The 140000-nt window shown below is 42.4% G+C and overlaps 3 protein-coding genes across 4 annotated transcripts in view; 2 read left to right on the top strand and 1 right to left on the bottom strand.

Annotated features, from left to right (window-relative positions):
* The window catches only part of nmbr (neuromedin B receptor), a 63744-nt gene extending 52249 nt beyond the window's left edge, over positions 1-11495 (bottom strand). The window contains exon 1 of the mRNA XM_078289817.1: positions 11068-11495. Coding sequence (XP_078145943.1) covers positions 11068-11495 — 428 coding nt within the window. The remainder of the gene's footprint in view (positions 1-11067) is intronic.
* An 11253-nt stretch (positions 11496-22748) lies between these two features.
* On the top strand, positions 22749-26947 carry gje1a (gap junction protein epsilon 1a). The gene is made up of 4 exons (XM_071897114.1): positions 22749-22787; positions 23694-23876; positions 24866-25063; positions 26750-26947. The coding sequence occupies exons 1-4, from the start codon at positions 22749-22751 to the stop codon at positions 26945-26947; spliced, it is 618 nt and encodes a 205-aa protein (XP_071753215.1).
* A 5666-nt stretch (positions 26948-32613) lies between these two features.
* On the top strand, positions 32614-110221 carry vta1 (vesicle (multivesicular body) trafficking 1). 2 transcript variants are annotated; one of them, XM_071897112.2, is made up of 8 exons: positions 32614-32793; positions 49210-49304; positions 57536-57663; positions 67720-67795; positions 73795-73909; positions 84376-84657; positions 88302-88379; positions 107702-110221. In XM_071897112.2, the coding sequence occupies exons 1-8, from the start codon at positions 32703-32705 to the stop codon at positions 107845-107847; spliced, it is 1011 nt and encodes a 336-aa protein (XP_071753213.1). In that variant the 5' UTR covers positions 32614-32702; the 3' UTR covers positions 107848-110221. The 2 variants fall into 2 exon arrangements, with proteins under 2 accessions (XP_071753213.1, XP_071753214.1); XM_071897113.2 differs by lacking the exon at positions 88302-88379.
* Positions 110222-140000: the final 29779 nt, after the last annotated feature.

Genomic DNA, 140000 nt, shown 5'->3' with positions numbered 1-140000 from the left:
AGTGGTCAAAGATGCATTTGATCCATGCTGAAAATTCCCATTAATTGATTTTTATACTCTACTTTTATAGATGTACGCTCTTTTGATGGAGGCTTTTCAGTCTGTAGACATGCATTGGTAACCGCTGTATAAAATGTCCTTGAAGTCGCTCTTTGCCTTTATTATGGGTTTTTCACTGATGTCAACAGTACTTTGCTGTGTCTCACATTGCCATCGTACTCATATTCACAGTAAAGAACGCTCCAATGGGTATTATTGCTATATGCCAATATGAGCAGGGTCCTGCACTGCTAAAACTGTCAATCTTTAAGTTATTTTATCTTGTATCCAGACTTAGCAAGCTTATGTTAAGTTTTTTTTGGTGAAATCATCTTACTGCACTGGCAGATCATTTTACCAGTTTCAACAAATTTGACTTTTTTGACAGGACATTCACTTGGTAAAAGTTAAATTGCCTTGCAGAAAGTTTCTTGTTTCAGGATTTTCTTAATCATTTTATGATGATTTCTTGAAAGAAGTGATATTGGCATGAATCAAGTGAAATTTATTGAAACCAGTGCAGTGAGATAATTTGACTAAAAATATCATGAAATAAGCTTGATATAGGTCTGGAGACGAGATAAAATCAATTGACAACTTGTCATTTTTTGCAGTCTTGCTCAAGGACACTTTGTTAGGACGCATGGCTGCTGATGGATGTAAATTGGCTGTTGCCGGGAACAAACCTGTGACATTTTGGTCGCAGGACAGTCTCTACAGTAGGAAGGCTAATGAATGGATAGTTTTAATTTCCCAGCACTGCTGTGTGTTGATGGGTGACGTGACTGGAAGCTGCAGAGCGCAGAAGCACCAGTGGGTCTCATATTCCCGCTTTGTGCGACAGTTTGTTTACCAACAGGCAGCGTTGTCCCACTAAAACACTGTGAAATCGGCTTGTTAACGGGAAACTCATTTCCTCATCGCACAGCTGTGGGCGGCGATCTGGCTCTGTGTCTGACCCTGATGGCCTCTAATGAGCCCCTAACGAGACTAAAGGCCACTAACGAGCCCGTAACGGCCCCCAACTTGCCTGAAGGTCCTTAACGAGCTTAACGAGCCTAATGGATAATCAGCATAACGACTGGAGTGGCTCCTGGAGCCCTTATCACTTCCTATCATGATGATGCACACAAATACCCTGCTCAACTACATATGCACACAAATACGCTGCTTGACTGGTAACCAATCCTACTGTGAAGCGCTAACATTTGTGGACACTGAAAGTTTGAAATGGCGGAGAATTTGCCGTAGATATGAGAAACGTTGTAAAAATGATTCATAGCTTCTAACCTAGAGGGAACTTAGCTGTGTGTTGACCTGGTTGTCTGTCCATTCCCTGCCAGTCACTGCCAAGAGAAGCCAGCTTGTGACCAGAGGTTTGAATCCCTGTGCAGGGAAAGGAAACTGTGCAGGACACTGATGCAAAAGAACATACACACTCCGCAAGATTATTGATAAATCATTTAAAAAGCATCTTTACGTCTTTGTTGTCTTTCAGACTAATGGTCCTATAGGACTGCCTGCTCCCATTTTCACAAAACAAACAGACCTTCAAACAAAAGAGTCAAAATCACTGTGATCTCCTGATGGATGCCTATACTTGTGTCAGCATGGGTTTCAGACCAGTTGTTCATTCTCTTTTGACTGTTTTGACATTTACATTTTTGCAAACCTCCGCCAACGCTGAACAATTCTCCAACTTGCAATGCTGCAGCCTCCATAACAGTTTATGTTTATCATTTGCCTTCCAGGTTTGATTTTCTGACAAAATAGCACATGAATGCAATGCCGTTTTGTAGCCAACTTAGAAGCCCTGGATGTTGGACTTTCCCACCAGCACATGAACGCAGCATAAAAGTTTTGGCTAAAAAAACAAACATTGTCTTATGATAGAAATCCCAGATCGCCACTAAAATCAAATCAAGTGATCCTTGGGCCAAGGACTATCTGTCTGCCAAATTTCTGCCAAATCTGTCTCTTTTTGAGATATCTTGCTAACAAATAGACACACAGACACTCAACTTCATTGACGGAGGTAATAAGCTTCAACCAACATTAAAAGCAACCAGTAGCAAGGAAGACAGGGGTCAGAGGTCACATCATCCTGACAGTATATGGAACAAAATATTCTTGCAACCCTGGAACGATTTAGTACGATAGAGAAGTGCCAGGAAAAGAAATAAAAGCTGAGAGGGAAAGGAAGAAAAGATTTTTTCCACCTTTGTTCATGTCATCGACTTTCTTTCAGCATTCTGTCACTGAAGCATCGACAGCATAGAAAAAGAAGATGAAAAAAAGAAAAAGAAAAAATTGCTGCTCTGCTTTTACAGATGCAGTTACCGCTTACATCTTGAGGCCGGGAAATCTCCTGACGTGACTGAACTTTTCCAGGGGAATAAGAGCTTTTAATAGCAGAAGACAGCTTATTCTGAGAGGTAGAGAGTGGTCATTGAGAAAGGTCATCCTGCCTTACCGAGAAGAAAGGAGAGGAGAGGAGAGGAGAGGAGAGGAGAGAGGAGAGGAGAAGTCCTGGGAAAAGAGAGGAGGATGTCAAGAGAAGATATGAAGAGAAGAGAAATGAAAGATGAATAAAAGCGGAGAAGGTAGAAGAAAGGAAAGTGGAGGGAGGAGGGGAGGAGATGAGGCTCTAGACGAGATGAGAGGAGAGGAGGAGGAGATGGAAGGAGCGGAGATGTGATGAGAGGAGAGGAGAGAGGAAAAGGGTGCAGATGAAACAAGATGAGAGAAGAGGAGATGGAAGTAGAGTAGAGATGTAATGAGAGGAGAAGAGAGAGGAGGGGTGGAGAGGAGAGGAGACAAGTGGAGAGAAGAGATCAGACAGGATGAGTTGAAGGCGAGCTGAAGAGCGGATCAATGCAAAGGCCAAAACAAAATGGAAGCAAGACACTTGTGTTCTGAGACTAAATTGACGTTGTTCCCATCAGCTTGTCCTCCGACTGGAACAACCTCTGCAAGCCAAACAGAAACAAACAGTGAGCCGGTGTAATGTGGATTCTGAGTCACGACTACACTCCCAATTCACTTTACTCCCCTTGTTATTTCTGTCGCTTTTACGCCAAGTTTTAGTGTCATTTGTTTCATTTTCTATCTTGATCTTTTCTTCTCTCGTTCTCTTTTCAGGTGAGACACTCTTATACGCCCCTTGGGGTTTCCGTGTCCCACCCACACAGTTCGCATCCTTTTCTTCTCTTCTCTTCAAGTGTTTTATCATTTGTGCAACTAAACAAAACAGCACAAACTAAGCTAAACTAAACAAAACTATTCATTGGAAACCAGCTTCACTGGTGCACACTGCAATCATTCACTCTCCGGTCGCGGCACACAGGTTGATTCATGACTCACGAGCCCCGGGGTTATACCAGCAGGGCCCTTAGAGACAGGAAAATTAAATTCTCCCCCACGCTGAGAGTGTTGCCGGCATTCTGAACTACAATTACGTTTTAGTGACAAAGGTTTTCTTTGAGTAAGCCAACTTTGAGGTCTGTAATAGATCGGTAGCTATGGTAACAGTCACTGGTGTGTGGAGGTGACTCATGTGCCCCCGTTTTGACTCTAACAACTGAAAGAGACGTGTTGAGATGGTCTTCCGATTGGAACCATAGGGGAACCCCGGAACGTGCCTTGAGGAACCCCTTCAAAACGGATTAATGACCTCTGGCGGTACGTACACCAACTTCTAACATCGAAGGGTTCTTCCAGGAACCCTTCAGAGATACATTATCTGTTGAGGAAGCTTAAGCTGCTTATTGGATATCTTTATAGCTTGGAAGGAACCCTGATGAACCCCTAACTCTTAGAGTGGGGCGCTTGTGGTGAAGAGTATGAGCAGGAGGGAGAACTTTATCTGGGATGTGCCAAGCGGGCGTGTCGCGCTCGTTCGGTCATTTCACTAAATTTAGGCAAGGATTTGATTCCAGTATTGCACCTTAATTTTGAATGTATCAGAAATTGTGTTTATGGTACATAGTAATAACACATTCCTGGTAACCCAAAATTAATTCTTGATTAGGAGAGACTTCAGAGATATGGTCCAAAGTATACTGGAGCACACGGATTAAAGGCAACAAACTTTATTGCAGGACTAACGTCTTCATCAGAGTCAAAGACTTTTGACTCTGATGAAGACGCATCTGGCGTCGAAACGTTAGTCCTGCCATAAAGTTTGTTGCCTTTAATCTGTGTGCTCCAGTATACTTTGGACCATATCTCTGAAGTCTCTCCTGATACAAGATTGCTCTACTCTGAGAGCACCGGACAGGCCTACTATTCCTTGTGAGTTGAAGCACATTAAACCTCTTCCTTCATGAATTCTTGATTAGTTAGACACCAAACGTGGCGGAGTTACGTCCATCAGCAGTCAAGATAATTACATAAGCATAAAAAGGCATGATCCAAACTTTGTAAAACAAACACATGTAATGTGAGGTGCATTTCTTCATTGAGTTCTTGCGAGAACGCTCAATCAAAGTCAGTTATTTGGTGAATTTTGAGACTTTTGCATGGAGCGGGGAGTATTCCTTTGTTCCTCTGCTCTGTGCCGGCCGAGGTGCGTTCGCTCCAACTCGCCCTCCAGTCAGGTGAGACCAGGAGAAATGGATCTGCAGGGCTGTGACTGCTGTTTAGCTCTCTTTTGATCAGAGCTTCTTTGATCACAGTGGAGATCCTGTGAGGAACTCTTTTGCTTTAATCAACATGCAGATTAGTTTCTTTGCAACATTTGCTTCGTAGAAGCACATGGTGGGTTTTCCTTGGGGGCTGTTGGTGTGTCAGGGGGTCACACCGAGGTGAGGCTTGCACCGTCTCCACTACAACATACTGTATATACATTCAGCCGCTCCTCAGCATGCAGCTACTGTTGAGGTGCCCCTGAGCAAGGCACTATCACTTGGATAGCCAACTAAAATATACAATTCCTCATTAAAATGGGTTTTTTTTTGTCATTGTTGGGTGTAAAAAACAACAGGAAACTGTGAGAAACTGAAGTTGATTCTCCTCTGAGAAAAGCCGATCAGTTGATTTCTCCATTTTGCTGCAGATTAAAAAACACTTTTACACATCAGAGTGGGAAATCCAATCAGAACTCGACCTCAACACGCCGCTCTCTCTCCAGTCTAGTGTGAAGCTCGCTCGACTGAGGTTTGTAGCAGTGTGTGTTTTTAACCGCAATGGCTAATCTATGCTCACAAAAATAATTTTTGCTGGCAAACTCGATTGAGCTAGCAGAGCGTGTTTTGTGTAAAAGATGTGGAATTTATAAAGTTTGGCCACTAAGCAGCCGGCGCTCTCTCTCTCTCCAGTGTAGAGTGAAGCTCGCTCGCCCAGCAGCTCTCTGAACTGTATCACTGTAGAAAATGCAGCAGTCAAAAGCTCCATTTTATTACAGTTATTGAATGTTAGGAACGTTCAAATCTTGATGAGCATAGAACTCAAGAGTGATACTAAATAAGAAAATTTACATTTTTAACTGGGTAGACGGTCCCTTTAACCAGTGGAGCGGCTCAGTGTCCAGCAGTAGGAGACTGGTTGTACTGGGCAGCTCCCAGGTGTGAATTTGTGTGACTGTATGAATATGAAGCAGGACGGTGCTGAAAAAGAGCCTGTGTCACCTTTCCCTGGATGAATAAAGGTAAAAAAAAAAAACATTCAGGTTCACATGGCATACAGTGTGGCTGCAGCTGGGCATGGAGATGGTGTGGTGAATGGAAAATGTCATCAGTGAAACTGGACAAACACAGAGAGAGTATAATACACTCACCTCTTTCCTTTCACAAAACAAAATAAATGCCCAAGGTTCTGACATTGTGTTTCTGAAGGCTGTGCTGTATTCATCATGTCAATGGATCATACAATGACGCAGTACCAGAACACACACATATGCATGCACATCCGCCCACACACACACACACACACACACACACACACACACACACACGAACAAATGGAGGGTTCATAACTGTGGAAATGAAAAGGGGGCAGACCTGAGGAAGATCTAGCTGTCACTTCCACTTCACATCCCCAGACATGACAAGATTCTGTCATTTTCTTGACGTTTGTCCGCTATTTATGTGCTGCACTCACTGCTCCTTCATACAGTTTCTAAGTGGAGATGACGTGGTACTTCACCAGAAACGCAGTCTTAACCACCTCAGCCATCAGTGGGTACAGATCCCCGCTTTATTTCAAGATGGTCTGTTAAAGGGAAACAGACAAAGCCTGCTAATTACAAATTAAATTAGCTCAGTTAGAGTGTTTAATTGGGTATGGCGGATTAAAGCTGCAATGAGCTAAATTTGACCACTAGAGGGTGACAGAAACCGCAACACATTTGTAAATAATGCACAGCAAAGCCACTGCACTACGGAGGCCTACCAAGGACAAACATCGCAAAGCACCGCACATAAAGGCTACACTGCAAAAAATGTCCATCTTAATGAGTCATTTAGTCTCATATTCAGCCTTCAAATCTTATTTTTCTTAAACCAAGGGAAAAATTCTGCCACTGAGGAGAGATAACTCCACTTGTTTCCAATGCAGCTTCACTTGTTTCAGGAGTTTTCTAGAACTGAGTGTCAGTCTGTTGAAACCAGTCAGAATAAGGCAGATCACTGCACTGCTGTCAAGGAAATGACACTTGATTCTAAAATATTCTTGAAATAAGTTGATTTGCATTGGAAACAAGTGAAATTATCGAATGCCACTGGCAGATTTTTTCACTTATTTTAAGAAAATCACGATTTTAGGACTCAATAATAGACTCAATAAATGACTTGTTAAGATGGAGATTTTTTGCAGTGTAATAGATAAGCTAACCGTACCTACAGAGAAGTGTCACCAGTTACCAGTCTCAATTTGACAGATCTTTCTCCTGCTGAAGGTCACATGTCCCACAATGACAAGTGAAGAGGCAGGTAGCAAGTTTACTCGCTCGCTTCATCGATTCCGCCATTATGAGAACATTTTCAGGAATGGGAGGGGGAGAGCGCCGCTTTTAAACAGCGAGGGAGGAGCCAAGCTAGTTTTAAAACGATGAAAAGCTGCTGAATGAACCGGGAGGAGCTTCTTTCAGGAGCGGAATTTGACAACAAGCTGTAGAAAAGAGGAGAAAACAGCAACACAGCTGCTGCTGTGTGGATATTGGTTTATATCATTATGTCTCAATGAAATCTCCACATAGCACACGTTAGTTTCATAATTGGTTATAAGGTGGGATATCGCTTATTGCAGGTTTAAGTTAGTTTGTCTCTTTCTCTCAAGCAATTCCTCTCCACCAGTCAGACAGAGGCAATCGCAACCGTTGTCCAGGAATACTGCGATGAGGGCCAGACAGCGATGAAATACGTCTTTCATGGGACCAGCAGTGGAACCAGATGTCTTTCCCCTGAGCTGTTTTTATTCAAAAATCAGGGAAACAGCAAGAAATCACACAAGCAGGGCTTTCTGCTTAAAGGCAAATTATAAACTCCCATGCATCTTAAGTACTTGTCAAATGTCATCCGATGAGCTGCTGCCATCTGCAAAACCTGAGTCAGCCTCGCAAACCGCACCCCCGATCGCTGTAGCCATAAATTACAGTGTGCTGCTGCAAAACCCCGAGAGACTGGGATCAACTTGACAGACTCAGCTGGAACATTAGCAGTGAGACCGGGCCTCAGCTGGGCATGGCAAGGTGCTGGCTCACTGTACCTCAGCTACAGAGAGTCCAACAGTTGATCTTGTAGTTTTCATCGTTTTAATTGTGGAAATAAGTTGCCCTCCAAACTGGAAATTTATGTAGAAAGCAAATTTAAAACACCTCAGCAGGAGCTTTCAGGATCAATCTTCCCTCTAAACTGCATCTGCAGGACCTGTCTGCTGATCTATCACCCTGACTGAATACTGATACTGCTGCTGCCTCTTATGCTACTATTAAATGGTAAATGGACTGCGTTTATATAGCACTTTTCTAGTCTACCGTCCACTCAAAGCGCTTTACAACAATGCCTACATTCACCCATTCACACACACATTCATACGCCGATGGCGTCAAGCTACCACGCAGGGTGCTGGCGCAACCATCGGGAGCAATTTGGTGTTCAGTATCTTGCCCAAGGACACTTCGACATGCGGACTGGAGGAGCCGGGGAACCACCAACCTTCTGATTAGTGGACGACCCGCTCTACCTCCTGAGCCACATTAGTATTAGTACTACTACATAGTATTAGTACTACTATTACTGCTAAAACTACTGCTACTACTACTGCTACTACTACTACTACTGCTACTACTACTACTAGCTATTACTACTACTACTGCTACTACTACTACTACTGCTACTTCTATTACTACTACTACTACTACTGCTACTACTACTACTACTACTACTACTACTGCTACTACTACTACTAGCCTACTACTACTACTACTAGCTATTACTACTACTACTGCTACTACTACTACTACTACTACTACTACTGCTGCTACTACTACTACTACTACTGTTACTCTGAACCAAAAGAAGAGATTTTGTTTCAAAAATCCACCATATGAAAAGTGTGACACCTATTCATGCAAAATGATTGCAAAACCAATTTAAAATAAAATCTGGTACTTTTAAATTCTGGTAACAAAGGTCCTTGGATGAGCAAATGATCACACTTTTACAGGCTGGACTCCCTGTATTTCAGATACATTGAGCAATGAACCACTTCCCAAAATAGATATATAGCATATAGGAATAGTAGGCAGAGTCTTCATATCTAAGTCCTAATATAAACCAGGACAGAAGCAAAGGAACGTAGTAGAGAGAAAACAGATAATTAGCTCTCCCTCTGTCCAAATAACTTCAATCTCTTGACTGATATCTCATCTAGCCCCTCTCTCTCTCTCTCTCTCTCTGGCTGTCTGTTGCACTCTCTCTCTTATCACAGCTACCCCCCCCCATGCGTACTATAATTGTACACTCTCTCTCACACACAAACTCTATGTATCTCTCTCTCTCTCTCTCTCTCTCTCTCTCTCTCTCTCTCTCTCTCTCTCTCTCACACACACACACACACACACACACACACACACACACACACATTTTTTCTCTGCCTGTCGGGAATGGTAAGGTATAAAGGGATTGAAAATAAATAAGTGTTGTTTCAGTCATGTCCTACACCAACCACATAAGATAATTATTAAATATTAATATATTCATGTGTAAAGTTCAGTTATCCTATTCTATTCTATTCTATTCTATTCTATTCTATTCTATTCTATTCTATTCCAGTATGCTTTACAGATTCTCTTCTGATTGGCTCATCCCGGTCTATTCCGTTCTATTGAGTTTTTTTTCTCTTCCTTGTTCTGTTTTGCTTTCTATTTTAATCGTATTCACTCCTACTCTTCTGCTCCATTCAGAAGGGGATGGATATTATCTAATCATAATCAACGCGTCGCCTCAAATCATTATCATGTTAAGTGGCTGCGCTTAAAGCTAATTATAGCCTACTGCATATTACATGCATGGCAGGAAAACTGGCTCCTCGTCTACCGGCCACAGTTGCTGTTAAATCACAAATCCACCTGTCTCTTCCACTGCCGTATGAGATACTAGATGTTTGGAACAGAATAGGAGTGTAAATGCTGTCTGGTTACCTGTAGCAGACTAACATTTGGCTGCTGACTGCTGCAAATGAATCTCTCTCCCTAATTAGATGTTGTTTCATTACTTTCTCAGAGAATCGTCTGTACGGTGAGAAAATGTAGCCTACATTGCATTTTACATCCTGATCCTCTTATCTAAAGTGACTTACACTGAGTTACAGCAGTATGATAAGCTTCAGTTCAATTCATCACCGTGATTACAAGCAGGAGTCAGAGCCACAGTGTCCTGGCAATATTCCTGTGACCAGAGAATGACCCGTTTTATAGGGATACTATACAGATATCACAGCAAAACTATAAGGTCTCATGGGAATATTGTAGGAATATTATAATGATGAATCAAAGGAAATAAAACTAAAAAAATTACAGTAAAAAAAAAAAAAACATATACCGGCTCTATAGGAATAGCATAGGAATATTATAAAAAAATAAATAAATAAGGACAGCGGATGGATGATTTTTGGGGATAAACGGAGGAAGATACGGGAGAGATTACGTTTCCATTCAACCCGTTCAGCTCGACATCCACACCTTTCAACACTGTAGGACTATTACAGTATACCATGACGTAATATATGGTCGCTATAAACTCACTACAAGTACTGCAGACACGCTTTAAATCCCTCAGGGAATGTTAGTGATACCATTGGAGATTAAAATAGCGTTAATGTCACTTTTAATTACCGCAGACGCACTGTAAGTCCCAGGAATGTTACAGTGATACTGTAGGAGAGAAAAACAATACTTTAAAGAACCACATACACACTCTATGGGAATTTCTATGGGAATATTATAGGAATATTATAGGGATTTTTCATTAGGGAATATCGTTTTACCCATAGAACAATCATGTAAGAGAGAAGTAACAGGTAGAGAAGATCAGCTATTGGAACATGACAGTGATTTAAGTGCCAAGTCCCCATAGGAAAATTATAGGAATACAATAGTAATATTATAGGAATCTTACAGTAACACCGAGATAAAATGTCATAAAGTACAATAATGTCACTATAAACTCACTATTGATCACCAGCCACTCTGCAAGTCCCTATGGGAATATTATAGAGATTTTATAGGGATATTATGGTTATTTTTCATTATGGGATATTCCTTTGACCATAGAATAATCATTTAGCCTAAGTGAGAAGTGGCAGGGAAAGAAAATATAAAATAACAGCTGTGGAACATGGCAGTGATTTGAGTACCAAGTCTCTATAGGAATAGTATAGAAATACTTAGGAATATTCTAAAAAAAAAAATAAAAAAAAAATAAAAAAATAAAGGGAGAGAATGCATGTTTGTTTTCCAGGATTAGAGGAAGGTAGCCTGTCTCCACATCTCCATCCATCCGCCTCATCCCAACATCCGCGGCAGCCTACCTGTCCGCGCTGAGCGCCGTGAGGGTGAACACGGACACGCCGACCGAGGTGAGCTGGATGACGGGGATGAGTTTGCACGCCGCCTCGCCGAACACCCACTCCTCGGAGAAGTAGCGGAAGGCGTCCACCGGCACGCAGGTGACCAGCAGCAGCAGGTCGCCGGCCGCCAGGCTGGAGATGAAGATGTTGGGGACGCTCCGCATGGCGCTGTTGGTGATGAAGATCTTCACCAGGGTGATGTTGCCCAGCAGTCCCACGGTGATGATCAGGATGTACACCGAGGTCATGACGCAGCGCACCGCGAAGTGGACCGTCTCCACGCCGTCCGACGTCGCCCACCCGCTGGGGTCGTCGGTTGAGTTGGGGTAAAACGCCCCGGAGTCTCCAGCCAGAGCCGGGGACAAGTTGGTGAAGAGCTCGTCGTCCATGTCCGGGTTGAACTCCTGTTGCGCGGCACGGGGAAAGCCGCCGCCGACCGCTCCAATAATGAATGGGAATAAACGGGATGCTGGATTTTGCTCTACCGAGACGCGCACCGGGATGCTCCGTGCGCAAAGGCGCAAAGGCGCAACGGCAGCGGGGGTTGTGCACTCCAAGACAACTTGCTGAAAACTGAGAAGGGGAGGTGAGCGCTGACTGTCTAACTGTCTGTCTGTCTGTCTGACTGACTGACTGTCTGTCTGTCTGTCTGTCTGTCTGTCTGTCTGTCTGTCTGTCTGTCTGTCTGTCTGTCTGTCTGACTGTCTGACTGACTGTCTGCAGGGTGAGAGGCGACTGACGAGCGTAAAGGGAAGGAGGCACTTCTTTGACACTGGCAATACGGGTTGTGTGTGTGTGTGTGTGTGTGTGTGTGTGTGTGTGTGTGCGTGCGTGCGTGCGTGCGTGCGTGCGTGCGTGCGTGCAGAGAGAGGGGGGTGGGGGTTGGGAGAGAGTTAAGGCGAGAGAGACAAATTGGGGGAGAGGATAGATAGATAGATAGATCGATAGAAGAGGTGGGTGGGAGGTGGAGGTCGAGAGAGAGGGTGGATTAAGATGGGTGGGGTACTGTAAGCATAATAATCTAATGAGAGAGAGAGAGAGAGAGAGAGAGAGAGAGAGAGAGGAGACAATGGAAAAGTAGGGATGGAGGAGAGAGAGATAAGGTGGAAAAAGACAGAAGAGAAAAAGAGAGAGTGGGAGGACAAGAGAGAGAGAGAGGAAGAGGAAGAGACATATAGAGGAAAAGAGAGATAATGTATAAGGAGAAAGGCAATTGGAGAGAGAGAGAGAGAGAGAGAGAGAGAGAGAGGATGGAGGAGAGAGAGAGGATGGAGGAGAGAGAGCTACACTCTTAGAAATCAGGGTGGCGAGGATCTACTGAGAACCATTTGCCTCTGAAGAACCCTTTTTTGTTGAAAAGGTTCCTCTGGGGTTATTTGTTAGACAAACAGTTCTATCAGGAACCATTTTAATCCCAGGAACCCTTTCTGGAACAAGCAGTTCTTCAGGGATCCTTTGGAGGGTGAAAGAAGACGAGACCAACAGCATTCAATCTTCTCCTCTGTTGTGTGTTGACTTCATTTTGAGAGCAACCTGTAAATGTCAACAGCAGGCATTACTCAGTAATCCAACAACAAGGCAGTTACTGAGAGCCATGAAACACGGATTAGATCTCCAACAGGAGGAAGTCAAAGAAACAAGATGAGCTCAGTCTAACAGTCACATCACTCTTCAGGCCCGAGTCGAGCAGAGGAGTTGTGTGTTCTTCAAAGCAGAACTTGTTATTTATTTAAACTATTATTTGTTTCCTGTGTTTTTGGAGGGTAGAGATGAGTTACAGCAGGATTTTTGAGTCTATCCTGCTGTCACTCTGCAGCATAATGTGCACATTACTATTCATGTTAAGCCCGTTTTATTTCTTTACACTGTTGATGCATAGCAGGAGCTTAGACAGCTTCACCTGGTGTGCAGCCACTAACCATCTTTTCCTCTCCTGCTTTGCTATTGCAGGAGACAATATGAAGCTCCAGATGAGGAGAATCTGATGAGCTGAGCTTGTGTGGACAGTCGAAAAAGGTTAATATCAATATTTTAAATGACTAAAGCCACATTTATATCTTTTACCCCGACGGTTTTGGCGTGCTAACAGCAGCCTTCCTCATTTCCTTGGACTAGGAAGAGGGAAAAATAATCAACTTGGAGAGCAACAGGTACCAACGATGGGTTAGGGAAGCCATTGGAATCCGAAAACGGGCCCAACAGGTAATAAACCAGGACGAGGGAGTTTACCAAGTATTTAGAAAGGAGGAAGAGTACACTAAAAACACTTTTAATAGATGTTTCCATCAGTCAGATCTGACCTGATGAAGAATGTCGTCTATTAAAAGTGGTAAAATACAGTTTAGTGTGCAGACTCTTCCTCTTGTCTAGGTGTTTGACTCCCTGCACCTACTCATACTGGATGTGGGTGTCACACACCTCTCCCAGTTTACCAGCTCTCCCACAGCTGGAGTACCGCCAGCCGACATCGGTGTCACAACATCACCATTTAACACCGTAACATCCGGCAGCCAGGTGAACATATGAGCGTCTGGCAGCCTACGTCACACAACACCTGCTGCTGATAGCATGCCAAAACTGTCAAGGTAAAAACAAATATTGATATGGCCTTAGTATATGAAGCTAGTGATGGTGTGGACTGTTATCCTGCCGCTTCAGCTGCTCCTGTGTGAATTTACAACATAATGAGGAGAGTCCGAAGTTTCCAAAAGATCTACAGATCCACTCCAGATCTACAGATCCACTCCAGATCTACAGATCCACTCCAGATCTACAGATCCACTCTGATCCAGTCGCTCGTCTTCAGAGAATCTGCACCTTCTTTGTCATTCCTCAGAGTTCATAATAAAGCAGATGTCTTGATCTTGACTGTATTATTGGTAATTGCTACATAGATTATCCAACATGAAAGGGATCTTGATAGAACCCCATATAAAGGCTCAAAGAGGAACCTGTAAAAAGTAACAGGATCTAGGTAGAACCCCCTTGGAAGGGTTCCAAGAGGAACTTTGAGAATATAAAAGGGATCTTGCCGAAACCTTCCTGAAGCTATAGGGACTCCAGAATAAACAGGGTGGTACTGTCCGAGCACCTAGATGGGTTCTAGGTATCGCCCCATAATAGACAAGCGTCCTGTCATGAACCCAGAGGGATGAATGAACCCTCAAGAACAAAAGTGGTTTTGTTATGAGGGCAAGTCAAAGAACCCTATATGGTTCTAGTTTGCCCTGCTATTTAAGGGTGTATGGTGGGAGAGGGAGAAAAATAGAGGGAAGAAGGGGATGGGACATGGAGAAGAGAGAGAGAGAGAGAGAGAGAGAGAGAGAGAGAGAGAGAGTTGACCAAGATGGATGGGTCACTATAAGCGTAATAAGCTAATAAAAGAAAGAGAGAGAGAGAGAGAGACTGAGGGACAGTGAGTGAGCACCCCGTCCACACACACTTACTTCAAACCAGTCCCAGAATGAGTTTTTTTTTTTTTTTTTTTTGTCCTTTTACATTTGTATGTAATTGATGTTACAATTGCAGTAACAGTAGTAGTAGTGTAATGTTTTTATTTTACTTGTTTCACACTGTTCACATTGTTAGCCTATACACATGTAATGTGCTTTGGCAATACAAATGTGTACATTTTGTCATGCCAATAAAGCACCACTGAATTGAAATTGAGTGAGAGAGAGAGAGAGAGAGAGAGAGAGAGAGAGAGAGAGAGAGAGAGAGAGAGAGACTAGGAGATCGACAGAAGAGGAAAGACAGAGGGGAACAGAAAGAGAGAGAGATGATGGAGAGGGCAATCAGATAGATGGAAAGAGAGAGAGGAAGGGAGAGAGGGAGAGAGAGAGAGAGAGACACACAAAGAGAGAGAGAGAGAGAGACAAAGAGAGAGAGGTCTGAAGGCTTGTCTAAAATTAATGAACTGTATTATATTTTACACTGTTATCCATTAGTTGGGAATAAGTTGCCAATAAAGCTTCTTTTATCAACTTCAACTCAACTTCAACTTCAACTTTATTGTCCCCGAGGGGACTATATGACTGATGTCATATATTGATATGAAATGGATCTTATATATTACTGTAATAGCAGTATTAACAGTGAACATTCCTGCAGTTCTGTCACAAACACTCATCCATTACAGAATATTATGAACTTGGCACTGACTGTCAAGCAGCTGTGTTCGTTGGTAGGTGACGTCAGGTCTAGCTCATGGGCCACGGCCAAACTCAAAGCCCCTCCTGTATGGGAAGCCACCACGTTCTGCACTTCGTAACACAGACAGAGCGCACAGGGTGAATTTTATGAATGGAAGTGTGAATGGAGGAGATGCCTTCCCCTGCAAAACGTATTTTATTGCAGTTATACTCTACCCGGTATTTGCGAAACACAAAACTATATTGTTACGTATCCTTGCACGTTTTTAAGTGGGTATACGGAAATCCTGGAGCTTTCTTAGTGGCTATACGGCGTGTACCTGCGTATCACGTAGACTACACCACTGTCAGCGAGGGAAGCTGGGCAAAGAGTGCAGCCGAATCTGAGCCGCTTCACAGTAGCCTCTTTAATCCAGACCTTCAGAGAGGAAATATAGGTAATTTACATACTGCTCTCTACTGTAACTTTGGAGTGCTGTACTCTGCGCTGTTACAGCACATACATGTACTGTATGCTGTCTGAAATGCATTGTATTACTGTACCATATCACATACAGTTAATGTGGAGTTACTGTATGCTCCTATTTTGTAAAATGGATGGTTTAATCCCATCAGTACTTCTGTTTTTGCAGAACTGAGAGACGACCACCTAATGGAGGCAGAAGACGGCTATTTTCAGAAGAGCAAGAGATGGAAATCATCAATATGGTCATAGCCAACAATATCATTCGCTTGCGTGAGATACAAAGGAGAGTTATTGAGGATCAGGGAATATTATAAGGCAGTCAACATCTCAACAACGCTGCCTGGCTAGGGCTAATATTGCCTGTGATGTTGATGAGAATCTCTGGCCTGACCCAGACCAGAGACGGGATGCTGAGGCAGAATAAATGTGATTTCTTTCTTTATGTACAAACTGTTGTTTTTTTTTCCATTGGTTTACTGTATATTGGTAAATACATGGAAATTATTTACTTTTTCACTCAATTTCAGTTTATTTTACTACATTAGTACATTGAGGAATTAAACATTTTGATTTTGTTGTGTCTTTATATTGTGTTCATCATGTAAAGAGGTTGTTCTGGGGGAAAACCATAAGCACCATTATTCACTGCAGTAACAGGTTTTTACGGTAGTGTTTTGAATTGATCTCACCAGTGTGTAATGGCTGTTTTGTAGTGTGTGTGTATTTGACGGCTTTTGTGTGATGTCTGAAGGCAAAGTTTGGTTTAGATGTAAGATTACATGGTTCTGAGTGGAGAGTTTGGTTTTGACAGAAGTTTGAAGTTTGTGAAGATGAGTGTGCAGTTAGGCAATAAAATAAAACTGTATTTATCATCAATCTATCTACAGTGCAGCTGTAGTTTTCTTTTATCACGTCATAAATATATCTGTTGTGTGTGTGTGTGTGAGAGAGAGAGAGAGACAGTGGTTGTGTTTGTGTGAGAGAGAGAGGGAGGAAGAGAGAGAGTGTGTGTGTGTGTATGTGACAGCGTGAGTGTAAGACAGAGTGTGTGTATGTGTGTGAGTGTATGTGAGAGAGATTGAATGTGTGTGAGAGAGAGCAAAAGAGTGAGTGTGTGTGTGTGTGTGTGTGTGTGTGTGTGTGTGTGTGTGTGAAAAGGAGACAGATACAGAGAGGGAGCGAGAGAGTGTGTGTGAGAGAGAGTGAGTGAGTTTGTACAAATGTGTGAGAGAGAAAGTGTGTGTGTGAGTGTATGTGTGAGAGAGAGAGAGAGAGAGAGAGAGAGAGAGAGTATAAGCGTGTGTGTGTGTATGTGTGTGTGAGAGAGAGAGTGTGTATAAGCTTGTGTGTGTGTGTGTGGGTTATGGAGGGACTTTGCTGCTGGAGAGCACATCTTGTTAGCACATATATTTAGCATACTAAGTAGGAGAAGGTAGAGCAAAGTCAAGACCGTGTGTGTGTGTGTGTGTGTATGTGTGTGTGTGTGTGTGTGGAGAGAGAGATTCAGACTGGGCTTCTTGGTCTGGTCCATTTGTACGTGACATCAACCTAATAAGCCAACTTTTTCCCAAAAGTTTGTCGGCCTCCCCGTAGATGTGTGTTGGAAATGAACCTGCAGTTTCATTTAATTCCACTCCCTTTAAAGCTGCTACGTGTCGCATTTTTAAACATCAATGTAACATTGTCAAATTAATTGCGACACCTTGGTAGAATTACCATAAAACAGATGAGACCAAGGTGGAGACGACTGACAGCCTCAGTCTCATGCCAGTGGTACTGCTAGAGTTTCTTAAAGGATAAGTTCGGCGATTTTGTTCCTATATATAATGAGTCTCTTCCATCCCTGTAGTATTTGGACCCACAGACAATATTGGCTCCAGTCAGCTGTCAGTTGAAACAGTGAGCTCTGTTGCCTCTTGCTGCTAATAATGAGTCCAAACTGTTTGTCAAAATATCTCCAAAAAAGCTGTTTGTGGCTCCACAGGAGAGCTGAAAGTTGCGTAACGGAGGAACTGAGTGGTGTTTCCCACTCAGTTCCTCCGTTACGCAACTTTGACTAATCAGGAAATCACAGAACTATTTTTCTCTGCCGCAGCACAGACCGCTGTGGAGTGAAAGGTAGTTCCTGGCGGAGTGATCTAGTTCTGGACGGTCAGATTGTAAACAGTAGAGTTCGGTAGAAGACGATCCGCTGAGTGGAAACGGTGCCGCTGCTTTCCGGCCCGTGGAGAGAAATACGTCGGTCGGTCGCCATATTGCTTTCACAAACGGCTGTTTTGGAGATATTTTGACAAACAGTTTGGACTCATTTCAACTGACAGCTGACTCTGGAGACAATACTGTCTGTGGGTCCAAATACTACAGGAATGTAAGAGACAAATTATATATAGGTCCAAAAACGCCAAACTTATCCATTAAAATGTATGCTGTGCTCCATCCAAAGTCGGAAGTGGGAAATTCCCAGTTGTTCGGTCGTCAGTCCAGCCTCCCTGCGTCCCAGCGGTCCAGCTCTGAAAAACCAGGTGAGAAACATGGACGCCTGTGAGAATTTCTTTGCTCAAAATCAAATTCGCTTACCCACGCAACAGCTAATGTTATGTCAGTGATATTTGCCAACGTTAGCTCGCTAGTTAGCATAGAACGTTAGCAACTGTACACGCATCTTTGCATTTCAAATGTAGCCCATATGTTTAACCATCTACCACACAGGTGTTTGGGTAGATTTAAGTTCATTCAATGCTGAAAATTGAACTTGAGTGTATTTTTGAGGATTATAAGCATGTGTAGCGTGACGTCAGATAACTTAATATTGGAAAACAATTCAATTGCATTAGAATTTCCAACTTTCCAGCATCTCTAGAACGTAGCACAAGACCACACATCCCATAAAACCTGTTTGTCACAAAGAGGATCTTCTTCGGTCAGAGCTTTCCTCTTTGTCTTTACTGGAGAGGATCAACATGTTGGAAGTGATTTCTCCATCTTCCTTTCCCTCCTTCCACCATCTGCTGCCAGAAACTCTTTCAGCTTTAGCTCCGTTTGCTCTGGAAGAACAGAAGAAGAACCTCTTCCTGTTTTGTGCCGTAAAGCGATCCAGCAGATTTCCCTCCAGATCCACCAGGTGGAGAAACAATGGAGGATGCAGAGTAGAGGCTGATAGAGGCTGACGGTCTGGTTTGTTTACAGTATTTATACTAATGTGTCAGTATTAATGTGGTACTGATTTATTGATGTTAAAATGCTGCATGTCGCACCTTTAAACTGGTGTCAATTCACTAAACTCTTAGCTAAGGCAAAGTCCCTGCATGTTATATCATTCACCACCAAAACTTTCAAACCCGCTCACATAAATAGACCAAATTTCTAGGAATGAAATTGATTCACCAAGCTATCAACGCAGAGCGCATTGGTCCTGAATGCTCCTCTGATGTGATTTTTTTTATTTTAGATATGGCTTCCAAATAGATTTTCATAAGGGGCGAGCTGCATTTTCAAGGTTTTGTACAAAACTCTGACGGGGGATTGGGGTTAAAACACCGCAGGAAAGCAGCAGACGAATGAGATTTTACGCATGTCCACAACTCCCCAGGGAGCAGGAATATCCACAGCAGAGTGGGATCAAATAAATACTGAACTTATCTTCTACAAACACCTGGATGTTTTTATTTTTTAAAAAAGGCCTAAATGCCGGTCTTGTCCCTGTTGGTTTGCTTTGTGTGGCCTAATTCATCAAGTCACGACATGTCCAAGTGTCCTACAGGTCCTACACACTATCACACTGCTTTATTTAAAACAAAGCCTATCATACTCGTTTTCTATCATTATCAGTGATGCAGTGGTAAATAAAAGGAAGGGTAAACTATGACTTCCAGACAAACAACAACCAATACAAACAAAAATCAGAAATGTTCAGAAATGCACTAATTTATGTTTTTTCCCCCCTTAAAAACTCTGTAACTCATATCAGTTTGATGCTACTTACAATGCTGTATGCACTGAATTTATATCATAGAGAAGAAAAAGTTGGGCAAACTATTCCACAAATAAACTGGTGGGTAAAGTGAGTTTTACCCTCAACTCCATCTCTGATAACTGTATTTTTTTTTTTTTTATATTAAAGAAAACAAGCTCCATATACCCAAAGAAGCAACAACGGGATACAAATGAAGGGCTTCATCCCAAAACTCTATATATTGAACATTTTTGCTCCATAAAATTCATCATTCAATATTTAAGAAACACTGATGAATCATTCCTTAAATACATAACTATTTTATAAGCAAAGCTCTTAAGATGACTCACAACTTTAATAGAAACCCAGAATGTGCTTTACTTTCATGTCAGCAGTCATTTTGTGACGGTCTGCGTCGACTCTTTCAAACGGCGGATATCTCCGTTTGGAGTGAAACTCTTCAAAGGCGGTGACAGGAATAACAGTGTCAGGTTCAGGGATGAAGTCGTGCAAAAAACAGCTTTCAACAGCAGCGAGCGCGTGTTTCCAAGGTGAATAAACACTCACTAAGACCTGAAATTGTGTTTTTGATTAGAAAATTGGCTGGTGTGTGTGTGTGTGTGACATTTGGCTCGTAATAAGAGCAGGTTGACAACATAATTCATTATTGTTTGAGAGTTTGTCGCTGAAGACCCCAGATAAAACATGTTCTAGTAAATAAATAAAAAATCCCTATAAATGTAAGTTTTTAAGACCGTGCCAAAAATTGTGCAGTGCCAGAAGAGGAGAGCCAGTGTTTCTTTGAGCACTTCTTCTGCAGATCGATTTTAAAGTTCATATTTACAGGCTAATCATGTCTTTCTGTGCTGAAAGAGACAAAAAATAATTAGGAGATAATTAGGAGCACCCTTTTTTTTTGCATTTCACTTAAATTATTATGATTTAAAATTTAATTTCATGATTTAAAATTAAACAAATCGTAGTGCTACAAACTGTTCATATACCAATATGCAATGTATTATTTCATAGTTCAATAAAACTGCCTCCCAAAAGGACAAAAATCCCCCTAAAAATCAGATCAAGGGGGCAAACAATGCCCTCTGGAAAAAACATACTATGGTCCATACCAAAGTTCGTCAAAAAATCATCTTGTATTTTTTAACAACAACAAAAAAAACTAACTCCAGAAGCCACATCTAAAGGATAAAATCACATCAAGGAGCTTTCAGGACCAGTAATTTCCTGGAAGCTGATAGTTTGGTGACCTAAGACTAATATTTATCACACTGATCAAATAATATCATCTTGTCAGTCACTGATGCACTTTGTCTCCAGAAAGTTTATTTTTTATAGGCAGGTTTGGCAGTATTGGTGATGGATGTGTAATTTAGTGCCTCTGTCTGTCAACCAAAACTATGAAGCGCTGACCTCAGATCAGCTCTGTCATGTTCTGGTTATTGTCTTTGTCTCTGTTTGGTTTCTGACACACAGAAGTTGTGCCAGGGGGGTTTTTACGCACCGCGTCGGTTCTCCCGTTCCGGTGCGCACAGCCGTCGCCATCCAGCAGGTTTCTCTGTCCAAACTGCGTCAAACGAGACAGACTTAGTCCGGATTACACCGGACGATAGGCGATTTAGCCTTCAAAATAAAAGCGTAAGATTTTGTTTTGTTTTTATGTGTTATTTTGCACACCCTGTATACATGCTGTAATTCATTAATTTTCATTCTTATATTTACATGTAATGCATTCTAGTGGTGCAAATTTCAGTTGCATTATGTTTAATGCCATCCATTTGCTGTATTCCTATTTCTATTCTATTTTTCTTTGTTTTTTTTTAATTACTATTCTGCTGCATTCTGCTGCACCCAATTTCCCCACCGGGATCATTTGTATTTCATCTTATTTTGTTTATATCAGTGTGTTTGGTTATTATAATTTCTTGCTGCATTATCTTGAGTACTCGCTGCTTGTCTTGTCCTTCGCTACCTTCATCTCATCTCATCTCCATCAGCTCGGAGCTTTATTTTGAAAGTTGTGACAGGAAGTTCCATTAGTTAATTCTGTCTGGCTTGACTCTGGTCTCTGTCCCGCAGGTCCCGCAACTGGCATGAGTTTAGGAGCCCTGAGTGGAAAAAGAGGGGGGAATGAACAACACGCCGCCAGGATTACGGTTGGTGTGTGGACTTCCATTTTATTTTAATTGTCCAGTTTTGACTTTTTGAATTTGATTTTGATCGGGTTTCCTTGCTGTGTTGGTGGCTGGTCGCTCGTAGCTCGCCAAGGGACTGTATTTGGGACAACAGCAGCTCCGTGAATGCTCTTCCAGAAGTATTTGCAGTGCAGGGTGTGTTGTCATCACTCTTGTTTTTGACATTTTATTTTTGTGATAATTAGTAATGATAATGATATGTTCCCACGCAAAAAAAAACTCCACAAAACCAAAAAAACAAGCTTTCTTTTGGTATCAAAATCTTAATTTGAATGATTAAATTGATTGTCATTTATCATATTTAAAGTAGGTGTATAATTTAAAAAAAAATCCAGCTCAGTTAAGAACAGACATTCTTCAAAAAATGTTCCTTTAAAAAATGTAAAATTTGAGATGAAAACAGAAAGAAAAAGTGAACAGGTGCAGGTGATCTCCCTGGTCCTTTACCTAACTAGGTGCAGCTATTGCATTGTATTTTTGCTGCATGTTTGCCATCTCTCTCTCTGCATTGTGTGCAACAGGAGTTTGTTTTTTTCGCTGACATAGTTCTATAGGGATTATAATGCAGGGACCACATGCCCTCACAGGCCATTGTTGGCCTCTCCATCTCTGTTGTCCTTTTTCTACTGAGCGAGTCAATTGATGGAGGGATAAAGGGCAAAAAAATATGCATTGACACGGGCTTTCAGGCGAGAGAGAGGGAGAGAGACGTAGAGAGAGAGAGAAAGAGAGAGAGAGAGAGGTCAGTTGGAGATAGTGAGTTTTTCGCCTTACTGTTGGTGGCCTTTGACTGGTGCCAGCAAACCGGCCATGAAGGCCTGCAGCGGCCCTGCAACTGACCAGGGGACAACAACAGGCAAACCATGTCTTTAAACTACATCAAAAACTTCTATGAAGGATGTGTAAGTAGATCACAAAGGCCGACTGATGGGCGTTTTAGTGTTAATTTCATCCGAGCAGATAGGCCTACCTGGCTCACGCTTACTGCCGTTCAGGATTTGACGGTTACACGGGGGGAAAGACTTTGAACAATTCAAATCCCTCCTGAGGCTCAAAGTGAAAAGTCATTATTCTGTTTTTAATCGTTAATCCATCTCCTTTTACCTCCTTTGTCATATGTATTTGATTGATATATTTGTGAGACAAGCGGCTCTTTGCTGTTTGAGCGTGTCATTTAGGCCTGTCACTGTTAAACATTCACAGTATGTGTTAGAGAGTAGATACAGAGAGTAGATTGGAAATGTTTCCTCTGAACGGGTTTTGTTGTAGCTTCCAGAGAGCCGCTGTCACAGGTGCATTTATCTGGCTGACAAAAGGTATTTTCTCTTTGTCTGACTGTGACTGTGTGTGTGTGTGTGTGTGTGCGTGTGTGTGTGTGTGTGTCCATGCACATTTGTTTGTCCCATACATTTGTGTGTCTGTGCCATGAATGTGTGAATGCTTGTTTGTACACATATGTGGACCTATACATAATGTACACTTTGTGCTTGGACATGTGTGTCTGTGCGCACATATGATCACCTGTGTGTGTGTGCGTGTGTGTGTGTGTGCGCGCGTGCGTGTGTGCGCATATGTGAGTACCTGTGTGCACTTATTTTTGTGTCCTTGCCTGTGTGCACGTGCCTGCTTGTGTGTATGCATTTGCTTGCTTTAATGTGTATGTGTATGCATGTGCGCGGGTATGTGTGTATGCACGTTTGTGTGTTGCCTGAATGTGCATTTCTGTTTGTGCTGTATGTTCATGATTGCTTGTGTTTGTATGTGTGTGTGTTTGTGTGTGTGTGTGTGTGTGTGTGTGTGTATACCAGCTCAGGCCTCCTACGGTGATAGGCCAGTTCCACACCTTGTTCTTCGGCTCGGTGCGGATGTTCTTCCTGGGCGTTCTTGGATTCGCCGTCTATGGGAATGAGGCTCTGCACTTCAGCTGCGACCCCGACCGCCGAGAACTCAACCTGTACTGCTACAACCAGTTCAGACCCATAACACCTCAGGTACAACTACACTACACTACACTACACTAACAAGTTTCCTGCTACCACCAGTTCGGACCATCACAGATACAACTAAGCTAAGATAAACTACTGCTGCAACCAGTTCAGACCCATAACATCACAGGTACAACTAAGCTAAGGTAAACTAAGCTAAGCTAAACTAAGTTGCTCCAACCAGTTCAGACCCATAACATTGTAAATACAACAAATCAAAACTAAACTTACTCACTGAATACATTACACAACTAAACTAAACTAAACTAAACTAAACTAAACTAAACCAAACCAAACCTACAGAAATCAGAATCACTTTAATCACCAGGTGCAATAAATGTACAAGGCTTTTTATTATATTATGTTCTGTTGTTACTGAAGCAATACATCCAACAAGCCAGCCAAATTCAGAATATTCCACTTGAACCAACTTGAAGGACAAGCAGCTGGTGTTTTGAAAATGTAATTCAGGAGAGGTGAAACATTGCAGGAATCATGAGAGTCGACTGGGTTCCTGCCAGCTGCAGTTAACAAAACTGACACATTTTATTCACCTGCAGCATCTGGATGGCCAATTTAAAACCAATGTCTCGAGTCATGTTCTTTCTTTCTTTCTTTCTTTCTTTCTCCTCTCCTGCCCTTCCTCCCTTAATTCCTCCCTGAATTTCCTTCCTTCCTTTCTTTCCTTTTGTCCTTTTCCTTCCTTTCTTCTTTCCATTCGTTCATCCATTTTTCATTCCTCCCTCCCTCCCTTCCCATCCTTACTTCCCTTCCTCCCTACTTTCCTTCCTTCCTTGCATCCCTTCCATCCTACTGTCCTACCTTCCTTCTTTGCCTTGCCTCCTTACTTTCCTTCCTTCCACCCTCCCCTCCCTTCCCCCTCCCTCTTGTCTCCATCAATTCCTCCCTTCTTCCTCCCTCCCTCTCTCTTTTCATTTTCTCCTCCCTTCCTCCCTCCTTCCTTACCTCTTTCCCTCCTTCCTTCCCTCCTGCAGGTCTTCTGGGCGTTACAGCTAGTAACAGTGCTGGTTCCTGGGGCGGTGTTCCACCTCTATGCAGCCTGTAAGAACATCGACCAGGAGGAGATCCTCCAGCGACCCATCTACACCGTCTTCTACATCATCTCTGTTCTGCTACGCATCATCCTGGAGGTCGTCGCCTTCTGGCTACAGAGCCACCTCTTCGGCTTCCAGGTCTGTCAGCTAATAATGATTTACAATAACGGCTACTTTATTAGGTACACCTTTATTCCTCTCGTCCAGACTGCGAGTCAGGTGGCTGTGACTGAGTATATAAAGCATGCAGACTGAGTCGAGAACTTCAGATAGTGTATGACTAAATGATAGCATGGGCAGAAGAGGCGTGATTTAAGCGGCTATGAATGTGGTATTATTGTTGGTGTCAGATGTGCCGATTTCAGCATCCCATAAAATGCCAACCACCTGGGATTGTAGCACACTGCAATTTACCGAGAATGGTGTGATAAACAAGAAATATCCAGTCAGCAGCAGTCCTGTGGGCAAAAATTAGTTGACAATCAGAGGAAACTTGTTCAAGCCAAGAGGCAGGCCACAAGTATGCAAACAACAGCTCAGTACACCAGCGGTGTGCAGAAGATCATCTCAGAATGCAAAACTTTTGCGAAACCTTGAAGTGGACGGACTACAGCGCCAGAAGACCATGCTGGTTCCACTCCTGTCAGCTGAGAGCAAGAATATGAAGCTACAATGGGCACATGGTCACCAAATGTGGATAATTGAAGGGTGGAAAACTGTTGCTTGGTCTTCCTGTTTTTCTGTTACGACATGCTGGTGGCAACATGACATAAGCATGTCCGACTTTGGTGTACACAGCATGAATCCATGGATCCACCCTGCCTGGTGTCAGTGGTACAGGTGGGAAATGACCAGAGTCTGCCCTTTTACTTATTGATACTGCCAGCAGGATAATGCCAACAGCGGACTGAAACAGTCGCTCTGAAGCCACAGTAAGCTTTGATCAAAAGTCAAAATGTCTTCATGTAATACAATAATTTAGCCAGTAGCATACGACTGTGTGAATGCATGGATGTAAACACTAGTCTAGCTGGTCCTCTTGGTGGTGACCAAATCTAAAAGATGAAGCAGACTGTAGAACTGGCTGTGGATTATCATTTATGTCATTCTAAAAAAAATGTGATGCAGGAACTTTACCCATGGGGTGCAAGTGCCAATTCTGCACGTGTGACAGTTATCGCTTCCAATACGCATCAGTTATTGCATTCTGACCTTTATTTCTGTCAACGCTGGTGGCAGGGTCCGACCTTGGGTAGTGGTGCTGGGAAATGGCACAGCCTACCCTTTTACAAATTGATGCTTCCAGCAGGATAATGCACCATGTCACAAAAGCATGTATCGTCTCAAGATGGTTCCGGGAACATGACAGTGACTTGAGTTTCCGCCGATACCCTGAGCAGTCCCCAGATCGCAACCCAATAGACCCAATAGAGACCTTTGGGACGAGGTGCAACGGGATGTTCTCAGCATGAATGTGCCGCTGAAAAATCTGCAGGAACTGCGTGACGCTTTTGGCTCAGCATGGACCGAGATCCCTGTGGAATGTTTCTAGCACTTTGTTGAATTCATGCCTTGAGGAATTAAGGCTGTTCTGGGGCCAAACAAGGGTCCTACCCTGTACTTGCTAGGTGTACCTAATAAAGTGAGTGTATAATTCAATAATAAGAATGAGAATGAAAGCACATTTCCTAGCAAAATCCGTAAGTGCTGTCTATGTACCAATCACAGGAAAATTTGCCACATAGGACCATACCGTCAGAGCCAGGTAGTTCAGACACTCACAGGAAAGCCTTACGTCCTTACCTCTCTCTTTCTGTCTCCCAGGTCCACCCGCTGTACATGTGCGATGCCAGTGCTTTGGAAAAGACCTTTAATGTGACTAAGTGCATGGTGCCCGAACACTTTGAAAAAACCATCTTCCTCAGTGCCATGTACACCTTCACTGTCATCACCATACTGCTCTGCATTGCCGAGATTTTTGAGATACTCTGCCGACGGCTCGGTTATCTCACCAACCAATGACACCTTCTACACACACACACACACACACATACACACACAAACACGCACAAACACACACACACACACACACACACACACACACACACAAATGACTAAGGGTGAAAATACAACACTAATTCTGCCAGTTTTTTAATGGGCGCCTGGTTAGCTACTGCTGGACATTTACAAACCAGGAAGCTAACGTGATGGCAAAACCTCACCTGTGGTCCATAGTGAGTTGCACCAAGAAATTTGAGAGGGTGCAACAATGTCAGAGCTGGCAAGTCTAGGTGTTTTTTGCCCTTAGCTATAGAGTGATCATCCTTGGTCATATTTCAGATATTTGTGTGTCTGTATTGGCCGAGTCCGAGGGTGGACGCAACGGCCAGAAACTATGTACCTCTGCCTCTGAACTGTTGGGGGGAAGGGACACAAAGATTTTTGGTTTTCTTTTTTCCACAAGATAACTGTGAAAGACAGGTGTCAACTGACTTTTGCTAGTGTCTGTTATGACAGAATATAGATCTATTATTTATCCATATGGGACAGATATGTGCCAGTAGGAATAACTTTGTTCTAAAACCTCAAGACATGGTGCTACTAGAAAGTGTGATGCTGGTCGCATTGGACCATGAGAAAGCCCAGAAACCTCAGAAAGTCAGAAACCTGGTGGCCCCTAGCAGCTTGGGGGTCCCTAAACCCCCTTTCTCACTTCTCACAGTTTTACCCAGTTTTACCTCAGATCTGAAACTCTTAAGGAAGAAAAACACTGGAAGCATCAGACGCTTGCATTTTCAAATGCACCAATTGGTTTCAATGGCCCAGTGCACACTGAAAGCATCAAGTGCTTCATCAAACCACCTTGATGCATCTGCTCTGAACATGGTCCAATTTTAGAGTGCCAATAGTGGACTCAAACAGCCATTTTTTATGAGGTTTCTGAAGCCTTGACCAAAAGTCAAAAGGTCTTCATGTGATACAATAACTGCAAACAATGCAAATAATTTAGCCAGTAGCATACAACTGGGTGAATGCATGGATATAAACACTATAGTCTAGCTGGCCCTCTTGGTGGTGACCAAATCTAAGAATCAGACTGTAGAACTGGCTGTGGATTATCATTATGTCATTCTAAAGAAAATGTGATGCAGTAACTTTACCCATGGGGTGGTGAAATGCAGGTGCCAAAGCTGCTGACACTTCCAGGTGTTACAGTTATCACTTCCAATACGCCTCAGTTGTAGCTTCCAGCGCGTTCTGACCTTTACTTCCATCAACATGAGCGCCACAACTTTGTTATGGTCTCTTGATGGAGTTGAAACTCCTTTTCAGATGGCTGGGTCCAAAACAACATTCAAATTGCCTGGTAGAGTGGAGCCAAGTGATCTGTCTAAAACATGCAAAACCCCACCGATGTGGTGCTCCAGGAAGGCTAAAACAAAAGACTATCTCAAGGTCTTTAAGCTATGTCACAACAGAGATGCCATCACTGTGCAGTCCATGTGGAAATGGTTGACATGTAGTGGCTTTCTCTCTGAGGGTAAATAATACACCAATGGAGAAAAAAAAATGGGTAAAAAATTGACCTGGTGTAATAACTAGAAAAACCAGACTAGATAAACTCCCTGATTTAGATTTTAAAACTTTAAAGGAATTCATAGTCTGAAAGATAATTAATTTGGAGTATATAAAAAGTGTTATTTTAATTTGGGGTATACAAATGCGTTGGAATTGAAATATTTAAAAATATTACCATCTCTCTAATCTTTTTTTTTTTTTTCCAATATCAGAAAAAATAATCAATTGCTAGACGAGACAAAAAATACTGAGCATTTGTCCATGCTTACAGATTTATAATGCAATTGTACAAACAACATATAGGTTGACATCCAATGATGAATTGCTGAAGGGAATTGCTGGGCAGTATGTGCTTGTTTAACAGAGTGGGTATTGAACCACCACCGCTAGCTTGTCCAAACATCGAGACTTGGTCTTACCAGGTCTCAGACAATGTTCCAAAATATCACATAAGTGAGGTTGCTAACAGACTTGGACAAAATTAGAGCAGAATATTGCTGTTGCCAGATGAAAAACCACATATCAGCAAAAAATACGTTTTTCAAGAATGACAAAAGCCAAGGGTTATTTTCTCACTGATGGCCATGTATTTTTGGAATTATAGAATGGAGTTTTTAACAGGGTTCACAGGTCATGAAAGCCACTAATACATGACCATATAAACCTTTAATTAGTAGAAAGTAAGAAAAACAAATTCATCAAAGTTGCAGTTACATATTTTGTTTTCTCTGACAGCAGCAATATGTTTCAAATACTTAAAGAAAGAAAACACATCAGTTCTTCATTTAATCTCACATTTAATGCTATAATGCTTACATTTTTTGGACTGGTGAGCGAAATCAAGCACTCATCAAGTTGTTAAGATCTATTTGAAACAGTGGTTTTGCTTTTGCCCATGTATGACTCAAAAAAACACCTCTCCTCTACTTTGGAAATCTTGGTCAAGGGTGTTCTCTACCCCCCACTCTCTTTATATGGCCTTTTCCTAGCTTGTAGTATTACACATAATGCTTTCTTTGATTTTACCTTTGGTGTCACTGTAGATGTATTTTAAAATGATTACCTCTCTTGTTTTGTAATGTTGTTTTTATCAGACATCCATCCAACTTTTGTTATGAAGTTTTCAGCTATGTGTTTATCATCTCAGGTACAATATTGCATTACCAGACAAAAGTGGTTCAAACCTTTATTTCAAATCCTTTTAAACCCTTTAAATAAGCTTTTCCAGCACGGTGGGACCACTCCAACTGATCCCAAACTACCCGACACCTCATTAGTCAGACTGTGTTTGAGAGGATTTGAAACAGGTATGTGACTCCTGTGGTCTGTGGGATTCTGCGTTCTGGTATCTGTGACTGGAGGATGGTTTTGAATTTTGCCTCTAAAAGTTCTGTCACCTAGACTTAGGCCTCGTTTACGTTAAATAAAAATGTAGCGTTTCACATCTGTGGTGCTGTACAGCTCAAATGGGTGGAGCATGGCATGTTTAGGGGTTCGATTCCCACTGGGTTTGATTCCCATACTGTGGGAATATTGAAAACGCATGCAGTCATGGTACTGTAAGGTGCTTTGGACTGAAGGGTCCATCGACTGTCATGTTACATCTTGCACACAACCTAAATTTGGCCAGATTCTGCCTGTTTGCTCCTCACAGATTGACCTCTAAATCCAGATGTGAAATGCCACATTTTTTCACAAACAGGGTCTTTGCCTAGCGGTAAACTCTGTGATGTGATGTCACCAGGGACATTTGAAGTGCAACCCTTTAAGTCACAATGAAATTGCATTTTGAGAGCATTCTGCTTTTGTAATTTGACGTATTTCTTATTGAAACAGCGAGACATAACGGGGGGAGGGATCACTCAAATGTGGCCGATGGTGTAAACCAATCAGAGGCAGATTTATTTGATGGGAATGGTGTAATGACGGGATTGTTCAAAAATCTGTTATGGTTTTATTGGTTGGAATTTTGATGCATGCCTAACCACTAAAGATTTTCCACCATGTTCCAGAAAGTAAAAGTAAGATTTTGATATAAAAAAATACAAGAAAATTAAAATTTTCTGCATCATCTTTTGGCATTTATTGTTAAATGGGTGCATATTATGACATAGAAAATGAAAAATGGGAATGTTAAAATTTTCATATCATGTGACTTTCAAGTACTGCCAACCCAGTAGACACTTAAGCTCATGCTCTCATCTACAGTGACTTAAAAATGAACCAGCCACCTTGCTGCCCCAAACGACTTTTCAAGCATCGCTCGGCTTGTCCTGCTGTGACGCCACATCACTGTTTACCTCTAGGTCTAATGCTAGTCTTCATAGCATCTCTAGTCTTGACCAAATAGGCCGAGAGCTCACCACGGCAAAGCAGTAGTTAAATCCATTTATGACAATATTTTGCTCAGGTTGGCCAAAGCCAAAAAGCACAATCAAAAATTTTATTTTTTTGGGCTTATATTAAAAGTTATTCTACAGGTTTAAGGCTTTTAGGTCCATAGGCTAGTCTTGGTAAAGAGCTTGTTCAAGTTTGTACATGAAGCTGAGGTTACCTGTCATAGAATTACTTAAATTTAGCTATTCAGAAAACAGATTGTGTATAAGATTGATTATTCCGATTAATATCTGTAGAGCTTTGAGATTTTTTTGGTCTTATGCAGGACTTAACATGTCTTGATGCTTCCTTTGAGCAGAAATATCAGGGTCATTTCTGGAAAGAGTATGCTGCACCATACATACTCCACACACACACACACGCACACACAAACATTTTCTTTCATTTTTATATTTTGGATTTTTACCCATGTTGTTACATGTAGCTTCCTTAGTTGTGCAAGGGAACTGATACTCATTTCATTTTTCATCAGCTGTGCTCTGTCTCTGTATTTGACTCATTCTGTCCACATTCAGTCCACAACCTCTCAGCTTTGTCAAATAAATAGAGGCACATTTTATGACCAACGCATATATTTAAACAAAACTCTGTCCTTCTGTCCGTCTGAGTGCTGCTGTTTAGGTAACCAGTGATTTTCCTACTTGTTTTGTCTTGAGATGATTGATTAAAAATGTCTACAATTGTCTTTGTTTCATTTTTGATTGATTTATTGACTTGGTTGATTGGTTGGTTGATTGATTAAAAGGATATATATATGTATAGGCCTATATATAGAGAGATAGATAGATAGATAGATGGATGGATAGATAGATAGATAGATAGATAGATAGATAGATAGATAGATAGATAGAAAGAAAACATATGAGGGAGAAAGTGATTGAGTTCATACTCCAGGTCCACTGCTGCTCAGCAGCGCACAAATCCCAACCGCATTTTAACTGACAAGCCCATAAATCAAATCACTTTAATTTATATAGTGCTTTTTACGAAACAAGCTCGATACAAGGCAAAGAAAGGACATAAAGTGTATGTGTGTACGTGTGTGTGCATGTGCGAGTGTGTGTGTGTGTGTGTGTGTGTGTGTGTGTATGAGTGATAGTGCTGTAGGTCTGGGCCAACACCAGGACAGCTCCATGTGTCCCATGAATAAAGGAAGAGATAAAGGCTGGTATGGGAGTTACAGCAGACTGACATATTAGACTGTTGCCTGTGTAATGAGTGGATGTTGAGTGGATGTTGCAAAAAGATATTAAGAACATACAAGTACATCATAAGTGCCTATAAGATACTGGGTACAGACTTTTAAGACAGGAGAGAAGAAAGAAAGTGTTTGGAGTATCACAACGCTAAGATATGTTATGGATAATTCATAAGGTTACGATCAAATTTAGAGTACAATTAAGATGGATTAAAAACAGAAACATTTCTCCAAACATTGCTCCAAAAATAATAATATTTTGAGTAAGAGGTTACTCTTACTCAAAAGATTGACGTTAGCCTACTGCACACTTTACACTTAATAAATGAACAAAAGTCATTCCATTAGTTAGAGTGATTACATTCTCAGAAAAGGTGCAGTACAGTCTCTTTATGAATTACATAAGGAGCAAAGATATGAGACCTTTGCATTAAGGGGCACTTGAACAGCTGATGACGTATTCCGTCCTGCGTGGGCAGCTGCTCCTATTGGATAGATATGCGGAAGTGAAGGACGACAGGGGAACACTTTTGCTAACATCAACAACGAGCCAGTTCTCACTTTCATTGATATTTATTCGTCTTCTGGAGGGTTTTAACAAACATGGCCCTGCCGGCTCAGCTCAAAACCATCCAACACCACCTGCGGACCGCACAGGAGCATGAGAAACGGGACCCTGTCGTGGCTTACTACTGTAAGTTTGTGGCTAAGTTAGTGTGTTGGCTAACGTTAGCCGAGGCTACTGTAGCATCCCAGCTTTGTTTACCTGTTCCGAGAACTGACAGCTTGTTAGCTTAGCAGCTGAAACAGCTAGCAGTAGCCTCTGACGTGTTGTAAAGTAGGGCTTTATGAATAATAAATTGCACAGTGCACAAACTGCTCACAGTTAACGGCTGTTTCAAAGTATTAACGAGCCACTGAGCTGCAGTTAGGAGCTCTATTGACGCTAATTGTGGCTAGCTGGGCCAGTTCAAACTTAGGCATTAGCTGGCTAAGTTAGGTGACAGCAGTCATGAGTTGCTACTGATGGATGTTCCCTCATTGAATAGTGGCTGTGAATATGTCTGGTATGTTTGGTGACTCATATCTAGCATACCAAGGCTGTATCTAGCTTGCTGCTAGATCCCAGTATTCACTTGCCACTTTCAATGCTTCGCCAGCCAAAGGGATAGAAATATCCTAAAGTCATGGTTGGCTACCAGCCAAAGTGGGTTCGAGTTACTCGGCACACATGCCACAGCCAGAATCTACCAGCATTTCACTGATGGCTCATGTAAATTCCCCGTCCAGCTTGTTTCTCTTTGGCACTATGTGTTGTCTAATAGATCATCATGAGCCTCCATAGAGAGGCATGGCTGGCTCAGCTGTAAAGAATGGGCTCCACCCTGCTCCACAGTCAGTGACATCAGTTCAGCTGTGGCAGTGACTAAAGAAAACCGCATACCATACCGATTAGTTTGCATAACATACAGTATTGTTACACTGGCCCTAGTTGTTCAAATGTCATATTTTATTGCTGCTCGTAGGGAAGTTCTGTTTTCCCCTGCAGTCGGCCCACCTTGACTGTAAACCACTGTGGGAAACCCTGCATTAGTAAAGAAAGTATTTTGTACAAGTGTCTTTGCAATAGGATTTTTAATGTCCTGCCACCATGGTTTGGGACATTGAGTCGTCATGGTCTGTCTGTCTGTCTATCTGTCTGCCTATGGAGACACATTCTTGTGAACTCAATAACTCAAGAGCAATACATGATAGAAACGTCATACTTACACCACAGTTTCCCCTTGTGGAGAAGATAATCTAATTAGATTTTGGAGCACCTTGCTGCATAAATTTGCATATTAATGGCGAAAAACTGAGTTTCTTGAATCTAGCCTACTTAACTCATTAATGCAATAAGATAATAATAATAATACATTTCATATGGAGTTTATATTAATACCACCCATGTGTTATAATGCATTAATAAGCTTAATTAATTACCTAATTTTCATAACTGGTTATATTTGATAGGCTGTGTCATGGTGATTATGGCGCGACATTATGCTGCTCAAGTGCCTCTTGTTTTACATATGATGAGCCTGTGTTGTTGAATATGATTCTACTACAGGCTTAGCAAACTGGTCATTGTTGAACTTTATGTACAGTATGTGTGTGTCTTATGCGACAGAAATTGCCACAGAGTTACTTGTGCCAACATGTCACATACAGGTATCAGTATCAGTATATTTTAGGTGCAGCAAGTAGCCTAACCACACCCCACTTTCGGGCAAGCTATTGGAGATCACTTTCCATTGATAACATAGTTTGCACAGGTTTCGATGCAGCAGGGGTTTGTAGTTGACCTAGTTGAGCTGTGATATGCAGAGGAAAAAAACGAAAATATATGTTACGGTGCAAAATTACAATAGAACAATTTTGCTTCCTGAAAGCGAGACAAATAATCATGATTAATAATCATGATTGAACAATATATGGCAAAAAAAATACCAAAAATACATTTCTTTGTATTCTTATATCAAAATTCAATCATGTTTTCTTCCTGTAAAACAAAATATGCCGTGTGCTTACGTAAGCATGCCCATAACCAATTTCAACCAATAATATCATGACATCCACCCATCAATCAATCTTCAAATTTTAGCGCACAGAGCTAAGATTCATTAGTTAGCTAGCTAGCAACAGCATGGTACTTCGGTGTGTCTTCGGGTGTTATGACACGCCCACTTTTCAACGTTCAAATCAAATTCCTCCCAACGTTATGTCCCGCCTGTCTTTCCTGTTTCACTCGGAAATACGTCACGATACGGAAGTTAGATGCTCTCGAAATGCCGTTTCATCTCGACTTTAACTGTAACTGTTGGTAACAAAACATCAATGCTGCTTTGTGCTGTTAAACTTACTAATTAGATGTGTTGACTTCAGCTCCAGTCTGCCCTCTCCATAGCCTTCAAACCATGGTGGGTGGGGAAGCTTTCACCCACCTTGGTTTTAAAATCACTGTGGAGGCCCATGACCCTAAATTGTTCTGAGGCAGATAGTGTGGATATCTGGTGATGTATTTTAATGGAAAGAGAGAAAATTGAAGCTGACACGTAAAATTACAGGTGGACTGAAATTTCTTTTTACTCGCCAGGTACGTAAAGGTGTTTCCAACAGTCTACATTAGCAATGTAATGATCTGTTACTTTATCAGTCCTTGTAGGGAAATTCTCTTTTCTCTTGCTCCCTCCGCAGGGAGGTCAGAGGTCAGGCTCAGATACAGAACAGCCCAACTTTGCTTTAAAGTGGACTTGCATAGCCTGTTTTTCCACAGAGCATGATGTGTGCTTTTTTTTAGAGGTTGAAGCCCCAGGGACTTTTTGCTCTGCTCCATCATCATCATCATCATCATCATCATCATCATCATCATCAGCGTGATAGAGATATTACCAATCAGCTGTTCTCTGGTAGCCCGCGGTGAGAGCGGCGGCAAATCTTATATTTTTCCACTGCTTTGGTATTGCCTTTTGTAACGTTACATTGTTTTGATGAGTTAACATACATTGCTACCAAGCGCTAATTAGGTAGCATTAATTGACAATAAATAGAAAAAAACAACAATAAAGCTTCGCATCGAGCCCAGCGATGGATGCAACTGTTCTCCAAGCATCGTTTTTGAGACGCAGTCTGGCCCGACGCTCGATCAGATTATCCAGTAGCCAGACTGGAGACTCTGGCCCTTTGGCCCAATAAGATTTTTTCAAACGTGTTTAATTTTGTTGGGCCAAGTCTGGACGGGCTTGTGTAGCACGAAGCGGTCCGAGACTCACCAAGACTCAAATCTGACAATCTGACCCTGGCAACAGCCAATTAGAGTTTAACACAAAGAGCAAGAAAAAGGAAATTAACTGGAAAAGAAGAACAACCACTCCCACTGACGGAGGATACATGAGTAGATTCCCAACTCCACTTGCTCCACTCTTGATAACTTGCTATACAACTTTATTCTGAGGAACAATACTCATATAAAATGGTATAAAATGGTAATGTGCCTGGGTCAATCCACAGAAGTATGCAATTACAAATTTAGTGAAAGAATTCTCATACAGAATTCTTCATCAGTGTTATAATAATATCTAATATAAGTAATATCGCTATATAAGTAATATCGGTTGAACCCAGGACTTCTGGTTGAAGGATGGTCTCTTCTAGGGCTGCACGATTATCACAAAAATTATTATTGCTGATATATTGCCTCGATATTGTAATTGCGATTATAATTTTGATTAATAGAATTTCAATTAAATACCTATTTTGTGTTGCCAACTGCATATACTGTATTCTGTACCAACCAAAACAAATCAAGCCAGTGTTAACAGTGTTCTGAAATTACTTTATTGCACTTTTAAATAAATAAATGAGCCAGGTTCAACGTTACTCATTTTAATCTAGCCCTACCTCTCAAGTTGTCTGGGAGGCTACCACAAACAGAAGAGAAATTCACACTTCTTAAAAGATGTTGCTAGGGATCATACTGTTCAAAGCAGGCTCAGCAGCACGGCCCGGGATTGGTCAGATAATGTGAATGCCTCTGATTGGCTGGTGCGCTCACAAGCTCGACGGATCTGTCTGTGATTGGTTACAACGCTCATTTGCTGTTTAGAGCAGTTTGAAACAAAGTTAGAAAAACTTGATTTTGACACAGCAGGAGTATTAAATGGAATGCAGTTATCGTAATCTCGATTAATATCCGATTAATTGTGCAGCCCTAGTCTTTTCAACCACTAGGCCACTGTGCCACTCACTTTTCACTGAAGCATCTCCGTGATTCATTCATCTTGATTTAACAACTTAATTTCAGCGTTTACCATGAGGGCTGTTATGTCCAATAGGGCCATTTCAAATATTGTTGACTCTTATTTGTGGTCTTTTTGAATTTGCCCCGGCCCTTGAAAGCCCCTCTCATCCCTGCTGTGGAAAACGCAGCCAATCAGAGCCCCAGCATAGCTCATTACCGATCCCTGATTGGCTACAGACGACTGAGGAAGAGGGTGTTTGAGTGATTGAGAGGCAGAGGGCCTGCTGGGAAGTGGATTAGACCAAGATGAGAATGGTGATGAGTGTGTGTGTGCGTGTGTGTGTGTGTATGGTAGAAATATGCTTAGAAACATAATTTTCTGAGGTGGATTAAGCCAAGATGATTGTGTGTTAAGAATATACTTCAAAACATAATTCATTTTCCTATCTTTCTGAGGTGGATAAGGCGACAATGGTGGTGTGTGAGTGTGTGTGTGTGTGTGTGTTCGTGTGCATGTGTGTTGGGAATATGCTTACAGACATAATTTTTCTATCTTAACAGCCCAAAACGGTTGTGTGTGTGTGTGTGTGTGAATGGGTGCTGTTTTTTGGGGTGGAATAGGCCAATATGACGGTGTATATGTGTGTGTGTGTGTGTGCATGTGAATATATTTGCAAACATAATTTTTCTCCTGACTAGCTGCAGCAGTATAGGAACACCAAGCTTTGCTGTTTTTTTTCTATTGATTTTTTTTTTTCTCCCAAAATTTTTATTCATGACAGTGTAGACTCTGTGAAGGTGAAAGCAAAGTGGAAAATTATGTAGTCACAGAACTGCTGGTCTTGCTCTTAATGAAGCGGGCTTGGCAGGATGGAGATTTCCATATTTAGTCTGTAAGTTGTGTGTTAAATGGCAAGACAGAGAGTGGCTCTCCTTAAATCCCTCTTAAATCGTTTCCTCAAGGTGAAAAGCTAAACATGCAGTGAGAGGCGGTTTGGTTAGTTTGGGGTTTTTTCGGTTTATTCTCAAGTGGTTGCTGTAAATAAGAATTTATGTTCTTAGCAGGGAAGGAAACTGACGGCTTCTGTCCGTCAACATCGGTGGTTGGTGGTTTCCAAAATTCACCAGACACTTTTACTGTTGAAGCAGCCCAGTTAGATTTTTGGACTAGAGTAGGACCTCCTGAGGATGGCTGGATACCCTCCAGTGTGACGGGTCAACTAAATTACCAGTCACAGCCAACATGTACCAGGCTGGTGGTTAGTGGTCATTTCCCCATTGTGATCCGATGGGGAATCTGGCTGAACTCTGAACAGGACAGGGTAAGGCAAACGCCCTACATGTTAGGGTCAAACGCCTTATTCTCATTTTTTTGTTCTGTTTTAACCAAATGGCCAAAACTACGGGTGCATTTTGAAGCCAATGCGGAAGTGTCTGCAGCTGCTTCTAACTAACCGCTAGAGTCCGGCTCCCAAAAGACTCCAAACTGCCCGACTCCATGCAAGTCAATGGGACCACAACCCAAATTCTGCTAAAAATATAAAGTCGATAAATTCGGCCTCAGTAGCTAATTTCACTTCTTCTCATGTGTGACCTTAATGCGATTTTTAAAATAACTGTGTCATTAATAGGGCATAAGAGATATAATACAGGGTTGTTTGCCTAGTGATGGACAGATCGCTGATTACGGGCCAGTAGTAGGCGGCGGTGCCAATAGTTGGTTCCACCCTTTGCCTCTCTTTGGCTGCTCCGGCTCCAAAAAATGTCAACATGGCGGCGACCGTAAACCCGATCTCCAGGCTTCAAAATTGGCCCTTCAGAAGCCAATGGGTGACGTCACACTCACTACGTCCATCTTTTTATACAGTCTATGGTTTTAACCTGCTTGGAGCGCTGGATGGGTGGAGTTCGGCGTATTGGGACAATTCAATTTGTTTGACGTAGTAAGTTGTCAGTCACGGGAAGGGTATCTACAGGTCCTGAAAAAGTCTTAAAGTGGCAATTTTTTTCCCCCTTCATCATTGGTTCTAAGTGGTCATTGCTGTTGTAATACTCGATATTACTGGGTGTTGTTATGACCAAATTTACCGGGCAAAAAGAAAAGGAGACGAAATTCTGCTTTATCTCTTTTAGTTGGAACTAGAGAATGAGAACAAGCAGCATCATACAGTCGACTTTTGACTTTGAGTAAACAGTATTTATTTTTTTCATACAAAATGAAAGAACAAAACTACAGTAAAAGAAAAAAAAAAGTACAGTCGTGTGGTGTGGTAAGCAAACCACAGAAGAAGAGAGCAAACAAATTTGTCCGTTGATGAAATTCAGGTGCAAATTCTTATTTACAAGGATGGCCTTGTTCAAACCAAAAGGGAGAAATGTGAGTAATGAATAATAAATAAGGTGTTATAAACATGTTTTAGGATTGTGCATCTGATTTGAATGTTTTCTGCAAGGTTTTCTGCCTCAATTATTATGGTACAAAGAAGTGACTGATAAAAAAAATTGTAGTGGCTGGTGGAGAATAAAGTTCATTTCAGATCCTGTTTCCTAACTTTGAGCTGCAGCCCCTTCAGCACAATCCATGCCTTCGCTGTCTCGAGGCTTCAAACTTCTTCTTAAATCTGTCTTCATCTCCATCTCCCCTTCATGACCGAAGGGGATTAAATAATGTGTGAGGCTGTTTCATAGAAAAGAGCAGTGGGTGCTGATATGTTTTGTCGAATCCTCCTATAGCAGATAAGTGGCTTAGCTTTATCACAGTGCAGAGACAAGCCTATGTTCATTGTTTTTCTACACATTGCAAATAGAAGTGATGCACGGGGCTTTTACAAAGGTGTGGCAAATCTGCAGCGGTACGGAAATTGACTTGGATCATTTCCAGGTCTTTAAAAGTTTTGGAATTGGACAAAAACTTAAGAAAAGTTTGGCCGAAAACAAACAAACTTCGCTCAGTCCCCATGCAAACATTTTATAGGCTGTACATTTTATTTACACTGTCATTTCGGTTTTGCGTGTTGGTGTGAAGAATCATCACCTGAAGAGGAGGTGATGAGTGTTTTTCGGAGAGAGCAGGTGGTCCTGATAGTCCGGTCCAGTCCACTGGGTTCCTGTAGGGTGCAGGGCGAGGGTGGATGCATGCTGTTTGGCATGCAGCCATAGTGTTTGCTGTGTGTGTTGCAGTGGACCAGTGATCCAGCCAGACCACTGGAGGTCAGCAGCGCCATGTATCTGGGCCTCTGAGCCTAGATACTACTCTGTGTGTGTGTGTGTGTGTGTGTGTGTGTGTGTGTGTTTATGAGGGCAGGAAACTTAACCTTTTAATCAGCAGGCCACAATAGCTGGTAAATCCCAAAATTCGCCCACTGTTTTACCAGCCAACTAGATTTTTAGAATAGAGTAGGAGTCCACATGATGGTTGGTTACTTGTAGAGTTGGCTAACTTGCCATACACAGCCAAAATATACAAGCATGTGGCAGTTGTGTGTGTGTGTGTGTGTGTGTCAGACAGATAGACAGACAGACAGACAAGTCCAGTGTGTGAGAGAGTGTGAGAGTAGGGGAGAGAGAGTGTTAGAAAGGGAGAGAGAGTGTGTATGTGTGTGTGTGTGTGAGGGAGTGTATGTGAGAGAGTGAATGTGTGTGTGCATGTGTGAGAGAGTGAGTGTGGTATGTGTGTGTTTGTGCAAGAGAGAGACAGAAAGAGAGAGAGACTTTAAGTTCTAGAGAGAGAGAGAGTGTGATTTGTAGTTTATTAGCTCTGTTTTCTGTTGTCGACTCCATTATCATTCATTTCTTAAGTGCACAAACATTGGAAACAAGTTTGTTACGAAATCAACACAAATCTTTCAGCAGAAGAAACGATCCGTTCAGTCTGCTGGCCTGAATAAGTTCGGGCCCGGCCTCAGAAGTCGTATCGCGTCCTCTTGCTCTAACCGTTGATGCATTTTTATCCGTCACTCGGCCTCAGCTTTCCATCAGCAGGTCTGTGCAAATTAGCCTGCTAATGCTAGCCAATATTTTACTTCACCTCCACCCCAGAACAGGCCAATCAATAGCGGGTTGAGTCAAAGCCATGATTTGTTTAGCTGTAATGAAGCGGTGTAATTCACCGGCAGCTCTCCGGCTGACAGCGTTTGGCTGCGGTACACCCCGCCGTTTCAAACAGATTGGATCATTCACATTATGGACGTGTTGCGGAGTTGAGGCTGAACACAGGTTCCCCACCTCCCTCTCTGGGGGATAGAGACTAGGCCAAGTCCCGTTTATTTAGTTCAGCTCAAGGGCGTGTTCACAGCAAGCATGCTTGGAACAATTAATTTGAACTCTGGAGCGTTTACTCCTTTCGTTTAGTTTGTTTTGCCCGATGACAACAGTGCCATTCGAACGCCTGGAAATCTCTCTGTCCTCTAACAAGAGATCTGAGGTGTTGTTTGTTGAAGTGAGATCGTAATCTGAACAACAGGAAACGATCCCAAAATGCAAGGGTTTATGGGTATAAGGAGGCGGATGTTGACATCTGATTGCCAGCAGTTCCTCATGCTTGGAAAGCCTAGCATATCAAAATGAAGTGAGGGCAAACCGCAGTCTGGACTGATGCTCGTATTCAGCTATTTCTTCATGTGTTAAAGCTGCAGTAGTTGAGTTTGAAAACCAGGAAGATGAACACACTTAGCCCCCCTCCCTCCTCCCCCCTCCCTCCTCCCTCCTCCTCGTCCTCCTCCCCCTCCCTCCTCCCCCCTCCCTCCTCCCTCCTCCCCCCTCCCTCCTCCCCCCTCCCTCCTCCCTCCTCCCTCCTCCCTCCTCCTCCTCCCTCCTTCCCCCTCCCTCCTCCCTCCTCCTCCTCCCTCCTCCCTCCTCCCTTCACTACCCACTGAACCAGTAGCAGTCGGCCTGCAGTTGACTGACAACTCAGAGCGAACCCAGAGTTTGCCTCAGTTGGTCAGATGCCCAAACCGCAAAATTTACTTTGAAAGCAAATAGCAGAGCTATGGCGCAATCAGTATTGCAGAAATTCTGACATATCATCTTTCTCATCTATGTTCACCCAGCATGGGGATTACTTTGGCTGAATTCAAACAAAATGTAAATTTCTAAAACCCACATAAGACAACTTAAAGGTAAATTACAGAAAAGAGCACAGACAAATCCATCATTTTTAGCTAAGTTACAGGGACTTGAACGATTTGATTTGTCTGACTTGTTTTTTTTTTTTTTGTATTGCAAGACAAAAGACAGAACATTGACAGGACAACACGGGAAAAACAAAACAATGAATACAGGACAGGACAATTAATAAAAGTCTTGCCAGAAAACAAGAGAGCAAAGTGACATTAGTTGTCGGGTATTGTGTTGATCTGGTGTGTGTGTGTGTGTGTGTGTGTGTGCGTGGATGTGCATGCATATGTGTGTGTTCTGGTACTGCGTCATTGTATGATCCATTGACATGATGAATACAGCACAGCCTTCAGAAACACAATGTCAGAACCATGGGCATTTATCCACAGGTTTTGTGAAAGGAAAGAGGTGAGTGTATTATACTCTCTCGTGCCTGCCTGTGTCCCACATTGTCAGACTAGGAAGAGGTCTATAAGGTGGATGGGAGATAGAGTAATAATAAATTAAAAAAATAAAATAAAACGCTAATACTACCTTTGACACCCCCTGACAAAAATAATACTACTGCTGTTATTACTACCACCAGTTAGTTATGGAGAAACTCAAGGTGTGAGTCTGACAAGTGTTTTAACTTTGCACTTCTCTTTTCTCCCTCCCATCCAGCCTGAGCATTTTTTTTTTGTTTAAATTGCCTTGGTCTTTGTTCATTGGGAAAGCACACACTGTCTTCTGTTATTTTTTCATATTGGGAGCCACCTCACACTGGTTCATCAAACATGGTTAATGCCAATATGACAAACACATTGGACATCATGTTTCTAATCATTTCCTTTCCCGGTGTCCTTTTTTCTTATTCTGCCCATTCATAGTTTCATAACTTTCATTAGAGATGTGCAGTCAGAAATAGGCTTTGTTTCCTTATTTTGGTTGTTAAATTGGCCTTAAATCCAATTCCATTAAAAGGTGTAAAAAAAAAACTTACAGACAACAGTGTCAAAATGTCATAAAAGAAGGTGCAAGGTGAAATAATCTCAACAATGTCTTTGTTTCTCCTCTCTTCTCTCTCTCTCTCTCTCTCTCTCTCTCTCTCTCTCTCTCTCTCTCTCTCTCTCTCACACACTCTCTCACACACACACTCTCTCACACACGCAGCTACGCAGCTATCCTGCATAATAGCTTCCTTGTCATTTATGAGAGAGAGACAGAAAGAGAGACAGACTACATTGGCCCAGATTCAGATTGGCACAGATTCTCCATGACCGACGTCAAGTTTGCGTCGAGGGTGGGGCGCTGTGCCAGGAGGCTCGATACTGAACGCTAATTCTTCTTCTGTTGAACGTATTTTCTTACAACGCCACACTTCCTGACAGCTGCCCCTCCCCCCCCACCCCCCCCCCGGGCCGCAGCAACACACATGCTGTCTGTTTGGTTGAAGGATAGAATATAAACAACTCAAGCTGTTTGTCGGGGGAAACTCCCTCGTATTTCTTTAAGTTATCACAGTGAGATTTTTAATATTTTGGTTCAGACCAAGCGATAATGAACATGTGGTTCTGTGTAGCTCAAGGGGAGAGCGTGGCACTAACACCTCCAGGGTTAGGGGTTCAATTCCCTGTAAACACTGTAAAAAATGACAAGTTGTCCAGTGATTTTATCTTGTTTCCAGACCTATCAAGCTTATTTCATTATATTTTTAGTCAAATTCTCTCACTGCACTGGCAGATAATCTTGCTGCTTTCAATAAATTTCACTTGATTCATGCCAATATGACTTCTTTCAAGAAATCATCGTAAAACAATGAAGAAAATCTTGAAACAAGAAACTTTCTCCAAGACAATTTCACTTTTACCAAGTAAATGTCCTGAAACAAGTTACATTCTCCTGAAAAAAAGTCTTAATTTGTTGAAACTAAAATGATCTGACAGTGCAGTGAGATGATTTCACAAAAAAATAAAGAGTAAAATAAGCTTGATAAGTCTGGATACAAGATAAAATAACTTAACAAGTCTGCACAATTAATCATCTATAATCGCGTGTCGCTATTGTAGTTTCCACAGTTAATAATGGTAGAATGTTGTCATATTGTCATATTGAAACAGTTCATTTAAAGGTGCTACGTTTAGCATTTTAACATCAATAAATCATTATAGCACATTAGTATACCGTAAACAAACTGATTTGGATTTGGCGGGAAATCTGCTGGATTGTTTTACGGACTGCTTTATGGCACAAAACAGGAGCCATTTTTACTCAGCAAGTAATACACCACTTTATTCTATTTCTCACTGCAAAGTTTCAACTTCACGTTTCCTTCAGCTTACCTGGTCTGAATATTGGCTGTTATTGGCTCTTATCCTTCTTCTCCCATCCTTCCTCAAAACAAAAGAGAGAGACGCCAGGGAGGGGGAAGCGGGGCAAGCAGCAACATCTCATTTGCAACAGGAAGAGTCGCAAAGAAGGGTTCATGGGAAATGTGATCTTAATTTTGAGAAATGGAAATGCACCTTCAATGTAGAGTTTGAAACTACACGGAAAAAGTTCAAAATTTCAGTAAAAGGTTGTTCCTCTGTTGGAGAGCCACCTCAGCCCCGATTAAATGACAGGCCTTTTGAGGTAGCCAGATACTGACTGGTGATGGCACTCTTCAAAGGCCTTGTGTGTGTGTGTGTGTGTGTGTGTGTGTGTGTCTGACGGCATAGATGAAACTCTTTTTTTCTTGACTCCTTCCTAACCAACATCAAAGCATGAAGTCACAGTGCTGTTTTCTCTGTGCATTGTCAGCAACAGCAGTAGTCCTCCACCTGAGGGTTCTGGTTTTAGGGTGTTGTTGAATGATTTAAAATGGCACCGAATACAGAACTAATACTTTTGAGGGCATTATTCACTGCGATTATGAGTTTCATGGTGTCGCGATGAGGCAAGAGTTCGCACCAAAGTCCCCATCAATCTCAGTTCATGACGGCTTTAAAGGGCGTCACGGCTTTTTTTCAGCAGTTACCAAACGCTTGTGTGCTGTCTGAAAAGTTCTCTTCAAAGTAGTTACGGATAAAAAGTCGGGGCACGTGACTGAATCGCCGGCTTGCTCCCTGGTTACCACAAGAGTTAGGCTGGTCTTTGACCCATCGGATTACTCAGCTGAAACTACCTGTCGTATAAATGGGGTACATTCATCCTAGGACTGAACAATTAATCGAAATTTTATCGAAATCGCAATATGGCCTACTGCAATTTTCAAATTGCAGGAGGCGCAATATTTGTTAAAGGCGAAATGTGTGTCAAAATACCATTTTAAATGAAATATTGTCGTGCTGCAGAGATGTCCTGGCCTACACATCATATTCTACAGACTTAAGAAAACATCTTTGTTTGGTACAGATCCCCGCAAAAATCACACCATAATCATTTTAATACGTTTTTCAATGAAAATGAGAATAATGATGTAAAAATGATCATTCCCTCTAATATCGCAAATCATATCGCAATTGCAATATCAGTCAAAATAATTGCAATTACATATTTTTTCAAAATCGTTCAGCCCTAATTCATCCCAAGACGAGAAAAAAAATGGTGACATGTAATATTATGAAATGATTGACAGGACAGATTCTTGCGGCTAATGTTAATGATCGCCAGAGGCCACAAGCGTTGGGGAAATACTTCCGGAACGTGAAGAGGGCGGGCGAATCTCGGCTCGCCTGTGGTTTTTTTTAATTTCCGTGGCCTCGCATCCTCTCCCGCTGTCAAAGGCTTCTGTGTTGCAGTTCATTGTCTGTGAACGGCCAAAGCGAATGTTGCGCCGTACGGGTGTAACGGCACAAAGAACGGCTTTGTCGCTGAACGACCGGCCGACTGGAGAACTGCCCGACTTGCTAACCGGCTGCTTCTTCTCTTCTGCTGATGACTCGCCGGCTGTTTGTCTGCCTGGCTGACTGGTTGATTGGCTTCCACATAAGCGCATGCATGCATGTGTGTCTTGCTCGTGTTTTTTTGGAAATATTGAGTGCCGCTACGGGCTTTGGCGGCTTGGCAGCGACTCCCCCACCGATCTGCCTTCTGAAATGGGACATTGTTCTGTTGATGCTGTGCAGGACAGTGACAGTGAGCCGTGACTCAAACACTAAACATGCAGTGGGAAACAGAGGGCTTACCATGTTCAGCACAGACCTAACACAAGACTGAGATCTTCCCCCGGCAATAGGCTACGTCTACGCCACATGACAGACCCGGGTCCAATAGTAGGACACAATTCATAGTGTTTGTTTTGTACTTTACTTGTGGCAGCAGATGATTTAAGTTTACTGTATCAGGACAGCTTGGACAGGTTCAGATAAGTTGTCACAGAAAAGAAATCACAGAAAAGCAAGGCAAGGCAGCTTTATTTGTATAGCACATTTCATACACTGAGCCAATTCAAAGTGCTTTACAGAGTAATAAAAAATACAGTAAAGGTAAAAAATTTACAATTAAAAAGTGCAAAAGTACAGACAAGAGATCCACAAGATAAAAGACTTAAAAAGTAAACTAGTGCAGAAACAGACAGTGCAAGAGGATTAGAAAAGTGAAAAGTGCATTAAAATCACATTTAAAATAAAATAAAAAAAGATATAAATAAATAAATAAATATTACAGTGCAGATGAGTGTTGCCCTAGATTTCTTAAAAAGCCTTGGCGAACAGAAACGTTTTAAGCCCTGATTTAAAAGATTGTAAAGTGGAGGCAGACCTCAGATTTTCTGGAAGTTTGTTCCAGGCATGAGGAGCATAAAAACGAAAAGCTGCTTCTCCATGCTTTGTTTTGACCCTGGGAACATTGACTTTCCTGATTTCCAAACATTTTAGTGCTCATTGTATTATCCTGAATGGTAAACCCCACCCAACTGGCACCCTAAGTAGCCTAAAACAAACTCATAGACCTATTTGCCAGGTTTGGCATGCATGGACACATACTAGAGTAGATCAGGCTGGATTTGGCCAAATTCTGTTAAATTCTGTTAAAACTGATAAGTTTGTTTAACAGCTAGGTTGGTTGGTAGGTGACCAAAATATCTTACTCTATTCTAAAAATTTGCCTGGCTAGTAAACTAATGAAAGTGGCCGGTAAAATTTCAAGTTTCAAGGTATGAAAAGTCCCCCAACAAGAGGACGCACACCATGGGTTGAGAAACACTTGCACTCTTAGGTGCTGGTTGCTGTTGTAGTCTAGTAAAAGGTGCTACTGTAGCATTTTAAAACATCAATATAGCATCGTCCAATTAATTATGATAACTTAGTATAATTCCGGTAAACAAAAGAGGCTGAGGCTGATGGTTGAGACGATTGGTTGCCTCTCATCCCATTAGAATTGTTGGTACTAATGTTTCTCAAAATTAATACCACATTTGCCATAAATCCCGGCACTTTCTATCTCCCCCTCCCCCTTTCTGGCATCTTTGGCTTTACTGAAGAAGATAAACATGTTGGAAGTGATTCTTTCATGGGCCTTTCACTCCTTCCATGATAATCTGTGAAAGCTTTAGCTCCGTTTGCTCTGGAAGAACAGCCGAAAAACAGTCCGACAGATTTCCTCCAGGTCCGACCAGGTGGCTCACAGTGTGAAGTGAACTGTAGAGGCCGGTAGAGGCTGACTCAGCGATTGTCTCATTTGTTTTGGGTTATTATACTAATGTGTCAAAATTAGTGTGTGCCTCATAGACATAACCATGGGTATTGTGGAGGTAATAAGCAGATTGTTGAGGTAATCTGGTAATCTGGCCCCCTGTCATCTCATAATCCCCCAGCAGCTCATTGACTGGAATGAGAGGAAAAGGTAATTCCCCTCACCTCAAATTGATAGTGTGATGCTGACTCATGCTGTCTCCCTGTACAGGTTGTACACACACACACACACACACACCCACACACATGCTCACAGTGTGAAATTACTAGAGGTGGATGAAGCCTGTAGTGTGTGTGTGTGTGTGTGTGTGTGTGTTTGCCTTACGGTACAGTTTTCTCAGCTGGGTATATTTACCTTGTGATTCTCCTGTGCTTACTCAACATCACCTGTGTGTGTGTGTGTGTGTGTGTGTATGTGTGTGTGTGTGTGTGTGTGTGACTGTGAAAGCCTGTTGACGTGCTGATTTAGTGCTAGTGGATGTTTTTATTCCACCACAAGGACCCATTGATAATTTATGCTGATGGAGGTGTGTGTGTGTGTGTGTGTGTGTCTGTTTTCATGCGCGTGTGTATGTACGATATTGATAAAAAAAATGTATTTACTGTGCAGCTCTATTTTATACACGTGTAGCAGACCTTTCACGTATGGTTGCACAGCTTAATCCTGAAGAGGGCTATACAACTTCTGTTAACTTCTGTGACACACACACACACACACACACACACACACACACACACTGGCATATTCTAGCCTTTTACAGCAAGTAAAATGAACAGAGAAATAAAATGGCAAAAAATGACAAATTGGAGCATTGATGTAAGGGGAAAATGAAAAATGGGAGCATTGAAATGTGGAAAAAAGGAAAAAATTGGAGCAATCATATGAGGGACAAATTCAATCTTTGAGCATTGTTATGAGGAAAAATTGAAAAAAGAAATTGGAGCATTGATAAGAGGAGAAAAGGAAAGAAAATGACATTGATATGAGGAAAAAAGGAATAATTGGATTGATATTTTTGTCTTTAGTCATAAAGTGACAAAATCTTTTCTTTTTCTTTTCTTTTTTTTTGTTTTTTTGGGACAATCAGTCAGTCAGTGAGTCAGTCAGTGAGTCAGTCAGTCAGTCAGTGAGTCAGTGAGTCAGTCAGTTGTCCCTGCAGCCCCTCTGCTCCCCCCCAGGTCAGCCAGCACAGGAAAATCTGACCGCAGAACTAATTGACAGGTGAGGGATTGTGGGAGTTGGAGTTCTGACAGAGCAGCAGCTCTTTACGATCCGATCGCTCCTGGCTCAGATGGAAATCTTTCTGACCTGCCTTCTGGCGCTGTGTGTTTTTCTCCTTGTGTTGGATCCGATGTGAAGGAAGAGAAACATCAACGGCTTGTCAAAGGAACTGCTTGGCGGCTTTGTTGTGAAAAATTGATGGTGACTTTGTCTGATGAGGCTTCCTGGAGACTACAGGCTGTGGAGGAACGGTTTTATTGAGCAATAGGATGTTTTATTCTGTCCTCATCTTTGTCTCTTCACCATTTCGTCCCCCGCCTCCCCTCTCCTGTCCTGCAGGTCGTCTCTACGCTATGCAGACGGGCATGAAGTTGGACAGTAAAACACCGGAGTGCCGAAAGTTCCTGGTCAAGCTCATGGACCAACTGGAGTCGGTAAGCTAAGCCTGCTTTAGCCCTGTTCCCCCCCCTGGGTCCGGATGCTGTCCAACCCCTCGGTGCCTAGCTAGGTGTGCAGCATCAACTGTTGCTGTAGCTTAAGTTACTACAGTCCTGGAATAACCAGGATACCCACACCATTCACCCAATGTATTGTCAAGAAGAGTAAATCCACTCCACTATATCGCTCTGGTAGGTCAAAACATAGTAGCCTGTTTGCCCAAATGTTTCGTTAGCATTGCCCAAACTTAATATATTCCATATCTCATCAAAACTGCTTTGCTCGCTCCATCTAAAATATTCACTGGTGGAAAATCTACATGTTTTTTCATGCATAGATTAGCCACTGCAGTTGCACACATTAGTGAGAGTGTAACACTGGTTGAGTGAGCATCACTCAGTATGAGTTGAAAAAGCAGTTTGGTTTTACCTTGGAACAAACTGTGGAGGGACGACTCAACAACTGTCAGGCAAAATACAGGAAAAAATACTCGTTTTGTTTTATAGACAACTGACAAAAGGCTTAGAAAAATAAAACAGACAAAAAAGTAACAACCCCTAAATGGGAGAGGAAGAAAAACAAAAGCCAATTAAAACAGTGATACCCCCCCTCTCCAAAAAGAAAAACTAAAAACTAAAATCTTTAACTGTCCTGTAAGGAGAGTAAGAATCTAGAGCTGATCCTGTTTAAAAGCCTTCGATATGATTAAAAACTTTTGCTACTTCTTTGCATACTTAGTGAGTACTGTATAATGTCAGCTGATCACACTGTTCAGCTGACTGTCTGACCTGAATTTGGCTCCTGATGCCCACGTCTTGCACCGTGAGAAAAAGAGACGGCTAGAGCTGCAGTCAATTAATGTCTGTTTTGAACTTGAGAATTGAAATATCTCAACTTTCAAAATGTCCCTCTATGCCTGTTCCTAGAACCACTTTCTGTACAAATCAGCATTGTTAGATTTTCAGTAATGCAAGGAAATTTTACTTCTAATCATTATCTTCTTATTTCACCAGTTTGCCTTCTATTAAACCCCCAAAATCCACCGGCCTTGCTAGTGCTAAAGGACAGCAACTAAAATTAAGATTTTTACAGACTTGATCCTCTATATTTTACAGTTATTGAATGATAAACTTTATGATGTAGTGTTTTGGAAATGAACTCATTCTTCAAGATCTCCTTACTTGGTGGGGAATTCCCTCTGGCCCCCAGCTACATGCTGCCAAATTTGAAAAATGGTATAGAAAATGAGTCTGATCATTGCCAGGTCTTACAGTTTAGAAACTGGAGAAAAGTGTGTGAACGAAACTGAAGAGATGGAGAGAAAGGCTTTCAATCCCCATATTCATACATGGCTACACATTATATGTAGCTGTAAACCTGCTGGCATTTGACATATTGTGATACGCGTTATGAAGAATAATGTTCATGAGTTATATGGTCTAGATGACAGTCATATTACCCAGCCACTACATCATACATCATACTGAACACCGACCAAAAGTGCTGCATGGGCTTTTAAAATGTAGAATATATAGGAACCTTGTTAGCAGTGGAGCTGTAGCACAGAGAGCTGCTGGCTGGCAGTAATGTCACCTTTACCATTGGACCGCATGGATGAATGGCTCTTTTCTTGCAAAACACACTGTGGAGCTCTAAGTCTACTCTACTGTAATGAATATGCACACACACACACTCACACACACACACACACACCTCTATTTTAGCAGCCCCTCTCTAAAAGGCTTGACATTTGCCTGTTGTGCCGTAGCAGCCGGGCCGATGGCAGTGGGCCTTTTCAGAGGGATGAGGTTTCCCTCCTCGGAGAAATTAACTCGACGTCAGCAGGGCAGATCGGTGTTGCTCAAGCTGTGGCGTGCGCCCCCTAGTGGTGCGGTGTACAACAGGGAAGGAAACTATCTTTTTTTGTCACCCATGAATTCCAAAAAATGTACCAACCTCTTTCGCTAAACCGTGATTCATATTCATATTCACGTTTTTCTCTTCAGAAACTCTTTAGAACTTTAAAATTGTTCAAAGAAAAGTGATTTTGTTAAAAAAAAAAAAATAGATCAGTGTCAGTGTGCAGGATTTACTGAGTTTGAGTCTGATAAAAGGTTTTGATTCATGGATCAAAGATTACCTGCAGCTCTAAAACACCTGGTTCAGAAATCCGTTTTGGACGCTCCTCTCTCTTAAGAAATTAATTGCAGCCTCTGCTATTTGGAAATTGCAGAATATTACATTCATTCTTTTTTTTCGATTAATTGTTCAGCTCTACACCCAAACACCTTTTTTTTTTAATACAATAGCGCATCCAAATGATGGTTGGTTACCTGCCAAAGCTGCTGCTGGAGCTGACGATTTTACCAGCTTCAGACAAAATTAATGATAATTTTTGCCGGCGGTAATTTCCCACCCTGCTGCACAGAGATAAGCAGAGAGAGAGAGAAGTTTCTTACTGACCTTTTGATTTCTCTTGCGCCTTAAATACTGTACAAAATATTCATTGGTAAGAATGGAGGCGTGCAAAAGTTTGAGTTCGAGGATTTAGCTGATAGTCTCTCTCTCCGTCTCCGTCTCCCATTGTCTCTCCTCCTCTCAACATTTCTGTATCTCGCTTGCTTTTTTTCACATTTTCTTGCGCTGTCACTCTCTTCTCTCACCCCATCTCACTCTCTCTCTCTCTCTTACACTCACACACCGACACACACCGTCGATTACTGTCGAGTCGGGACTAAATACCAGCTGTGTGTGACTTATTAAAGAGGACATTTATCACCGGACACAATTATGTCTGAACTTCTCTGGAAAATGAGGCCGTTTGATTGAACTTTGCTGAACAAATCAGGCCGTTTGATTCTATTTTCTTTGATGCGGGGTGTTTTCTTTTTTAGCCCGTTATCAATGTGTGACTCAGGGGGGTCGGACAGGTATCCAGGTGCACCACGCCAGACTGTTAAAAATAAGATTATTCCACTTCCTCAAAGGACTCTGAATCAGCTGAACATTCACATGAAAATACACCCTGTCTACAAAAAAAAATTCGCTTTTTATAGAGTCAATGTGAAGACGAGGGGAGGAGAGGAAAGGGAGGGAGGAGAGATGGTGGGACAAGTGAAGCGTTGGGTTGGGCTGCAGAAAATATCTTAATCACCATGTTCACTACTGCAATTCCCAAATCCCAAGAAGCTGCATTCTGCCTTTTTTAAAGGGGTATTGTGTTGCTGACAGCTTCTGTTAAAGAAGTTATTTTGATGCCGTGAAGAATCCCCGCACGACAAATCGGCTTACATGTTAAAAAATATCTTTCATTTTTTACTCAATGAGCAAATTCTAAGCTCTGGCATCTGATTTTTGAACATCTTTTTTTTTTTTTAAAGCGCTAGGAAAAGAAACGGTGCAAAAAATGCTGTGTATTGCAGTGCAACGTTCAGCAAATTCATCACCTAGTGGAGAGGAGAAGAGAGGAGAAGAGAGGAGGTGAATGGGTGTGTGTGTGTGTGTGTGTGTGTGTGTGTGTGTGTGTGTGAGAGTGTGGAGGGGGGGGCGGGGTGATTATAGAGGGGAGGAGGAGACATGGGGAGGGAGGAGAGAGGAGGCAGGGTGAGGTGGGAAGTCCCGCTGTGATGTTTGACTTGCTTTGTGGATCGCTCAGAGCCAATTCAGAGAAGCTCTGGACACAGATGGAAACACGCACACACACACACACACACACACACACACACACACACACACACACACAGGGAGAGAGCTGCCCCCTTGAGCCAGATTTTACAGAGGCACCAGGGATCTTCATTACTGTCTTCTACTCAGGATGCCTCTCCTCTCTCCCAGCAGGACACACATCCGCTGCTTTGATGTGTGTGTGTGTGTGTGTGTGCCTGTGTTGTGCACGCATGTGTGTGTGTGTGTGTGTGTATGTATGCGTTTGCTCATGTGCATGACCGACCGTGAGTATGCGCGTGTGTGTGCGTTGTGCACACTTGAATTTGTTCGCAGGTTTGTGTGTGTGTGTGCTTGAGTGTGTGTGTTCTTGTGTGTGTTTGTTGTGTGTGTCTTTCTATTTGTGCACCTGAGTCCATGTGTGTTTGTGTGTTTAGAACCAAACTATTTCGAGAGACGATAAAAATCTGTTTTTTCACACCGATGCCATGCAAAAGCAAATCTTTATATATATATTATTAGGTTTTAATGGTTGTTACTTGGTTGTTGGTTGGTTATTAATGGTTCTTATTAGGTGTGTGTGTATTCTGTGTGTTCATGTGTCACGGTATCTGCAGGTCCTTTTTAAAAAGTCTGGAAAAGTATTAAAATGTCTTAAATACATTTATTATAGGTCATATTTTTTCCCACCATGTATTGTCTAGGTTTCTTTGTGCTTCATGTCCACTCTAAGATTCATACAGAACAGAACAGGGTTACTATAAAATTGACCGAAAATTGACTTGCAGTAATGTTCCTTAACAATTAATTTCCTGGTGTCCTTTTTTTTATTCTGCCCATTTATAGGTTCTGGGCTTTCATTAGTTCTTTGTTTCTTTATCTTGGTTTTTAAATTGGTTTTAGATTCAATTCCGGGTGTCTTTTAAAAGGTCTTCACAGCTCTTAAATTTGGCTTTCTGAAACCTGCAGACACCCTGATGTGTGTGTGTGTGTGTGTGTGCGTGTGTGTGTGTACGTTCCACTCTGAACTAGCCGGTAGTCGTGACTCATCTCCATGGAGCGAGCGAGTCGGCACTGAAGCCGCAGCCGCTCGTGTCTCTCTCTCTCTCTCTCCCTGATGACCTGGCTCATACTGACACAATACATGCTGGACTCATTAATTCTTTTTTTCCACCGTCATCACAGGCTCACAGGAAGAATCCCCCCCGCCGAAAACCCAACTCTCCGAGGCTTCGCTCTCACTGGGACGGTGGAAACTCACTTGTCTGAAAAATCAGTTTCATGTGGTGGCGGGTGGGAAGTTACCACCAGCCACCAGTCGAATCCTGCTAAATATAGAAGTTTGTCTACTGGGGCAGCCGCAGAAGTCTTTGCTGCTCTACCAGTCACCTGATTTTGATCTAAAGGCTTCTGCTTAAATGCTTGAAATTAGTTTCTTAGACAAATATAAATAGTGAAGTTGATCCTATGTATGAATTTCTTTCCAAAGCCTTTGCCTTTCCATCAAGGCAAAGGGCGGCTGCTTTAACGAATCTAAAATATAAGATAGTTTTGATTTGTTTAACGCTTTTTTTTGGTCGCTGCATAATTCCATTTGTGTTATTTCACAGTTTTGATGTCTTTACTGTTATTCTAAAATGTGGGAAATAGTAAAAATAAAGAAAAATGTGGTGCGTCCAAACTTTTCACAGGTAGTGCATATTCTAATAATCGAGTTAGTTGGTTCAAATAGTAAAAGCAGCTTGAGAATACCTGTCACACACACACACACACACACACACACACACATTATTCCTTATACGTGTTCTTTTAATAGCCAATTCCAGGAAATTGTGATTTTGTGACTGCAGCAATTAATGCAAATTCAGCCAATCCTAGCAACATTCGCAGCAATTTCGCTAAATTAGCGCAAAGAGTAGCAATTTGTGCTGATAAGGAAAGCACACACTTTGTTTCAGCATCCGACGCCTCTGTCAGCAGACAGTACTGATGTCCAGCTGCTCCGTTGTCTCCTGTGTTGTCGTGTTTCCCACCCGCTGTGAACGAAGCGAACGCTAATCACATCTTGACAGACTCTTTCCATCTCTGACATGTGACAGCTCTGCTCTACGTTCGCTTCTGCCCAGCTGATGGAAACGCACCTCAATTCAGTTAAAATTCACCTGAAACTTTCTTGGTAGTTGGATGGAAACACAGGTAGAGGCTGAGAGAGAGAGAGAGAGAGAGAGAGAAAGCCCGGTCCAGTAAGTTTCCTTTGATCCCAGTCTCTCTGTTCACTGACCAGTTGTCCTTCCTCTATTCTCCAGTGAGCCCAGTGGTTTTACATTCCTCTGCTACTGTATACCTGACACACACACACACACACACACTCACACACACACTCACGGTTTGATTAAGCCGGTGAACAGTGTGTCTATTCAGGCTGGTCAGGGTCCACCTGTTGGAGGGAACCAGTCTGTTTGCCTTAGTGGTTTTACAAGAAACCTGAAGCCCTGCTGGACACTGTAACACTACAGAGAGAGAGAGACTTAGTGAGCAAGTCTATAAGGAGTAGTATGTGTGTGTGTGAGTGTGTGTGTGTGTGTGTGTGTGTGTGTGTGCGTGTGCAAGGCAGCAGTGACTTGTGGATTACATTTACCAGCCAAGACAAAAAGAATGAGAGACCCAGAGAAAGAAAACGATGGAGAGAGAGAAAGACAGAGAGAGATCATAACATGTCAGGAGGTTGGATTGACAGAGTCTCTTACCTTAACGCTGAGAGCGAATGCAAAAAAATAAAAAATAAAATTAGAGGTGGCGAGAATGCATGAAAAGTCAATGGAAGGAGGAGAACAGAGTGAAATATTTGAACTCAAGCAAGAAATGTGTCAGTAAAGCATAAAGAATAAAGAACAGCCACAGAATAATAGAATAAAAAATATACTGCTGAAGCATAGTGTCAAGTAATCTACATTTAGCTATGTTTCCATCCAACTGTCTAATTAATTTTATGCAAACTTTTGAAATGTCACAAAAAATAAAATTTGAATCAGGAGCATTTCCACCATCTGGGCTGAAGTGAATAAATAGTTTTTTCTTAACATAAAAACATGCATCTACAAGAAAAATAGAAAAATATGAATTGATTAGTGCTCGTTAAGTAATTTTCTTTAGTGTTGGCTAATGTTTGCTGTATTTAATTCTTTCATACGAAGACAAAAGCAAAGAAATGCACTTCGCCGATAAAATTTGAAAAAAAAAAATCCTACTTTGAGCGAAACTTTCTTGCACTTTTTGGGACGTTTTATTGAACTTTGCCGTTTCCGTTCAGCTTTTCTAATTTGCCACATCATAAGTTTCAAAGAAATACTTGCATTGAAGCTCGGCCACCGTCTTATTATTCCCCGCCGTTGAGGAAAGAAGGCGAGAAAGGCGCCGACCGAAGCCGCCGATCAGAATGACCGGGGCTGCAGCCGGATTCTGCTGTGTCATGCGGCGTCATCGGACCGTCTCGCTGCTTATGTTTCAAGTCAAGAGATCAAAGTGAAGCGAGTGGCGCTCTCTGAAAGAAGGGTTTATTCTGAGTGTGTGTGGCGTCGTCCTGATGAGCAGACGTATTCTGTGTCGGCTTCCTGGTTCGGTGTCATCAAGCTTCTTCTTCTATCTCTTCTTTCTTTTTTTTTCTTCCCTATATTGCTTTTTGTCTATTTGATTTCACTCCCTCGGGGGCCAATCTGTCGAAGCCTCACACTCGCTCTGTGGATGTGTGTGTGTGTGTGTGTGTGTGTAATAAGAGTGTTAGAGCGAGCATGTGTGTGTGCGCATGGGTGTATGTATTTGTGAAAGAGCTTTGTGCAAATTGCTAGTCTTCACACTCAATCATTATGTGTGTGGGGGCGTTTTAGTGAGCGTGTGTGTGTGTGTGGACAGGTGTGTATACGCGTTGTGTGGACATTCAGGTGTTGTGAGTGTGTGTGTGTGTGTGTGTGTGTGTGTGTGTGTGTGTGTGCAATCTCTATTTGTATCGATGGTCTATGTGAAGTGTTTTGCTGTCAGCCAGTGGCATTTAGCTTAATGGTTTTAAACTATTGACCCTATGTTTTTTTTTCCAGACACACACAGCAATTTTGACCTTTCACAATAAAAGTCCCGAGTCCTGAAAAAGTCCAGTTATGGTCCTGCGAGTTTGACCTTTCACAATAAAAGTCCTGAGACCTGAAAAGTCCAGTTATGGTCCTGCGAGTTTGACCTTTCACAATAAAAGTCCCGAGTCCTGAAAAAGTCCAGTTATGGTCCTGCGAGTTTGACCTTTCACAATAAAAGTCCTGAGTCCTGAAAAGTCCAGTTATGGTCTTCCGAGTTTGACCTTTCACAATAAAAGTCCTGATTCCTGAAAAGTCCAGTTATGGTCTTCCGAGTTTGACCTTTCACAATAAAAGTCCTGAGACCTGAAAAGTCCAGTTACAATCCAAATAAAAAATATCCCACTATGTATTGCTTTTTAAGTGCATTGATGAAATTAATGTTTTGATTAATTTTTGTGTGTGTGTGTGTGTGTGTGTGTGTGTGTGTGTGTGTTCTCCAGATGAAGAAGGAGCTGGGGGACAACGAGTCAGTCAGCCAGGAGGTGGTTGGTAACGCCCACATCGAAAACTACGCCTTAAAGATGTTCCTCTACGCCGACAACGAGGACCGAGGGGGACGCTTCCACAAGTAAACAAGCCATGTTTGTTTTGACACTCTCTGGTCTGGTCTGATCTGGTCTGGTCTGGTCTGGTCTAGTCTGGTCTGGTCTGTGGTGTTATCCATGTCGGTTAGCCGTGGTTTTGTTAGCAGAGCTTTCTAGTGTTTTCTAGAGAAGAGAAACTGAGGTAAAGCAGAAGGATTTCTTTCACTTGTGGTCTCATTCTGGTTTTGCCCACAACTTCCCCTTCCTTCCTTTTTTCCACTCCTTTCCTCTCTTCTCAACTCATCTTCTTGTCTCGTCTCGTCTCGTCTCTCGTCACTTTGCTTTTCCTCTTCTCTTCTCTCATGTCATCTCTGATCTTCCACTCCTTTCTCTTTCTTTTCTTCTCTTCTTTTTCTCCCTCTTCTCTCGTTTTCTTCCCTCTCTTCTCATCTCCTTTTCTCTTTTCTTTTGCTCACCCTTCTTTTTTCACTTAATCTCTTCTGTCCTCTCTTCTCTTCTCTTTTCTCTTCTCTTCTCTTCTCTTCTCTCCTCTCCTCTCATCTCTTCTCTCATCTTCCCCCTCTTCTTTCCTCTTTTCCATCGTCCTCTCTTCTTCATGTGCCATCTTCTCTTTCCTTTTCTTCTACTCTCCCTTCTTTTCTTCTCTTCTTTTTCTCCCTCTTCTCTCGTTTTCTTCCCTCTCTTCTCATCTCCTTTTTCTTTTGCTCCCCCTTCTTTTTTCACTTAATCTCTTCTCTCCTCTCCTCTCCTCTCTTCTCTTCTCTTCTCTCCTCTCCTCTCCTCTCCTCTCCTCTCTTCTCTTCTCTTCTCTTCTCTTCTCTTCTCTTCTCTTCTCTTCTCTCCTCTCTTCTCTTCTTCTCTCTTCTCTTCTCTTCTCTCCTCTCCTCTCCTCTCCTCTCCTCTCTTCTCTTCTCTTCTCTTCTCTTCTCTTCTCTTCTCTTCTCTTCTCTCCTCTCCTCTCCTCTCTTCTCTTCTCTTCTCTTCTCTTCTCTTCTCTTCTCTTCTCTTCTCCTCATCACTATTTTACCTCAGTTAGTCCTCTGCTGTACTGTGATGCTGTGAAGTCAGTCTGGGTTTCCAGCGTTAGTTAATTAAACATGTTCCTAATTAGAGAACTAATTAATTTTGCATGCTGCCTCCCTCCCAGCTAACCTCCTCACCCAAGTGATTAGACTTCCAATGACTGTCACATCTGGCCATATTTTAACATGATAGTTTGCAGCCTGCCAGACATACTGCATTGCTCGCACACACACACACACACACACACACACACAAACACACAGTTTGTCACCGAAGACTAAAGACTTTGTCGCAAATCCTCTCATACCATTTGTCTCTTAGCAACAGGCCATGATTCATGCAAAGCCCTTGTGTTTGTTTGTGTGTGTGTGAGTGTGTGTGTGTGTATGTCTGTATGTGTGTGTTTACATCTGTGTGTGTGTGTGTGCCTGTGTGTCCGTATGCGCACTCATGCATGAGTGTGTGTTTATGTGTTTGTGCGTGGCTGTGTGTGTGTAATGGTGTGTACATGTTTACATGTGTTGTATCTGCACCCTTATAGTGCGTGCAAGTGTGTGTGTGTATGTTTACGTATGTATGCGTGCGTAAGTGTTTGCATGCATGTATGTTAACGTGTGCATTGATATGCATGACCTGGTGCGAGCGTGTGTGTGTGTGTGTGTGTGTGTGGTAACAGCGATGACTCAGCCACTCCTCCCCTCTCCTCGACACTCGACCACAATCGTTTCATCTCTGTCCGTCTGTTTCCATCCACACTGGAGGTTTGGCTTCACACTGAGGTTCAAAGTGGCTGTAATAAATACTGTAACAGAGATGATTTTATTCTGTTATGTAAAATGAGACTTCAACTTCCTGAAGCAACGAAGACGGGAACCGTTGTGGATAATTCTCATCGACGGTTCTGTTTTTAGAAAAGAAAGTGCATGGGCCGTCCGCTCTGCTTATTGTTTCTTCTTCACTGAGGCACACTGCAAAAAACCTCCGTCTTAACAAGTCATTTAGTCTCATATTCAGTCTTCAAATCTTATTTTTCTTAAACCAAGAGAAAGATTCTGCCAGTGAGGAGAGATAACTCCACTTGTTTCCAGTGCAGCTTCACTTGTTTCAGGAGTTTTCTAGAACAGAGTGTCAGTCTGTTGAAACCAGTCAGAATAAGGCAGATCACTGCACTGCTGTCAAGAAAATGACTCTTGATTCTACTAAATTCTTCAAACAAGTTGATTTGCATTGGAAACAAGTGAAATTGACTAACCCCACTGGCAGATTTTTTCACTTGCTTTAAGAAAATTATGATTTTCAGGACTTAATAACAGATTAAATGACTTTGTTAAGATGGAGATTTTGAGAGGGAGACAGAAGGCGAGATAATAACTCCAGTAATATCCATCCAAAAGTCAAGCAAATCTTGCACAAACTTTTAAAATGTTGCAAAAAATAAATTGCAAATTATTGTCATGTTTCTATCAGCTGGGTTGAAGTGAATAAACAGGCTTCCTGGATGTCAAAAAACATCTAGGACAAAAATCTAAAGAGTCTTTCAAGAATCGTTTATAGGGTTAATTCTGTCATAATTCTTAAATCTTTCTATTTAATTCTTCTGATTTAATCGTTCTATTTAATTCCTCTGAGTCTGTTTAATTATCTGATTTAGGGATCCCACTGGTAATGCAGCTTCTGGAACAAGAAGGATTTTAGAGAGCTGTGTCCCCCGACAGGGAAAGTGAGGGAGTTTGTTTACGGGAATATAGCAGAATGTATTTTCCAACTTGTTTCACACATTCATTGCATTAGCTGGTGGTTTTCAGCCCAACTGGAGTGGAAACCAGACTGTTCACCACTTTAGAAAAACAACATTAGCAAACCAGGACGGAATAAAATGTTCAGGTCATGGAAGCACTCATGGAAGCGACCCTGGATTAGTAATGGGCAAGTTGTTGTTGTGTTTTGTGCTTTTATACGAAAATAAGGGAATCCACTTGGCAATATTCTAATGCACCAACTAATTGGCATACAACCACAATGGAGATTTTACAGACAAGTCCAAAGCCACTTTTGAACTGTTAAGCTATGAAATTGAATCATTCATCGGGCCGATTATGCCAAACCTGCGTCATTATTTATTTGACAAACGTGTTTCCTTTCCTATTCATCACATAATATATTAAACAACAAAAACATATATACTTAAAGCGAGTATAAAAAGCTTTTCGTGGCAATGCTGCAGAAGTTGTTCGAACTTTCCCGTCTCCATTCAGCTTTGCTAATCAGAATTTTGTGTGCGTTTCCAGTAGTGACATTTGTTTTTTCATAAACGACACAGCATTTGTCAACACAAATTGTATAGGACTGGACTACAAGACACACGCTACAAAACTTGAAATGCATTAGAACCCATCAGGCTTCCCTCAACTCAATTTAATTCAGTGCAGTGCAGTTCAGTGCGGTTCAATGCAATTATGTCAAGTCCAAACAAAGCTAAACCAAACCTTATTATTCCATGATAATTTTGCTGGCAGACAGCGAGTCAATAACTCACTAATTTATGAATTAATTTAACATTTATTAACGGGGTTGGCTGAGCATGTGTGCTCTCTTTCAGCAGCGTCCTATTTCACATTCATTCAGCTGCGCACATCCAGACCCGGGAGCCGTCCGGTGAAGTGCTGCTGAAATGCCTTTGCTCAAGTTGTGGGAGGAGAAAACCTTACCGATTTCCCCCAACCAGATTTTCCCAGCCAGTCCGGGGACTTGATCCTCCCGAACTTCTGGGGTTCAAACCATAGACTGTAAAAACAATTGGACGTAGTGAGTGTGATGTCACCCATTGGCTTCTGAAGGGCTGTTTTGAAGCCTGGAGATTGTGTTTACAACCACCGCCATGTTGACGTTTTTTGGCGCCAAAGCGAGGCCGAGGGTGGAGTTTGGCTTGTCTGCAGAGCCGCAACTCCGCCTACTATTGGCCCAAAATCTTCAACCTGTCAATCACTAACCAAGCAACCCCGTTTTATATCCTTTATATCTGTTGTATGAAAATCGCCATACGGACAAACATTAGAAGAAGTGAAATTAGCTACTGAGATCATAACATCTTGTCGAAAAAATGTATTGACTTCATATTTTAAGTGAGAAGTTGTGTTGTGGTCCCGTTGACTTCATGGAGTTGGGCGTCTTTTTCAAGTCGGCCTCTAGCGGATGTTAGTTACTTCAGTATTGGCTTCAAAATTCACCCGTGGTTTTGGCCGCTTGGGGAGGAGAAAACGTTACCAATTGCTCCAACTGGATTTTCCCAGCCAATCCGGGGATTTGAACCCCCAACCTCCTGGTTTCGAAACCTGCTTCTCTAAGCTCCAGAGCCCCTAGCAGATCCCTTGGAGAACTGGACTTAACTAGGTCAGGAAACCAGTCTCATCAGAATCCACTGACCAGTCCGCTTCCAGCTCTGATGCAGCCTCTTTATCTTGTGTGTGTGTGTGTGTGTGTGTGTGTGCGTGTGCGTGCTTACATATGTGCATTCGTATTTACTGATGATATCATTTCAGTATGTGTTTTTCCCCCTGCTGTGATAAGTGTGTTTTGACAGGAGTGAGCTGAAGTGTGAGTGTTTTCTCCTGTGGATTGGGTGCGGTTTGAAGTCACGTTAAGGCTACAATGTCGAAATACCAAAACATCAGAACTTTTACCCTCCGAAACAAACACGGCCTTTTCTTCCATTGTCAGCGCTACCCTTTCCACAGAAACGGGTTCATGTTGTAGAAAGACAGGCGAGAAGGAAGGAGGGAAGGGGAAGGGGAAAAACGTCACATTTCATTGTTGAAGTTCCACCTTTTACTGCATGTTTGTTGATTTACTGAAAAACTTTGGTTCCTTCAGACAAGTTTTGGTCTCTTTTCAAACGTTAGAAGTTACAGCAGATGGACTCGTAACAGCAGACGACAGACACTAGAGTTTTATTGTACAATACACTGCCAGTCAAAAGTTTGTAGTAAAGACATCAAAACTGTGAAATAACACAAATGGAATTATGCAGTGACCAAAAAAGTGTTAAACAAATCAAAACTATCTTATATTTTAGATTCTTTAAAGGAGCCGCCCTTTGCCTTGATGGAAAGGCAAAGGCTTTGGAGAGAAATTCATACATAGGATCAACTTCACTATTTATATTTGTCTAAGAAACTAATTTCAAGCATTTAAGCAGAAGCCTTTAGATCAAAATGGCTTTAAGAGAATGAAAAACACAGAACATTCAGTCAGGTGGGGCCAAAGTTTTGACTGGTAGTGTGAATCAGTTTGATTCTACAGTAGCTGCTGCTGTAAATAACTTCTACAGGATAAATACAGGGTGAATACATGAGTAAGGACATCTACAGTGTACTTTAGGACAGTAATGACAGAGGGGGACAAATATCATCTGACTAGAATATCACGAATCGACTAAATAACATTTTAAATGAGATTCAGTTCATCACAGAGGTTTAATGTGGCTTGAGGGACACTGACGGGCAAAAATCGTATCAAAATTAAAATCCTTATCCATACATTACATACGGAGTGAAACTCAAGCTGTGAAATTGATGCAGAAGAAAATTGGCGATGAAATGATACGGTGATATAATTTTCGCTGTTCTGTAGGCCCCAATACTTAATCATTCTTTTTATTTTTTCCCCATGCGCTTTTATTTTGAAGGCCACATTGCCTAACTCCCTGTATTGTTCTGGTTTTCTCTGAATTTGTGTAATGAATTCAACAAAATAATGAGTTTTATAAATGATGACTTTGGCTTGGGTTTGGTCTTAAGCATAACATTTGTATGTAACAATTTGTTATAATTAACACCCAATATCCCTGTTGTACATTCACACATACACACACACGTATATACACACACACACACACATACACACACACACAGTGCGAGCTGGAGGGAAGGGAGAGTTGGAAGGTCTTATGAGGATATCTGGCTTGACGAAGAGGCTTGACATCACACATGTAAATAGCCACACACACACACACACACTCTCACACACACACACACACACACACACACACATACACATTGCAGCCTCCAGTCCATGCCAGAAGTGCTGACCTCTGCACTACCAGAAAGAGCAGATAAATGGCCATGAAAGCAGTCCTGTGTCCATAGAAGAGCTGTATGTGTGTGAGTGAGTGTGTGTGTGTGTGTGTGTGTGTGTGTGTGATTTAGAATGGAATGTGAATGCTCTGACTGTAGATGTACAACTGAACTCCCATAGATAAGAATGGCGTAACGTTGCTCAATTTCTATGGGCAAAACGAGAAAAAAAATTGTCTTTTTCTGTGTTCTAATAATTTATGTAGAATGTATAAGTTGTTGTTAATTGCCCATAACCTTTTCACGGCTGTCAAACAACCGCATGATCATTACAATTTAATTATCTGGAAGTGATAAAATGCTCCACTGAAGCGAGGAGTCATGTTCGCGTTTTGAGACTAAAAGAAAAAAAAAACATTTTAATGATCCTGCTGCTGTTTGAGAACCGTGAAAAGGTAACAACAAATTATTTACACCATATACATTTCACAGAAGTTATTAGAAGACAGAAAAAGCAACCACAGAAAAAAAGATTTATTGTTTTGCTCATAGAAATTGAATAGGGTTTCACACTTATCTATTCACTCCCCCAGAAAGGGTTAAGGGTTAAATTCCTTGCAACACATTGATATGGTGGAAAATGATGGGAAAATATTGTCCAGGTTGAACACGTCTGAAGTTATGCTTTAATATCTATGAATTTGATACTACTAGGATACCACAGTGAACAAGAAAAACCATCAAGCACTGTGTAACTAACCACACTTGGTTTTGGTGACGGTTGGGTGTCCGTTTTTTCACTCCTGGCACCAGTTTGTCAACCAGTTCAGGTGGACTGGGATCCAGTTTAAGGTCTGGTGGACCGTCACTGCTGTCATGTTTTCAACTCCAACTGCTGCAGTCTGCTGTCAAGTAGTGCTGAAACCATTAGTCGTTTAATCGATTAGTCGATTGACAGAAAATGAATCGATTATAATTTTGATAATTGATTAATTGTTTTAGTCATTTATCAAATAAAAAAATGAAATATTTGCTGGTTACAGCTTGAGAAATGCTAAGATTTGCTGCTTTTCTCTGTTTCATATCATTATAAAATGAATACTAAAATGAAAACTACGTTTTTTTGGCTGCTGCTCAGACTAAGTCAGCAATTTTAATGATCACTTTGGGCTCTGGGGACTTGTGATGGGCGTTTGTCAGTATTTTTTACATTTTACAAACTAAATGATTAATCGATTAATAGAAAAAATAATTGATAAATTAATCGACAATGAAAATAATTGTTAGTTGCAGCCCTACTGTGCCAGACTACAGCTGTCTAATCCAGTCCTACTACTTTAAACTATTCCAGTCCACATGCCGTCTGCACATTTATACCCTCTGCAGGTGCCGCTGAAATGGAGTTTCAGCTTGCCCAAAACATTTGGAGAAAGTACTTAACATTTAGAAAATTCAACATTGAATTCAATCTTTTTCCGTAACAGTATGGAAGTAGTATCAAAACGTTGGTTACTGTGAGAATGCTAGGTGGCGTTGTGAGTAAGGAGACGTCCTTCAACTGGAACAGCTGAGTTCAGTTCCCCGTGTCGGCAACCGCCCGCCCTGCTGAAGTGTCCTTAAGCAAGATACTGAATCCCTGCCAGATCCAGAGGTGCTGATCTGCAGCTGAGCCCGACCTCTGACCTCTGACCTCTGACCTCTGACCTCCCTGTGGAGGGGGGGGGGGAGAGGAAAGACAGTTTCTCCTTCAAGGGATCAGGAAAGTATCACATTAGAAACAGGGTATCACCAGAAGAAAGTTAGTTTCCTGCGCTGTCAGTCGCCGTGAGCGACCTGACGCAGGGTGTGGAGGAGGGATGGAGGAGGGATGGAGGAGGGATGGAGGAGGGATGGAGGAGGGATGGAGGAGGGATGGAGGAGGGATGGAGGGGGGATGGAGGAGGGATGGAGGAGGGATGGAGGAGGGATGGAGGAGGGATAGAGGAGGGATAGAGGAGGGATGGAGGGGGGATGGAGGGCGGCAGGTTTCTGGAGCTGTTTGCGGTGTAAATAACAGTTTTCTGTTTCCAGCAGGGATATTAAGCAGAAGTGGGTAATATTTCTGTTCCGCTGAAGGGGAACACAAACAGCCTGGGCTTTTACGAGACGCAGCGGGCTGCGCTAACAGGCCTCTGTGGTGTGTTATGTCACCACACACACACACACACACACACGAACACAGTCATACATGTACACACATCCTCACTGATGCATACACACTGACACATGCACAGGCACATATGTGATTATACATAGATAGATACAAACACAAATATTGTCAGCCAGTATGCACACACACGCATACATTGGCACACAGATTTGTAAACACTGACTCACACACACACACACACACACACACACACACACACAGATTCATATACTCTGACTCACACACACGAGTGAGGAGCAGAGGTGAACGTTTATGGGAAAGTGTGCTGGAATAAGAAACTTCCTCCAGCTTTTTGGGGCCGCTGCTCTGCGCCTCACACACTGGGCTATTCATAATCCTTACCTTCACTGTGTCACGCTCAGTGTGTGTGTGTGTGTGTGTGTGTGTGTGTGTGCGTGTGTGTGTGTGTGTGTCAGGGTGGGAAATTACCAGCAGCCAAATGCCGGTAAATCTGGGCTGTGGCTGGTAAATTTGTCTACTTTAAACCCAGAAAAAAGTAGCCGCACTCTCATAACTCTGATGCATAGACTAATTTATTAATTATCAACGACTTGACATGAAGTCCATCTTCATCTGGGCAAAACATGAGGTCAAGAGTATCAGGATGCTTAAATAGGGTGGGATTAAGATGAGTTATGTATTAAAGATAACATACTAACCTAATCCAGGTGTGTGTTTTCTGTAACCTCTAGACTAGAAGCTTGTCTACTTTACCAGACACTTTTTTGTTTGGAGACGATTCTCTATTCCATGTCTTGTAAATGAATAAAAATTGCTAATGAATTTTCAAGCTAAAACTTTGTGTGCGTGTGTGTGTGTGTGTGTGTGTGTGTTCGTATTTATGACCCCTGTGCCCAGAAGGGAGGGAAGGCTTTTTACGGCTTGTTTTTCCTTCCTGCTTCCGTTGCTGTGATCACCACAAATACTGGGACCACTCAACTTTCACCTCTGAACCTCACCAGCACACACACACACACACACACACACACACACACACACACACCTCTCTGTGCACAGTTGAGGTCAGGTCCATTACCATCAGCCATAGAAGCAGCGGTCCACCACAGGACAGATTCTCTGTTTGGGAGAAATTGGAAATGAAATTCATTCTGTTTTATTGTCCTTTATATGGCGAGCTCAGCTGTGTGCATCACAGCAAAATGACTTTTATTTCTTCTGATTTGTTTTGGTTGGATGATTAGGAAAGAGTTGAGATTTGTTCCAGGAAAGGTGGATTCTTTGTGGCAAAGCCTGGGAACAATACAAATACTCTTTTGTGTAATACCTGACGGTTTTTTCTTTTTTTGGCAGGAATATGGCTGTTTCTTGTGATATGTGTATTTGTCTTGTGAAGCCATGTGGGCTTGGTACCTAGATTGCATGACAATGAAATCAAATAAAATCTGTAAAGTCACACCAGGGCAGAAACTCTTTTTTTTTTTCTATGTACCACAGTTACTGATGTACTCTGCTACTTTTGTTATTTCAGCAGTTAACTGGATTTTCATGGGATTTCAATGGGAAAAGGAGCGAGAGAGGAAAACGGAGGGAGGGAAAGGGTAGAACTACGGCAAAAAAAGTACACTTTGGCCTGTGTATGTAACTGGAAGAAATACAAAATTAGAGTCTTTAAATTGTACACTTTGTTCCTGATACATTTTATTGCATCGCACGTCAATGCAACACTGAAATGAAGAACTAATGGTGTTGTTTTCTCCCCCTCTTCTCCCCTCTCTCCCCCTCCTCCCCTCCCCTTTCTTCCTCCCTGTTTCCAGGAACATGATCAAGTCTTTCTACACAGCCAGTCTGCTGCTGGACGTCCTGTCGGTGTTCGGGGAGTTGTCAGAGGAGGTGAGACGCCGCCGAAATCACAAGTTTGATCTCCGCAAACACCCAAGTAACGTCAGAAATGAGTAGAACGTGGGCAAAGCACTGATCCCTGAACAAAATACACACTTAAAGGTGCAATAAGTACGATTTTTACCATCTCATAGCACAAAATGATCACAATATACCTGCAGGGAGTTGACAGGGTTGTTGATCAATACCAGTGACTCAGCGATTACTCTGTGAGGTGCTGAGGTTTCTGGCTTTCAAAACTCACTTTCCAGCCCGGACTCTCTGTTTTGGAACAAAAACAGAATTTCAACCTGCTGGCCTCTGGCATTTTCAGTCGCTCAAAGACGAAGGACGGCGCTACGAGCGAGCGAGACATTTCGTTCTCCAGCCCAAAAAACAAACAACAGAGCAGTATTATTATTCCAGTCGTATGCGTGGAGATATATTACCTCTTTCTGTCGGATTTTTGCTCTAATTAGCTAGCTTACTCATCTCTGTTGGGAAAATATGACCTTATTGTTTGTGTCGATGGCAGAGGTTCATAAAAACTGTTTGACGTCATCAAGTTTGCTCCGAATCCCCGAGACCCACAGAGCAGAGCATGTGAACGGCATTGTCTGTTCTTGTCAATTAAAAAAAATGGCAGCGCCTATACCAGTATATAACAACAGTGGCTTTCTTAACGAGAGACACAGACTGTCAGTATAAATATCCAATAATACCATTATTGTCTGATAATGACAATCACCATTATGATAAGGTTAGCTGGCTACATGCTAGAGCTGAACAATTAATTGAAAGAAAATCGAAATCGCAATATGAACTTCTGCAACTTGGCACTCGCCAAGGCTGAAATTAATTACTTAAGACAGAGAGAGGCGTCCAAAGCGGATTTCTGAACCTGATGTTTTAGAGCTGCAGGTAATCTTTGGTCCATGAATCAATATTTCATCAGACTCAAACTCAGTAAATCCTTTTTTAACAAAATCACTTTTATTTATTTATGAATGATGAACTGATGATATGAATCGCAGTTTAAATCACAATTGGAATATTCTGTCAAATAATCACATTTAGTTTTTTTGTCAGTATCTTTCATCCCCACTACATGCTGCGTTCATCACTGTCATTAGCTAGCTAGCTAGCATGTCAACAGAAGTTAATGAAATGTTTTGGTAAAGTTACTTACAACATCTTCATCATTATTAGTGACTTTCAGCTTCTCAATATGGGAAGTATAAGAATTCCTCTGTTTCTTCACTGTGAATGTATGATCCATGGGCACAAGTTTGTTGACATTCACAGCCAGTTCACAATCAAATCAAGTCAAGTTTAACTTTATTATCCATTTAGGAAATTCATCTGGTGCACAAACACACATACACAGCAAGTAAGTAACAGTAAGACATCAACAACAGCATCAACATAAGACAAACAATAATTCTGAAAATTCATTTTACAGGTCTAAACTAATTAGGTCTCAGGTAGTTATAGCAATAAAAATATTAACAATCAACAAGTGTCTTTAAGTGACATGTTGCAAAGGTATATATCTTAATGCCCCTTTAAATGCAAGTGTGTGTAAGAATATATATCATCAAGTGTAGATGAGATGAACACACAGGCACCAAGAAACATTGGCATACACACACACACACTCACACACACTCACACACACACACACGGAGAGGGACAGGAAGCCTTTCTCTACATGGTGTCCTTGTCACCCAGCAGCCATTAAAACATCAACAAGACACTTACATCCCTACAGTTCGCTGTTACACTGAGGCAGGCCTGCTGGAAACACACACACACACACACACACACACACACACACACACACACAGAGTCCGCCATCAGACAATGAGCCCTCAGAGCGGCCGGTGGTGAGTGCTCAGCAGACAGACAGTCAGGAGTGATTGGGTTTCAGGCGGTAAAAAGAGGTTTTCAGCAGCTTCCCGGCTGAGCTGAGTGGAGTCAGTGAGTGTTGAGTAACTCTGTTGTCCCGCGGGCAGCTCTGCTCACAGCGCCCGCCTCCCTCCCGCCTCACTTTCTCCTCATGTTGTCCCCGTGTCGGGCGGCAGGGCGGCACGGCGAGGAGGGAGGCCGTCCTTCAAAGGCAAAGAGAGAAGAGACTTTCCCTGCTGGGATCAACAAACAGGCTTCCCACACTCCTGGAAAAGTCTGGGAATTTTAAAATCGTTTTTTTCCAGGCATGGAGAAGTTACGAAAAATGATAAAAGGGAGAAATGTTTTAGAAAATGAATGAAATTTTAATTATGAAGTTTTTTTTTTTCTTGAATACTGTCGAATAAGGCTGAAAGATATTTACAAAAAATTTAATTGCGTTTATTTGACAGAATATTGTGATTCAAGTTTTTCTTTTTTTAAACTTTACAATTGCTTGTTGATTCATGGACAAAAGGTTCCCTGCAGCTCTAAAACACCTTGTTCCGAAATCCCTCTCTCTTACGCAATTAATTTCAGCCTCTGCGTTTCAGAAATTGCAGAAGTTCATATAATTGTTCAGCTCTACTGTCAAATGTCACAGAAAAGCTGTCTAGACCTTCCTGTTGGAGGAAAATATGATTCGTTGCTGACTGTTTTTTTTGTTGATAGAGCTAATATAATATTATAGTCCCTGCTTTCAAAGCGAAAAGCAAACTAATGCTTAAAGTTCAGGTAGTTGATGGTTACTTTTTAATTCAAGTCATTAAAATTTGAATAAGGGGTCATGGAGAAGTCATGGAAAAGTTTTAGAATTTCATTAGTGAAAAGGTGAGGGAACCCTGAATAAAGTATCCTATGAGTCAGTAGTATTATTATTATTATTATTTTTATCATATTCAGTGGAGAGAAGGTGCTGCCGCTTGTTCAGCATGTTTTTTAGTGTTTAAGTCAAAAATAGCTTTTATTAAAATGGTTTTAATAAAAGAACGCCGTGCTTCTAACGGTTTTTCAGTCGTCACAGCAACAAGACACACGACCAGCGCTTGTGTGTTTTATGAATTTCATTCATATTGGGAGTTTTACAGTCTCACGTTTTAAGTTTTCACTCCACAAATAAAAAAAACACATACCACAGCATCCCACAATCATCTAATCTACTGCTACTAATTAAAAAAAAAGGAGGTTTCTGGTTGGACTGAGCTCATTAGGAGGCTGAAAAAAGTTTTGAATTTGAATGGAATGTACTGTTTTTCATTCTCTTAAAGCCATTTTGATCTAAAGGCTTCTGCTTCAAATGTGTTTCTTACACAAATATAAATAGTGAAGTTGATGCCTATGTATGAATTTCTTTCCAAAGCCTTTGCCTTTCCATCAAGGCAAAGAGCGGCTACTTTAAAGAATCTAAAGTATAAGATAGTTTTGATTTGTTTAAAACTTTTTTGGTCACTGCATAATTCCATTTGTGTTATTTCACAGTTTTGATGTCTTACCTATTATTCTAGAATGTGGAAAATAGTAAAACTATTCATATTAATACCACCCATAAGTATGTAGACCTAGAGAAAAAAAATAAGCTTAATGAATGACCTAATTGGCATAACTGGGGATGTTTAATGCATCACGGTGATTATGGCAGGATTCGGCAGCTCAAGTGCCTCTTGTTTGGTAATGATGGGGAATGGGATCCTTAACCCTGGCGGCGTTAATGCCGTGCTACACCCGCTGGGTTACAGAGGGCCACATTAGCGCGTAATCACCGCTGTGTTTCAGCAGGCGGCCATATCCTCATGTCATCCCATCACCCAGGCTGCTGCGCTCACTGGCATGGCGCTGAATCGCTGCAGACGGAGACGGCGTCGGCCATCTGCCTCAGTTATGATTATCACTCTCAGCCACGAGTCACTGAGCCATTTGGACAGTGTCGGGCTGTATGGATTCTAGATTCAAAACTTTATTGCCCGTTCAGGCCGGCGGGAATGTGTATTTATGTTTGACTTGGCTCACAGCTCGTCGCGGCGGGCAAATTGAGACATTATCATCACGCTGTAGGCAGGGTGAGGAATTAACACCAGCCACAGGCCAAGTGCTGGGGAATTGTGGCTGTGGCTGGTGAGTTTGTCTTCTCTAGGAGCCGCTTTGGCACCTAACCGACCGTCATTTGGAAGTCCTATTCTCTTCTGAAAATCAGTTTGGCTGGGAAAGATGGTGAAGGGAGTTTTGCAATCCACCAGCCGCTGTGGCCGGCCGAGGAAAAACTGAGTTTCCTGCCTTGACTCACTGAGTCCGTCAGTCAGTCCGTCAATAATTAAATCAGGATCCCAGTCAGTTGTCAGTCAGTCAGTCAATCAATCCATCAGTATTTTAGTCAGCCAGTCATCCAATCAGTCAGTCGGAAAGGCAGCCAGGAAGCCAGCAGGTGACCAACCATCACCTGGAAGTACTTTCCCATTTTTAAAGTCACTGTCTCAGGTAAAATAGTGAAAGTAACTGCTGAATTTTGGAATCCACCACCCACCGTGTCTAGGAGGTGAAAAAGACCGTTTTTTTCTTTGTTATTACATATCACAGCGTAAAGTCCCCCTTCCTTCCACCCTTCCTGAAAGAGTCATTCCTTCATGTTATAACGGTAATATTCAGCCTCTTGTCTCTCCATGACTCATATCGTGTTATTTCACCGCCCTGCTTTACGCTGAGTCTTCGGCTGAACAAACACCTCTCCTTCTGTACTCCATTGTTTTTTTTAACCGCTGTCTTAAACCATGTCACTTATCTGGTACAGGCAGGAATTTATCCATTCATTCTTATCTGGTTCACTTCAGTGTAAACCTGATTCTTTCTCCTCTCTTTTCCTCCTCAACTCTCTCTACCCTTTTACCTCCTGCACCCCCTCCATCTGCCCTCTACACCTACCCTTTACCACCCCTACCCCAACTAACTACCCCTACTATCCCATCACCCCCTACCAACTATTACCTACCCTTTACGACCCTTGCCCCTACGAATTACCCCACCCCTAATGTCCCTACCAACTAATATCCACCCGTTATCACCCCTACCAACTACTTCTAACCCTACTCCTTACCAAATACCCCTCACCATCTTTACTTACCCCCGTACCCTCATCCTTTACACTTCTACCCCTACCTCCTGCCCTCCATACCTACTCTCTACCAACTACCCCACACTTGCCTCTACCTACTACCCCCACTTCTGAACCTCTCCCAACTAATACCTACCCAACTACCCCTCACCCCTTACCCCTACAAACTAATGCCTATCCTTTACCACCCCTACTCCGTACCAACTACCCCTTACCACCTCTACTTACCCTTTAACCTTTACCACCACACACGCTTACCTCATGCTCTACATGCCTAATCCCTACCGACTACCCCCGCATTTTACCCCACCCAACTAATACCTAACCTTTATCACCCCTAACCCTACCGATTACCCCCATTCTTTAACCCCTGCCAACTAATATGTTCCCTTTATCACCCCTTACCCCCTACCAACTAATATGTACCCTTTATCACACTTGCCTCTACCAACTACCCCCAACCTCTTGCCCCCTCCTAACTAATACCTACCCAACTACCCCCAACCTCTTGCCCCCTCCTAACTAATACCTACCCAACTACCCCTCACCCCTTGCCCCCTTTACCACCCCTACTCTGTACAAACTACCCGTTACATCTCTACTTACCACTTACCCTTTCCCAACTCCAACCCTTACCTCCTGCCCTACATACCTACTCCCTACCAACTACCCCCCAACATTTTACCCCCTGCCGACTAATACCTACCCTTTATCACCCCTACCCCCTACTAATTACCCCCATTCCTTACCCCTGCCGACTAATACCTATCCTTTACCACGTCTACTTCTTACCAATTACCCCAACCTCCTGCCATCCATATTTTGTCCCTACCATCTACCCCTTGCCAACTAATACCTATCATTTATCACTCCTACCTTCCACCCCTCCTCCCTACCAACTACCCCCCCTTTCATCTCTACTTACCCCCCCCCCCCCACTCCCACCCACCACCCCTTACAGAACATCCAACACAGGAAGTACGCCCGCTGGAAGGCCACCTACATCCACAACTGTCTGAAGAGCGGGGAGACACCTCAGGCCGGGCCCATCGCCATGGACATGGACGGGGAAGCAGGTGGGACACACTGATATGGCACTGGAACACACACACACACGCACAAATAAATTACTGTGACTCCCGTTACGAAAACACCTCCGCTTTCTCTCCTGAGCCCGCTCTTTAAGGAATGCTAAGACCAACTTCCTTTGTTGTTGTTTTTTGTCTGTGTGTTTGTGTTGGGGTGCGTGAGTGTGTGTGTGTGTGTGTGTGTGTGTGTGTGTGAAGCCTAGTTCTGTATTGTGTGCCTTATCAGGTCTGAGACTTACAGGAAAGCCCTGCGGTGGAAACTGGAGACTTTGGGAGATTAGTAGTGTGCAGAGTGTAGATTAGTAGTGTAGTGTGTGTGTGTAGTTACGTACAACGTTGGTTTGTGTGTGTGTGGGAGAGTGAGATTATTGTGCCTGCATAAGACATTGGTCTGTGTCTATATGTGCGTAACTTGCACTGCGTGTGTGAGAGCGAGCTGATATTTGTTTTATTATTCTCCGTACCTCTCATATCCAGCGTAGATCAACTTTGTGTCCCTGACCTTTGTCGTAATGAAAAGCTCTGGCCTCCAATGCAAGCCCTACACCGTAAAACATAACCTTTAGGAGGAGGCTTGGGAAAACACCACCAGATCCCAAGGAGATTGACTGAATTAATTAGGCACTAAAATGGCCGTCGCAGCCTTTAAAGTTCACTGCGCTCTGAGAAGCAAGTGGGGACAAACTAGGGGCGGAAACTTTTTGTCCAGCGGCCACAAGGGCCGGTTCATCCTAAAGTTCACCGGCCACTTTCACCGTTTCACCAGTCGACAAGATTTTTAGAGTAGATTAGGACTTCCTAATGATGGTTTGCTGCCAGAGTGAGTGTTAACTCACCAGATATAGTCAAAGCTTACCGGCATTTGTCTGGTGGCTGGTGGTTATTCTTGTTGACCTCTGTATTAAGTTAAATCTAAAGCCAAGTCTACACCAGAAGCGACTCAGCTGTTACTCCGATCTTTTTACGCTTCAGTATATATTTTTTTCTACCTATGCACAACCCATTGCAAAGGCTTTTAAACCATTTACATAACAATATTTTGGTGTATTTCCTCTATTAACTAGACTAGCTGTATAGCTAACTAAAAAACAGCTCTCATCTCTCCATAGTCATCTTCTGAAAAATGGTTTCTTTTCCATATTCTTTTTGGTTTCAGTTATATATATTCATCATGGACCGATGAGTGAACATTCCTATATATCTTGTTCTATCTATTTGAACCTTTGACCCCTTGCACCTTGATTTCCCCTTAAACTTTCCCTTAAGTAGCTTTACAATTAGAAAAAGCATTTTTCCCCCAGCTTTACGACAATGTCGCATCCATGTTCTGTATCTGCTTGTTCCAGCGCTTCACTGAAGTTATAGCTGCTTATACTGAGTGAAATATTCAAACCCAAGACTCCATTTTTTTATGGCTGCACCATTACATCAAATGGAAAAAATCTAGGTGTCTTGTACATCATCTTATACACATTTCCCTGTAATTCAGCCTGACGTTCGGTATCTTTGAAAACCTTGGGGTCTTGAATAGAAATTAAAATAAAGTTCTGTGGGTTTGAACAAAGCTTGGTCGTGAAACGTTGGTTTGTAATGATATACCCACTGGTAGGAGCGGCAGGTTGGAAGAGCTTTTGCAGTCTAATTTTTCCTATACAGAGCTAACTAAAAACAAAACAAAACACTAAAATAGCTTTTTGAATGGTCCGTGCAGCTGCACCATTCAAAAAGGAGAAGGTTTCTAATTCCAAAGTTCCAAACATTTGCCTTAAAGTTCCAAGTTTAATTAAGTATTCAATGATTTTAGTGTTGATAATATACACACAGACTGAATGTACACAATATTAGGGACTCTTACTCTTTTCATGAAGTACACTAATGAGCTGAATCCTGGTGAAAGCAATTACCCCCTATTGATTTCCCTTATTAAATCTATCAATCTAAGCAATCACAGAGGAGGAGATGAGAAGCAGACGAGTTTGAGAAAAACTTTTAAGCTTTGAGTCAATTGAGACGTGGATCGTGAAAAAGGGGCTGCAGCTTAATATCATGATACTGAAAGGCGGCTAATCTATCGGAGGGTAGCAATATAGGCAAGGCAAGGCATAAGATACAAAAGATACAAAAGATAGAAGACTTAAAAAGGTAAAATAGTGCAGTTCCATTACAGGGTAGAGTAGGCAGTGCAGAACAGAAAAGTTTTAAGCTTTGACTTAAAAGTGGTCAGAGTCGGGGCTTGTCTAATATCATCTGAGAGGTTATTCCAGGTCTGTGTTGCATGATAACAAAACGTTGCTTCACCGTGTTTTGTTCTAACTTTCGCGACAGCCAGTAGGCCGGCCCCAGAAGTCCCTAAGGGTCCTTGAAGGTTCATATGGCACAAGCATGTCAGAGATGTATTAGAGTGGATTTATTCTTCTTCACGAGACATTGGGTGAATGATGTGGTTATCCTGATTATTCCAGGACTGTAGTCACTTCAGCTACAGCAACAGTTGATGCTGAACACCCAGCTAGGCGCCGAGGGACTGGACAGCATCTGGACTTGTTCTGGAATTGTACTTCGGGGGTTAGGTGTTGCGTCAGATGCATCTTGGGACGACACAAGGCCAAGCAGGAACGCATTTTGACATTATTATTATCACCTGTGGGCTCACACACGTTTCCCTGTAGGTGAAACTCTAAACTTATTATTCATGTCACTGAACCCATGTTGACGAATTCCTCGCTGAAATAATGGCCGCTCAACATCTGCTGGACCCTGCCCAGTCACTCCACATATGTGTGTGTGTGTGTGTGCGTGTGTGTGTGTGTGACCCAGTCATTGCCTGCTCACCCATGACATCACCTCGAGAAGCCCCGAGCTTCACATGCATGTACAGTACACACGCACACACACACACACACACACACACACACACACACACATACACACATAATCTCAGCAAGCACATGGCTCATGTCTCTGTGTAGTTTTTTTCTTTTCAACCCCCCTTCTTTCTCACTTTCATTCCTTTCTCTCCTCTCTCACACACTTTCACACCCTCTATTCTCTCACACACACTCTTCCCTCCCTCTCTCTCTCTCTCTCTCTCTCTCTCTCTCTCTGTCCCAGTGTGTATTTGGGTCTCTCTGTCAGTGATGACATCATGATAGCTTTTTCTCACTGATGGATAACACCGCCAGCACACAGCTGATATCATCCACCCTGCGCGTGTGTGTGTGTGTGTGTGTGTGTGTGTGTCCTGCTCCCTGGTGTTTTATGTCTGCTCTTGACATCAGGATTTTATCAGTGTGTTTCAACACCTCTATCAGTTGAACAGCCCAGCTGAGGGACTTTGAGAGTGTGTGTGTGTTTGTCTTTCTGTCTTTTCGTACAGACAGCCCAACTGACCAGCTGATTGATTTTGTGTGTGTGTGTGTGTGTGTGAGCACATCTGTCCATCCATCACAAAGCATTCCTTTCTGACATGATCATTTCGGTGTGCTTGTTAACCCTCTAGGCACAAGACTTTTCTGGCATTTCTTGTCTCATTTTTATTCTGCTGAATCCCAAAAATGTGAAATGGCAAAATGTGGTTGTATCCGCCCAGTCTTCTGGCCGAGAATCTTAAGTTTAGGTGGAGGTTATTTTTGTGTTCAAACAGGGCGTTTTCCATGTTGCAAAGAGGCCAAACTGTCGATTTGCGGCCGTTTTTTTATTTTTATTTGAATTGAAATATCTCAGCTTTCCAAATATCCCTCCATGGATTTTGCTGGACCCAATTTCTGTACAAACCAGTGTTGTAAGGTTTTCAAAATCATGCAAGGAAATGGTATTTATAACTGTATTTACCCTTTTCAGTTGACAGCTTGTCGGCCTTCTCTTAGATAACCAACATCCATTGGACTTACTAGTGTGAAAACAGTTTGATTTCCTGGTTATTTGACCTCCATGATGTTATGTTTTCTTAATAAGTCCCTATGACTTATGGTTTGTCTTCAAAGGGAGCAAAAATACCACCGTAACATTTTTTAACTCTTATTTAATAAAGCAGACTCGTCCCAAGTCTAAATATAGATTACCAAGTCAAGTCCATATCATTAATGTCAAGTCTCAAGTCTAAATGTAGAACAGCAAGTCAAGTCAGAACAAATCAAGAGTCCAGTATCAATTTAATATCTTAAAGAAAACTAAATATCTAGGACTTTTCAATGCAATATGGTTTTAATAGGATAAAAACTTGGTAAGAGCATCATGAGTTTGATTTCTATAATCAGTTTCAACTTCAATAAATTCAATCATTCCATACAAATTCAGAAAACAGAATTTAAATTCAGTCGTCTGCTGGAACAAATCTCATCACTTTCAATCTAAGTCATTTACACAAACACAAGATCTCAAGTCAAGACTTTAGAAACCTTTTCAAGTCATCAAAGTACAAGTCAGAGTCAAGTCCCAAGTCACCAGAACCCAAGTCAAGTCAAGTCTCAAGTCTTCTCTTCATGCATCAAGTCAAGTCTCAAGCAATTAAAATTATGACTTGAGATGTGAGTTCCCACCTCTGCTACTTGACTAAGAATAATTTAACAATTTATTATTTAACCAGGCTTTAACCAGGCTAATTAACTAAAAGCTTACTACACTACTTGACTAAAAGCACTTTTTTTTTTTTATCCAAACGAATCAATTAAGAACACATTTTTATTTAACCACTAGGCCACCCTGCCACTCTCTTCTTCAACATTTTCTTTATACTGAACAACTCTCATAGTCCACCGAGGCTCTCAGAAGGTCAAAACTACATAATTTCACATTTTTTTATCAGTACCATGCAGCTCTGTTGGAAAGGCCTCCGTCGGCTGGTTGCTGCTCTGTAACACCAGGCGCTGGACACTGCAGTGATATGAACCATGTTAAGTAGGTTAATGAACCTCTGGAGAATAGACTGACTGGGGTTCACACACACTCCCACACACACACACACACACACTCACACACTCCCACATACACTCACCAACACACACACACACACCAGTGCTAGCTACAGAAAGACCATTGTCTCACAGTGGCTCTGGCCTGACTTTCCATTGGCTGGGAGGGGGACATGTTTAGCAAGAGGAAAGGAATGGATGGAGGGAGGGACGGGGTGGAGATGGGTGAGAGAGAGAGAGAGAGAGAGGGAGAGAGAGAGAGCATAACTTCCAATGCTGAGTTGTAAAAAAAATAAGGGATGTTTTCTTTGACCCACTTGTCAGAGGAAAACATATTGAAAGGGTTCAGAAATCTCGCCAAAATTGCAATCAAGTCTGAGGAGACGCACGGAGAAAATGAGAGTGTTGGCAGAGAGAGAGAGAGGTGGAGAGACAGACAGAGAGAGAGAGAGCAAGAGAGAGAGAGAAACGGGTTTGAATGCAGGCAAGCCTTTTGGAGGAAGCATCTCTGTTTATGAACAGATTTTCCCTTAGTCACTGTGGAACCTGCTGCTTAACTCTGACTGACTGGCTAATGGGCTGACTGGCTGGCTGCCTAACTGGACAACTGACTGACCAACTAACTAAATTATTTACTGGCTGAGTGAGTGATTGACTCACTGAAGGATGGACTGACTGGCTGGCTGGCCAGCTAAATAAATGATGGACTGACTGGTTGGCTTGCTGACTGATTGATTGACTGACCAAGTAACTAAATGATGGACTGACTGACTAACTGACCAAGTAACTAAATGATGGACTGACTGACTAACTGATTAAGTAACTAAATGATGGACTGACTGACTAACTGACCAAGTAACTAAATGATGGACTGACTGACTGATTAAGTAACTAAATGATGGACTAACTGACCAAGTAACTAAATGATGGACTGACTGACTAACTGACCAAGTAACTAAATGATGGACTGACTGACTAACTGACCAAGTAACTAAATGATGGACTGGCTGACTAACTGACCAAGTAACTAAATGATGGACTGGCTGACTAACTGACTGTCTGGCTGACTCAGGACAGGAGACTAACTGTTTTTGCCTGACTGCTACAGCGGCTGGTAGATTCCCAAAATTCCCTCGCTACGTTGGCTATTTTTACCAGCCAACTCAATTTGTGTAGAAAAGAGCTTCCAAATGGCAGCTGGTTAGATGCCAAATGGCTGCTGCAGTTGACCGAGAGTGGAACTATGCAGCGTTTAACATCTATTGTCAAAAGTGCCCTTGGGCAAGACACTTAACCCCTAATTGCAGTGGAGCTGCTCAGTGTCTGACAGTAGAAGACAGTTGTGCTGTGAGTGTATGTAATCTTCCCTGCTGAAACTCCTCCACCGAGCCGCCGTGTGCTCTTAGTGGGGCAGGAAGTCGACTTCTTCGTCTGCAGCAGCCACAGTGCCTGTTTCCAAAATTCACCAGCCACTTTCACTATTTCACCAACCAAATAGCGGTATTCCACCTCTAAATGACGGTTGTTTGCCTGCCAACGTGGTTGCTAGAGTCGACCAAGACTTACCACACAGCCGGAGTATACCAGCGGCATTTATATAGTGGCTGCTGGTCGTTTCTCTTGCTGTTCTTAATCAACTTATTTGGTTAAATAAGGGTTTAGAGTAATGTGATCCAGACAGATACTATCATTTCTCTGGTGGAAGTCTACGCCATTACCATCTACTGCAAATGAGGTGGCAGGGACTCTCAGATGGCAGGTAGTTATTATTCTGTGTGTGTGTGTGTGAGAGAGGGAGAGTGTGTTCACACTTACATATGTACTTTCATGCAATAGAGAGAGAGAGAGAGAGAGAGAGAGAGAGAGACAGACAGAAGACACACACACGCACACACACACACACACACACACACACACACACTCACACACACACACACACTCACTCCCACTCAGCTCCACCATCTGTTAACCAGCCACCCTTTACATATCTGGTATTAATTATCTCTATATGTACGTGCCTGTACATGTCTGCAAGCATGTGTGCATTCCTATTATACAGTATATATATATATATATATATGTGTGTGTGTGTGTAGTCATATGTATGGATGTGTGTGTGTGCCCTCGCCCTGTCCAGAATTGCTCTTTGCCCAACCATTTCCACCTCTGTTGTTGGTCCCAGCTCCTGTTGGACCAGATAGAGATTAGCTTTCCTCTCCTGAAGCTGCAGGCTGTAGTTCACTCAGACGGAGGGAGAGTTACTCTAGTTTTTTTTCATTTATATATATATATATATATATATACATATATATATATATATATATGTTTTCATTGTGGGTTTACTAGTTTTAGTTCAGTTTTTTATTTTTCACAAATGTTCAGTTTTAGTTTAGTTTTTATTTAGTTTCAGTTCTAGCTTGAGTGTAGTTTTTTAGTTGTGGTATGTTTTAAAGGTTTAATGATACAAGTTTAGAACAGATATTTTGCAACAGGTATGTGTAATTAACAATAACTTGAAGATAGGTTGAAACACACACCACTATTAGTAGGGTGCTGAAAGATTTTTTTTTACTTCAATTTTACATTTTTTCTTTACTTTATTTCTTTCTTTCTTTTTTTTTTTTTTTTTTTTTACAATTTTTTACTTTTACTACAAACAATAAACCATATATTATTTTTAAAAATGTATATAGATTATTTTTTCAATTAAAATTCAGTGAAAATAGCCAAAGTCTCTGCCCAGAATTAATTCTTTTAGACCCTGCTCATAAATAAAAAGATGAAAACTAAAAACATTTTACATACACTTTTTGTTTTTAGTTCGTTTTTACCAGTGGACAAGATTAAATCAGTTTTAGTTTGTTCACATGTCTCGTTTTCATTTTATATTTCAGTTTACAAGAATGTTTTCAACACCTGGTTTTAGTTTACTATAATATCCCTGGTGGGAGGGGACGGAGGGTGCAGCAAATTTTGCCTCCGAGGTCCACTACCATACACAGCTGTAACCTGAAGAGTAGAGCTGCATGATAATAGTGAAAATGATAATCCCAGTTGTCACTTGTCACTCTTTCTCTCTCTCTCTCTCTCTCTCTCTCGCTCTCCCCCCAGTGATTAGGCTTGGCTCACAGACAGTGTCATTGTTTCTTAACGTTAGTCTCTGAAACTTATTATGCTTATAGCACTCCACCCATCTTAGTCCAGGCAGACTCTCCAGAGGGATGGACTGCAGTTTAGCCTGGACAAAACCACATCTCACAGTGGATCTAGGCCGCGTATTAATGCCATATATGTACCAATGTAGGCACTCTTTATTTCTCCTGCTGATGCATACAGTGACTGTAAAACATATTGCTCTATTTCCCCATGGGGATCATTAAAGTTTCATCCAATCTAACATAATCTAATCTGTTGCCCACCCTGACATAACAAACCGAAAATAGCTCAGAATACATTTATTTGGGATTTTTGGTGTGAAATCTACAAAAGTAATATTTTCTATCAAAGTGGACTGGAAATTCAAGGAATGTATGTGAAAGTTTAAAATGTCCAAAAACACAAATGTACTCATCCCCTTATCTTAGGCAGTGTGGAGCTGTAAAAGAGCGTGGATGCTCGCTCAGTTAACTTTCTCTGGATAAAAAGAGGTAAAAAAAAATATATAGTGAAATGCATTAAAAGAATATTTTAGCTAGAGTTTGTGCGGTTTGCCTTCCTGCCTGTAACGCAGGAGTGACAGAGGCTGGAGGTTTAACATGGTGTCGAATACAGCCTGTGTCGGCAAATCCCAGCCTAACGCTTTTAATCTGTGAAAATGTTTGGCCGTCAAGAAATGTTTTCTTTCTGTTAGGTGTGGCTGCTGAGAGAGGCAGAGTCTCCAGAGTCAGGTCCAAACACACCAGAGGCCTTCTTTCTTTCTTTCTTTCTTCCTTTCTTTCCTTCTTTCTTTCTCTCTCTGTCTCTCTTTCCTTTCTCTCTTTCTCAAGCATTTCTTTCTTATGGATTTTTTTCTTATTTTGTTCATTCTGTCCTTGTCTTTTTTTTTAAGTGTTTTTCTTCCTTTATTTTTCTTTTGATCTTTCTTTCTTTCTTTCTTTCTTCTTTCTTAAATTGTTCCTATACATCCCATGCGACTCATTACTCCTGTTGCACACTACTGCTTGTGTGTATGTGTGTGTGTGTGTGTGTGTGTATATGTATGTCCATATAGACTGCGTCTGGATCAGGGATCTTCCATCGACAATATTAATTAACTCCTCATCCTAACTCCAACATCGGCCTGATTCTAACCCTGAATTTATCCCGTAACATTACAACATAACAACAAGGCCTTAAAGTGACACCTTGTCAAAGTGGCGGTCAACTGAAAAATATTTTCTTACGTCAAGAACACAAAATGTTCCTAACAAAGACCGTAATGCAGTAAAAGCTCCTTCACACACAGACCAGGGCTGATCCACTCATCTGCAGTCCTGCTGCTCATTTCCCATTTTTCATGTAAAACCCATTTAATATCTTGAGCTGTGATTCTGAAGCCTCGTGTCAGAACACCGTGATCTTATCTTATCTTATCCTCATCCGCTCTGATCCAAACTCATTTTCCACCGTCCCATTCACCTAATGTGCTTTTGATGAAGAAACAATTTTTGGTGTGAGATTGGAACCAAGCCAGGAGAAGAGATTTAATTCCCCTCTTTTACCAAATCCACAGGATGTGATGTAGCTGCACCTCGGTTTAACACCTATGCAGCAGATAAATCTCATTTATACAGCTTAGTCTGTCATATTCTTTCAGGCACTAATGCCTCTGTATATACTAGATTTTGGCGAATTTGAATACATTAGGAATCGACAATCTCTGGTGGAACTTCCCTTGCTGATTTTTTTGTTTAAATTGCCTTGGTCTTTGTTCATTGGGAAAGCACACACAGGGTCAAAAATGATGCTCAAGTTGATTTAAAATGTATTTAGAGCCTAAACACAGCTGACCTTTCACAGAGTCTTCCACACAGTTTGCTGGTTTTCTCCCATTTGAGTGTCTTGCGTTATTTTTTCATATTGGGAGCCACCTCACACTGGTTCATCAAACAGTGGACATCATGTCTCTAATCATTTCCTTTCCCGGTGTCCTTTTTTCTTATTCTGCCCATTCATAGTTTCATAACTTTCATTAGAGATGTGCAGTCAGAAATAGGCTTTGTTTCCTTATTTTGGTTGTTAAATTGGCCTTAAATCCAATTCCATTAAAAGGTGTAAAAAAGTCTTAAATGTGACTTTCTGAAACTTACAGACAACAGTGTCAAAATGACATAAAAGATGAAGCAAGGTGAAATAATCTCAACAATGTCTTTGTTTCTCCTCTCTTCTTCCCCTCTCTCTCTCTCTCTCTCTCTCTCTCTCTGTGTCTCTCTCTCCCTCTCTCTGTCTCTCTCTCTCTCTCTCTCTCTCTCTCTCTCTCTCTCTCTCTCTCTGTGTCTCTCTCTCCCTCTCTCTGTCTCTCTCTCTCTCTCTCTCTCTCTCTCTCTCTCTCTCTCTCTCTCTCAGATGAGGAGTATGGAGCTGAAGGTTTCTCGTCGATGGGTGCCGGTTCCTTTAGGGGCGGACCTCCTCCCCAGTTCCCCCAGGACCAAGACCAGGACCAGGACCAGGACCAGGACTTGGGTCCGGGTCTGGGTCCGGCCCCGGGGATCGGCTTCACCCCCGGGCCGGGCTCGGGGGCGGCGGGGCCACCCATGGGTCCCCCCACCGTCAACTACAACAACATCCACATCCCCCCGGGGGCCCACGCTCCGGCCAACACTCCGGCTGAGCTGCCTCCGCCCGCAGGTAGGAGCTCACAGTATTCAACACCTTTAACTTGTTCCACAGTTTTTATTGCTACAGCCTGAATTTAAGAAGGAATCATTATTTTTATACACAATAACCCATAATGTCAAAGTGCTGTTTTGGAACGCATTGTTACAAATTAATTAAAAATGAAAAGCTGAAATGTTTGAAGAAACTGATTTAAAGGTCACATATTATTCAGTTTTCATTATTTTGTTTTCAAATCTCCTCTGGCTCAGGATAAAAATAGTGTTCTTCATGATGTTTTGCAGAGTAGGTTAGTTAAAGGTTGAATTAGTTAAATAAATTTGAAGACCAAGTCTTGACAATACTGGCTCCTGATTGGCCGACAGCAGCAGCTCCTCTTAATTCAAATGAGGTAAACCTGCTGAGTGGAGGCTTTCCAGTTCAAATGCTGCAAACTGGACCCTGATTGGACGGATTTCAGTCATTCTTTAGTGAGGGAGTTGAGTGAGGGCAGTTGTGATGCGTTTCCTGGAGTTCGTCTGAAACTTCCTGGGGAAAAGGATGGATTTTAGAAACTGCAGTAACTTTAAATTTAACCACACAAACAAAATCAATTGAATTTCTATAATATGCGTACAATTCCTTTGCATGTCCTTGAGAGATTTGATTGGAGTCCATTTGTGGCCAATTCAGTTGAGTGTCTTTTACCTGCAGTATATAAGAAGTTCTCATATTGGAACTGGTAAGACAGTGATGGAGATGTAGTATGGAAGGGTTTGTCTGCTAGTGTTTGCACGTTTGCACTTTTTGCACATCTTGGCAGAGCATGGCTTAATAAATGCCTTGAAGAGACTTTTTCGGCCTTTTTGATTTTAAGTAGTGTGCGGATTCCTTGCTCCGTTAATTGGAAGCTACGCACCTGCTGCCAATCACACTAAAGGACCGACGACAAGTAACTGGACGTATTTTATAATGAAACATAAAGGCTGTAACACCACAAAATGTAAAAAAAAACTCATGGGGGTTGAACCTTCTGAAGGCACTGTACATGTTTCAGTGTTGCCAATATGCCAATAATCTATCATTATTAATTGTGGAAGCTGAAGCCATGATATGTGACTACGCACCATTTACCCAGCAGCCCCTCTGGCCATCTGACTTGTAATCCTCTTTCCCTGCTAATTTCCCCGATGACTCTGACTGTATGAAGCCTTTCATTCAGCAGACTGCGCTGCTGAATTGGCGGGTTTCCTCAAAGTCTGGCACACACATCCCTAGGAGACACACACTCTTGAAGAAGTGCTGTGTGTGTGTGTGTGTGTGTGTGTGTGTGCTATTGTACTTCTATCCTGCTGAGGACCAGCTGTCCTCAGAAGGATGGAAAGATGAGGAAAATCCTCCCAAGTGAGGACAGTTTGTCAGTTCACTTCTACAAGGTGTTAGTTTAGAGTTAGGGAATGAACGTAGTCAGCAGAAGGTCTCATAGGTATATTAAGTAATGTGTGTGTGTGTGTGTGTGTGTGTGTGTGTGTGCATGCGTACAGGAAGACAGTCTTAATTTTAGTCCCATGGCAACTCTTTGTGTAAAGACAAAGGGTTATATAATCTATTATGATCATCTACTAATGACTCTGTGTGTGTGTGTGTGTGTGTGTGTGTGTGTCTGTGTGTGTGTGTGTGTGTGTGTCAGTGTGTGTAAAGTGTAGACACCAACCAGACGCTCTGTCTGAGTGACTTCTGTTGCCTCCCTCGACATGGGAAACAAAAACAAAACTTCCTCTCACCCATGCTTGTACTCACGAACACACACACACACACACACACACACACACACACACACACACACACACAATCAAGTCATTTTGTGTGATTATACATTATACAAGCTTGTGTGCAAAGAGCTGGCAAGGGAAAATGAGTTCAACTTACTTCACCGCAGCCCACCAAGCGCACACACACACACACACACACACACACACACACACACACACGCATTGTCTGGCTGGCATTTAATCATTTGTCCCTGCCGTCCAAGACAATAAAAGTACAGGTTGACGTTGGTGCTCGTCCAATCACAGGGGGCGTTGTTGACAGGCGAGGTGTGTTTATCCAATCCCAGTGAGCTTTGTTGATAGAGCATGTTATTGATTAGGTGAGAGCCAACTGTTATCAGGGGGCGATGTTGGCTCGAGTGTGTGGGAAAGACACGGAGAGAGAGACGGGGTGTGTGCGTGTGTGTGTGTGTGTGTGGGTGGGTGTGTGTGTGTGTGTGTGTGTGTGTGTGGGTGTGTGTGTGTGTGTGGGTGGGTGTGTGTGTGTGGGTGCTTCCCAGACTTTATTGTTCCTAATGGGAAGTTTGATTTTACAGGAAAGCACAGATGACAATACATACTCATGATAAGCTAAATATACAGAAATTAAATATGTCCAGACGTAGGGCTGCAACTAACGATTATTTTCATCATCGATTAATCTATTGATTCGTTTTTTCAATTAATCGACTAATCATTTTGTCTGTAAAATGTAAAAAATAATGACAAACGGCCATCACAAGTTCCCAGACCCCAAAGTGATTCTTAAAATTGTTTACTGCATCTGACCAGCAGCCAAAAAAAACCAAAGTATTGATTTTATAATGATATGAAAACAGAGAAAAGCAAGAAAATTTCCAGTTGTGAAGCTGTAACCAGCAAATGTTTGATATTTTTACTTGATAAATGACTAAAACAGTTAGTTGATTATCAAAACTATAATTGAGCAATTTTCTTTCGATCTACAAATCGATTAATCAGCTAATCGTTTCATCTCTATCCAGATGTATAGTGAGGTTGAAGGTCATTGATTAAGATGTGATAGACTAAGTGGAAGCCTGACTCTACCTTCAGGCAGAATGTGAAAAAATAAAGAGGTGTTCATCCATGGAAGATCAATAGAGGTGAACAGAGAGAGATGGATAGTTCGCTGCAGTTAAAATCTTTCAGCATGAGTGAGAAATTGACCTGAAGCCAATCAGCTCCAGGCACCTGTACACCCCCCCCCCCCCCCCCCCCCCCCTTCTAATATTTAAAATGTGTATTGTTCATTTGTGACCAATAAAATTTGCACAAAAAGTTTCTAAAAGCCCAGAGAAGACATCGGTTGGTGCTGCTGCCAAGCCTGGAGCAAAAGGATTAAAATAGTATGATAGAAGTACGGTAGAATAAAAATAAATATCATGCTGAAGCAGTTTCAGCTGATCTACATTGTCTCATCAAGGAAGATGTCAACCCAAACCACTAATCATAATGGTTTGGTTCGGTTTGGTTTATCCATAATTTGTTTTTCCAAAGACGCTCTCTGCCTGCTTCTCCATCTTAACTTTCGTTTTGGTCACATGGTGCACGTTGCAAAATCCAAAGATCGTGATTGGTCAGGCGTTATTGGAAGAGATCGATATACCACACTGGGATTTTCCGTGGAATTAAAAAGATAAACATTTTAATATTGATTATTAATTGTGAAAGCATAAAATTGCACTCTACAGCCCTACTTTTTGGTGTTTCCCACAACCAAAGCTGCCTATAAAGCACTGTGTAAATCTGTTCTGGTAAGTGCTTTATATATGAACGTTATTAAGGCCAATATAGAATAATCAATAATTAGTATTTATCATAATGTGGAGTGTTTCTGTCGACCAGGAGAACCAGCTAAACCAGTGCCTACACCCAGATCAGTGCCCACTGTCAACCCCTCACTGCTCAGCGCCAACCTGGAGGGTAAGCACACACACACACACACACACACACACACTCTCTCTCTCTCCATCACTACAGGGAGAATTTTCATCTAACCACTAACAGAAAATACCAGTAAATTACTACTGTATGTGCGCGCATGTGTGTGTGTGTGGCTGCTGACAACATAATGACCGTGTTCTTAGAGGGCTGCGTTAGGGTAGCCTACACACACACACACACACACACACACACACACACACACACAGAGCGAGAGAGAGAGTATGACTGTGTTTGAATGAGTGCGTGTTTCTTTTTGTTTGTGTGCATCAGTCTGCATGTAGGGTCTTGAATATGTATATATGCATATGTTTCCATGTATGTGTGTGTGTGTGGGTGTGTGTGTGTGTGTGTGTGTACCATCATAGTTTATGATAATCATGGAGTCTAACAGCAGATAGTGTCTCCGTCTATTAGATCAAGTATCTGCACCCACTCTGCCAAAATCCATCGAGAAACACATAATACAATTCTGGGATTCTGGTTTCTGAAATAAGTTTTCACTTGTAATGAGAGAAAGAAAATGAGATAGAAGGGGAGGAGGAGGAGAGAATGCCGGAAGAAAGAGAAATAAAAAGAGAGAGACAGTGACAAAGAGAGATGAGAGAGAAGCAAAGAGAAAGAGTGATAGTGAGAGTGAAATGAGAGAAAGTGATAAAGAAAGAAAGAGGTGGAGAGAGAAGCAGAGAGTGTGAGTGAATAAGACGGTAAGAAAGAGAGTGAGAGAGAGATAGAAAGAAAAGCAGTGATAGAAAGGAAAGAAGAAAGAAAGTAAAAAGAAGAGTAAAAGAGAGGCAGAGAGGTTGGGAGAGAGTGAAAAAGAGGGTGAGAGAAAGGAAGAAAGAAATAGTGATAGAGAGAAAGAAAGGCAGGCGGGGAATGGACAGAAAGAAGAGGAAGACCGGAGAGAGAGACAGAGGGTGAAATGAAATAAAAAGAGGTAAAAAGAGACAGAAAAGGAGAAAGATTTTTCCTCCTCCATTCTTCCTCCCTCTCTTTTCTCCTTTCATTCTCTTTTGCTCCCTCTTTCCTCTCCATTCCACCTCTCCTCTCTCCTTTCCTTCTCTCCTCCTCCCCTCTCTCCTTTCTCTCCTCCTCCTCGCTCCTCTTCTCTTCCTCCTCCCTCCTCTCATCCTCACCTCCTCCTCTCCTCTTCTCTCCTCCCTCCTCATCCTCCCCTCCTCCCTCTCCTCTCTCCCTCTCCTCTTCTCTCTACCTCCCTCCTCTCATCCTCACCTCCCTCTCCCCTCTCTCCTTTCTCTCCTCCTCCTCTCTCCTCTTCTCCTCCCTCCTCTCATCCTCACTTCCTTCTCCCCTCTCTCCTTTCTCTCCTCCTCCCTCCTCTCATCCTCACCCCCTCACTCTCCTCTTCTCCTCCTCCTTCCTCCTCTCATCCTCACCTCCTCCCTCTCCTCTCCCTCTCTCCTCCTCTCTCCTCTTCTCTCCTCCCTCCTCTCATCCTCACCTCCTCCCTCTCCTCTCTCCTCTTCTCTCCTCCGCCCTCCTCTCATCCTCACCCTCCCTCTCCCCTCTCTCCTTTTCTCTCATCCTCCTCGGCCCTCTTCTCTCCTCCTCCCTCCTCTCATCCTCACCTCCTCCCTCGCCTCTCGTCCTCTCTTCCTCCTCTCTCCTCTTCTCTCTCTCCCTCCTCTCATCCTCCCCTCCTCCCTCTCCTTCCTCCTCTCTCTCCCTCCTCCCTCCTCTCATCCTCACCTCCTCCCTCTCCTCTCTCCTCCTCTCTCCTCTTCTCTCCTCCCTCCTCTCATCCTCCCCCTCCCTCTCCACTCCTCCTCTTCTCTCCTCCTCGCCCTCCTCTCATCCTCCCCTCCCTCTCCCCTCTCTCCTCTTCTCTCGTCCTCCCTCCACACATCCCAACACCATACCTTCTCCAACACAACCTCCCCACCAACCTCACCTCACTCTCTCTCCACCTCCCTCTCTCCTCTCCTCATCCTCCCTCCTCTCATCCTCACCCCCCCACCTCTCCTCTTCTCTCCTCTCTCCTCTTCTCTCCTCCTCCCTCCTCTCAACCTCACCTCCCCTCCCCTCTCTCCTTTCTCTCCACCTCCCTCCCTCACATCCTCACCTCCTCCCTCTCCCTCTTGTCTCCTCCTCCCTCCTCTCATCCTCACCTCCCTCTCCCCACTCTCCTCTCTTCCTCCACCTCCTCTCATCCTCACCACCTCCACTCTCCTCCTCCCACCACCACACCTCTCATCCTCACCTCCTCCCTCTCCTCTTCACTCCTCCTCCCTCCACTCATCCACCCTCCCTCTCCCCCTCTCTCCTTCTCTCCTCCACCTCTCTCCTCTTTCTCCTCCTCCCTCCCTCTCATCCTCACCCCCTCCCTCTCCTCTTCTCTCCTCCCTCCTCTCATCCTCCCCTCCTCCCTCTCCTCTCTCCTCTCTCCTCTTCTCTCCTCCTCCCTCCTCTCATCCTCACCTCCCGTCTCCCCTCTCTCCTTTTCTCTCCTCCTCCTCTCTCCTCTTCTCTCCTCCTCCCTCCTCTCATCCTCACCCCCTCCCTCTCCTCTCTCTCCTCTCTCCTCTTCTCTCCTCCTCCCTCCTCTCATCCTCACCTCCCTCTCCCTCTCTCCTTTTCTCTCCTCCTCCCTCCTCTCATCCTCACCTCCTCCCTCTCCTCTTGTCTCCTCCTCCCTCCTCTCATCCTCCCCCTCCCTCTCCCCTCTCTCCTCTTCTCTCCTCCTCCCTCCTCTCATCCTCACCTCCTTACCTCTTCTCTCCTCCTCCCTCCTCTCATCCTCACCTCCTCCCTCTCCTCTTCTCTCCTCCTCCCTCCTCTCATCCTCACCTCCCTCTCCCCTCTCTCCTTTTCTCTCCTCCTCCTCTCTCCTCTTTTCTCCTCCTCCCTCCTCTCATCCTCACCCCCCTCCCTCTCCTCTTCTCTCCTCCCTCCTCTCATCCTCCCTCCTCCCTCTCCTCTCTCCTCTCTCTCTTCTCTCCTCCTCCCTCCTCTCATCCTCACCTCCCTCTCCCCTCTCTCCTTTTCTCTCCTCCTCCTCTCTCCTCTTCTCTCCTCCTCCCTCCTCTCATCCTCACCCCCTCCCTCTCCTCTTCTCTCCTCTCTCCTCTTCTCTCCTCCTCCCTCCTCTCATCCTCACCTCCCTCTCCCCTCTCTCCTTTTCTCTCCTCCTCCCTCCTCTCATCCTCACCTCCTCCCTCTCCTCTTGTCTCCTCCTCCCCTCCTCTCATCCCTCCCTCCCTCTCCCCTCTCTCCTCTTCTCTCCTCCTCCCTCCTCTCATCCTCACCTCCTTACCTCTTCTCTCCTCTCATCCTCCCCTCCTCCCTCTCCTCTCTCTTCTCTCCTCCTCCCTCTCTCCTCTTCTCTCCTCCCTCCCCTCATCCTCACCTCCTCCCTCTTTCCTCTTTCTTCCCAATTAAGGAAACTCAGCTAACCTCAGTCTTCAGTGCAGTTTTGCATGTCGGGGTTTACAGAGACAAAGTGGCATTACAGGCTGTCAGAGACATCAGACAGACCGCTCGTGAGACATTTACTGTCCTGGAAGAACGTGGGACGTATTTATACATGTGTGTGGGCGCTGTTTAAAGCCTGCAGAATAGGCTTTCAACATCTCATAAACGTCTCATAAAATTCTGTCTCTCCACCACGAACCGGGTTATGTGACAATAGCATGACCCGGGCACGCCATTTCCACCTGTTTGTCACAACTATACAATTCAGGTTAAGGTAAGGTTTTAGTTAAAGGTAAATAAGGAGCTAAAAACTTGAACTTCACTCTCAGAAAACTTCCCGAGTCGGGAATTGAGACTCAGGTGTTTGGGAGTTGAAGGTAAAATGTATTTTCCACCCTCCGACCTCAACACCCTTACAGCAGCATTCATCCATATATAGATTTGGTATTTTTTTTACTTTATTTATTACTCAAGTGTTGCTAGTGGAGCCAAAGTCCCTTTAAGGGAAGTCGGTGTTTTGGGGGAATGTGCCTAACATCCATTTTACATTTGACATTATAGCCATTTATTTTATGATTTAATTTGTGAGTAAAACGCCACAAAACATCCAATATCAAGTTTATTTCTCTTTATTTCATTGATTTATATTGAGATGAACGTGCACTCTTTTTCCACGTTTATTTTTTTCGTCAACGTCACCGCCGCCTGTTTCTAGTCGCGTCTCCTCCATGTAATCCTTTCATGGCGGGGAAACGCATTTCCATCACTCTTCGTGCACAGATTATGTATTTGCATTTCAGGACATCTTGCTCATTTCACAACATTTTGGGAGAGCAGGCTCAGTATTTAGAGTGGCTGGTGGAGGAGACACGTCCAAGCCGTCCCGAGTGGGCTTTGAAGTCCACTTTGAAGTGGTGATAGTTTTTTGAGGTCACCTGCTGGCTTAGCCCTCTGATGTTTTTCAAAGCTGTGGAGAGGACAAAGTGGGTAAAGAGGAGAGTGAAAAGAGACAGAAAAGAGCGAGAGGGCAGATAAGAAAGTAAAGGAGATTGAAAAGAAGAGGGAGAGAGCGGAGAATGAAAGCTTGTTCTTGTTGTAAGGGAGAGTAAGACGAGCTGAAAATGGATGGATAGCACATAACCAGTGTCTTTTAGAGCGAGAGGAGAGGAGTGGGAGTCTTTTTTTTTTTTTTTTTCCCTTTTAAAGTTTGATTTTTACCACTCTGCCATGGTTTTCAACAGCCAAAGTCAGCCTGAGCAAACACTTCACACACACTCCTCTGTAGCTGGACGCTGTGAAACTTCATCACAGTGTGGTAAAAGCCAATTTTCAACAATTAACTGTGTTCTTTATGAGCAACATATTATTTGTAAAATATTAATTAATAATTCAAATAAAGTTTAGGAGAGAAATTTGAAAAAATGTGACAAAAATGAGTATAGGCTAAAATGCAGCTGGTCTGTAAAGTGGATGCTGTGTGTCAGCATTTGTTATAAGAATAGTTCACCCAAAAATTTAAATTCGGTCATTATCTACTCGTCCTCATGCCGGGAAAAACCGTCCTCATGCCGGGAAAAACAATTTAGCTGCAGTTCTCCAGGCCCGCTGCTGGAGAAGCTTTCTTCCAAACAATTTTAGTAAATGAGTCCAGTCCTTCAGGCTTCAAAAAGGGCAAAAGAGTCCATAAATGTTCTCCATACAGCTGGAGCATAATCCAAGTTTTCTGACGCCATGCAGTGTGAAAAAGAAATTAAATTTTATCAATTATTTAATGAAATCGAGTCTTCCTCCACTGTATTCAGCCTCCGCGAGCCTGGAGAACTCTGGAGCCTGGAGTTTGTACTATTTTTGGGTGAACTATTCCTTTAATGTTGCTTTACATTACACCGCAGTATACGGTCATGAAAATGTGGTATGAAGTTATGGAAAAAGTTTTGGAATTTAATTGTAAAAAGTGTGGGAACTCTGTATAGGAGTCTTCATAGAAAGATAGCACTGTCCTCTTCTCACCTCTGCTCTTCTCTCTTCACTTTCCTCTCTTCTTCCTCTACTCCTTGTTTCCTCCTCTCCTCTCCTCTCCTCTCCTCTCTTCATCTCCTGTCCTCTTTTCCTCTCTTCTCCTTGTCTCCTCTCCTTTCCTCGTTTCCTCTCCTCTCTTCCTCTCCTCTTGATTCCTCTCCTCTTGATTCCTCTCCTCTCTTCCTCTCTCCTCGTTTCCTCTCCTCGCCTCTCTTCTCCTCTCCGCTCCTCTCCTCTCCTCGTTTCCTCTCCTCTCTTCCTCTCTTTTCTTGTTTCCTGTCCTATCTTCTTCTCTCCTCGTTTCCTCTCTCCTTGTTTCCTCTCCTCTCGTCTCCTCTCCTCTCCTCTCTTCTCCTCGTTTCCTCTCCTCTCTTCCCCTCTCTTCTTGTTTCCTCTCCTCTCTTCCTCTCTCCTCCTCTCCTTTCCTCTCATCTCCTGTCCTCTTTTCCTCTCTTCTCCTTGTCCTCTCCTCTCCTCGTTTCCTCTCCTCTCCTCTCTTTCTCTCTTGTTTCCTCTCTCCTTGTTTCCTCTCCTCGCCTCTCCTCCCCTTCCCCTCTCCTCTCCTCTCCTCTCCTCTCCTCTCCTCGTTTCCTCTCCTCTCTTCCTCTCTCTTCTTGTTTCCTCTCCTCTCTTCCTCTCTCCTCGTTTCCTCTCCTCTCCTTGTTTCCTCTCCTCTCTTCCTCTCCTCGTTTCCTCTCCTCTCCTCTCCTCTTCGTCTCCCTTCACACCCAACTTCTGAGCACCCGGAGATATAAAATAACCAGGGAGATTGAGAGAGTGAGAGAGCGAGAGTTGATGATGGTGACGGTGATGACGAAGGTGTCGGTTACCGCAGTGCCCACCAGCATTCGCTCTCCGTCGTCTGATTGGCTCTAACACCGGCGGTCTGTCTGCCGTCTAACCTATCATTACAACCACACCGCCGCTGTCTAGACTATCATTAGTTTCTAGTGGCTAGCCACAGAGAGAGAGAGAGAGAGAGAGACACTGACAGACACAGAGAGAGAGTAAAGAGGTTGGTTATGGCAAACAGAAAGCTCCATCCTTTTCCCGTAAGTCGCTCTCAACTCAGTGTTCTCCCCTCCTTCAGCAGCTGCCGCCGAAGTGCCGTTGAGCAAGAAACTCCACCCTCCAAAACTGCTCTAGTAGAAAACAACTGAGATACTAAGAATGAAAACCTCCAGTGAGAAGAAAGTAAACTCTTGAGCGATGTCCAAGGCTCTGTGAATCCAAAAAGGAGGGAAGATACTTAAAGCTTTGAATCTAAAAAGCCTTTATTGCAGAGGTGGGGACTCGAGTCACAGTTTTAATTGCTTGAGACTTGACTTGATGCATGGAGAGAAGACTTGAGACTTGACTTGACTTGGGTTCTGGTGACTTGGGACTTGACTCTGACTTGTACTTTGATGACTTGAAAAGGTTTCTAAAGTCTTGACTTGAGATCTTGTGTTTGTGTAAATGACTTAGATTGAAAGTGATGAGATTTGTTCCAGCGGACGACTGAATTTAAATTCTGTTTTCTGAATTTGTATGGAATGATTGAATTTATTGAAGTTGAAACTGATTCTAGAAATCAAACTCATGATGCTCTTACCAAGTTTTTATCCAATTAAAACCATATTGCATTGAAAAGTCCTAGATATTTAGTTTTCTTTAAGATATTAAATTGATACTGGACTCGTGATTTGTTCTGACTTGAGTTGCTGTTCTACGTTAAGATTTGAGACTCGAATCGAGACGTGTGCCTCAAGACTTGAGACTGACTTGGGACTTGAGCTTTATTGACCTCTGCTTTATTGTCTTGGCTTAGAACTGATGCGTTTCAACCCGAAGGTTGAAAGTTAACTTTCTACAAGAGTTTTCTTTCTTCTCACTGGAGGTTCTTATTCTTAGTTGTAGTATCTCAGTTGTTTTCTACAGATCTTGTTCTTGTTTCCCATGAGCACCATGAACCTAAGGACTTTTTTCTTAATCCACAAGAGCACCAAATGTTGCTTCTGTCTACTTATCTAGTAGAAATGTGCAGAGGCCAACAGTAGAAGACTGTGGTTGTACTGGATGTGAGTGTGTGTAACTGTATGAATGTAAATTTGGGCGTTGCTGATAAAGAGCATTTCGCTTAGTCGACCTTCCTTGGATAAATAATGGTAAAAAAAAACCCAATAAAAATCACATTGTAGTTGTTTTAGCTGAATACTGCAGATACAGTAGGATTTGCGATATATATGTGGGAACAGCTTTTTATATGCGGTTTATTTTTCACCGCTTGAAAAATGTTATTATTACGGAGGACGGTGGTGAAAAGTAGCATGCATGCTCAGCAAAACCCTTAACTGGACAAATACAGGTAAAATGAATAATTCAAACTCTCTTCAAGACTAGATTCATACTTAAACCGCAAAGTTATTGGAAGACTCTTGGTGCTGTTTTTCCTTCACGGGGTGAAGTCGGCCTCTACATCGCATGGCTTGCATAGATATGAAATGTAGGTGTGAGGCGGCCAATTGCCAAAAACAATGGCTGTTGTGTTTATTGGAACGGCACAAAAAAAATAAGAGAAATGTTTCTTTAAATACCCCAAAAAGAAGTTATCCAGTTACCTGTAGTTTGTGGTTCTCTGCTTTTCTTGTCGCGAGATGTGACATCAAATACGTGTCACATGTGGAGTGACGGGGGGGAAAAAAAACACTTGAAATCTGATCTAAGGTCAGACTGAGTTGCATTTTCAGAAATGTGATTTGAATCACATCTGAAATCTGTGGTTTAAAGTTGATCTTAAAAGATTGGATCCCATGTGTTTTCACTGTGCAGAACTTAGAAAAAATATCTAACTTATGCAAAAAAAAAATTGGTTTGGAGCTTCCTGACTGAACATAGCTTTAAACTGTTGAGCAGAGCAGTTATTTCTTGAATATATACTTGATATACTGTGATAATATTACTGTCACATAGTCTTGTGCTGTTTCTGCTGTTCTGAGCGTTGCAACATTTCCCTTTATTATCGCTGATTGTTAATTTGTTTGCTTTGTTCCATTTATTTTACAGCATGTTGTAGCGTTTTTGAGAAAATTGCTGTACAAATATAGTTATCGTTATTATTATTACCACCTGTTTGAATGCTCTCCCGCTCCAAATCTCTCCCCCTTGTCCAGCGCTGTGGTTCTGGCCGTCTTCCCTCTCTCTCTCTTTTCACTCCTGTTTTGCTTGCTCTCTCTCTCTTTATTTTCCCTCTCTTCTCCTCCTCCTCTCTCTCCCGTCCTTGGGAATAGGCAGTCAGCATATTTGCCAGTTTTCTTTTTTTTTTTTTAGTGGAGAAAGAAAAATCAACACAGGGATTACGGTCTTATTGTGAAATATCACTCAATCTTTATTTTGTTTCTCGTTTTTCTCTTCTCCAAGACGTTTTAAGAGCAGAGAAGCACGTTTTATGAGCACTTAAGTCAAGAGAGACTTTATCTGTCGGTCTGTAGTTTAGATCTGCGCTCCTTCTCAAAGCGGGGTCCCGGGACCACCGGAGGTCCTTTATAGCGTCCCACCAGGTTAAAGTTAAAATAGAGGAATAATTCGATGTCGTTATTATTTCATGTGCTGGACGTTAGCGCGGCGAGAGAAAGGACGGCTGCGTGGATCGTTAGGATTTAACCCTTCTGCTGCAGGGAAAGTAGGAAAGTAAAGTTTTTATCCAGCCGCCCCAGTGGTTAGTTCACCTCAAAATACTGCGGTCGCTTTCACTGTTTTACCAGCCAACAAGGTTTTTAGAATCAAAATAGGACTTCCAAATGATAGTTGGTTAGCTGCCAACTGTCATGGAGGAGAGGAGAGGAAACGAGGAGAGGAGAGGAGAGGAGACAAGGAGAAGAGAGGAAAAGAGGAGAGGAGATGAAGAGAGGAGAGGAGAGGAAACGAGGAGAGGAGAGGAGAGGAGACAAGGAGAAGAGAGGAAAAGAGGAGAGGAGATGAAGAGAGGAGAGGAAACGAGGAGAGGAGAGGAGACAAGGAGAAGAGAGGAAACGAGGAGAGGAGAGGAGACAAGGAGAAGAGAGGAAAAGAGGAGAGGAGAGGAAACGAGGAGAGGAGAGGAGACAAGGAGAAGAGAGGAAAAGAGGAGAGGAAACGAGGAGAGGAGAGGAGACAAGGAGAAGAGAGGAAAAGAGGAGAGGAGATGAAGAGAGGAGAGGAGAGGAAACGAGGAGAGGAGAGGAGACAAGGAGAAGAGAGGAAAAGAGGAGAGGAAACGAGGAGAGGAGAGGAGACAAGGAGAAGAGAGGAAAAGAGGAGAGGAGATGAAGAGAGGAGAGGAGAGGAAACGAGGAGAGGAGAGGAGAGAGGAAGAGAAGAGAATAAGAAAGGGAAATGCAAGAGTAGAGGAAGAAGAGAGGAAAGAGTAGACTAAGGCCTAGTCCACTGACTCTAATCTGGATAAATTTGAGAGTCATCCTTCTCTATTCTCTCTCTTCTGTACTTTGTCTGAGTTGTGCGAGCGAGTTTGGGGCGGCTCTCCTCTGAAGCGTTGAAACGTGACTGAAACAGCCGATACAGCCCGGATGGATCACATGACAACGATGCGCCTGAGGTCACATGACAATCAACGTTTGCGTTTTTGAAAAGTCCCGTTTTCCCCCGTTCCACGCTACAACACGAAACCACCGTTTTCAGATGTGTCCTCTCCGGAGAGTGTTTTCAGAAGTTGTCTAGTAAAATGACATTACAGTAAAAAAGAAAGCAAGAAAGATGAAAAAATAGGCAAATTTGCAAATAGGATAATAATAAAAAATAGAAATATTCTTTTTTGTGACCCTTTGACTCATGAAACCTTTTGAAAAACCATTATATAATTTCAATAATTGTTGTCAATCTAAAAATAAGGCTAGTTTTATTAATTGTTGGTGTACACTAGGTTCAGCAAATCAAATCTTCCGACTCTGGTCAGCTCTTCCAAGACATTGCATATCCACTTTTTTTGGGGGGGGAAAAAATCATTACCTGAAGTTTATCATTCAATACCTCTAAAACAGAGTCTCTACTGTGTAAAAGTGTTAAACATGAACCGAAGTTGCCGACTAGCCTTTTAAAAAAAAGTTTGTCTTTAGTTTTCATTGTGTGCTGTCAGTCATTTCATGGCTTGAAAACGGGATGGGAGGGGAGGGGAGGGGAGGTTCGAGTTAAGAGGGTTCCTCTGGGGAGAGAGGGATGGGTGGAGGGAGAGAGAGAGAGAGAGAGAGAGGGATGGAGGGGGAACGAGTGGAGAGGGAGGGTAGAGGGGGAAAGAAAAAAGAGGAGAGGATAGAGATTGGGAAAGAGAAGGGAGAAAGGAGAAAAGGGAGTAGAGATAAAGAGAGAAACAAGGGAGGATAGTAGGGGAGGATAGAGAGAGAACAGTAGGGGAGAATAGAGAGAGAGAAAAGGGAGGATAGAGATTGGACAATAGAGAGAAGGGAGGATAGGATGGGAAAGGAGAGAGGAGAAGAGAGAAAGGGATGGATGGGAGAGGAGATGGGATGGAGAGGGAATGAAGGGAGGATTGAGAGGGAGGAGAAGAGAGAAAATGGAGGATAAAGGGGAGGAAAGAAATAAGGCAGGAAAAGGGAGAGAAAAGGGAGGATAGATGGGGAGAAAACAGAGAGAATGAGGAGAAGGAGATGGGGAAAAGGGCAAAAGAGAGAGAGAAGGAGAGAATAGGGTGGGGATAAAGGGGGAAAGAAAGGAGCAAATGGAGGATCGAAAGAAGGGAGGATGGAGGAGGAAGGAGAGAGGTGAAGAGAGGAAAGGGAGGATAGAGATGGGGGAAGAAAGAAAGAGAAGAGAGAATTGGGTAGGAAATAAATAAGCAGGGAGAGAGAGAAGGAAAGAAGGGAGAGAGAGAGAAAGAGAAGGGGGGATTTGGAGAAAGGAGAGGGGGAGAAGGTAGAGAAAAGGGAAGATAGAGACCAGAAAAGAGGAGTTGGGAGAGAGAGAGAAAGGGAGATGGAGGGGAAAGAAAGGACTGAGGGATAGGGGGAGAAAGAAGGGAGAAAGGAGGAGAGTAGAGAGAAAGAAAGAGAGAGAGAGAAGGGGTAGAAAAGAGAAAGACGGAGGAGAAAGAGTCCTCAAACTTAGTCAGTAGAAGAAAGGAGAGGGAGGAGAGATGGATAGAGAGAGAGAGAAGGGAGGATAGAGGGGGAGAACAGAGAGAGAGAGAGATGGGGGAGATAGAGGGGGAAAGACAGGGATAGAAGGAGGAATAGAGAGGGAAAGAGGGAGAACCCAGAGAGAGAGAAGGGGTAGAAAAGAGAAAGACGGAGGAGAAAGAGTCCTCGAACTTAGTCAGTAGAAGAAAGGAGAGGGAGGAGAAGAGATGGATAGAGAGAGAGAGAGAGAAGGGAGGATAGAGGGGGAGAACAGAGAGAGAGATGGGGGAGATAGAGGTGGAAAGACGGGTAAAGAAGGAGGAATAGAGAGGGAAAGAGGGAGAATCCAGAGAGAGAGAAGGGAAGAAAGAGGGGTAAAATGAATAAGGGAATAGAGAGAAAGAGAGAACAGACAGAGAAAGAGAAAGATAGAGGAGAAACAGTGACAGCGTCCTCAAACAGTCAATCAAAACATCATTTTCTTGTAAATTCATCTTCCCTGGGCTTTACAATGACCAGTCCTGCATTCCTGCTATACATTAGAGGCCTATATATGAGGGAGGATACAGGGAGAACGAAAAGAGGGTGTGTGTGTGTGTGTGTGTGTGTGTGTGTGTGTGTGTGTGTGTGTGTTCTATAGTGCTACACCCATTATAGATGTGTGTTGTTTCCAGTCTGCTTTACTGTAGTCCGTTCCCCTGGAGAGTCTGACTGGACGAGGATGGGTGGAGTGCTGTAATCATAATAAGCTGCAGAGACCTACGTAAAAAAAAAAATAAAAAAAAATGTAAATTGATGACTTGTTTTTGGCCTAGTTTCAGTTTCACGCTGCTCTCTGTGATTCGTCTTAACGGTCACGCTATTGTTGTGCGAGACAAGGCTTTGGCAGCGTAAGACGAGTTTATCACAGCAGCAGCGTCGGGGTCGGATACTGAAACAAAGTCAAATGTACTCTTTACTTTTCTTCAAAGTAATGAATCACTTTACTTATTACTCCCTGAGAAAAGTAAGTCGTTAGGCTGCTTGTGCGTTACGCCCCAAAAACGATTGTGCTTACTTGTGCTCCTTGGGCCGATAAATATTGTATCTAAATAATGACAGACACAAAATCTGTCTTTTTAAGGTTTTTAATAAAGATATTAGATAAGATAGATAAGTCTACAGCAGTGATTCTCAACCTTTTTCATATCAAGGACCCCTAATTTAATCCACATTAGAGCCACGGACCCCCATTCGATGAGATTTTGCCTCTCAGCCCCAAATCTGAGAATATTTTTATTGCTAGATATGATTTTGTCCAGAATTCCATGTCTATCTGTATTGTAGGTAGAGAGATAACAGAGAAACTATGATCAAAATAGTCATTCTTCTACATTCTCTAATTGTGTTAACTTCATGTAAATTAAATAATGCTGAAGTTTAACAATTCATCCATTTTCTGGGGACCCCCTGGAAGCCCCTCGAGGCCCCCTGGTGGTCCCCGGACCCCACGTTGAGAACCACAACACGTCTACAGCATTAAATTTCAACTTTCCGTGTCGTATTTAAAATTTTGTTGGCTCGTTCATGTCGCTCTACTCGTAAATCTGGTATTTCTGGCATGAGCTGAAGGCAGGATAAGACTTTAGATGTATATTACGCCAATAAAAAAGTTAGGGCGCTTTCACAGCTATACTCTGTTTGCTTTGCTTTGGATGAGTTTCTACTGTGTTGCATTTTTCATTAGGTCCGGTTAGCGTTCAGACGGTCCTGTGTTAAGCGAACCAACATTTGTAAACAAATGACACGCGGTCCTACACGCCGTTCATCTATTGGACAGAACATTTCCGAGAGAAAATCACTTCCTGTCAATCACATCGTCACGGGCAACAATGGAGCAACAGCAGCTTTGATTATTATGATTTGGTGTTGCAATTCCCCTTTCTTTCAGTTTATCACTGAAGAGTTTGAAGACCTCGGTATTCTTATGCAAGGTTCCCACGGGTCCTTGAAATCCTTGAAAGTTTGTGAATTTGAGAAAAAAAAATCAAGGCCTTGAAGGTTTTTGAAAATAGACATAAATAGATATGGGTCATTGAAAGTGCTTGAATTTATATATTTGTGTTAGAGAAGGCAAGAGACCACATAGTCTGCCATCACTGTAACAGCACAGTTGAGAAGTCTTCACACATTCAAGTCTCTCTCTCTTTTTAATTGTTGTCTGTGAGCTTCTTTAAAGCTGCTAGTTCTCATTATAAAAATTCTCAGTGTTGTAACAGTAATTAACCTTGATCCGTGTCTCAAACTATGCCGTGTTGGGTCCCTGAATTTGAGGGAATTGGGCCTGGAAAGTCCTTGAAAAGTCCTTGAATTTGATGTTTAGGAAAGAGTGGGAACCCTGCTTATGTGTTTCCCCAAGCATCTGTGCAATAGTGTTGTGAGCCCATATTTCCAGAAGAGCCCTCGCCTCATCGTTCCCCCACGTCTGCCCTCGACTCATTTTGCTGCGAGGCTAGTGAGCGGCGCGGCTGTCTCTGCCAAGCGTCAACATCCGTTTTCAACCCACAATGCACTGTATTTTGGTTTGCTTCCTATATTAGCTCCTATATTAAGTCCGATTACGTTCTCACCTAAAGCGAACCGAACCGTGGTTCACTTGGAAACAGAGCGAGTCCCGACTTTTTTAGGAGGACCACGGTTCGCTTGTTTGGTCCGCACCAGAGTTCGAATGCGTGTTCTCACCTCTCCAAACAAACCCCCCTTAAAGCCCCCTTAAAGAGGCTAAAAATTGTAACACAAGTAAATTGTAATCACATTACAATTACTGATCTAACAGATTGGCATTTTATCTTTTAGCCTGTAGGGTTCAACTGCTATGGGCATTTGAAGTCAGGAGAAGATGAGGAGAATCTCTTGATGATATTATACCAATAAAGAGGTTAAAGAGGCTAAAGAATAAAACGCAAATAACAATCTATCTGTCAGATCGGTGACTGTAATGTGATTACTGAGAACAGTAATGCTTTACTTTACCCCGTTACAGGAAAAAGTAATGTGATTACAGTGACTCATTACTTTATAACACGTTGACCCCGACACGGCACACCAGGAAAGCAAAGAAAGAATCTGAATTACTTTGTTGACACTTGAGTCACTCGGTCGCCGCTCCTATCCTGAATGACTCGCAGTGACTAAGAGAATAAATTAGTCCTTCTCTCCATTGTTGTGTCTCTTTATCTAACGCAGCCGAGCTGTTGTGAAACCGAGATTTACTTGTTGCCACGGCAACGCTGACAAATTCTGATTAGAGCGTTCAAATACAGGTCGCATGTAAAGTTTGGACACACCACATTTTTCTTTCTTTTTACTATTTTGCACGTTTTAGAATAACAGTAAAGACATCAAAACTATGAAATAACACAAGTGGAATTATGCAGCGACCAAAAAAAGTGTTAAACAAATCACAGAAAATCACAGTTTGAACAAGTGTATAAAAAAAGTGATTCACGTAAAAAAAAAAACTGAGCAGAATGACTCGTTTTTTTATATGTTGTCAGAATCTGCTTTTGTTGGCGTTCATTTATGTGCTAAAAGTGTGATTTTGAGATTTTGAAAAGGGAGAGCTGGAGCTTTGGCCTGTGTGTCAGTTTAAAAACCGTGGCTGTTTTTATTTCTCAGTTGACTTTTGGAGGTACAAGGTTTTCTCCTCGTAGTAGAGATAGAAAGCTACAGTTAGTGGGCTATATTCAATGAGAGAGAGGGAGAGAGAGAGAGAGAGGGAGGGCGAGAGACATGGAGTTAGACCTGGTGAGCTCACAGGGAGTGGTTTGTCTCAGAGGAAGACGGAGAGACTAAGAGGTCAAATGACGCTTCTCGTCTCTTCTTCTTTATTAAATACTACAGTAATGAGGCCGGATCAAAGAGAAGCTGCACTGCACACACACACACACACACACACACACACACACACACACACACACACACACACTCTTAATCTACCCAAATACCGCCTCTTCCTTGACGCCTCCTGTCATGCGGCAGGATTACAGCTGAGTCTTTCTTTAAACAGCCCGGATCACACTGACCTCTGCGCTCTTTCGATAGGTAGTTCCTCGGAAATAAATTATACACACACACTAAATTACACTCTCCTCAATACTGACAGGCGGTTACGGGTCGGTGCCGTTGACTTTCCATGACGCACATCACAACGACCCTTGAACTGCTTTTAAAAGGAAGTTCTGCTGAAAATATACCTTTTACAATAAGGAAACCTGGTTCTCCTGAATCCAGATTATCATTACGACCTTTGGACCTGATCCTGTTCTGTGGAAACTCGGGTCTGGGAAATGTGATTTCTCAACAACTACTGTCAGAGTGATAATTGGCTTCTTACATGTCTTCTGCCTTCTTATATTTATTAACAAACCGCTTCTGTGAAACATGAATCACATCACTGACCGTGTGCCAGAGGGTTTTTCCTGGGAAAGAGGCACCCAACTCGTACTGTAGGTGTTAGAGGGATAGTTCACCCAAAAATGAAAAGTGTGTGTTAGTCCATATAACACACAGGGAGGTTTTCAGCACAACTCTGTAGCAGACTTCTCCAAAACAGCTGAAGTCCATGGGGTCCAAATCTTTATAGAGTTCCAAAAAGAGCAAAAAAAAGAACAAAAAATAACGGGAAAACGATCACACAGTGAGAAAAAAGACCGATATTTTACACCGTTATTTAGCGCAAATCTTCACTACAGCCGTTGTTTTCAGAAAAAACAATTTTGGGTGAGCTATTACTTTAAGAATAGTAAATGTAAAAGCTTTCATGGTCCGACTATAGGTTGAATCACTCTATATCAATCGGTGTAAAAGTGCAAAACTGACATTTACTTACATGTAAAAGTTGAGGCAAGGGCATTGCTCAGTTAATCTTTTCCCCCCGATAAATACGAAGCAGGATTTATCTTATTTGTTTTTAATATTTGCAGGGTTTTAATCTGCTGCGAGGAAGCCGTGAAACTTTTTAGTTACGGTAATCGTATTTAAAATCTCACCCGGTGGAGTCGGCAGGGGGGAAAGAAGAGCCGAGTTTCATCCGTTAGCAGTTATCTCATGCTCGACTTAATCGCAGTGTTACGGCATAAATTACTCAAAACACTTTAGTTTAAACCCTTGGCTAAGGATGCACTTGCCATGCTCCTGAACAAATCCTTAAGAGAAAGAGGATAAAATATTTAGAGACTTGGTGAGAACCTGAGGTGTTGTGTGCAGCCAGGCAGCGGCTCTTTAATTCAGTTTAACAGGCTTTATTGGCACCATAAGGTCATTATCACTTGGTGCATAACACACTTCCAATATATCTCAACTTATTAAACATCTCTCTCTCTCTCTCTCTCTCTCTCTCTCTCTGGTATTGTGTGTGTGTGTGTGTGTGTGTCTGAAGGAGACAGCGCTTCATATGGTTTTAATCATCAGCTGTTGACAGTGTTGAGGACAGTCCTGCACATAGGAGAATCTCCTCTGTCTTGAGACGTGTGCGTGTGTGTGTGTGTGTGTGTGTGTGTGTGTGTGAGAGAGAGGTAGTAATCAGACTCATAGTTTCTTATCTGAATCTGTGTGATGTGTTGTTTTCTCTCTGTCACTCCTGGCCCAGAACTTTCAAGAATAAAATGATTCATTTCAGAGATTCTAAATTCTAAATTCTAGATTCTAAAGTTATTTTTGTATTTGGTTGTTTTGTTTTGTTGTTGTTGTTGTTGTTTTATACCATTCTCCTCCTTGTTGAGTTTTGACGTGATTTGACTTTGATTTCATTTGCCCAACTCACCTGTGTTTGTCATTTTTTTATTTCTTTTTTTTTTTTTTTTGTGGTGAGATATATCTGTCAACCCTTCAAGGTTTCTGTGTCTCTTCCTGCTTGTATTTCCTCTCTCGTTTTTTTTTTATCCTCTGTGTGTTTAAATGGTAGCCTTCAGAAAAGTGCAGCCTATTCTGTCTCAAAGGTTAGAAATAGAGCTGGACAGACATATAGACAAATTTCAGTTTTCCACCCAGTTTCTCTCAGATGTAATGCAGTAAAGCAAATACAAACCCAACTTCAGGAGATTTATTCCCCTTTTTCTATAACTGCCTTTTTTCTTTTGCCAGTAGTGAATATGCAGGTTAGTGATGTGTGATTGTCTTTTTCAGGATTTGCATGTTTTTTTGTACATGCAACAAGGGTGGGAAATGGTTTTTTTTCCACCAATCACTGTGGCTGGTACATCCCAAAATTCACCAGCTGCTTTCACTATGTTACCAACCAATTACATTTTTAAAATGGGTGTCTAAATGATGTCTGCTGAAGTAGAATAACGTTAGAGATTTACTTACATTCATTCAGTGGTCATTTCCCACCCTGCATGCAGTTTCCATTTATTTCTATATAATACCGTTTCTACATTATTGGCTGGATGGGTTTAACTTTAAACCAGTGATTCTCAACCTTTTTCATATCAAGGACCCCTAATTTACTCCACATTAGGGCCACAGACCCCCATTTGATGAGATTTTGTCTCTCGGACCCAAATCTGAGAATATTTTTATCGTCACATATGATTTTGTCCAGATTCCCATGACTCTGTATTGTAGGTAGAGAGATAACAGAGAAACTACGATCAGTACGATCAGAACAGTCTTTATTCTACATTCTCTAATTGTATTAACTTGATATAAATTAAATAGTGAAGTTTAACAGTTCATCAGTTTGCTGTGGACCCCCTGGAACCCCCTCAAGGACCCCTGGTGGTCCCCGGACCCCACGTTGAAAACCACTGCTTTAAACAACCCCATAAAATTCAAATAAAACCTTAAAATTAGCTTTTTTACCGACTGGATTTGTAGAAATTAGGATTTTCAAATGAGTGTTTGTTGCCTGACATCTGACATCTGACTAATCTCTCTCTCTCTCCCTCTCTCTTTCTCTCTCTCTCTCTCTCTCTCTGTCTCCCCCTCTCTCCATGTTCCCCCCTTTGCTTCTTTTTCCCTTTTTTTATTCTCTATCTTTGTCCTTTTTTGCTATTTCTGTCTCTTTTACACTGCCACTATTTGTGTTCTTCTATCTTTCTTTCTCTTGCCTTCTCTCCCCTTCATTCTCTTCTTCCTTTTCTCTTCCTCCCTCTCTTTTGCTCCCTTTCTCCTTTTTCTCTCCCTCGATCCCTTACCCCTTCTCCCTTTCTCTCTCTTCTTCCTTGTTCTTTTACCGTCTCTCACTCTGCTTTTTTACTTTCTCTTACTTTCCTCTCCTCTTTCTCTTCGTCTCTTGGTGTTCTTCCCTCACTCTGTCTGCCTTTTCCTTTCCTACTCTCTCTCTCCCCCTTTCTCCCTCTCTCTTCCCTCCTCTCCCTCTTTCTCCTCTTTTCTCTCCCTCAATCTCTTACTCCTCTCTCTCTGTCTTCCCCTTTCTTTTACTGCTTTTTCTTCCTCTTACTCTCCTCGCTTCCTCTTTCTCTTCCTCTGTTGGTGTTCTTCCCCCTCTCTCTCTCTCTCTTTCTCTCCCTTTTTTCTTTACTTTGTCTCTCCCTCTCTCTTCCCTCCTCTCCCTCTTTCTCTCTCTTTTTTGCTCTTTCATTCTCTTTCTTATTCCCTCTCACTTTTTTCTCTCCCTATCTTCCCATATGCCTTTTTCTTCCCCTCTCCCCCTGTCTCTCCCGCTCTCTGCCTCTCTGTTTTCTCCTCCTCCTCTCCATCCATCCCTCCGTCCCTCCGTCCGTCCCTCCCTCGCTCCAGGCGATGCGCGTCTGACTCCGGAGGACTTCACCAGGGCTCAGAAGTACTGCAAGTACGCGGGCAGCGCCCTGCAGTACGAGGACGTCACCACCGCCATCCAGAACCTCCAGAAAGCCCTGAAACTCCTCACCACCGGGAAAGAATGAAGCCTTTGTCCTCTTCCTCCTCCTCCTCCTCCTCCTCCTCCTCCTATCCCTCCATCCCTCCTTCTTTCCATCCCCCCTTCAACAGCGCCACTCTATCTATCACTGATCTGGCCTGCAAGGAACTGAGGACAGAGCTGAGAGCCTGTTTTGTACATGTGCACACAGGCATGTACGTACACATCAATGTATGCGCGCACACACACATATACGCACTGTGCACACACACACACACACACAGTCGCACACACACACACACACACACTCTCAGCCCGTCCTGTGTGAAAGCTGTTCTGCTCGCGCTCAGAGGAGAACATGATGGAAATCACTGGACGTCTACAACAATGGCTGCCTGTGTCTGTCACTGTGTCGGGACTGACTGACTGGATAACTGACTGACTGACTGGATAACTGACTGACTGACTGGATAACTGACTGACTGACTGGATAACTGACTGGATAACTGACTGACTGACTGACTGACTGACTGACTGGATAACTGACTGACTGACTGACTGACTGACTGACTGACTGACTTGCTGCCTAACTGACTGACTGACTGACTGACTGACTGACTCACTGACTGACTGACTGACTGACTCACTGACTGACTGACTGACTGACTGACTGACTGACTCACTGACTGACTGACTGACTGACTGACTTGCTGCCTAACTGACTGACTGACTGACTGACTGACTGACTGACTGACTCACTGACTGGATAACTGACTGACTGACTGACTGACTGACTGACTGACTGACTGACTGACTGACTGACAGGCTGGCTGCATAATTTACTGACTTACTGGCTGGATAAATGGCAGACTGACTGACTGGCTGCATAACTGACTGACTGTTTGACTAACTGGATAATTGATTGGCTGACTGACTCGTTAAATGGCTGGTTGGCTGGTTGGCTGATTGGTTAACTGCCTGCCTGACTGGCCAATTAGCTGGCAGCTTGTCAGACTAGCTGCCATCTAATTGCGATTATTTGACAGAATATCGCAATTCATATCTTCACAAGTTTTTCTTGTCACAAATTTTTTAACTTTAAAATTGTTTAAAGAAAATTGATTTTGTTAAAAAAAAAAAAAAAGATAGACTCACTGTGCAGGATTTACTGAGTTTGAGTCTGATGAAAGGTTTTGATTCATGGACCAAAGAAAAAAACTCCCATGTTTCTTGAGCAATTAATTTCAGCCTCTGTGATTTGGAAATTAAAGAAGTTTTTATTGCAATTTAGATTTTCTTTTCGATTAATTGTTCAGCTCTAATAATTAGTTAGCTGACTGACTCACTGGCTGGATAACTGGCTGGCTGGATGACTGGCTGTTGCACTGGTTAGTTGGCTTACTGACTGCCTGGCTGTTTGACTGACTGGCTAAATGGTTTACCAACTGACAGACTGACTGACTGACTGATTGACTGGTAGATTGGCTGGGTGACAAAGAGATTGAACATTGAAGAGTTTATTCATTGACTGCCTGAAAAGTTTAACTGACTGACTGACTGACTGACTGACTGACTGACTGTTGACCAGACTGTCCTCATTCATAGCCTAGTACTTCAGATCCCCCTCCTTCTTTCTGGATAACGGAGCATGAGTGTTGGCTGACCTCAGGACAGCCAACAGAGTCCCGGACTGTCTCAACCCATCAGAATCTGAAAGGAGAAACTGATCCTGGATAACTTCAGTTTACACAAGAATTTCTCTGTAAAGTTGCAATCCACCATTTATTTGACCATCTAAACGTCGGGTATACATTCATTCACATGCGTTCTTGAAAACTTGTAGGACAATTTTTTTGTTGAATTGCATAGCTCATCATAGCTCAAAATACAGCTCTGCTTTACTCTGGTGTTTATGAATTGAATGAATTAAACGATTTCTACAAGCTAAAAGTGCTTGTCAAACTTATTTTCAGTCTTTGTTCCAAAGCTCTGATAACACATGTAAAGAGTGGTGAAAAAAAAAAAAGTCTTCAATCCAGTAAATCAATAGGTAAACAAAACTGCTATTGGGGTGACAGAGTATCAACAGGGGGCACGAAATCACAGAATAGGCCTTTGATTTTTATTTTTATTTTCTTGGAGCAGTGTAGTTTTTTTTTATGAATGACTTTACATGTATTAGACATATCACTCTCTCTGTATATGTTGATCACTTTGTCGGGGAGGCGGGTTCAGTGATTGTAGTTGCTACTCTAGTCTTTCTGGTTGTTATTTAACATTAGCGTTTCCCAATAGTTTGATTTTAGCGGGACATGAAAGGTTTTCCCATTTGCACTGTGTTTCTAGCAACACGAACTATCTCATAATCTGTCCGAGAATCGAGGCGATTCCAGGCAATTTGAATAAAAGATTTGAAATGATTGATTTGTATCGTGGTGTCGACTGAATTAACTGAATGTTTTCAAGACTTCAGATTCCTGGAGTGTTTTTGGGCTTTTCTTATGTGATATCTACAGGTTAAACAGACCCCCTGGAACCCCCTCAAGGACCCCTGGTGGTCCCCGGACCCCACGTTGAGAACCACTGCTTTAAACAACCCCATAAAATTCAAATAAAACCTTAAAATTTGCCTTTTTACCGACTGGATTTGTAGAAATTAGGACTTTCAAATGAGTGTTTGTTGCCTGCCATCTGACATCTGACTGATCTCTCTCTCTCTCTCTCTCTCTCTCTTTCTCTCTCTCTCTCTCTCTCTCTCTCTCTCTCCATGTTCCCCCCCTTTGCTTCTTTTTCCCTTTTTTTTATTCTCTATCTTTGTCCTTTTTTGCTATTTCTGTCTCTTTTACACTGCCACTATTTGTGTTCTTCTATCTTTCTTTCTCTTGCGTTCTCTCCCCTTCATTCTCTTCTTCCTTTTCTCTTTCTCCCTTTCTCTTCCTGACATTGAGTGGATTTTTGTTTTTCTTCAATGAAAGTTTTTACTTAACCGAACAACATTTTGTTTGGGGTGGAACTTTTTTTCCTTCCCTGGACGCATTAACACCACAATTTACTTTAAAGGATGAAACTTGTTGAGTTTAGCTCCGGGAATTATAAACTGAATCACAGGAGATCTGCAAGTTTTTTTTTATCTGCTAAACAGGAATGGTTATGTAGAGATTTAAGGATCAAACACAACTCATACAGTACTGCACACCGTACCACAGAGGAGTCACACCTGAGGTTAGTAACTGAGTGAAATCCTCAGGGCCCATCAATGCTAAAAATCTATGTACTAATTCTTCTATAAGGAAAACCAAATAGTCAGCACCTCGCCTTACAACCAAGGTGCATGGACTGGAAGAAAGTAGAAAGGAAGAACAAAATGAAGCTACTCTGGGAGGCCGATAAGAAAAAATGTATTTATTGGTACAGAAAAACCAACACGTTCTGGCAGAAAGTCTTCATCAGGGTTACATGACAAAGATATAATGGATCTTAAATACTTTTCCAAAGGACAGCAAGTGGCTGTTTTGTCTCCATTTCAAAGGCGTTTTGTTTTAGCATGTCTGTCAGTCTCTAAAAGTAGCTGAATTTGCTCTTCCTTGAATATACTTTGAATAAAAGGGGACACCAAATGGCATATATGTTAAAGCCTTTACTCAGTCTGATATAGGGGATTGAGACTCTGATGGCTCCGGTGGTGGAGGACAAACAAAAGGATGAATTTCAATCGAATATCACAAAGTAAATCATCATAAATGTAATCGAACAGCATTTCAGGAAGTAACTGATCCCGTAGGTGTGGCAGTCAGTAGTGGAGGCGAGTTGAAAGGTGCAGGAGTGAAGAAGAAGAAGAAGAAGGAGGAGGACATGTGGTTGTGGTTTCAGTTTGCTTCGTAATGAACTCTGTTGGGGGGACGGAAGGAAGGAGCGGTGGAACGAGGGGAACGGGGGAAGTAACAAACGGAGTAAGAGCAGTTCAAAGCTTCTCCCTGGTCTTTAAACACATCCACTTTGTCTCCTCACACTCTCTCTGGGCGTCATTACAGTTCTCTCTCAGACCTGCCTTCTCTCGCCCCTGTTGTGAATATATTTGTGCTTGCTTTCCGGTTTTTTTCGCCAGGAAATAAAGTCAAATAATTGTAAGGAATGTGGCGACAATTAGACGTCTTAATTGGTCTGTCTGTGTAATTTAGTGTGTCCTGCTGAGAGACACTCCTGGGTGTCATTAGCATCATTTTGATTGATTCGCTCACTGTTCTGCAGATCTGGTGTACTCAGGTGGCAGATGGGTGGAGTTTAACACATACAACACATGCAAATGAGAGCCGGTAAGTTCGGGCACTCACAGAAAAGTATTTGAAAGTCAATTTATCTCACTTCTCTGTGATTAGCAACTTCCCTGGCACAGTCTGTGTCTTGACATGATAAACCGCGCCCATCTGGTTCCAAGCAGGTTCAAAAATGAGCGTTTATAGGTTTTGGATGATGTTGTACAGCAGAAATCATCTCAGGTGCTGCAGGAATAAGGAGGACAGGTCACCAAAACTCTGTCCAATAAACCAGCTGCTTGTGAGTCATGTGACTTTTGTTTACAAGCTCTGGTTGGCTTGTAATTGGGCAGCGTGAACCTAAATTAACCAAATTCAAAAATGTAACAAAGTAAAGTTTCTCACTCTGGTTCAGACCGAAGAAAAAGAAGCTGTTAGACGTGATCGCACGCTTAAATTCAGCTAGGTCAGGTCTAGGCTTGACTTCGTCGGTCTTTAGCACTTTTTGAATTTGTACGGCGATTCATTGCGGTCTGGACCAAGCCTATCCACCGGCAGTTAATTCGGACAGATACTGTTCGACAAACCTGATTGGATGGTCGATGTGGGCGGGACAAACCTACATATGACGAGCGTTACAGAGCGACAACAACGACCAAAATGGCAGCCGGCAAAGGAATTGGATGATAGCGAGCTAGATTTAGTGATTTCCTCAGTCCTGAAAAAACTTCATGGCATCAATGAAGTAAAACAGGAACAATCAGCTGTTTAAAAGCTCGGAAGTGACCGACGTCATGATCGTTGTTGCTTTGAGGCGTTTCCAGATTGTGTCAATCTGCTTTGCTGCTGTGATTGGTCAAAGATCTTGATAATTGACAACTAACACCAACCAAACCAGACCGCTATGGATCGCCATGCAAATTCAAAAAGTGCAAAAAGACTGAGATTCATGGGGGCTGGACAGCAGGCGACGACTCAGCTGCTCTTGACTGCAGCTCTGTTGCTGTCTGACAAACAAGGAAGCAAGGCAGCCGTGGTCAACGTCGGCCATCTTTTCTGTGGTCGTAGAAACAAAAGTGAACTTCCGGAGACTGATTTCTCGAGTTTCTGGTGGCGTGAAGACTCAGATAGAGGGTCCAGGTCTTGTCTACTGTCTAAAATGCCTCAAACTTGGTCTCATTTTATACAACTTGGATGCTTTTTTCCCTGTCTTTCAATTATGTGTTCTTAAAGTACTCTATTTCACTTCATTAAAGCTCCCATATTCTCCACTCTCCAGTGTTTTATTTTGTGTCTTGAGGTCCATTCAAAGCTGTGTGTGTGGTGTCATGAACCAAAAACACTCTCAATCCATTTCTCCACGTTCATTTTCCAGCATCTCTCTGAGCCTTACCAAGAACAGGCCGTTTCTGTCGCCGTGTCTTTAAGGCTCATTAATATTAACGACCCCTCTGTTCCGATTGGCTAACCGTTTCGAGAGTGAAACGTGAGACGCCGCGGCCCGGCGGCTACAGGTAGGGAAAACTCTCCGGTAATAAACGATGACGACCGCTCGACCGCTTTGAAAAAAAACACTTTGTTAGTCTATTATTTCTTACAGAAATGATAATGAGCGAACCTTTGTGACGCCACAAAGTTACGGAAGTCCAAACGGCTCGTTTAGAGGCTCGCTTTTCTAATGTGGATTGTGTGGATTTAGTTTTGATACTTTCACCATGTTTAGATAGACCATCCAACTCCTTTATCATCACAGAGGCAAGGGGACTTTTAACAAATGCTGTCTTATGTTGGAGTTTGAATAAAGTTTGAATGAGAAATGAGTCAAGTCAAATGTTTTTCCTCTCTTCCTTCTTTCTGTCCGCCTCTATCTCCCCATCTCTCTCTCTCTCTCTGTCTTTCTCAATCTCCAATTATTTTTCTCAATCTCTCTTTTTCTCCGTCTCCATCATTCATTCCATTTTCTCTCTCCTTTCTCTCACGCTCTCCTTTCCCCCCTCCTTCCTCTCTCTGATCCTTTTCCAAGTCGTTATGTTTTAATGTTCCCGGCTGGTCGTTCGCTAACTGAATTTTACAGCCAGCGGCGTATAATTACAATGTGCTGCCGCTCCTGAGTCTGTAGCAGCGAGAGGTCGTTAACATGTTCTCCTCCCCCTGCAGGCATCGCTCATTATTGAAGGAGATGGGCTCGGTGTTAGATTTGATTGAGCGAGATTAGCAAGGAGCGGAAACCAAATTGGATCGAGACGCGAGATCCACCTGTGGCTTCTTGGCCGCCTGTCAGGAGGCGGAGGAGGAGTTAGATCGAGGTTCGTTAGAAATTAGAAGAACGTGATTTTTTTTTTATTCAAGGTAAACGGTATTTTGCATATTCCTACCAGACTTTGCCATATACTTTTCAAACTTTTTCAAACCAGCAACCTTCACCCTTTCTAATGTCTCGAACCCGGTGCCTCTCATTTAATTCTGAATTTAATGATCCATTAAGCAGATGAAGGATGATGTCAAAGATCAAATTGGATAAAAAATTAGAAAATGAATTTATCGACCCTTTTACTTTAATTTTGCACATTCCTACGAGGAACACAAGTTTCTTAATTTAAGACGGAATACATTTCTTAATTAAAGACATTAAGGACAAAAATTCAGCATCTAGTGTGTCTGTAATCTATAAAGGAGATATTGTTTTGTCAGTTAAGCACTTCAGTTATCTACTAGGGCTGAAAGATATTGACAAAAACATCTAATTGTGAATATTTGACAGAATATTGCAATTGCGATTTAAACTGTGATTCAGATCATCACAAGTTTGTCTTATCATAAAGTTTTTTAGAACTATAAAATTGTTTAAAAAAGTGAATTTGTTAGATGTCAGTGTGCGGGATTTTGAGTCTGATAAAAGGTTTTGATTGATGGACCAAAGATCACCTGCAGCTCTAAAACTCCTTGTTCTCAAATCCAGTTTGGACTAAACTCTCTCTGAAGAAATTAATCTCAGCCTCTGCTATTTGGAAATTGCAAAAGTTCATATTGCAATTTATATATTTTTTTTCAATTACTTGTTCTATTATCTACTGCCACCAAGAAGTATCATTTGTTTCACATTTGTGCTTGCAATCATTTTATAAGAGTTTGTGTTACCGTCTTCAAATGTCAGATATCTGATGTTGGAATGAAACTCTCTGACAGCTGAGAGTTTCCTTACATGTTCGCTGCCTTGCTCAGCGGCACTCGGCACTGACGGTGGGAACTGAGATCCAACTTGCAAACTCCAGGCTCTGAAACCTCGAAGCTTTCCCGGCGCCTCAGATCTGAATGAATTTAATCATCTATCAGGAAGATGAAGCAGGAGGAGATCAAGCATCACTGACATCATCTTCCTCTGGGTCCAGATGTAGCATCAGAGCGGTGTCCTCATTCAACCTCTTTCCTTAACCCCCGTCCATCTGCAAAATGCTGTTCAGGTTTTCAGCAGAACGAGAGAGAGAGAGAGAGAGAGAGAGAGAGCTTTGGATTTGTTGACGTTCTTTAAACTGATCCTGAGGCAGCGCTTCAGGCAGCATCACCTGCTACAGCCACCAGAAGTCTGACATCACTATCAAAATGGACTAGAGATAAGATCATTTTACTGACCATTATACGTTATTCAAAAACCATGCATTGTGATTGGACGAGAGGAATTCCACGAGTGCTTATAACCACAATATACAAATTTGTACCTTCGAACGGTATCACTCTGCCTTGTTTACATGAATGGAATGAGGCAAGCGAGGATGTTTATTGCCTAGCAACGGGGAACTCATTTGAAATAAAATGATCAAATTGTTTGATACTATTGTAAGAAATCAAAAACTGTTGTCAAAAGACTCCAGGAAACACTCACAGCACAGACAGATCTCAATTTCAACAATTTATTTTGGTGATGTCACAGACCACCAGGCTGATTTTTTCCTAATCCTGGAAGTTCAAATCCAGAGGGACCAAGGACCTAAGTTACCCGTTTTCCTTTAAAAAAGTGCCATGTGTGTTAATTTTCTGCTGTCAATCATTTTGCAAGGATCGATGTCACATTTTCAAATTGCAGATGTTGCAGATATTTTGGAAGGAAACTCTTCCTGCAGGCAAGTTACAGCAGAGGATCAGTGGGTCGTGTTCAGTGTGTTCAGTGTGTTACATGTTCAGTGTGTTCAGTGTGTTACAGCAGAGGATCAGTGGGTAGTGTTCAGTGTGTTCAGTGTGTTACATGTTCAGTGTGTTCAGTGTGTTACAGCAGAGGATCAGTGGGTCGTGTTCAGTGTGTTCAGTGTGTTACATGTTCAGTGTGTTCAGTGTGTTACAGCAGAGGATCAGTGGGTAGTGTTCAGTGTGTTCAGTGTGTTACAGCAGAGGATCAGTGGGTCGTGTTCAGTGTGTTCAGTGCGTTACATGTTCAGTGTGTTCAGTGTGTTACAGCAGAGGATCAGTGGGTCGTGTTCAGTGTGTTCAGTGTGTTCAGTGTGTTACAGCAGAGGATCAGTGGATCGTGTTCAGTGTGTTCAGTGTGTTACAGCAGAGGATCAGTGGATCGTGTTCAGTGTGTTCAGTGTGTTACATGTTCAGTGTGTTCAGTGTGTTACAGCAGAGGATCAGTGGGTCGTGTTCAGTGTGTTCAGTGTGTTCAGTGTGTTACAGCAGAGGATCAGTGGATCGTGTTCAGTGTGTTCAGTGTGTTACATGTTCAGTGTGTTCAGTGTGTTACAGCGGAGGATCAGTGGATCGTGTTCAGTGTGTTCAGTGTGTTACAGCGGAGGATCAGTGGGTCGTGTTCAGTGTGTTCAGTGTGTTACAGCGGAGGATCAGTGGATCGTGTTCAGTGTGTTCAGTGTGTTACAGCAGAGGATCAGTGGATAATGTTCAGTGTGTTCAGTGTGTTCAGTGTGTTACAGCAGAGGATCAGTGGGTCGTGTTCAGTGTGTTCAGTGTGTTCAGTGTGTTACAGCAGAGGATCAGTGGATGTTCAGTGTGTTCAATGTGTTCAGTGTGTTCAGTGTGTTACAGCGGAGGATCAGTGGATGTTCAGTGTGTTCAGTGTGTTACAGCAGAGGATCAGTGGATCATGTTCAGTGTGTTCAGTGTGTTCAGTGTGTTCAGTGTGTTCAGTGTGTTACAGCAGAGGATCAGTGGGTCGTGTTCAGTGTGTTCAGTGTGTTCAGTGTGTTCAGTGTGTTACAGCAGAGGATCAGTGGGTCGTGTTCAGTGTGTTCAGTGTGTTACAGCGGAGGATCAGTGGATGTTCAGTGTGTTCAGTGTGTTACAGCAGAGGATCAGTGGATCATGTTCAGTGTGTTCAGTGTGTTACAGCAGAGGATCAGTGGATCGTGTTCAGTGTGTTCAGTGTGTTCAGTGTGTTCAGTGTGTTACAGCAGAGGATCAGTGGGTCGTGTTCAGTGTGTTCAGTGTGTTCAGTGTGTTCAGTGTGTTACAGCAGAGGATCAGTGGATCGTGTTCAGTGTGTTCAGTGTGTTCAGTGTGTTACAGCAGAGGATCAGTGGGTCGTGTTCAGTGTGTTCAGTGTGTTACAGCAGAGGATCAGTGGATCGTGTTCAGTGTGTTCAGTGTGTTCAGTGTGTTCAGTGTGTTACAGCAGAGGATCAGTGGGTCGTGTTCAGTGTGTTCAGTGTGTTCAGTGTGTTCAGTGTGTTACAGCAGAGGATCAGTGGGTCGTGTTCAGTGTGTTCAGTGTGTTCAGTGTGTTCAGTGTGTTACAGCAGAGGATCAGTGGGTCGTGTTCAGTGTGTTCAGTGTGTTACAGCAGAGGATCAGTGGGTCGTGTTCAGTGTGTTACAGCAGAGGATCAGTGGGTCGTGTTCAGTGTGTTCAGTGTGTTCAGTGTGTTCAGTGTGTTACAGCAGAGGATCAGTGGGTCGTGTTCAGTGTGTTCAGTGTGTTCAGTGTGTTCAGTGTGTTACAGCAGAGGATCAGTGGGTCGTGTTCAGTGTGTTCAGTGTGTTACAGCGGAGGATCAGTGGATCGTGTTCAGTGTGTTCAGTGTGTTACAGCGGAGGATCAGTGGATCGTGTTCAGTGTGTTACAGCAGAGGATCAGTGGGTCGTGTTCAGTGTGTTCAGTGTGTTCAGTGTGTTCAGTGTGTTACAGCAGAGGATCAGTGGATGTTCAGTGTGTTCAATGTGTTCAGTGTGTTCAGTGTGTTACAGCGGAGGATCAGTGGATGTTCAGTGTGTTCAGTGTGTTACAGCAGAGGATCAGTGGATCATGTTCAGTGTGTTCAGTGTGTTCAGTGTGTTCAGTGTGTTCAGTGTGTTACAGCAGAGGATCAGTGGGTCGTGTTCAGTGTGTTCAGTGTGTTCAGTGTGTTCAGTGTGTTACAGCAGAGGATCAGTGGGTCGTGTTCAGTGTGTTCAGTGTGTTACAGCGGAGGATCAGTGGATGTTCAGTGTGTTCAGTGTGTTACAGCAGAGGATCAGTGGATCATGTTCAGTGTGTTCAGTGTGTTCAGTGTGTTCAGTGTGTTACAGCAGAGGATCAGTGGGTCGTGTTCAGTGTGTTCAGTGTGTTACAGCAGAGGATCAGTGGATCGTGTTCAGTGTGTTCAGTGTGTTCAGTGTGTTCAGTGTGTTACAGCAGAGGATCAGTGGGTCGTGTTCAGTGTGTTCAGTGTGTTACAGCAGAGGATCAGTGGGTCGTGTTCAGTGTGTTCAGTGTGTTCAGTGTGTTCAGTGTGTTCAGTGTGTTACAGCAGAGGATCAGTGGGTCGTGTTCAGTGTGTTCAGTGTGTTACAGCAGAGGATCAGTGGGTCGTGTTCAGTGTGTTCAGTGTGTTCAGTGTGTTCAGTGTGTTACAGCAGAGGATCAGTGGGTCGTGTTCAGTGTGTTCAGTGTGTTCAGTGTGTTCAGTGTGTTACAGCAGAGGATCAGTGGGTCGTGTTCAGTGTGTTCAGTGTGTTACAGCGGAGGATCAGTGGATCGTGTTCAGTGTGTTCAGTGTGTTACAGCGGAGGATCAGTGGATCGTGTTCAGTGTGTTACAGCAGAGGATCAGTGGGTCGTGTTCAGTGTGTTCAGTGTGTATTTAATAAAGTCTCTGTCCTTTACCGTCTCTGAAGAAACTGGGAAAACAGCATTTTGTTTTTAAGGCTCCTTCTGATTGGAATAAGTTTCCAGACTCTTTACTGACTGCTCATCTTTTCATGATTCTTACTTGATTTATGACTAATCCCCCTTTGTTTTTTTTGTTTTTTTTGCCTGATATTTGGATTATTTAAAGGATAAGGCCGGTGTTTTTTAATGCATTTCTTACTGTCAACAAATCCTATGAAAATAACAAAATCAACAATGTGTTTGCTCTACTCCCGTTACTTTCTGACTTCCCACGTATCGTTTTTATCCGTCAACCTGGAAGTCATTGGCTCCAATTGTAAGATAAAAACCTTGAAATACAGCTCACAAAGACATAGTTTACATTTTAAAACTCGCTAACTGTTACCATGAAAAGTCAGGCTGTTGTAGTTATTACCAAATCAAATTCAAATGGGAAGAAATTCTTCATTACGCCGGGGACTATTTTCTGTGCTACAGAACTACTTTCCTGAGATCGCAAACGTGTTTACACGTTTTTTTATTAATTATAAAAACTATTTTAATTGTTTTTTTAATACAATGGAGTTCTATGGCTGCTGGGACATGAGGCTGCACTGGGCACCGGCTACATGGACGAGACTTGTTGGCAAAACAAAATCATTGTTGATTTTGTTATTTTCATAGGATTAGTTGACGGTAAGCAATGCATTAAAAACACACCAGCCTTATCCTTTAATGATATGCATACACATTGAAATTATGTAATGATTTACTTGATTGGACTACTCTGTTGTGTATATGCAGATAGAATGAAAGTATATGGTGTGTTGGCCTTTGTTGTTGTGCGTTAGTGTTTGTTGTGGTCACTGTTTGGTATTGTGTGTTTCACTGTAGGGGTTTATCCTCTCAATAAAGTTATATTATTCATCAACCAAAGTAACAATAACAGGACGGGGCCGGGGAGATGATGAGCTGGCATGACACAGCGCTCCATCTTCAGTTTAACTTTATTTGTACGTATAAATGGAGGAGAGAAGAAATACAAATTGTCAGACAAAGAAACCCTAATAGACTTAAAACTACAGCAGTTAAATGTCAGATTTTTTGAAGGTTTAGAGGCAGAACAACAGTAAGATCTGACATTTGCTGGCTTCTTTTATCTCTGCTTTACCGTACCTTGAATGCATGAACGGTATTTTCAGCTTTGGCGTCTCAGTATCTTTTGGATAAAATCACATGAGCACCGAACGCCTGTCAGCCTCCTCGCTGAAGTCTGTTTTAAATCTCAGATGTTTCTTCTACTTTTTTTTTTTTTTTTCTTTCTGTCTCGATCATGATTTCAGGAACATGCCGTAGGAGATTGCTGTCTGTCTCTGATTGACTGTCTGGTTGTTAAGCAGCTGTCTGTCTTTTCCATTATCCATCTATCCGTCTGAATGTCTCTCTGATTTTTTTGTCTGTCTGCTTTTCAGATCAACTGTCTAACTGTCTCTTTCATATTATGTCCTGTCTCTCTACCTGTCTGCCTTCTTCTGCCTGTTTCCTTTTCAGAAAAACAAAAAATACAAAAACAACAACACAAAACCCCCCAAACAGGATCAAATCTAGATATCAAAGCCAAGTTTTTAAAGTCACAATGACATGATTAACTTACTAATTCATGTTTCTATTAGCATTAGAGTTGCATTAGCGTGTGTTAGATCTGGACAGATTTTGGCTTCAAAGACAAACCCACTTCTTTGCCTCCTGGTTTATTTCTATTTTTTATTTTTTTTACACAGCAGCAATAAAGACTAGAAATGTATTACTGCTCTTAGATATGTATATGTCCTGTTGTCCCTCATGTGTATTAGTTTGAACTGTGAAACTCTTTTACTTTTCTCTGCACCAAACTTGATTTGATCTGATTTTATTTTGTGAGTGTATCTGCAAAGCCCAGAAGAAAAGTTACACAAACTTCTTCCTGGCTGAATATTTTCTCTTTACTGTCTTATTTTTTTTTTTTTTTACCAGTTGCAGAGAGGAGACTCTTCCTTGGCTCCAGGCGAAACACAGCACCTTCTGTTCACCATATAAAACAACTGGAGACTGAACCAGGAATATATAGGTGGCTATATGTTACTGGAAATGGCGCAGTTCACACTCACACACACACACACACACACACACACACACAGACACTTAAAAAGGATGTGTCTTTCTGAACATATTTGTGTGTCCAGTTTGGGACAACAACACATTTGTGTTACTTTTTAATACGTTATAATAAAGAGTTTCATTACAAAATGAGATTTATCTACGATTTGGGGGGAAGAAAAGTGATGGCAGTTGACTTTAGAGTAAATTGCATTATGGTTTACTAGTAAAGTTGTAAGGCATTTTCATATAGAATAGTTTTGTTTTTGAGGATTGAATGTTGTGTTTTTGCGATACTGTTGTCTACATGTTTTAAATATTCACGGATGGATTTCAGGTAGTGTGTTTTTCCTGAAAGCTGCATTAGGCAACTTCACGTTGGCAGCTCTAAATGGCAGCGAGAGGAAACTGTTTGAAACGTTTGAACTTCAAAAACCCCTCAAATCCTGTACGGTGACATCAGGAAACTGTTTACCAACCCGGCCGGTCTGTGATGCTTTAAAGGAAACCAAAGAGACGAGAGAGGAGAAGATCTAACGTTGGTGAGTCCAGCTTTCTCTGGTCTGGATTTCACTCTGAAGTTTTGATTCGTCACTTCGTGTGGGCGGAGAAGTGTAGATATCAACGCCAGAATTTAATTTGGGCAAATCGGTTGAATGTAGAGTCTCAATTAGCAAGGATGGGACACACCTCTCTGTTTTAGCCCCAGCTTGGATTGGATTTTAACATCAAAATCTTGCCTATAGTGCATCTTTAATAGAAACACAGTGTTTTAGAATAAAAAACTCTTCATGCTACAGTGATAAAAACACATACAGTATTGATACATGTTGTTATTAATGCTGTTGTGTTGGAAACTAACACAAATGTGTTCTGTCCCATACTAGACACACACATTTGACAAAAACATCTTCCTCTGTGCTGTAAGTCAGCACAGTGGCATTGCTGTTGACATTTATTTGATTCATTCATAATATTCATGGTTGTCTCCCGCTATTAATCCACGTAACGTTTTAATCATAAAGGTAAAAAGTTCCTCCTCAGTTCACCAGGGAGCCGTTAACGCTGAACCTGCTGAATTCACGGTTCTTTTCCATATAAATGTATGAATAATGGTTTTATACATAACTGTCACGCTTTTATGTTTAGTGCTTTTGCAGAGGAGCTGAATTATAGAAAATGTTCTGTCCTATTTAATGAAATAGACAGTAAAGGTTTTTCTGATACACACACACACACACACACACACACACACAGAACCAGGCTGTGACATGAGTGATAATGCAAATCTCTGCAGCCTCTTCCCTCCCCGCTCAAGTTTTTATCACACAGGAAAATCTGACAAAGTGACGTTTGGAAGCAAATGAAGTTGGATGAGAAAGGCAACGATACAGAACAATACAGCACTGTTCCAACTCACCTGCGTCTCACCTGTGACCTCCATCCAGCAGGACATGCAGGTGATGTCTGGTTCGGTTGATCGACGACAGAGGAGCGATCACTCAGAATAACCGCCTGTCAAATCTATCAGACGGTTCAGGCAGCGGCTCCTGAAGTGGGGCCCGGGGTCCAGAGTTTAATTTTTCTATTATTTAATTAATCTGAATGACTCTTCCTACAGTACAAACAGTCACCTTGTCTCCAGACATTTAAGTTCTGTGCTAAATCATATGTAACATCACATATCTTCTAAGATGGGAGTCTCTCAAGCAAAATCTTATCAGATGGGGGTCGCTGGGAAAAAGTGCATCTATTTTGGGTTGGGTCCCTTCATATGAAAATGTTTGGGAGCCCCTGTATTGAGGCAATGCTACAGCCGTTTTTTTACTATAAATTGTAACTTCGTTGACTTTCCCTGTAAAGAAATAGTTAAAAAAAAAAAAAAGTCATGTGGCTGTTTTTTGGGCCTGTTTTCCTGTCTTTCTCTCCCTGTTGACTGGACTTGAATGGGGTTGGACTTGGAAAGACAAGAGTGTATGAGGGGTGATTAATGCCACAGAGAAGGAGAAGCAGCAGAATTGGCAGCAGTATTTTGAACGGATTTAATAGGACACACCTGTTAACACACCTCCTCATGTCTGAGATAACATCATGACTCAGCATGGTTTTATTAGTGTGTGAGAAACATGATGCTACTGTAAAGCATCATCACTATTAAGTCATGAAATTGTTCTGTAATTTACCCCTTTTTCAATAAAACAACTTGACTACTTCAATCAAATCCTATCTTCCGCAATAGTGACATATTTCCTCTATTTAACTTGTTCTCTCTTCTTTATAAATCAGGTACAGATTTTATGGTCGGCCTATTTCATAGTCAAATTAGTCAAGGCTACACATATCAATAATAGTTAACTTTCTTTTTCCATATTACTCACTTCCGAAACCCAACTTTAGCTTAATAGCCTACATTATGCAATATTTTTCAAAATGACATGGTGTTTGCATGGTATTTCATAGTAAAAGTCCAATAATAATTTTTCTTCAGACTAGACTGGCTTTTTTAATCTGGTTGTTTTACTTTGATTTACTATTTTTTTAATCTGCTTGATGGTTTTATTTTGAAAGTTCTCGAGCCCTCTTTTTTTTTTTTTTTATTCTCACTGACTGGTTTTATTTTGAAAATCTGACCGGACGTGCCGTGTTTTACTCCGTCTAGCTTGACACCGCTGTGCCTCCAAACGGCGACACTGTCCGCTGGTTTCAGTGGAAGCATCTTCTGCAGCTCCGGGGAGCCAGGCTCAGCAAACCGAACACACCCAGCAGGTTGTCGGGCACGGAGAGCCGCTGTCTGCGCGTGCCGACGCTCCGCACTCCCGTGACTCCCGTGACTCCCGTAACGAGGCGCATTTTGGATTTTTTTGGGGGGGAAAAGTCGATTGTGGAGTTTCTCAAACTTTCTGGTAGAAGAAAACTCCCCCCAAAAAAACTTCCCTCAGACTGCGGGGAGGGAGAATGATCCTGCAGGGGGACCAGCTGCCACTCCAGTGAAAACATGTGAGTCTTCAGTCTGAAATATAACAACTGCTCTTTTTCTTTACCACTAAATCTCCATAATATTCCTATCAGGTCTTCTATTGTTTCTGTGCCACTCAGTAATGAGTTTATTATCACTTTATGGCACTTTATGGTATTTTTTTAATCTCCTGCTCAGTAGAGAGCTATAGTGACCTTACCCTCCTTTTTTTGGCACTTTAATCTTATTATTCTGATATGAATGTGATATAAGGACTCACTATTTTACTGTGATATTTCTGTTGTATCTCTCTAAAAGTTCCTATCGTACTGCTGTAGTTCTTTATCAGGATGTGTGTGTTGTATCTGAAACATCTCGCGCACATCCTCATGTTCAGTTTATTTGTCTTCTAAGTGGAGAATAATGAGCTGCAGCCTATCGGTCCCACCCTGTTTTCGGCCAATTAACCAACTCGTTATTAATGAACTTGCGCACTTTCGCACTCAGAGGAAAAAGTTGATTTTTTTTTTTTTAGTTTGCAATACTTTGAGCGACTTCTTTTCCAGCAAACAGATGTGTGTTGGCCGTGTTTCCTCTCCTCTAAGCGCTCCCAGCGACGCCAAGCCATTTTAATTAAGTAATAATAGTTGTTACTTTATCATTTAGATGAAGGATGGCCGTTTCCTGACATGATAGACTTGTCTTTTATAGGGAAAGTCGGGGGAAAACAAACCACACAGATAGTTTTTTTCTAATCCGCGGCTTGAACTCTCCGCTGGAAAAATGAAAAAAAAAGAAAGAAAGAAAGAAAGATGTTTTCCATGATGCTATTGGCTGCCTATATTACAGTTGCATATGTTTACAATCTGAGTCCAATGTGCTGAGGAGACTTAATATGTCTGAATGGAGAGCTGTTTATTCCCTTATGACAAAGAACTATAGTAATCCTATAATAAACTTTAGAAGAATACTATACAGCAAAACTGTCACTTCACTATCACTTCATACAAGATAAAAACCCCTATAGGAATATTATAGGAATATTATAGTGATACAATAGGAGATAAAATACACTATATGAATATTGTAGTTACAATATAGCAGATAAAACCCACTATAGGAATATTATCGTGATATTATAGGAATATTATAGAGATAGTACAGCAGATAAAAGTCTATAAAGGAACATTATAGGGATATTATAGTGATACCATATGAGATAAAAGTCTCTACGTGAATATTATAGTGATAGTATAGCAGATAAAAGTTACTATAGGAATATTATAGGAATATTATAGAGATAGTCTAGCAGATAAAAGTCTATAGGAACATTATAGTGATAGTATAGCAGATAAAAGTTATACTATAGGAATATTGTAGCAGATAACAGTCTCTGTTATCTGCTACAGGGACTGTTACAGTCTCTGTAACAGTCCCTATAGGAATATTATAGGAATATTATAGAGATAGTGTAGCAGATAAAAGTCTATAGGAACATTATAGTGATAGTATAGCAGATAAAAGTTATACTATAGGAATATTGTAGCAGATAACAGTCTCTATAACAGTCCCTGTAGGAATATTATAGAGATAGTGTAGCAGATAAAAGTCTATAGGAACATTATAGTGATAGTATAGCAGATACAAGTTATACTATAGGACTATTATAGGAATATTATAGCAGATAACAGTCTCTATAGGAATATTATAGGAATATTATAGCAGATAACAGGATTATTAAAGGAACATTATAGTGATTTCTTTGGTCTGGGTTTTGCTCTACACTAGTCTATCGAGGTCTAAATTTATCAAAGAAAGTCTTGTTGTAGGTCTGTCCCGTCCTGCCAGGTATTACACAACCCCCCCCCCCCCCCCCCCAACACACACACACACACACACACACACAGGCCAAACGCCTAGAAAACATGTTTTGTGTCCCGGAGGTTGAGGGTTGAAAGCCGATGCTGCTGCCAGGCACGCTGCCCCCCCCCCCCCCCCCAGCTTAATGTGGAACAACCTCTCCTGTTGTGAAGGGAGAGAGAGATGTGAGGTGACGTCAAATCACATCTTGTTGACAGGAAGATGCTGTGTGTGTGTGTGTGTGTGTGTGTGGGTGTAATACCTGTTACCCAGGTGTTTCTGCTGACATCACCTCACCTGTCGTCGGCTCACAGGTGCGGGTTCAGCCGATTTGCATCCACAAACAAGTGTGACAAATAAGCCGAAGCGAGGGAAATGGTGATGATGAAGCGAGAGACAGGTGGCGCGGGGGGGGGGGGGGGGGGGGGGGCGGGGGGGGGGGAGGAAGGAATGTGGTTTAATTAAGTTTTGATCTCTTCACCTGCAGCTTGATGACATTCACAGGATGAGACAGACGGAGGAGGAATTTCCTTTAATAAGCAGCACAGGCCGGCTGGGAAATGACCACAAGGCACCAACGTTAAAGCTGCACTTGGCACGATTTCTATGTAAAAATAAAAAAAATCCACCTGTCTTATCAGGCTAGATCACAGAGTGGGGCTAGCCTGGTGAGACCATCCTGATCACGTGACCTCACATTCTGTTTCGCTCCACGGATCAGTCTGGACTTCCAGCCGCCCGCATCGATTTCAGTGGGCGGGAGTACTCGCCTTGACAGACAAACTCCTTCAGCCAATCAGCGAATCCAAATTCAAATCCAGTCGGAAGAACGGCGAAAACGTATTTTCCGCCGAGAAACTCCGCTAGTGCGTACTCTTGTTCTTGTTTAATTGTTGTTATTGAGTCTATTTCTGCAATAACTGCACTTATGGCAGTCCCTGATTGGCCCGGTTACGTCATCAACTACGACGCAGTCCCCTGATTGGCCCGGTTACATCATCAACTACGACGCAGTCCCTGATTGGCCCGGTTACATTGTAATTTCAGGAAATGGATGTGGGCGGCTAGAAGTCCAGACTGATCCGTAGAGCGAAACAGAATGTGAGGTCACGTGATCAGGACGGTCTTACCAGGCTAGAGAAGAGCGTCTCATCCCCGTTAACTGTAACTGAGACGTTGTAGATTTCCCCAAATTGAATTTTGGCGTCAGGTACGGACACTTCGCAAGTGACGAATCGAAAATTTAAGAGTGAAATCCAAGCGCTTAGATCTCTTCCTCTCTCGTCTCTTTGGTTTCTTTTGGTGTAAAGCATCACAGACCGGCCGGGTGAACATGAGCGAGCTGTGTGGCGTTTACTGACCTCACTGCACGGGATTTCTGGGCGTTGAAGTTCAAATGTTTCAAACAGTTACCTCTCGCTGCCGTTTGGAACAAGTTTCCCAATGCAGCTTTTCAGGAAAAGCATACTACCTGAAATGTATCGGTCAAATATTTAAAACATATAAACAGCAGTATTTCAAAAATACAAGATTAAATCCTCTATGTTTTTTTCTATATGAAAATGCCTTTAGATGACTTACAAATGCGATTTACTCTCAAGTCAACAATCATTTGTAAGAGAATGTCTTCATTTCTTCCCCCCAAACCGTAGATAAATCTAATTTTGAAATAAAACTCTTAATATAACGTATTAAAAATGTGCATTGTCCCAAACTGGACACACAGATATGTTCAAAACAACAACACATGTTTAAGAGTGTGTGTGTGACTGTGTACTGCGCCATTTCCATTAAACAAAAACGTGTTGTGTGCAGTTCACTGATGTCTTGTTGCAGGATTTCTGGGTATTGGAGTCCTTAAATGTCATACAGTTGCCTCTCGCTGCCATCTGGGGCCGCTAATGTGCAAAAACTGCCCAGTGCAGCTTTAAAAGCTGGCAAATTGGCTGGCTTGTCTCCTCTACCAGCCACTTTGGCAGGTAGAGGCATCATTTGGAGGCTCTGTCCTACTTTATAAATGTCCTTGGCTGGTGAGATAGTGAAAGTTTCTGGAGTATTTTGGAATAAATGAGTCTCTGTGACCGGATGGGGGAAAAACCTGGTTTCCTGCCCTGGGTACCAGGAGCAGAATGGCAAAGATGGAAAAGATTTTTTTTCCATTGTCTCTCGAGGAGAAGTCTTCCTACAAGCCTTCTTGTGTTCTTTGGGTTCGTTTCCTCTCAGCACTTGACTTTATCTCAGTAGACTTGTGTTTATCTGTATACTTCTTAATAAAACCAGACTGAACTATAAGCTGAATGAACAATAGTAAACTAAAAATGGGACTTTCATATGAGGCATACAGTTGTTTCTCAGGCCCAACTGGTTATTTTACTGTCGTTTGCTTCCACTATTATATAATTTCGTGGATTTATCTATCCGAAGCACCTTACAGCATCATATGTGCATACTTGTTTATTATGGGTGTAGCCAGTGGGATTGGACCCCCTAACCTAATGTTAGTGCCTTGCTCTGCCTGTTGAGTTACACAGGGAATTTAACCCCCAACCCTAAACACTATATAGGCCTATTCCCCTTTACAAACATACTGCTACTTGGTATTCATTATTCGATATTTACAAAATGTTGGAAGGATGCGAATTCATGCAAACACAATGCAAATCACTAGAGAACATACATAGATAATCAAACCACGTATGAAAGGACCAACTTACTAGAGCGCAAACCTCTGGCAACGCTGAAAAATTGTACCACTTGCCGAAATGTTTCATGTTTGTTTATCGTTTCTCTTCCGGGTTTGATTTTCCAAGAAAGCAGCATGTGAAAGCGACGCTTTTTAGCAGCCGACTTGGAAGTTTCCCTCCAGCACATGAACGCAGCAATAATAGTTATGGCTACAAAAAATTGTCTACTGGCGGAAATCCCAGATCAGGATCATCACCAAAATCTAATCAGCTGATCCTTGGGCCAATGACTATCTGTCCACCAAATTTCAGCCAAATCTGTTTGTTTTAGATATATCTTTTTGAGATATCTTGCTAACAAACAGACAAACAGACGGGCGTGAAAACAAAACCTCCTTCCAGCTCCATTGGCAGAGGAAGGAGGTAAAACATGGAGGGGAGTGAAGGCAGGAGGAAGGAGGAGTGATGTTTATTGAGGAAGTATAGTGAAATATACAAAAACTGTTACAAAATCTGAGGAGGCTTTGCAAACATGACCTGATTTTTCTTCAAGAACGGGTCTTGAATGATGTGAGCTGGCTAACTTTCCATGAAAAATCAGAATAGGTGACCCATTTCTTTTCTTAAACAGTGGATGTCTGATATGGGGTTTTTTTTTTGGTCCGAAGCTGTCGGAGTCCTTGTCAGATCAGATCCAGGACTTCTGGGCCACAAAATGTCTGACCGGAGCGAGGCGGAGGTTCTTTTCAGGCTCCCGTCCCGCTCCGCTGCCGCATGAATCGCTCTCTTTATTCGGAGTCTTGTTCGCTGACCTCGCTCCGCCTGTCATTCACTCTCATTTACATACTGGGGAGGGGGGGGGTTGTGGGACAAGACACATGACTTGACAAAGAGGCGAGTTTTCTTTAATGTCAGAAGCTGCATGAATTTGCAGCGAGATGATGAAGTTAATCGAGTTCTGTTCCCTCTCTCTCCGTCCCGGCCGGTTCAAATATTTATGATAGCTGATTAAATCTCGTTCTGTGTTTCCAGGCATTAGAAAGGTTGTGTTCACTTCGAATGAAGAGGGAAGATACTGTTAATTAAAAGTTTAGCAAGTCTCAGTCTTTCCTCCTCTCGGTCTTTATCCCTCTTGCGACTTTCTCCGTCTCTTTCTCCACTTTCTCCTACTTTTAATTGCACTTTTTTAGCATACATCTAATAATTTAATTCATTAATTTGATCAGGAGAAGACAGAGTAAATGTACAGCCGCCAGCCGGAGTTGTTCAAACACGCCACTGAGATCCTCGTCGGTTCCGGAGACAAACACAAGATTACTTTCCTTTGCAGGGTTGGAAGTTTGCAGACAAACTGCTTTCTCTTCTCTACTGTAGCAGTCAGTTTGACAAATCACCAGCCATCATTTAGACTCATATTCTGCTTTAAAAACCTATTGGGTGGTGAAATAATGGACGTGTCTTGTGAATTTTGGGGATTTATCTGACATTGTGGCTATTGGACGTTATTTTCCTTCCCGTGTCCTTTCAACAGTAAATTTCAGCTCATATGTGACATGGGGCTGCTCAATTCAATGTATGTAATCCTATATTGTAATTTTAGTTTCTGCTCTTAACAACAATAGCATTTGGCGATATTCAAAATTTAACTTAGGACGCCCGCTGTAGTTGAAAATAGTCAAGATCAAGGCAAAAAGTGTGATAAAATAAGTCTGTTCCTCAAATCAGAGGCTAATAATCGTGATAATCAATAATGATTACAGTATCTAGGAAAATAATTGGCATTATTGTTTTCTCGCCCTAATCAGACAGTTGTAATTTGACTCTCAGGTTGTTGTTTCCTTGCCTGCTGTGTAGTAAAGGCCTGTAAGCAAACATGCAGCTGAACTGAAAGGAGGTTCTGTGGTTCAGTGGATAAAGAGTCTGTCCTGTAACACAAAGTCCACAGGTCTGATCCTTGCAGCAGCCAGTGAGCTCACATTAACATCTTAGAGCGAGACGCTGAAGCCCGACCTGCTCACTTGTTATAAATTGATTGAAAATGTGAAGAACTCGCAAATTTCATTTCTACATTTCAGAAGATACAGAATCGATCCGCTGAGCTGTGTTGGATTCACAGGCGGGACGGCGGGGGAGCGTTGGGTTATGATGTAGTGTTGAATAAAAAGGTGGCAAACTATAACCTCTTTTTATCCCTTTGAAGTGCCTCTCCTCATATAGCTTACATCAGTTTGATACTACTTGATATCAGTGGTGGGAAAAGCACTCAAATCCTTTACTTAAGTAAAAGTAGCAACACCATAATGCAAAAATACTCCAGTAAAAGTAAAAGTTCTGCATTCAAAAGTTTACTTAAGTAAAAATATTAGCAGTAAAATGAACTGAAGTATCAAAAGTTAAAGTCCTCATTCTTTCAGAGAGTTAAATTATTGAAGCATTAACCTGTAAGAAGTATTTTAATGTTGTCGGTCTAACTGCTCCATATACTGTTGGGGAGTTTAAACTCTAACAATGCAACATATTTTATGAGCTTATCGTATGTTTTGCATGTAAAACCTTATTCTGCAAAGTAACTAGTAACTCCAGCCGGCAGATAAATGTAGTGGAGGAAAAAGAACAAGATTTCCCTCTGAAATGTAGAGGAGGAAAAGTAGAAAGTCACAAAATGGAAAGTGCCAGAACCTCAAAATTGTACTTGAGCACAGTACTTGAGTAAATGTACTTAGTTGCTTCCCACCTCTGCTTGATATGTGCTATAAATGTCCATCATGAAGATTTATGTCAGTCTTGAGGTGGTAAACTATTCTGCCAATTAAAAGGTGGACAAACAAGCAGGTTTTCGCTCCACTACGTCCCTGACTGTCTTTATGCCTTTAACTTTACACAGCTGTCAGTTCTGTGCATTTTACAGTCTGCTGACAGCAGTGACGGCTCAATATGTTAAAGTCAACATGGCCGACATCGCGACAGGCCAAAAAAAATACCACACACATGTCTAGATTTGGTTCGCTGTGGATCTGAGAATTTGTGGTTTGGATGGGAGTCTATATGAGAGGCAGATGAGCTCGTGCCCCGATGGTGTGATTTTCCTGCTTAGCGACACCTTTCCCCTCTGACCTCTGACCTCTGACCTCTGACCCTTCACCTCCTGCTCGTTTGTAATGGTAATGATCAGGGAATTGAAGCGTATTCTACTGTTGCACTCACTGTAAGTCAGCCAAATGGCTAAAATCTAAATGTAAAATTATCAAGCTGAACAAGGCCACTGAAGTAGCTTGGTTCCCACTATAGGGCCAAGTAGGGCCAGTCAAGGCTTAGTCATTACTCTGGCATCCACTACAGGGCTGAACAGGGCCATTAAAGGATAAGTCTGGTGTTTTTTAATGCATTTCTTACCGTCAACAAATCCTATGAAAATAACAAAATCAACAATGTGTTTGCTCTTCTCCCGTTACTTTCTGACTTCCCACGTACCATTTTTAGCCTTCAACCCGGAAGTCATTGGCTCCAATTGTAAGCTAAAAACCTTGAAATACAGCTCACAAAGACATAGTTTACATTTTAAAACTCACTAACTGTTACCATGAAAAGTCAGGCTGTTGTAGTTATTACCAAATCAAATTCAAATGGGAACAAATTCTTCATTACGCCGGGGACTATTTTCTGTGCTACAGAACTACTTTCCTGAGATCGCAAAGTGTTTACAGCCGGCTTATTAAGTCGTTTGAGGAAAAACTCGGCCGGCCCGGTGCATCGTGATGATGAATATGCTGCAGAGCAGCAGCATGGCTCTGTGACGGGTTTTTAATATATTTTTTTAATACAATGAGTTCTATGGCTGCTGGGACATGAGGCTGCACTGGGCACCGGCGACATGGACGAGACTTGTTGGCAAAACAAAATCATTGCTGATTTTGTTATTTTCATAGGATTTGTTGACGGTAAGCAATGCATTAAAAAAACACCAGCCTTATCCTTTAAGGGTTTACCTGTAGCCTGGTTTCCACTGAAAGGCCAATCAGGGCTTACTGGTTAGTCTGTTTTCCACTGTTGCAGGGCCAAAAGGGCTACTAAAGGTTTCTGCATTAGCCTGTTTTCCCCTGCAGGGTCAAACAGAGTGTGTTTTTTATCCCGGCCACACCCGGCCATGCTGGGCTACCTCATCTCCTAAAACTATGACCGACTTTCATACGAAAAACACTTTTTGCATTTTTCTTACCAGAACAGATGACTTGTCAGAGGGGCTGCAGTGTCAGATCAACACATTGTGCTTCTGACCCCATGTGCTCCCAAATATGTTTAGTGAGGTCCAGCCCTTCTAAGCCCCATTAGGGCCTTCTGTGGAAATGAGGTGATTTTTCAGGCTTTTGAATCCCAGGACGCAAACAACAGCAGCTGTATTGTGTAACAGCACAGTCAAAAACAAAGACGTGTTGACATAACAAGATAAGTTATCCAAATGTGAATCCATACCACTTTATCCGCCAAGTACAATAAACATGCAGCGATTTGTCCCGGTGATATTAATGCAGAGACACATCAAGTAGAGTTAGACTGATTTTGAAGGCTGATACGGATACCGGTATTTTTGGGCTTGATAGCTGATATTTTGTGCTGATATTCAGGATCATTTTCATGCCAAAACATTACAACTGTTTCCACCAGAATTTTGTTCTCATCAGGGTGGAAAAGCCTCTGAAACAACATGTAGAGCATCATGGGACCACACTGTCAGCTGGCTGTAGCTGTACTATAACAGGCCCAGCTGAAAGTCACGTGACATGATATCAGCATTTTTGATTGGCTGTTGCATGATGAACCTAGTTGCAAAAAGTTCAGTGTCACCTTGATGGAACCAGGTTGCACGCAACTTCTCAGTGAATTGCAGGTGGAGATACACAGAGCAACTCCGAGGAAACTGAGTTGCATGAAAAAGTTTCACTGTGTAACGCTGCAGAGGAACGATGCTTCATGTGAGACCAACAATCAATATCTTATCAATATTCCTGCTGTATAAAAACCCACCAAAACCAGAACATGTGACGTGTGTATGTGTTGGAAACTGTCTGAGCCTCATCAACTATACATGACGGCTTCCTCTACCTATTGTTCCAATCTCCTCGCAGCAGAGAAGAGCGGCCCGGCCTCACCTCCGTCCAGACAATAAGAGCCGAACCCAGGTGTCAGACGGATGACAGCCTGCGTGTGTGTGTGTGTGTGTGTGTGTGTGTGAATAGAGCACTGTACTCAGGTGTCAGTCTATTGATAACCTGTGTGAGTATGTATGACAGAGAGAGAGGAGAGCACGGATCACTATTTTCAGCCTGCTGATAACGTGTGTGTGTGTGTGTGTGTAGGTGTGTGTGTAGGTGTGTGTGTGTGTGTGTGTGAGTGATGGATGGGTAGAATCCAAACAGAGCTGAAGGCTGAATAAAATATGAGGCAGAGATCAGGAATACAGTAACCCTCCTCAGCCTGAACCGGTCTGTTCTGGTCTGGTCTGTTTTGGTTTGTTCTGGTCTCATCCTTTCCTGTCTGGCCTTTTCTGGTCTTTCCTGGTCTTTTCTGGTCTTTCCTGGTCTGTTCTGGTTTGTTCTGGTTTGTTCTGGTCTCATCCAATTTAGTCTGGTTGGATCTGGTCTGGTCGGATCTGGTCTGGTCTGGTCTCATCTCATTTTTTGGTCTCATCTGGTCTGGTCTGGTCTCCTCTGATACGTTTGCTCCCAAAACGTTTTGCACCGCTTTTCACCAGCGGTTCGTTTGATCCCGTTCGGGTGATTCTGCATTTTCATTGGCTGCCTACAAACGCCCGTCACATGGATGCACAGCTGGCTCTGAGATTTCTTGGAGGAAGAAGCACAGAATCGCCTCCTCAGCCAGTAACAACCTGTAACAAACACTTTGCAACAGGACGTTCAAAGCTCTACCGGTTCCTTTTAAACTTTGGGGCTATTGAACATGACCCAGGTCTGATCTGGTCTCCTCTGGTCTGGTCTGGTCTCCTCTGGTCTGGTCTGGTCTGTAGCAGTCTGCGTCTACAGTGTAGGAAAATGCTTCGCTCATCTTAGGCCGGGATCACATTAAATAACGCTTTACAGCCGATTCCTGCTTTATGTCAGTGTGTTCAGTGTGTTCAGTGTTTTCGGTGTCTTCGGTGTCTTCGGTGTCTTCGGTGTGTTCGGTGTCTTCGGTGTGTTCAGTGTCTTCAGTGTGTTCAGTGTCTTCAGTGTGTTCAGTGTTTTCAGTGTGTTCAGTGTGTTCAGTGTGTTCAGTGTCTTCAGTGTGTTCAGTGTTTTCAGTGTGTTCAGTGTGTTCAGTGTGTTCAGTGTCTTCAGTGTGTTCAGTGTGTTCAGTGTGTTCAGTGTTTTCAGTGTGTTCAGTGTCTTCAGTGTGTTCAGTGTGTTCAGTGTGTTCAGTGTCTTCAGTGTGTTCAGTGTTTTCAGTGTTTTCAGTGTGTTCAGTGTTTTCAGTGTTTTCAGTGTGTTCAGTGTCTTCAGTGTGTTCAGTGTTTTCAGTGTGTTCAGTGTGTTCAGTGTCTTCAGTGTGTTCAGTGTGTTCAGTGTCTTCAGTTTGTTCAGTGTCTTCAGTGTCTTCAGTGTGTTCAGTGTCTTCAGTGTGTTCAGTGTCTTCAGTGTCTTCAGTGTGTTCAGTGTCTTCAGTTTGTTCAGTGTTTTCAGTGTGTTCAGTGTGTTCAGTTTGTTCAGTGTCTTCAGTTTGTTCAGTGTGTTCAGTGTCTTGAGTGTGTTCAGTGTTTTCAGTGTGTTCAGTGTTCAGTGTCTTCAGTGTGTTCAGTGTGTTCAGTGTGTTCAGCGTGTTCAGTGTCTTCAGTATCTTCAGTGTTCAGTGTCTTCAGTGTGTTCAGTGTAATAATAATTATTGATAATGAGCCAGTCAACTATTGTTTGCAGTATCAAACTTATTAATGTTATAAATAATGAGTCAGAATGTTGATATTAACATTTCTTTTTCTTATTTTGATATGATCCTTGTATATTGTACAGGTAGATACAGTAGATGGGGACACACACACACACACACACACACACACACACACACACACACACAAGAAAAGCGTGAGGAATATGAGAAGAAAACTTTCTATTCTCAGATGATGCTGTGAGTCTCATTATCAGGTCGAAGGTCGGTGTGTCCATTACGGTCTATTAACATCACTGCTGTCTGTTGGAGCGATTTGATTGGCTCTCCAGGGGCATGATCCTCTGGGTTCTACCTGCACACACACACACACATACACACACACATACACACATACACACACACGTGTCATGAATGCGGAGGTGGTACCTGGTGTGATCCCCAGTCTCCTATTTGTGATGTGGCCAGTGGACACAACCCACGCACACACACACACACAAACACACACACACACACACACACACACACACACACACACACAGGGTTATATGGCTTCATTGACACTTATTAGTGTTGCAAGCTTCAAACCTGCGACCTTCAGCATGAGGAAACAACATCTTAAGTGTCAAATAAATTCGTTTTTCAGCTGAACCAGGGAAGAAAACTCACTTTTTTTTTTACTTCTTCACCGACCACAGAAACCGCTTCACCTCAAAATCCACCAGCCTTCCAAGTCTGATATTCAGACTGGACGTCCATCTGGTTCCACTCCACTATTCAGCCTGAGATTTCCTCCTTGTTAGCCGTTTTCTGTGTGGGGGGGTTGATTTTCCCCGAACCGATCACTAGTGAGCAACGTATCTGCCACCTATCGGCCTTTCCTGGTCTTTTCTGGTCTTTTCAGGTCTCATCTGTTCCGGTCTGGTCTTTTCTGGTCTGTTCTGGTCTTTTCTGGTCTTTCCTGGTCTGTTCTGGTTTGTTCTGGTTTGTTCTGGTCTCATCCAATTTAGTCTGGTTGGATCTGGTCTGGTCTTTTCTGGTCTGTTCTGGTTTGTTCTGGTCTCATCCTTTCCTGTCTGGCCTTTTCTGGTCTTTCCTGGCCTTTTCTGGTCTTTCCTGGTCTTTCCTGGTCTTTCCTGGTCTTTTCTGGTCTGTTCTGGTTTGTTCTGGTCTCATCCTTTCCTGTCTGGCCTTTTCTGGCCTTTTCTGGTCTTTCCTGGTCTTTCCTGGTCTGTTCTGGTTTGTTCTGGTTTGTTCTGGTCTCATCCAATTTAGTCTGGTTGGATCTGGTCTGGTCGGATCTGGTCTGGTCTGGTCTGGTTTGGTCTGGTCTCATCTCATTTTTTGGTCTCATCTGGTCTGGTCTGGTCTCCTCTGATACGTTTGCTCCCAACAGTGTAAAACGTTTTGCACCGGCTTTTCACCAGCGGTTCGTTTGATCCTGTTCGGGTGATTCTGCATTTTCATTGGCTGCCTACAAACAGTATCTGAACCAATCACTAGTGACTGAAGTATCCGGCCGCTCTGACATCACTTCAGTCACATGATGCTGCAGCCAGTCAGCCTCTACATCCATGGTTAGCCAGATATTTACCAACTGACCCAAGAGTGTTGGTCCATTTTGACAGAAATTACATTTTTTGCAAAGACAACATGTTGGTTCAGGAGGTGATTTCAACAAATCTCTTCTGCCGAAACGCCAAAGAAACGGTTCAAACTTTAGTCCCGCCCTCAAAGGCTCTGATTGGCTTGATTGTTTCTCCTGAATCGCTCGACAAAATCTGAAAAGCGATGCGATTCAGGAGTCTGGAACCAAGACAGACTAATTTACCGGCCTCAGCCAAAATCCAAGGAACACTAGTGGATGGGGGAATAAACGAGATGAGGCGTTTACTGTCAGCTTTAAAGGACGTAAATATTATGAGAGGAAGTGACGCGGGAGACGAATTGCATTTTGGCGAGGAAAAAAGAGAAATCGGATTTTAATGTGTGTACCTGAGACGCTTTTTAAAGAGGGCCAGCGTTCCCTCTGAAGTGACGGTTTGGCGACCTACATCTGATATTTCCTCACACCGGTCATCAGTCATCGCTATTTTGAGCTTTTAGCGACAGAGCGCCGCGTTCAAATGTGTTTTCAATCGTCTCTCAGGACCGAGATGCTTCAGCCTCGTTTTGCCTGGAGCGATCTCATTCGTCTCACTCACCGGTCGACTTATTCTGTTCGGGACAAGCCTCCTCTCAAACCTCTCCACTGGAGTTTTCCTCTTGTCGTACAATAAAAGACACATTCATCCCTTTTCCATCTCCGGGCTTTTTTTTTACTTCATTTATCAAAGTAGAGGCGACTGGCTTTCTGTCACCAGACGCCCCGTGGGAAGAGACGCCGCTTTCCCCCCCGACAGCTGGCTTTCAGCGAAGAGCGAAACTTGCTCGCTTAGGTCGGAAATACACGCATTGGTTCACACACACACACACACACACACACACACACACACACAGATGCAGAGATTAATCGTTCGGCCGAAATCCCGTCTCCTGGAAATTATTATTGCTCACATGGGAGAGAGATTTGGCATCATCACTCTCTCTCTTTCTTTCTCTTCCTTTTTCTCTCTCTCTTCCCCCTATGTAAATGAAGGATTGCAGTGTGTGTGTGTGCTTTACTCTGTGTGTGTGTGTGTGTGTGTGTGTGTGTGTGTCCACGTGTATGCCTGCATATCTGTGCTCTCTGCATGTCAGTATATTTCCATGTGTTAAGTGTTTGATACCATGCTTGAGCGTGTGTGTGTGTGTGTGTGTGTGTGTGTGTGTGTGTGAGAGAGAGAGAGAGAGAGAGAGAGAGAGCGTTAGCATTAGCATTAACCTTCCTGTTAGGAAGGTTTGACCTATTTAAATGGATTTAATCTCTCTTCTACTCCATGGAATTTAATGATTTTTCCTCATTTAGGATCATCATTGGAATTAAATATATAGTGTTTGGTAATAAAAAATGTTCTTGTTTTTCTTCTGGTCAGACAAGAAAAAAGTTCTTTCTTGTTTTACCTGATTCTTTGACTCTTTTGAGTGAATCTACACTACCAGTCAACAGTCTGGACCCACCTGACTGAATGTTCTGTTTCTCATTCTCTTAAAGCCATTTTGATCTAAAGGCTTCTGCTTAAATGCTTGAAATTAGTTAGTGAAGTTGATCCTATGTATGAATTTCTTTCCAAAGCCTTTGCCTTTCCATCAAGGCTCTACTTTTAAAGAATATATAATATAAGATAGTTTTTAACACTTTTTTGGTCACTGCATAATTCCATTTGTGTTATTTCATAGTTTTGATGTCTTTACTATTATTCTAATATGTGGAAAATAGTAAAAAATAAAGAAAAATGCATAAAAAAAAAAGCATTAAAGCAGCTCTTCTTCCTCTGTGGTGTCCTGACTGTCTCTCCTGTGGTCCTGCAGGGAGTCCTGCACCGGCGGCGGAGGCGGCAGGGGGGCGCTCCGTCACGTCGTCCCGCTCGCTCTGCTGTGGATCGCTCTGCACGGGCAAGGTAGGAAACCGGCCGCCGCTCGGCTCCAGACCGCCCGCCGTGTTGTTTCCCTTTGATCTGAACAGCAGGAGACGGGAAACGCCGGGGCGGACGGGTTTTATTTCTTCAATCGATCCCTTAATCTGATGAAAGGAGATGAAATTAAAACTGAGTCGCTCTCACAGCCGTCAGACTTTATGCGGCTTGATTTCTCGAGGAAGACAAAAACTAGTCGATACGTCCCAATAAGTCTCCTTCTTCTCCTTCGCTGAGACGTAAACGAGACGGTCTGGAAATCCATATCCAATTGACATCTGCAGTCTTCAGCGTTTCCACACAAAAAACACCTTCAGCCTTAGACTTTAAATGAGAAAGCTGGTTGAAATGAAACTTTAAACGAGAAGTCTGTAGGTTGGGAAATGCTGTTGAAGGCTGAAATGTGTGTTATGAGGAACATTTGTAATTTATTAGGTAGTCCGGACTTCAATCCTTTTTTGAAGTCTGTAGGTAGGTCATGGTCTCCGGATCGAGGATAATAATCAGAATGAATTATTAGGATTAATAATCGTGATCGCAGTATCTCACAGACCATCAGGATTATCATTATCGCTACAGAGCTGCACATTAAATTAGTGTCAGGTTCACCTCTATGTGGCTGATGTTAAAGGTCCCATCTGGTGTAAAGCAGGACTCCCCTCTCCTCTGTGATGATAAAGGAGTTGGATGGTCTATCTAAACATGGTGAAAGTATCAAAACTAAATCCACACAATCCATATTAGAAAAGCGAGCCTCTAAACGAGCCGTTTGGACTTCCGTAACTTTGCGGCGTCACAAAGGTTCGCTCA

This window comes from Centroberyx gerrardi, chromosome 18 (genome assembly GCF_048128805.1).
Source record: "Centroberyx gerrardi isolate f3 chromosome 18, fCenGer3.hap1.cur.20231027, whole genome shotgun sequence".
In the NCBI taxonomy this organism is placed as follows: Eukaryota; Metazoa; Chordata; class Actinopteri; order Beryciformes; family Berycidae; genus Centroberyx; species Centroberyx gerrardi.
The sequence above is the reverse complement of the archived record's forward strand: the minus strand, read 5'-3'. Positions and strand labels throughout refer to the sequence as shown.

Excerpts from the sequence above, each read along its gene's own strand:
- vta1 (XM_071897112.2), top strand. The coding sequence starts at position 32,703 with ATGGCCCTGCCGGCTCAGCTCAAAACCATCCAACACCACCTGCGGACC. Across the intron at positions 57,664-67,719 it reads CGAGGGGGACGCTTCCACAA|GAACATGATCAAGTCTTTCT; the intron begins GTAAACAAGCCA and ends CCCTGTTTCCAG. Across the intron at positions 67,796-73,794 it reads TCGGGGAGTTGTCAGAGGAG|AACATCCAACACAGGAAGTA; the intron begins GTGAGACGCCGC and ends CACCCCTTACAG.
- gje1a (XM_071897114.1), top strand. The coding sequence starts at position 22,749 with ATGTCTTTAAACTACATCAAAAACTTCTATGAAGGATGT. Across the intron at positions 23,877-24,865 it reads TCAGACCCATAACACCTCAG|GTCTTCTGGGCGTTACAGCT; the intron begins GTACAACTACAC and ends TCCCTCCTGCAG. Across the intron at positions 25,064-26,749 it reads GCCACCTCTTCGGCTTCCAG|GTCCACCCGCTGTACATGTG; the intron begins GTCTGTCAGCTA and ends TCTGTCTCCCAG.